Raw genomic sequence first — 117,036 nt, 5'->3', positions numbered from 1 at the left:
TGATGAGTTTTATCAGTTGGGTCACATTTTAAATAGATTAGAGGAATTTAGAATTTGAACTCTCCTGTGAATCATTTTGTAAAACAAGCCAACATTTATGAATTTTCACATACTTTGTTTTCTTAAAGTGAAGTATACCCACCTTGATATTTCCTTGTTAAATCTCACATTTGAATAAAATGTCACCTGTAACTTCTTCCCTTTTTAAATGCTATTTTTACTAGTGCCAGTTAGCCTTTACCAAGGATCTATACAAAACTATCTGAAGTAAAATATTGATGGTTATACAGCCTATGGGAAATTACTTTTGTTTCCAAACATCACCTCAGGACTACAGCAATATTTCTTTTTTGTGTCATTAATTTGTTGAGGGAGGCTGGATAGATCACTCTGACTCTGCATTCTTCAGTTTTTCTCCAGCATATTGAACAATAAATTAATATTTGAAGTTATATGAAGCAAAGAAAGAATGGACTATATTCCTTTCTTAGAAATAAAGTATTAGAACTTATTTCAATATAAAAGCTATGTAGCCTGGCATAATGGTACATGCCTGTAATCCCAGCAGCTTGGGAGGCTGAGACAGGAGGATTACAAGGTAAAGGCTAGCCTCAGCAACTTAGTGAGCAATTTAGTAACACCCTGTGTCAAAATTAAAAATAAAAAAAGCTAGGACTGTGGCTTAGTGGTTGAGCATCCCTGGGTTAAATCCCCAGTACATAAAAAAAGCAATGTATACACAGATAAAAGTAGAAGAATTCAGAAAAGTAAAAGAGAAAAAAGCACCTATATATCTACTGCAAGAGAAACTTAGCATTACATTTTAGTTTATATTATTCCATTCTTCTTTTTTAAAATTGTGTTGTCTTTCTTTCTTTCTTTCTTTGTCAATTGATCTTTATTTAATTTATTTATTTATATGTAGTGCTGAGATCGAACCCAGGGCCTTACACGTGCTAGGCGAGTGCTCTACCACTGAGCCACAACCCCAGCCCTCCCATTCTTCTTAATATGTACAGCTTATTTGTGTTTTCATTATCATGACATAAGTACATTCTATATTATTATATTTTGTTGGATGTCATTATCTTAATAGCAACATGAAACACGAATGAGTAGATACACCATACTTTACCTATCTTTGTTCCTTATGTTCAGACAATTCCTCCTTTTTTTGCTGTTATAAATAATGCCTAGCAAATTTAGCTCATGTCATATTGTGTTTCCCCATTATTATTTCCCAATAATTTTTCATTCTCATTCATGATATATAGAACCCATGTTTCATAGGAAATGGGTTCCTAACCCTCTTTGCATCTTGAGTGCTGCTCTGTGTTGGGCATCTTGAGGAAGCTGAAGATGAATAAATATGGTGCCTATCTGTAAAGAGTTTGGAATCTGGAAGGGGAATGCAAAATTGTAATATACAAGCAATAGTAGCCTACTAGCAGAGCTCTACATGGGATGTTATGAAAGAGAAGTAAATTTCTAACTCTAGCTAGAAAGAAGTTTGGGAAACACAAGAAAGAATTTTTCAGACATAAAACACAGATAAAGGAAATAAGAAATCAGGGTAATGTGACAGTACTAGGAGAAAAAACACAAGAGAAGATAGCAAGGATAAGGAAATTCTCTCTGGAGAGATGACATTTGAACTGTGATCTGAATGACAAGAAGTTTTCAGCCATTCAAAGAGCTAGTGGAAGAGCATTCAAAGGAGAGGATCACCAAGCACCAAGGAAACATATGGGATCTTGGCTTATTCAAGGAAGAGTATGGTGGAAATGACATAAGTGAAATGGAGAAGAGTAGACTTGACATCAGGGAATGGAGGAAGAAAATAAAGGGGGGGGGGTCAAATGAAAGGACCAAAAGCAAGATTGAGAGTTCAGGTGATGTTAAGGACCATGAAGCATGAGTGGCATCAATATATAAAGTTATATGATTTTTAAGACTGCTTAGTAGCATTGTTGTAGATAAGGAGGATGGTTGGATTGATATATGGTTGGAGGTTGTGGAAGAAGTGTAGCAAAAATACAATAAAGCAAATGAATAGATAATACTGGGGGTGGAGAGTTTATACTCTAAGCTCTAAGCTGGATAAGAAAAGAGTAGAAGTTGAGATGTGGGAAGAAGTAGGTGTGACAAATAGAAAATGGGATTGGAAGTTTGGAGGTCTTAGAGGATTTGCAAAGCAGATGTAATAGAAACAAGGTAGAAGGAAATCTATAAGAATGAAGGGTTGGACTCTGAGAGCAGAACACTGGGGTTTAGGAAAGCAGAGTTTCAGTAGCTTTGGGTGATGTTCAGGTCCATTATTTAAGTGAAATGAAGGTGATAGTTAAAGGGAAATGAGGGATGGGTGGTATAAGAAAAGGTATTAGGACTTCATCAAATTAAAATCTTTTATGCTTCAAAGGCCATCATCAAGAAAGGGAGAATACAATTCACAGAATTAGAAAAAATATTTGCAAAATATTTATCTGATAAGGAACTTTTATCCAGAATATATAAAGAACAGTTACAGCTCAATAATAAGAATATAAATAACCTGGGCTAGGGTTGTGGCTCAGTAGTAGAGCACTTGCCTAGCCTGAGTGAGGCACTGGGTTCAATTCTCAGCACCACATATAAATAAATAAAGGTCCATCAACATCTAAAAAGTATTTTTAAAAAGAATATAAATAACCTAATTATAATTGGCAAAGAATCTGAACAGACATTTCTTAAAAGAAGATAAACAAATAGCCAGTGAGCCCATGTAAAGATGCCCAGCAGCACTGGCTATCAAAGAAATGCAAATCAAAACAACAATGAGGCCAGGCATGGTGGTGCAAGCCTGTAATCCCAGCAATTGAAGAGACTGAGACAGGAGGCTGAGACAGGAAGATTGCAAGTTTGAGGCCAGCCTCAGCATCTTGCTTTGTAAGGCCCTAAGCAACTTAGTGAGACCCTGTCTCAAAATAAAAAAAAATGAAAAATAAAAAGGTTTGGGGATGTAGCTCAATGGTAAAGCACCCCTGGGTTTAATCCCCAGTACCAAAAACCAAACAAACAACAACAATGAGATACTACCTCACATCCAGTAGAATGGCTGTAATCAAAAGACAAATAAGTACTAACCAGAATATGGATAAATCGGAACCCTCTTGCACTCTGGGAAGAATGTATAGTGGTGTTGCTGCTTTGGAAAATAGTTTGGCAGTTCTTCAAAAATATTAAACAGAGAGGTACTAATATGATTCAGGAATTTCACCCCTGTGTACAATGCTCAAGAGAAATGAAAGCATATGTCCACACCAAAACTTGTATACAGATGTCCACAGCAGCTTTACTCAATACCCCATAGTGGAAATACCCCAAATGTTAATCAGCTGATGAATGGATAAGCAAAGTATGATATATCCGTTTAATGCTACCACACAGATGACTCTTGAAAACATGCTATGTGAATGACAAGTCACAAAAGACTACATATTATAAGATATATGATTCTGCTTATATGAAATGTCCAGAATAGGCAAATCTATAGAGACAGAAGTTAGATTAGTGGTTGCTGAAAGTAAATTAGGGATAGAGTGTAGCCAGTGTTTTTTTTCCCAATGAAATAGAATACTTCTGAGCATATTACACATAGTAAGAATAAAATACATATATGTGTATTATGTCTTGATTTTACTGTTGGTTTTTCTAAAAAATTAAGAGAAACTCCTGTACTGTACCCTCTGGTTCAAACATTTATGACTGTAATTTTTTTCTGAAGCATAGATCATTCTATTGGATTGAGAATCAAAGCCAGGCAGGGTGGTATATGCCCATAATCCAGCAACTAGAGAGGCTGAGGCAGGAGGATAACAAATTCAAGGCCAACCTCAGCAACTTAGCAAGGCCCTAAGAAACTTAGCAAAAAATAAAAACGGGCTGGGTATGTAGCTCACTGGTTAAATACCCCTGGGTTCAATCCCTAGTACCAAAAAAAAAAAAAAAATCACAGATTATAAATATAAGACTTTTGATAATTTATAATAGTAAATAGTATAGTATTTTATAAAGTATATTTTAATTGACAAATAATAATTGTATATACTTATAGAGTACATTATGATGTTTTCATCTATGTACAGTATACATTATAGAAACATACAAACTAGTTAACATACCCATCACCTCATAGCTTTTTAAAAAAGTCACTGAAGTGAAAATTTCTCAAGTATAAATTAAACATTAATTGAATTTCTTAAGTATAAATACATGTTAATTTAAATTCTTAACAAATGAACAATGGTTGCAGTCTACATTAAAATGTTTTTTAGACTCCAGAATATTTCAACAACTATGATTATTTCTAATAATTTATGGACAAAAACACTAGGAAGTTCATCTTTAGTTATATGGCAAAATGCATGTCTAAATTCTTCTACTATAAATTAATTCAAAACAGTTCAATTATAAGATTTCTTCTGGGATGTGTAGCACATCAAATGCACTTAATAATTCTCTTATTTGGCAAGCACGTGGTGGGGAAGCATGGAGAATCTGCAGCCAGTCAGGTCTGCCAGAAATCCTGGCTCTATTGCCTACTAGCTAGCTGTTTGACATTTGGCATATTAGTATATTGGGACCACAGATTCTTGGTCTATAAAATGAAAAATATTTTCTATTAGTGTGTTATAGTTATACATAATAGTGGAGTTCATTTTGACATAATCATAAAGCATGGAATACAATTTGTTCCAGTTCAATCCCCAGTACTTCCCCTTTCCCTCTCTTCTTCTTTCCCCCTATTCTCTTTCCTCTACTCTATTGGTTTTCTTTTTATTTGTTTATGGTTTTTTAAACTAGTGTTTTTTTTAAAATATTTATTTATTTTTTAGTTCTCGGCGGACACAACATCTTTGTTTGTATGTGGTGCTGAGGATAGAACCCGGGCCGCACACATGCCAGGCGAGCGTGCTACCGCTTGAGCCACATCCCCAGCCCCTAAACTAGTGTTTTATAGATATACATAAAGGTGAAATTTGCTGTGGTATATTCATATATGTACATACGTCACTTTGGTAAGATTCATTCTACTGTTCCTCCCTTTTCCCATCCCTCCTCTCTCCCCCTCAGTCCCCTTCTTATGCTCCACAGAGCTCTCTTCTATTTCTCATTCAGCTCCCCCCTTATTTTGGTCTTGCTTCTGCATATGAGAAAAAACAGTGGACCCTTGATTTTCTGAGTCTGGCTTATTTCACTTATCATGATGTTCTCTAGCTGTGTCCATCTAACAGCAAATGCCATAATTTCATTCTTTTTATGGCTGAGCACACCATTGTGTATATATTACCACATTTTCTTTATCTATTCTTCTGTTGGCAGGTTTCTGGGCTGGTTCCATAACTTGGCTGTTGTGAATTGTGTTTCTATAAACACTGATGTGCCTGTATTGCTATAGTATGCTGATTTTAGTTCTTTTGGGTAAATACCAAAGACTGACATAGCTGAGTCATATGGTGATTCCATTCCTTGTTCATTGAGGAATCTCCATACTGCTTTCCAGAGTGGTTGTACTAATTTGCAGTCTCACCAGCAATATATGAGTGTACCTTTTTCTTCACATCCTAGAGTGAAATGAATTCCATTGTAATTCTGATTATCATTTTCCTTGTTGCTAAGTATTTTGAACATTTTTTCATATATGTGTCATCCATTTACATGTATTCTCTTGAAATATCCCTGTTTAGTTCATTTGCCCACGTCTTAATTGGGTTATTTGTTTTTTTTGAGGAGGGGGGAATTAGTTCTTTATGTATTCTGGATATTCATCCCCTGTCTGAGGAGCAGGTCGCAAAGATCTTCTCCCATTATGTAGGCTCTCTCTTCATACTCTAATTGTTATTGGAATGTAGGGAAACAGTTGAATTATGTATGTTGATCTTGTATCCTGCTGCTTTGCTGAATTTGTTTATCAGCTCTAGGAGTCTTCTAGTGGAGTTTTGGGTGTTCTAAATATAGAATCATGTCATCAGAAAACATATAATTTGACTTATTTTCCTATTTGTATTCCTTTAATTTGCTTCACTTGCATGATTGCTCTGGCTAGAATTTCAAGAACTACATTGAACAGGAGAGGTGAGATTGGAAATTCTTGTCTTGCTCCTGTTTAGAATGGAAATGCTTTCAGTTTTTCTTCATTCAGTATCATGTTGGCCTTGGGCTTGTCATATATAGCTTTTACAATGTTGAGGTAAGTTCCTTGTATCCCTAGTTTCTCCAGTATTTTAAACATGAATGAGTGCTAGGCTTTGTTGAATGTTTTCTCTGCATCTATTGAGATGATCATGTGATTCTTGTCCTTCACTCTAGTTATGTGATGAATTACATTTGTTGATTTGATATGTTGAACCAACCTTGCATCCCTGTGATAAAACCCACTTGATCGTGGCATACTATATTATTATTTTTTTGAAGTTGTAGATGGACAGCATACCTTTATTTTATTTGTTTATTTTTATGTGGTGCTGAGGATTGATCCCAGTGCCTCACACTTTCTAGGCAAGCACACTACCACTGAACTACAGCCCCAGCCCCAACATACTATATTCTTAATGTGGTTTTTTTTTTCTTATTTTTAAAGTTATTTTGTTAGTGCATTATAGTTATACATAATATTAGGGTTCATTCTGACATAATTATACAAGCATGGAATTTGCTCCAGTTCAGTCCCTAGTACTTCCCATTTTTTCCCCTCCTCCCTCGCCCTGTTCATTTTCCTCTATTCTACTGATATTTCTTCTATTTATTTATAGTTTTTTAATTAGTGTATATACATAAGATATACATAAAAGTATACTAGAGGTATAGATATACATAAAGGTAAAATGCACTGTGGTATAATCATTTATGTGCATAATTGTGACTTAAAATTATTTTATTATGGATTTTTGCACCTATGTTCATCAAAGATATTTGTCTGAAGTTTTCTTTCCTTGATGTTTCTTTGTCTAGTTTTGGTTTCAGGGTGATAGTGGCTTCATAGAATGAATATGGCAGTGTTGCCTACCTTTCTGTTTCATGGAATACTTTGAGGAGGAATGGCATTTGTTCTTCTTTAAAGGTCTGGTAGAACTCAGCTGAAAATCTTTCTGGTCCTGGGCTTTTCTTTGTTTTAAGGCTTTTAATTACTTCTTCAATTTCATTTCTTGATATTGGTCTATTTAAGTTTTCTGTATCCTCCTGGTTCAATTTGGGTAGGTCATATGTGTGTAGAAATTTGTCAATGTTTTCCAGGTTTTCTAATTTATTAGAGTATAAATTTTCAAAGCAGTTTCTAATGATCTTCTGGATTTCAGAAGTATCTGTGGTGATATCTCCTTTGTCATCTCTAATTTTGTTGATTTGGTCTTCTCTCTCTTTTGGTTAGTTTGGCTAGGGGCTTATCAATCTTTATCCTTTCAAAAAACTAACTCTGTTGCATTGTTCTTTAGTATTGTTTTTATTCTCAATTTCATTAATTTTGGCTCTGATCTTATCTCCTGTCTTCTACTGATTTTGGAATTGGCTCATTCTTCTTTCTCTAAGGCCTTGAGTTATAACAATAGATTATTTATTTAAGATCTTTCTAATTTTTAAATGTGGGAATTCAAAGCTGTAAACCTTTCTCCTCAAATTGCCTTCATACTGCTTACATATTTTGGTATATTGTATCTTTATTCTTACTTGTTTACAAGATTTTTAAATTTCTCACTGATTTCTTTTGTGATCCATTCCTCATTCAAAAGTATATTATTTAATCTCAAGGTGTTAAAATGGTTTCTGTTTTTTAAATCTTGTCACTGATTTCTAATTCCATTCCATTATAATCTTATAAGGTGCAAGGAATTATCTCCATTTTTTTGTATTTGATAATATTTGCTTTGTGCCTTAAAATATGATCTATTTTAGAGAAAGTTCCATGTGCCTCTGAGAAGAAAATGAATTCAGTTGTTGATGGGTCAAATATTCCATTGATTTTGCAAGGTCTGTATTATTAACAGTATTTTTTAGTTTTGAAGTGTCTTTACTTAGTTTATGTCTAGTTGACATATCAATGGTGAGAGAGGTGTGTTGAAATTGGCCATTATTATTATATTGTGGTCTATTTGATTCTTTATATTGAGAAGGATTTGTTTTATATACATAGGTACACCACTGTTTGGGGCATCATTTATAATCATTTTATCTTGTTGTTGAATGTTTCCCTTAAACAATATAAAGTGACCTTTTTGTCTCTTCCAATTAATTTTGGCTTGAAGTCTGCTTTGTCTGATATGAGAATAGCTAACCCTGTTTGCTTTCAATATATCTTTTCCTCCATTCACCTTTAGTCTGTGGATGTCTTTGCCTCTAATGTGAGTCTCTTGTAAACAACATATTGTTGAGTCTTATTTTCAAATCCAATCTGCCAATATGTGTTTAGATCATTTTAATCTGGTATTATTATAGAGAGATGATTTTAATTTCTTGCCATTTTAGTTTATTTCTAATGCTTAATTCAGAATTTATTCTCCTTTAATCGACTTTTTTCTGATATGATTCATTCCTAAACTGGTTTTCATTTTTATTTTTCATTTGTTCTGCATGAAATATTTCATTGAGTATGTTTTATAGTGCAGGCTTAGTGGTTATGAATTTTTTTAGTTTCTGCTTATCAATTTTGAAGGATAGTTTTGGTGGATATAGTAATCTTTGTTGTCACTGTTTTCTTTCAGGCTTGGTGTATATTATTCTACGCCCTCCTGGCTTTTAGGGTTTAAGTTGAAAGATCAGGTAAAATCCAAATTGTTTTAGCTCTAGATGTGACCTGTGGATTTTAAAATTCTATCCTTATTCTGTATATTAGGCATTTTCATTTTAACGTGTCTTGGAGAGGATTTTTTTATTTTGCCTATTTGGGGCTCTATATGCATACTGTATTTGGATTTCCATTTCATTCCTAAAGTTTGGAAAATTTTTTGATATTATTTCATTGAAAATACTTTGTATTTCAGAGCCTTCAACCACACCAGTGATTCTTAGATTTGGTCTCATAATATTATCCCAGATTTCTTGAATATTCTGATCATGGTTTCTTAACATGTTTTCTTTACTGTTAACTTTATTTTCAAGGTTATATACTTTGTCTTTAAGGCCCCAAAATCTGTCTTAAAAGTGCTCTATTAGTGATATTTTCCATTGAATTTTTAATTTATTAGGGCTCATTTCCAACATTTCTGTTGGTTATTTTTCAGGATCTCTCTTTATTGAAGTGATCTTTCACTTCCTATATTTTCTACTTATGTCCATTCATTATATATTCTTTTAGCTCATTGAACATTTTAACTATGAAATTTCTAAATTCTCCAGCATTTCCTCCACTGTGGTATCCATGGGATCAGTTGTAGAAATGTTGTGAGCTGTTTGGAGTGGTTTGTTCCCTTGTTTGTTCATAGTGCTTGCATGTCTACTCATTTGCTGGGATAGTTATCACTTATATTTTAATGCAAGGGACTCTTTCCTAAGCTTTTTTTCTCTTAAATGTTCCAGGCAGGGTGAATATCCAAGTATTGATATTTTTACTCAACATGTGTTCTCTGCTGTTCTCAGTATCAGCACCATTTTGAGAGAAGACACTGAAATCTATTTACTGCAATCACTTCAGAGAAAAGCCATGTACTAATCAATCTTAGGAAAAACTGAAAGCTTGTTTGTAATGTTCTCCACAATTCCCTTAATCAAGATATAAAATTGTAGTCAGGCATGGTGACACACACCTGTAATCCCAGCAACTTGGGAGGCTGAGACAGGAGGATCACAAATTCAAGGACAGCTTTAGCAACTTAGTGAGGCTGTTGGCAATTTAGTGAGACCCTGACAAAAATAAAACATAAAAATGTCCTGGGGATGTGGCTCAGTGGTAAAATGCCCCTGGGTTCTATACCCAGTACCACAATTGTAGTAATGTTCTGGAATAGGTTCAAAAATTAGTTGTTAAATATAGTAAAATCACTATTCCATTATATTAGTGCAGAAAAGAGGAGGAAAGAAAAAATGGGCAAAAAAAATAAAGAAAAGAAAAGAATAATACAAACCAAGGTAAAAAGAAGAAAAAGATGGATGGAGTGTATCCAGGCAGTAGCTGGTAATATAAGAGAGGAAAGAGGGACTAAGAGGAGCAAGTGTAAATCTGGGCTAGGAAAACAAGAAGAATGGTTCCAGTTAATGCTTTAAAACATAAGAAGATATATAATCAGATGGGTTGAGGACACAATATTGAATGCTAGGGAACAACTATGGAATCAACATGAAGAGTAATATATATAAGATCAAAACTGACATTAGATCTTTTTATAGTAAACCACATCAAGGTGAAGAAAATTCTTCTTGAGTCTTCCTGGGTTGTATGTCATCAGGATTTGGGACCTTTAAAAGATGCCCATCACTTTTTAGCTTTCAATCCTCCTAGAGGTGCTGGGCACAGGAATTACTTTTTCTGGTTGCTATGGATTTCTCAACAGCCAGTTCTTGTTCATCAGCCCATGGGTCTGAGGCCGCATGCTTGGAGGGTGCTGTGTTGTGTCTCTTGGCTGTTTCTATTGGGTGCAGGTACACTGGATGAAGGTCTCAGAGCTGTCCCATTGACCAATATGAAATGCTATGCACTTGTTCTCTACAGGATCTTTTTAAAAAGTGTCATGGAGCCTGGTGTCTGTCTGCAAATGTGGGATCTGTGATTGTGGGTGATCTACCCTCTGACTGATGTACATTGCTCAGGCATGTCCCTATGCCTGGGATATAGAGTCAGTTGGCCCGTCGTATCTGAGTTCCCACTGTAGTTGTAAATGGCTGGTGCTTGCTCTCTTCCACTTGTCTTCCCTGGAGCAGTGCTATCTAAGCACTCAGTGGCTGCTGGCAACCAGGAGCCCATGAGTGCAGTCTCTCTGTGGGCCATCTGTGGCACCGAAACCTCTACTCAGGAAGATATATGTGACTGGGAAAGAGAGTTGGTTGGCCTACCTGTGGCTGTGATTTCCAGGCATCTGATCCCTTCTGCTGTGATATCCTAGTGCTGCTATCCAAGCACCTCATGCTGTCTACAACCTTGGCCACTCTCTGTGGCCTTTTGTGGCACAGAAACTTCTGTTCTGGCTAATGTAGTTGACAAGTTTTATCCAACACTATGGTGGGGGTGGGATGTCAGCTCAAAATAGAGAAAATATTAAATGGAACCGTATAGAATTACCAGTTGTAGGAGTAAAAAAGGTCAAATATTGGCAATTTTGTATGGTTCAACCTAATAATAACCCTTACAGGTGATTGTGAGGATGAAACAAGATAAAATTTGCTTAATACCTGGCATAATGTTTATTATGTTTGTATTTCTTTTCATAGAGGTAAAAAAATATTAGCATTAGTGTTTAATTATCTCTTTTAAACTGGCAGTATATACATTAGTCCATTGCACATTACGTACTTATTTACTTCATATCTTTCCTTGTTCCAGAAAAGCTTTAATGAGATTATATATTGCACATTTGGTACTAAATAAATATTTGAATACTAATAAATTAATATTTTCTGTTTGGTTTCAGTTCCCTGGTCATTTAAGAGCCATCCTTTAGTATTTTAACTAGAAGTTGATAAAAAACTAGAGGGCCAAATTTGGACTCAACTTTTCTGAAAAGTTTGTAATACTGTCGTCTTTTGTACTTTTATAACAGGTTGCTCTTTCTTACAAGCCACTCCATACAGTTGCATCTGATAAATAATAACAATAGGTTCTCCAAAAGCAGGGGTGGAGCTGATGTCTTGCATTTGCCAATTTCCATGTTGCAAGTACTCCCATTACTGCTGATTTCAGGCTACCAATTTGACCTCATTGAACACAGGGAAGAAATTCAGTTAGAGTTAGTCATCTCTTTCGAGCAAGTACCAAGCAGCTCCAGAGTACCACTGGCTCCAAGACATGTGAGACCCCCACCTGAGAACTCAGTTCCATTGGCTGGAACTGAGATTTGTAGGGTATTTGATTTATATTTATGTTGCTAATAAGAAATTTTCACAAATATGGGATTTTTTTTTAAAAAAATGACTAAACAGAATAAATGCAAAAATGGAACAAAACAATAATTACAGTATTTATTGCTGTCCTAGATCTGTATGATATCTTCTTCTTATTAAATTGCTTTTCTTGATAAGAACCTTAAAGGTTTTGCTCTCCTTTCTTCCTTTTGTCAACCTATTATATTAATGACTAAAATACTTAGAATGTATTTCCAAGAAAAATATAACCATGTAATTTTGTTTATTGACCCCAGCATCTTACTCAGATGTTGTGAAATTTCTCTTTGGTAGGATTGTAAAAATCAAAGATCAATTTTTTAAAAAAACTGCAAACAACAAATGGGGGGCTCAGTATGGATTCTTTTATTCATGTATGTTTTAAGATTTTAAAAAAATGACCTGCAAATGATTTTTTACTCTACATCAGAGATTCTAAAGGGAAGGTAGCCTCATCTGAGGTGGAAGACATTTTAGAAATCCACGGTGGCATGGTTTTTGGTTGTCACAGTGACTGGGGACACTATTGACATTTGAAGTGTGGGGCTCAGCAATTCTAGAATTAGAAATTGTAGCTGGGCATGGTGACTCATGCCTGTAATCCTTACAGCTAGGGGGACTAAAGCAGGAAGATCGGGAGTTCAAAGCCAGCCGCAGCAATGGCGAGGCACTAAGCAATTCAGTGAGACTCTGTCTCTAAATAAAATACAAAATAGGACTGGGGGTGTAGCTCAGCGGTTGAGTGCCCCTGAGTTCAATCCCTGGTACACCCCCCAAGAAGAATACAGAAATTGTCCTGTGTTCTGAATGACCTTCAAATGTACTGCTGAACATTCATGCAGGTGAAAATAAGCACCCAATTTCCCAAGAACACAGGTGCTGTACAAAGGATGAAAGGATGCTTGCATTTAGTGTTGCTTAGAATTTTCCAGGAATTGTTCACCATGTCCAGCTTTGTGATTGAAATTGCCAGCCAAGCACACCTGTGTCAGCCTGCATCTTGAGCTGTCATTCACAGTGATTCCATGATTAGTATAAGCATCTAACTAGTTTATTATGTCTTCTAGTGTCACTATACCTATAGTTTGCATTTTGAGGTATTTATATGTCATTATATATTGGTTTCCTTTTAACTAGGGCATCCTGGTTTTTTTTTTTTTTTTTTTTTTTTTTTTTTTACAATTCCACACAGATGTATGTAGTATCATCTATGAATTTTATTTTCAGCTAGTATAGGGATTTACTAACTATGTTTTCAAACTATATGTTTTGGCGGTTATTTAGATCAGCAGTAATCTAAATAACCAATCTTTAACATATGACAATATGTTTCTAAAGCTCCTAGTTTATCTTCCTGTCATCTGACATCAGAGTAGTATATCATATTCTCTTGGTTTCAAGACTATAAAAAGATTGTTCATTTCTGCCCTAGTCACTACTATTTGTGGTCTATGATAACAATTTTATCCATTTCCTTGATCACAATGCTTACAGTTTGTCATTTATTCTTTGGAATATTTGGTGCCCTCTTGGAAAATCACATAATCAAAAAAGTTCAGTGAATCAAATCTTTAGGGCAGTTTTAAAATGAAGTGAACCTAAATTTCCTTGAGATTAGAATTTTCCCCTGAGAAATTTGGAAGCAAGCATTAACAAGCACATCTATTTAGTCTTATTCCATATACATTGGCAATAAATACCCTGGTAGGAAACACGCAGTTAGTGTTAGGCATACAGTGACAAAAATAAATATATACGTTGAGTTGGATTCAAATATGAACCTACAGATCATGTTGTCAACACATTGAAGGAAAAATGCATCATCAGTGAATAAACCTATAATCAATATTCAGTGCTGACTTTAGGCAAAATTGCAAAGTAGTTGGTATTTATTTCCACCACTTCCATCTTCTTTCTTTGGTGGCCCTTTCTTCCCTTAGCTAATCTCACAACTGCAAGCCAAAGACCTTCAGTCAGCATGGAATTAGCAAGCATTTTTGAGCTGCTTCTGTATGCCAGACACCATGATAGGCACTATTAAATTATTTTTGTATTTAAAGCTGTCTTCCTGTCTGAAGGAAAGGGGTCTAATACATTTCTTCCCTTAGTAACCAGAATCTTTTTGTAGCAGATGAGCTATTTTTATAGGTTGGGATATTGATTATCTTGTATAAGAGGGAGTGACTGGGAAGGGACATGAGGGCTGGTAATGTTGTATTTCTTTTTTTTATTGTGGCAAAAAAATACATAACATAAAGTTTACCATCCTAGCCCTTTCTGAGTGCACAGTTCTGCAGTGTTAAGTATATTCAAATTGTAGTAAAACAAGTCTTAATTTTTCCATAATAAAAAACTGAAAATTTATACCCTTCTATTCAGCTGTTGACAAGAGCTCCCATGGCTTCAACACAACATGGTAGCAAAGTAGAAAGGGAAATTGTTGTGTACTGAAGGGGCCAAGCAGGTGGGATAGCCTCCCTTTATAACAATCCACTCTCATGAGAACTAACTCACACAGTTCTGAGAGGTCAGCATTATTCACTTTAGAGGGCAGTATCCCCAGTGACCTAATTACCTACCATTGGGCCCCACCTATTAAAGGTTACACCACCTGAACACTACCACACTGAGGACCAAGCTTCCAGCACATGAACCCTTAAGGGACATATCCAAACTATACCAATTAGAAATCAATTTCATTTTATAATTGACAGAAAAATTAAGAGACTATTTATGCATATCTTGCTAGGAGCTCAGAGTTTAATCCAAACTCTGTCACATACACTGTTTCCCAGAGAGCTGGGTAACAGAAACTGCCAAGAATAATGGTGTGTAGGCTGCAGGAAGGAAGGGCAAAGGACTTCTGAAAGGCCTAGTAGTAACTTTTCCTAATGTCAGTTTTCTTCTGAAGAAATCCTTGATGTACGTAAATAGGGGTTGCCATTAAAAGTACAACATTAGCACTGGTGAAGGAAAACACATTCCTAAACACTCCATCCTTCCCATTCATCTGTGCAAATGTGCCCAAGATTCATTCAAGGTGAATTGGAGCAGTTGCTCTGGCAGAGTTAGCCCCATCAGAGATGTTCTGATTGTCTTTTGAAGTCCTACAGTTCATTCTAGTTCTGAATCAGTAGAAGATATACAGAGGCCAAATCAGTTAAAGTCTGAAGCCCTTAGTTTATTTATTTATTTATTTTATTATTATTGGTTGTTGAAAACATTACAAAGCTCATGATATATCATCTTTCATACATTTGACTCAATTGGGTTAAGAATTCCCATTTTTACCCCAAATACAAATTGCAGAATCACATCGGTTACACACTCACATTTTTACATAATGGCATATTAGTGACTGTTGTATTCTGCTACCTTTCCTATCCCCTACTATCCCCCCTCCCCTCCCCTCCCATCTTCCCTCTCTACCTCATCTGCTGTTGTTCAGTTCTCTCCCTTGTTTCCCCGCCCCCTTTCCCCTCACAACCTCTTATATGTAATTTTGTGTAACTTAAGGGTCTCCTACCATTTCCATATGATTTCCCTTCTCTCTCCCCCAACTCGTCTCTGTTTAATGTTAATCTTTTCCTCATGCTCTTCCTCCCTGTTCTGTTCTTAGTTGCTCTCTTTATATCAAAGAAGACATTTGGCATTTGTTTTTAAGGATTGGCTAGCTTCGCTTAGCATAATCTGCTCTAATGCCATCCATTTCCCTGCAAATTCCATGATTTTGTCATTTTTTATTGCTGCGTAATACTCCATTGTGTATAAATGCCATATTTTTTTATCCATTCATCTATTGAAGGGCATCTAGGTTGGTTCCACAGTCTAGCTATTGTGAATTGTGCCACTATGATCATTGATGTGGCAGTATCCCTGCTGAGAGCCATTGCCAAGTAGGAATGATGCATGGCAATTTCTTTGTCAGCCTACCCAATGTTGCTTAGAGGAAGGACTCTCCATATTGGACCCAGGTCATTTGCAGTGACATTGCATGTAAGGTGACCTTGCTCAAGGACCAGGGCGGATCCGGGTTTAGGGCGGATCAGGGTTTAGGGCTCTCCTTGGGTTTAGGGCGGTTCCAGGTTTAAGGTGTACCCTGCTGGGAATAGGGCGTATCCTGCTGCCTCAGGCGCGCCCACTCCTTGAGTTCCCCTTGAGTTCTCCTTGAGTTCTCTCGGGATTCAGAGAGTATTTGGGATTCAGAGTGTGGATTTGGCCCAGAACGTGGAATTTCCCCAGAATGTGTTTGTAGAGTGCCGGAGTCAGTTCGAGAATAAAGAATTGCTGTTTGAATCTACAAGGCTGTGAGTGGCTCGTGATTTTGTGCCCAGCCAGACTGCGGCATATCCCTATAGTATGCTCTTTTAAGATCCTCAGGGAATAGTCCGAGAAGGGCGATAGCTGGGTCAAATGGTGGATCCATTCCCAGCTTTCCAAGAAATCTCCATACTGCTTTCCAAATTGGCCTCACCAATTTGCAGTCCCACCAGCAATGTACAAGAGTACCCTTTTCCCCACATCCTCGCCAGCACTTGTTGTTGTTTGACTTCATAATGGCTGCCAATCTTACTGGAGTGAGATGGTACCTTAGGGTGGTTTTGATTTGCATTTCTCTGACTGCTAGAGATGGTGAGCATTTTTTCATGTACTTGTTGATTGATTGTATGTCCTCCTCTGAGAAGTGTCTGTTCAGGTCCTTGGCCCATTTGTTGATTGGGTTATTTGTTATCTTATTGTCTAATTTTTTTGAGTTCTTTGTATACTCTGGATATTAGGGCTCTATCTGAAGTGTGAGGAGTAAAGATTTGTTCCCAGGATGTAGGCTCCCTATTTACCTCTCTTATTGTTTCTTTTGCTGAGAAAAAACTTTTTAGTTTGAGTAAGTCCCATTTGTTGATTCTAGTTATTAACTTTTGTGCTATGGGTGTCCTATTGAGGAATTTGGAGCCCGACCCCACAGTATGTAGATCGTAGCCAACTTTTTCTTCTATCAGACGCCGTGTCTCTGATTTGATATCAAGCTAGTTGATCCATTTTGAGTTAACTTTTGTGCATGGCGAGAGAAAGGGATTCAGTTTCATTTTGTTGCATATGGATTTCCAGTTTTCCCAGCACCATTTGTTGAAGATGCTATCCTTCCTCCATTGCATGCTTTTAGCCCCTTTATCAAATATAAGAAAGTTGTAATTTTGTGGATTGGTTTCTGTGTCCTCTATTCTGTACCATTGGTCCACCTGCCTGTTTTAGTACCAGTACCATGCTGTTTTTGTTACTATTGCTCTGTAATACAGTTTGAGATCTGGTATTGCTATACCTCCAGATTCACACTTCCTGCTTAGAATTGCTTTTGCTATTCTGGGTCTTTTGTTTTTCCATATGAATTTCATGATTGCTTTATCTATTTCTACAAGATATGCCATTGGAATTTTGATTGGCATCGCATTAAACCTGTAGAGAACTTTGGGTAATATCGCCATTTTGATGATGTTAGTTCTGCCTATCCGTGAACAGGGTACATTTTTCCATCTTCTAAGATCTTCTTCTATCTCTCTCTTTAGGGTTCTGTAGTTTTCATTGTATAAATCTTTCACCTCTTTTGTTAGGTTGATTCCCAAGTATCTTATTTTTTTGAGGATATTGTGAATGGAGTGGTTTTCCTCATTTCCATTTCAGAAGTTTTGCTGCTGATATACAGGAATGCCTTTGATTTATGCATGTTGATTTTATATCCTGCCACTTTGCTGAATTCATTTATTAACTCTAGCAGTTTCTTTGTAGACCCTTTTGGGTCTGTTAAATATATTATCATGTCACCGCAAATAGCGATAATTTAAGTTCTTCTTTTCCTATTTTTATGCCTTTAATTTCTTTCGTCTGTCTAATTGCTCTGGCCAGTGTTTCGAGAACTATATTGAATAGAAGTGGTGATAGAGGGCATCCCTGTCTTGTTCCAGATTTTAGAGGGAATGCCTTCAGTTTTTCTCCATTTAGAATGATGCTAGCCTGAGGCTTAGCATAGATAGCTTTTACAATGTTGAGGTAAGTTCCTGTTATCTCTAGTTTTTCTAGTGTTTTGAACATAAAGGGATGCTGTACTTTGTCGAATGCTTTTTCTGCATCTATCGAGATGATCATATGGTTCTTATCTTTAAGTCTATTGATGTGGTGAATAGCATTTATTGATTTCCGTATATTGAACCAGCCTTGCATCCCAGGGATGAATCCTAGTTGATCATGGTGCACAATTTTTTTTGATATGCTTTTGTATTCGATTCGCCAGGATTTTATTGAGAATTTTTGCATCCAAGTTCATTAGAGATATTGGTCTGTAGTTTTCTTTCTTTGAAGTGTCTTTGTCTGGTTTAGGTATCAGGGTGATGTTGGCCTCATAGAATGAATTTGGAAGAGCTCCTTCTTTTTGTATTTCTTGAAATAGCTTGAAAAGTATTGGTATTAATTCTTCTTTGAAGGTTTTGTAAAACTCCGCTGTATACCCATCCGGTCCGGGGCTTTTCTTGGTTAGTAGTCTTTTGATGTGAAGCCCTTAGTTTAAAACAAAATTTTAATTGAAAGCATATAGTGAGGATTAAATAATTAATAAAATGATTCTAAATTGAGTCCTATTTTAATGGTTTATTTTTAAATCAGAAAAATAGTTAAATATAGTTAAAGGCAAAAGTCCTTTAAACAAGTTGCTCCTAGAAATAGGTAAACTATATATGATATTTTTTATACCCATTAATTGTTTAATAAACTTTTCTTTCATAGGGGTTTCAAGTAAACTTTCGTCTAGCTCAGTTCAAATCATGACAAAACCTTAAAACAATGAAGACCAAATTTCTTGTATAGAAGGCGTGTGTAAAACTGTTATTGGCTGGATATGCAAACTTTAAAAAAAATATATTTGTTTTAGTTGTAATTGGACACAATTCCTTTATTTTATTTATTTATTTTTATGTGGTGCTGAGGATCGAACCCAGGGCCTCACAGGTGCCAGACGAGCACTCTACTGCTGAGCCACAACCCCAGTCCTGGATATGCAGACTTTTGATTGATGTATGAAACTGTCGACAGCCTTGACCTGTGTGTTAGAAAATTCACTCAACTGTGTAGGCTTCTGCTTACTCATCTACAAAATCAGAGTAGGATCAACTCATTTCTAAGTTCCCTCCATGCTCTAAAATATCTCAACTAGGTTACATCATAGATGTGTCCATTTCTCAGGGTCAGAGGAGACTCAGAACAACCTACCTAAAGCTTTCCCTGAAAGTGATATTTTTATTTTAATAAATAAAGGTAAGAAGAGTGTAGAGAAATGTTTTCTATTCTTTCTTGCACCCTTGGAAATCTTCCATGGGTAAAATAATCGAAAATTTGGGCAAAACCCAGAATATCTATAAAGTGATAACCTCTAGATGAGAGCAAGGGATAAAGAATTGAGAATTGGTTACTATAAGGAGAGTAGATTCCATGAGAAAAAAAAACAAACATATCTATCTTTGCTTCCACAAATATCCAGAATGTGCCTGATGGGAACAAGATATTCAATCCCAGTTAGTACATTCAGTGATGCCAAAAGTGATGTCTTCTGTTTGATTCCCATAGCTGTCAGAAAAGTGTGTCATGGCAGCTGAAATATGAGATGAGACTATTCCTAGGGCTGAATGTTTTTACTTATCCTAACTCTGATGTGAATGACCATTGTGTTCTATAGGTAGCACTTTGAAGATTGGGGCAGCTCAATATATTCAAGCCAACTAAAGTATTTAAAATGCAAATTATTTACAACACGAACCCCCTTTTTTTTCCAAAAAAGTAGCTGTACACTTTTTGAATTTTGTCCTGCAAATTATAAAAGCATCTCAAAATGTTTAACCACATCTTCTTGCTAAAACTCTTCATCTGAGATGCCTTGTGACCATCTCCTCAGCCAATTTCTTAAGAAAGGGACAACCTGGACAGGAGACTTAGAGTTGGGAGGGTGGACAGGAGGGTTAATTCAGCTGCTTGGCTGGGCCTCATTCCCTTCCTGTGGCTTTGCCTTCCTTAGTTCATTTGTTGTTGCTATAATAGATACCTGCAACCAGGTAATTTATAAAGAATAAAAGTTTAATTGGCTCACTGTTCTGGAGGCCGTATCTGGTGTGCTGTGTTATGCCATGGTGGAAGGTGAAAAGGTAAGTGGACATGTATGTTTGTGGAAGAGGTGAAACATGAGAGATGACCTTGATTTATAATGACCTACTCTCTAGGTAACTAATCCAGCTCCTCAAGAATGATTTCACTTCCATGAGAATTAACCGAGAGAGTAGCATTAATCCCTATATGAAAGTGAAGTCCCCTCGACCTCTTAAAGGTTTCACCAATCTCAGTTCTGTCACATTGGGAACCAAATTTCAACATAAGTTTTAGAGGGGACAAACAACATCCAAGCTATAGCACTTCCTTACCAAGGGGACAGGAAATTGAAAGAATATGCCAAGTACACCTGGAGACTGAGTATATGTGGATACAATGGAGAATATGTACACATTAAAGGAAAGCCTAATGGAAATGGAAAGGTTTACAAAAGAATATACGAAAGTTATGATATGGTTCATACCATGATACATATGAAGTATGAATGGTAGTGAAATTCAGGGTTTGTTCCAGAAAAGTTTGCAAAAAACGTACCATCGGAGGCATGGGAGGTGTGATAGGCTGAAAAACATCCTTCCCCTCATCTCAGTCCATTTTGTGCTGCTATAAAAAATATCTAGGACTTAATAATTTATGAAGAACAGAATTTTTTGTTTATAGTTCTGGAGGCTGGGAAGTCAAAGATCAAGGTATCAGCATGTGGTGTCTGGTGAAGGCCTTCTTGCTGCCTTCTCACGTGGCAGAAAGTAGATGAGCAAAAAAGAGATGAACACTGTGTCCTGGTGAGATAGAAGAGCAGAAGAGAGCAAACCCACTTCCCTTTTTATAATGGCATTGATCCCTTCATGTTGGCTCCCTTAAGTGCAGAAAAATCTCCCCAAAGGCCACACCTCCCAAAACTATTACATTGAGAATTAAGTTTTTAACACATGAATTTTTGGAGACACATTCATACCATAGCACCCATGAAGATTTTTACCTCCTAATGCCCCAAACCTGTGAATGTATTACCTTAACATGACAAAAGGGACTTTGCAGATATGATGAAATATCTCGAGAAGGGAAGATTCTCCTGGATTAACTGTGTAGGCACAATGTAATCATAAAGAAGGAGGCAGGAGGGCAAGAATGAGAGAAGAAGGTTTGACAATGGAAACAGAGGTTGGAATGATTCAAGGCTATGAGGAGTGCAGGCAGTCTCCAGAAGCCAGAAAAGGTGAAAAAAGGATTCTTTCCTAGAGCTTCCAGAAGAAAGACAGCCTTGCCTACTGCTTGATTTTATTTTTTAAAGCTTTATTTTATTTTTAATTAACATAATAGTTGTATATATTGATGAGGTATATTGTGCGATACATACACACACACACACACACACACACAGAGTGGAATGATCAAACCAGGTGAGTTAATATAATCACCTTAAATATTTATCTCTGCTTTGTGGTGAGAACTTTTAAAATCTTCTCTTTCAGCTCTTTTGAAATCTATGCTATTATTATCTATATTTTACACCTATTGACCAGTGTTTCTCCTTTTCTTTCCAACCCCCACAACTACGCCTTGATTTTAGTTCTTCTGACCTCCAAAACTATAAGATAATAAATCTGTGCTGCTTTAAGCCACTAAATTTGTGGTAATTTGTTATAGCAGCAACAGGAAACAAAAACAAGAGGACTCAACAGAGTGTTTTTCAACTGAGCAAGCAAGGCCTGATGAAAGCATTGGGGATAACGATTGGGGGAATGTTCAGAGAACCAGTCACTGTACAGATTTTTCTGCTATCAACTGGAAACTATGCTAGGAACTGAGACCTCAGTGGTGGACAAACAGGCATGGGCTCTTCCAATATTGGAATTTATAGCCATGAGAGGAATACTGGCATTAAACCAAAAATTGCTATTGATCAACTTCAAGTACACAATGTGCTATAAAGGAGGACTGCTTGGTGCTATGAGAGTGATTTAAAGGAGACCTAGTCCCATCCAGGGAAGGATTTCCTGAGGATGTGATATTTAAGGCCAACTCTGAAGGTAAATAGGGATTAGCTATTTCAGATCAATAGGAGTGGAAAAAGTATTTCAGACAGAAGGAAGAGCACAGAAAAAAGCCATGGGCATGCAAAACATTACATTTAAAGGAATTAAATCCAGTATTACTGGTTTAGACAAAATAAAATCTAGATTTATACAGGAGAGAATGGGGTGCCTAAGAGAAGACCAAGTATTACCTTAGAAGCCATTGAAGGAGAGTGACATGACCATGTTTACATTTTTTAAGATCACATAGGCTGCAGTGGATGAAAGAATAGAGTAAGACAAGGAAGATAGAGGGAGACCTGTTATAATGGTATTGCAATAGCCAGATGAGAAGTAATGATAGTCTTGGCCAGGATAGTGGCAGTTGGGATGGAGGGAAACAGAGGATTCAACAGAGATGACTAAGAATCAAGACACTTAATGACTGATGGAATGTAAGCAGTGACAGCAAATGAGGTACCTGGGGTGATTTGTAGATTCTCATTTTAAGCAACCTGGTCAGCAAAACATCTATTTCCCAAGAAAAGAAGCAATGCTGGAATAAAAGGACTTTGGCAGAAAAATAATAGAATAATTTTGGACATGTATAGCTTGAAAGGATCACTGAGACATTCAATTCAAGTGAAAATGGCTGGAAGGCATTTGTATATATAGGGGATCCAGAATTGAAATAGTAAAATGAAGCCAGGGGGTTAATGAAGACGAGAAGAGACAAGTAAGAAAAGGGCTGAGGACAGAGGTTTAAGGAGATTTAAGAAGAAGTAGAAGTCAGAAAGAGAGATACAGCAGTGACCAGAAGTCAGGAGTGTAAAATGGAGGCTATGGATTTCTTAAACTCAAAGAGTTTTTTTTCCCACATAGAGATAGCGACCATGAGGTCAATAGTAATAGGACTGACTGAAAATTATCCCTAGGACATGAAGATCATTGAAGATTTAAGGAGGAATTTGGTGTATTGGGGAATTGTCATGTTGGAGTGTTTCTGGCAGATGTTAGGAAGAATGGGGTTTTTAGGAAAAGGTTTGTAGTTAGGAAGGGATGAAATACATGCCCCCCACCAATAGCACACACATTCTCTCTCTCTCTATCTCTCTCTCTCTCTCTCTCTCACACACACACACACACACACACACCCATTCCAGAAAGACAAATGTAGATCATAGATCTCACTCCTGGCCCTCTGGGCCTTAACCTCCTGTCTTAGTCTGTTTAGATTATTATAAGAGAGTACCACTAACTGCCTGGATAGCTTACAAACAATAGTAAATTCATTTCTCATAGCTCTGGAGGCTGGAAGTTCAAGGTCAAGGTGCCAGCATATCTGGTATTTGGTAAGGGATCACCTTCTCATAGATGGCACCTTTTTCCTGTGTCTTCATATGATGAAAGGGATGCAGTAGCTCTTTGGGATTTCTTTTATAAAGAGCACTAATCCCAACCTTGAGACTTACCTCCCAAAGGCCCCCACCATCACACTGAGGGTGAGGACTTCAACATATTAATTTTTTATGGTGAGTGAGGTAGGGGAAGGACACAAACGTTCAGAGCATAACAGCACAACTCCATGTACACTTGTCACCCTTAGCTAGAGTCCTTTCATCTCTCACTTTTTTAAATTCTCTAGTCCTTGCTTGAGCATCTCTGACTCAGGTCTTGGTTATTTTGGCTCGAATCACCTTTCTTTTGCTTTCTTCCTTTTATTATCCTAGTGTTGTTAGAGAGATTTGTATCTCCAGAGAATCTGAGTTAATCAAAGTTTCATTGCAATTGCTTTTCATCCAATGAATATGAAGTGATTCCTCATCATGGATACAGCCAGTCCTGTGAGAAGATGGAATACAATAGGATATTAATTAGACAGGTGAATTCATATAGAATTATAAGAAAAGGTTTCAGGTAAACCTCCTCCCTGTGAGAAGCCAGGAAGGTTATTGGGAAAGACAAGAGTTGCCCTGGGTTGAAGATTTAAATTAAGAGACGAGGGCTGGGGAATGTAGCTCAGCAGGCTGGGTGCTCACCTACCATGTGTGAAGCCCTAGGTTTGATCTCCAGCACTGCAAAATAAATAAACAAGAAGATAATGTCCTTCTGCTTTTTCATTCACTGCTAAATTTTGCTTATGCTTAATTCAGATGGAATTTTTATGAGGTATATGTAGGAACAGAAGTTTTTCTACCCTGTGAAACAACAGTATAAGAATGGAAATAGTATTTCTTGGGTTATGTTACCAAATAAAACTTACCTAAGTGACTTGCTCACTGAAACCACAACAGGAATGCTGAGAAGAAAAAAATTGCAGTGAAAGAATGAAGCCATTCTGAGGGACAGGAATAAAATAAGAAAAGGGTTATATAACAAGTCATACAAGGAGAAACAGAATACAGTCCTGACTCGTGTAATAAGCTTTCTTTGTTAGGTGGTGAAAAAATAATTGGAGTGATTGACAAGTAATATCAGAGTTCTAAACTCAGTCTTGAATAATGTTTTGAACACAAACACAGCTTTTGTTTGTAAATTTTAGAGTATTATTTTATCCTCTTCTTTTTTGGAGGAAAATACTTTAATCTTGTGGTTTTTTTTAATGAAACAATTTTTTATTTTGCCATGTTTTTCTTTTTAATTTTTTTTAATTTTTATTGTTGGTTGTTCAAAACATTACATAGTTCTTGATATATCATATTTCACACTTTGATTCAAGCGGGTTATGAACTCCCATTTTTACCCCTATACAGATTGCAGAATCACATCAGTTACACATCCATTGATTTACATATTGCCATACTAGTGTCTGTTGTATTCTGCTGCCTTTCCTATCCTCTACTATCCCCCCTCCCCTCCCCTCCCCTCCCCTCTTCTCTCTCTACCCCCTCTACTGTCATTCATTTCTCCCCCTTGTATTATTTTTCCCTTTCCCCTCACTTCCTCTTGTATGTAATTTTGTATAACCCTGAGGGTCTCCTTCCATTTCCATGCAATTTCCCTTCTCTCTCCCTTTCCCTCCCACCTCTCATCCCTGTTTAATGTTAATCTTCTTCTCATGCTCTTCGTCCCTACTCTGTTCTTAGTTACTCTCCTTATATCAAAGAAGACATTTGGCATTTGTTTTTTAGGGATTGGCTAGCTTCACTTAGCATAATCTGCTCTAATGCCATCCATTTCCCTGCAAATTCTATGATTTTGTCATTTTTTCATGCAGAGTAATACTCCATTGTGTATAAGTGCCACATTATCCATTCGTCTATTGAAGGGCATCTAGGTTGGTTCCACAGTCTTGCTATTGTGAATTGTGCTGCTATGAACATCGATGTAGCAGTATACAATGAAAACTACAGAACCCTAAAGAGAGAAATAGAAGAAGATCTTAGAAGATGGAAAAATATACCCTGTTCATGGATAGGCAGAACTAACATCATCAAAATGGCGATATTACCAAAAGTTCTCTATAGGTTTAATGCAATGCCAATCAAAATCCCAACAGCATTTCTTGTACAAATAGAGAAAGCAATCATGAAATTCATATGGAAAAATAAAAGACCCAGAATAGCAAAAACAACTCTAAGCAGGAAGTGTGAATCAGGCGGTATAGCGATACCAGACTTCAAACTATACTACAGAGGAATAGTAACAAAAACAGCATGGTACTGGTACCAAAACAGGCGGGTGGACCAATGGTATAGAATAGAGGACTCAGAAACCAATCCACAAAACTACAACTATCTTATATTTGATAAAGGGGCTAAAAGCATGCAATGGAGGAAGGACAGCATCTTCAACAAATGGTGCTGGGAAAACTGGAAATCCATATGCAACAAAATGAAACTGAATCCCTTTCTCTCGCCATGCACAAAAGTTAATTCAAAATGGATCAAGGAGCTTGATATCAAATCAGAGACACGGCATCTGATAGAAGAAAAAGTTGGCTACGATCTACATACTGTGGGGTCGGGCTCCAAATTCCTCAATAGGACACCCATAGCACAAAAGCTAATAACTAGAATCAACAAATGGGACTTACTCAAACTAAAAAGTTTTTTCTCAGCAAAAGAAACAATAAGAGAGGTAAATAGGGAGCCTACATCCTGGGAACAAATCTTTACTCCTCACACTTCAGATAGAGCCCTAATATCCAGAGTATACAAAGAACTCAAAAAATTAGACAATAAGATAACAAATAACCCAATCAACAAATGGGCCAAGGACCTGAACAGACACTTCTCAGAGGAGGACATACAATCAATCAACAAGTACATGAAAAAATGCTCACCATCTCTAGCTGTCAGAGAAATGCAAATCAAAACCACCCTAAGATACCATCTCACTCCAGTTAGATTGGCAGCCATTATGAAGTCAAACAACAACAAGTGCTGGCGAGGATGTGGGGAAAAGGGTACACTTGTACATTGCTGGTGGGACTGCAAATTGGTGAGGCCAATTTGGAAAGCAGTATGGAGATTTCTTGGAAAGCTGGGAATGGAACCACCATTTGACCCAGCTATTCCCCTTCTAGGTCTATTCCCTAAAGACCTAAAAAGAGCATTTTATCCTCTTTTTACTATTTCCTTTGCCCTTCAGATTTGGAAATTGTTCTCTCAAGTAAAATAAAATTATTTCCTCTTGTTCCCTGGGAAACTACTTGTTCTAACTCTTCCCTCAGGATCTATTGAATAAGTTACTACTTGAGGAACAATAGCCATGGGTGACTACATTGGAATGAATGAATAATTCATTATTGTAGCTAGGGCTCCTCTCATAGACTCATGATCTCCTTTGCAGAGATCAGCTGAGATCCAGCCCTCTCACTTTACACATGAGGAACAGGCTGTGGAAATATGAAGCAATTTTTCCCAAATTTGCAGAGCTAGTGAGTGGCAGATTTAGGCCTGGAATTTCAAGGTTAGGTGTCTGTCTACATTATATTGTCATGCTTGAATGTATTGAAATAGCAATGGCTTCTGTAAGTGAAATCTGACTGAGGCCTGGAGGGTACTATTTCTAGTCCTCATAACTAACCTATAAAGGGGGCTTCATTAACTCCAATATCCTATCTTTTAGATGAGAAAACCAAACCTCAGAGTGTTGGATAACTCACCTGAAACCAGTCAGTCAGTTGGTGGAAGAACTACTTAATCTTGAGGGATGATCAAGAAAGGATTATGGGTATCTAAGGCTGATCTGGTGATAGCTGCCCGGTGGCTTATGGAATGCCCAAAGGTCCACCCAACTGAAATGGCTGTAGCTGTTGTACTTGGAATCACTGCTAGAAAAGAGCAAAGTCTTTTGGGAATGGGACACTGAAGAGTTATGTTTTTATGAGCACTGGGAAGGACTACAATCAGAAGCAAGGAAAACTCTTCAGGCCCAGTAGGATGATACTGGTAAGGTGGAGGCAGTGTGAAGAGAAATGGTCTCTGGAGAAAGAAGTGCAAAAGTGGAAACAGACACTGCCCAGCTCAGAACTGCCTCTAGAATGAGTCTGGATCTTTGAGCCCCTAATTGGTCTGTGGTATTTATGGAACTTGATAGTATACATTTATAGAACTTGTACAATTTGGGAAGTGAGTTCATAGTTGCATAGAACTAAATCAGTAATAATCCTGGGCTTGGGATATACAGGTCCATACTTGTTGCTGCCTTCTTCCTCCCCCCCACCCCCCGCTCCTCCTCCTCTTTCTTCTTCTTTTGGTACTGGGGATTGAACCCAGAGGTACTTTGTCACTGAGCTACATCCTCAGCCCTTTTACTTAAAAAATATTTATTTATTTATTTTAGTTTTAGGTGGACACAATATTTTATTTTTATGTGGCACTTAGGATCAAACCCAGTGCCTCACACATGCTAGGCAAGCACTCTACCACTGAGCCACAACCCCAGCCCTCCTTTTACTTTTGTTTTGTTTTGTTTTTGAGACAGGGTCTCACTAATTTGCTTTGAGCCTCTCCAAGTTGCTGAGGCTGGCCCCAAATTTGTGACCCTATTGTCTCAGCCTCTTGATATGATGGGATTATAGGCATGTGCCACCACACCTGGCTTCACCCTCTTTTTAATACATAAATACATAAATAAATATGAATACCCATGAATTCAACATCCAAACCAAAAACTAGAGCATTTGATAAAGTGATCTGACAATACCAAGTTTTGAAGAGAGGATATGGAAAAACAAATTCTTATTTATCCATCAGAGTAGAAGTAGGTTTTGTCAATTTATAAAGTTAAATATTCCCATATATTTTTATATAACCATTCAATTTTTTAGGTCCATACACCTATTCAAGTGTAATGTTCACAGCAGCAGTGTTTACTATTTGTAGTAGCAAAAAAAAATAGATGAATAGATAAAGGAAGGGAGAGAGAGAGAGAGAGAGAGAGAGCGAGAGAGAGAAAGGGAAAGAAAGAAGGGGGGGACTAGAAACAACCTAAATGCTCCTATATCTATACAAGTAACATAAAATGAATCTTTGTAATATAATACTGAGTGCAAAGCTAGTTCCAAAAGTCTTCTGATAGCACAATACTCTCTTTTTAAGTTCTAAGTAACTGAAATGAAATAATATAAGCATATATATGTGTGTGATAAAATTATATTTCATAAAATCCAGAGAAGGATAAAATTCAGGGCAGTGTATACAGCAGGCCAGAAGTGCTAGGGAATTGACTCTCCTTCCCAGGAGCAACACTGACCACTAAGGTGTACAAATATTCTGGTTTTCTTGCTTCTTGGATAGGATAACTCTGAGATGTGCTTTTGTACTGTTTCAATGAGCTCCCTGACAGAGTAAAACTCCAGCTACCTGTGGCAACTTGTGTGATCACAAGTCCTTAATTGACCTGCTTCCCTACTCTTCTAGAGGTGTTTTGGCATCCTCTCTTAAATAAACAAATAGCACATAATCTGTGTTAGCTTAATACCTGAGATAATCAATTTTTTAAAGAAGAGAAGAGGGCTGGTAAGGTAGCTCAGTGGTAGAGTGCTTACCTAGCATCCATAAGGCCTTTGGTGCAATCCCAAGCACCACTAAATAAATAAATGGTAAAAGTTGATGGAGGTGTGGAGATTGAACCAAGGTCCTTGTGCATGTTGAGTACGTACTCTACTACTGAGCTATACCCTAAACCCAGGAAAGGTTTATTTTGTTTCACGATTTTGGAGGATTCTGTCCATGGCGAGTTAGTCTATTGATTTTGGGCCTGCAGTGAGGCAGTACCATGGCAGGAATGCTTGATGGTGGGAGACCTTACCCCATGCCTGGAAATGAAAGAGAAAGTAAGAGACCAGGGTTCCTTCAAGGGAATGACCTCAATTACTTCTTCCCACTAGGCCCCACTTTCTAGAGGTTCTATCACTTCCCTATAATGCCACAAGCTGGGGACTAAGCCTTTGACACATGGGCCTCTGGAGGATATCTATATCCACACTACAGTAGTCTGCTTTGGGGAAAAACCAAACTAATCTCATATCTAAGATCCTAATGGTGATATCTTCAGTGTGACACATGGAACTCTAGAAATATTAATGGAACAGCCACTTTCAAGCATTTTAAATAGGAGCTCACCTAGTTACTTTCACTAATAATTCAGTATTATATATCATCCAGTGTTAGCTGGAGGTTCCTCATGCCCTGAGAAACTGAGGTAAAAGTACCCCATGCTGCTCCCATTTACTCTTCTGCCCTTTCTAGTCTTCCCTTCAAATCCCAAAGCCCATCACAGTTCTCAGTATTATGACCTCTTAAATTCCTCTGCTGCCTGCTCTTTGTTTCATATGGCTGCTACTAATCCCTTCTTAAAGCTCCCTACCCCACCCTAATTATTCCTTCAGTCTCTGCTTCTCCTCTCCCACTTCCATGAGCACCCTGGGGGCTTCAAATTCTTCTTTCCACATCTCCAATCCCAAACTTGTATATCTAAACTTATCAAGGTTCTCTTTGAGAAAAAAATGAAAGTAGAAGACTAACTAGCAAAAGTCTTCCTCTTGTCACATCTAAAACTATAGACAAATACTTAAAGGAATCTTTCTTTCTTGAGTGGGGAGAGTCCAGATATCCAACAGCACCACTCAAAAGCTCTAAGTTATGATTAGATAAAAATGAAAGCAGTACTCCATCACTCATCCCCAATCATGTTTGTTAACTTAGCATCAAAGACTAGGAAGGTGTAGTTATATTTTTTCAATGAGGCTCTTCTGTGCAAAGCAATTTTAATTTTAGAGAGCATATCTCCTCTGATTTATTTTTTGTTTGGAATCACCTCTTCTGCATGTGTATGTCTTTAAATCATAGCAGAGAGAAAAGGCTTGGCAACTGAATAACACACTGAACAATCATCCAGTGTTGAATTTACTGATAGGATTAACATGAGGATTAAAAAATGTAATTGTAGCTAACATAGCCCTGGCACAAAGAAGCCCAAGTGTTAGCTATTTTCCCATATAAAAGAAGAATAAGGGACACTCTATAGAATATCTACTACAGCAATGTCAAGTAGATTTCTAATATGATCCCAAAATGCAATCCACAGATATGATTTTACATTTTCTAGAAGCCACACTTAAAAAAGGGTAAAAGAAGCAAATGAAATCAACTTTTAAAACCTACTTTATTAAACTAACATATACAAAAGGTTATCATTTCAACATGTAGTCAATATAAAATTATTAACATAGTTTACATTGTTTTTCATGTGAAATCTTTGAAATTAGTGTGAATTTTACATGTATAACACATCTCTATTAGGACCAGCCGTGTTTAAAGGACTCAATAGCAACATGTGGCTAGTGGTACTAAATTGGGTAGTGCAGTTCTAGCACTTATAATGAGGTTGAATCTCTTTAGATTTTGAAATCCAGTCTTTTCTATTTTATTCTATTTTATGGCACATTACAAACTGTGGGTGGTATTCAGTTCCAGTCTTGTTCCTTTAATATCACTAATTTATGGTTGTTCCATGCATCAGGTAACACAAGGGATGGGTTATGCTAGAGCAGAAACTCCCAAATTCCTTGTGAGGAATAGCTATTTTTTTCCTTAAAGCTTTTGAACCAACATAAAATTAGGGTAAATGGAGGGCTGGGTAGAATGAAGAGTTGGGACTGACAACAAAACTTTAGTGGCCTGGGGATAAGGCCCTATTGGTAGCCACACAACCTTCTCTGATGGAAATTATATTAAGATGGAAATTGATCCATGCTGATTTCAATGTCAGTGGTCAGGATGGTTGGGGATGGGGAGAGAGGCCGCACCTTAGAAAACAGCTTGGATGGATGAAGACTTTACCAGACTTGCAGATGTGATAAAAGCCAAATTTTCTAGAAAATTGGTGGCATTTTATGTTCACTGTAAATAATGGTTCCTGTTCAGTTAATTATGGTGCTAAGCAAATATTATAGAACCTGATAAGATTAAGTTTTGGATAAAAACAAGAGAGCAGTGGATTCTGACAGTCTTTGAATAATTAACCTTCATCTTTTTGAGTCAAGAAGAACTGAATAAGGTCATTGGTGGCCATACTTTTAGAACACATTCCAACCTAAGGACTCTAGGACTTCCTCAATGTCAACTCTAACCATGATATCACTCAAAGCATTCTTTAGTGATTCTTATGTTGTTGGTATTTTGCTCCACACTTTTTTCTTAAAAATGTTTTCTGATCTCTTCATAGTGAGCTAAAATTTAATACATAATTTAGTATCTTGCTTTCTCCCCACTTAAAATGTTTTCATTTCCATGTTCTCATATGGACTCCATACAATGAATCTTTAGTCACAGTATAATGGTTCACTGAGTGTATGTGCCATGGTTTACTTAACCAATTCCATTACTATTTTCTTCCTTCTGGATACTATAGGACACGATTTTGTTTCATAACACTTGAGCACAAGAAGCATTAGTTTACTTTTTAAAATCAAATTAAATCTGGATTTGAATTCACATGTGCATGGCTGGCAAAGATACCCAATAGCAGGCATTACTGGGGGGCTTGGCCCTGTACAAGATATCTGGAGAATGCTTGGTGTGAAAGTTTGGATGTTTTTTACTTTAAATAATATAAGTATACTCAAGCTGGCCAAACCATAAAGGAGATATGCTGGTCTATATAACTGGAAATTTAGAGAAGGCTTCAGGGTTGGTTTGATTTAGTAGTCTGACAATGTCATTAAGGGCCCATTTTCTTTTCATTTCTGCTCTACTTCCTACAAAGTCAGCTTTACCCTGGTCACAAAATAGATACCAACTGGTACTACATGCTTCTTTGTATGCACTCAGAAATGAGGAGGAGGTTAAGAGAAAGAAGAAGAGAGATTGAGAAAGGCACTTTCAGAGGTTTTCTTAGAATACCAAGAAAGATTCTTTCACAAAAGTCCCATGGAAAGTCCCTTCCCCTTGGGCTAAATTGGATCATGTGTCCATCCTTGGACCAAGATCCATGGTCAGAAATCAGAATTAAGCTCATTCAATTTTAGGTTGATATATCTATATCTATATATATCATTACTGCAATCAAAGTGGGCTATTCCTCCCACCCTGAAAAGCACAAATACACTCTATGGAGAAGTGAATAAAAGTGGGATCAGTTACAAAAATGAGGACAATAAATTTTGTAGAGATTACCAATAGATCTCCTGTATCTTCCAAATTCTGTTTTCATCCTTGAAGCCAAAAAACCCTGCCATACAAAAACAGCTAACAAAACTGCAAGTCAGAGGAGCCCAAAGCTCAGAACCAAAGTTTCTGCTGTCTTTTAGGTTGCTGAAATAAGCTACTTCTTTCTTTTGCACATCCAAGGATAGCAAAAACAAATACATATTTTATTTCTCAGAGTATCCTGTCACATCATCCCTATACTTAAAGTCTTTTCTGATCTCTTTAAAGAAAAGAGGAAGACCACTAAGGGTGAAAATTCTTCCTATTAGAAGCAAAAGGACCTGGATAAATGGACTTCAGGAGGGTTTGGGCCACCTGAAATAGTTTGTTGGAAAAAAAAAAAAAACCAGAAGCTGAACACTTAGAAGAAAGGAGTTACTGCTTTAGATCATACACACATTTGATCAAAGATGTTTACTAGTTAACTAGCTTCACTAGTAAAATTTTATTAGGTATCCTTGCTTCCCTAGTTCACTCATTTTCATAATCTCACTTCCTCTTCTTAAAATCAATAGGGAGGCTGGTGGAACTTGGAAGCAATCAAGATGTCCGTGTAGGTTAACAGATAAATAAACTGTGGTACATGCACACTATGAAATATCATTTGACCCTAAAAAGAAATGAGGTTTCAAGCCATTATGATTTGGATTTTAAAATGTCCCCCAAAGAGCTCATGTGTTAGACAATGCAGAAATGTTCAGTGATGAAAAGAACGGATTATGAAAGCTGTAACCTCATCAGTGGTCAATCCATTTGATGGAACTGGTTTGCAGGAAGTAATCAAAAGTTTGGAGATGCAAGTTGGAGAAAGCTTAGAAGGTTGTAAGCAGAACTTAGTGGGTAATTCTGGCGGGGGCTCAGAAGACCAGAATGCCAAGAGGAATGTGGACAGTGACAGTAAAAACTGTGCTCATGAGATTTTAGATATGAATGAGCACTCTATTGGAAATTGGACCAGAGGTCACATGTGTTATATTTTGGCAAAGAACTTGTCTACATGTTGCCCATGTCCTGAGACTTTGTGTTAGCTGAATTTAAAGGTGATGTACTAATTAACCTGGTGGAGGAAATGTCAAGGCATCATAACACTCAGAGAGTGGCATGGATATTGCTGGCAGCTTTTGGCCAGGCTTACTTTGATAATCAGGAGGTGAAAGCAAAGAAGAAAGATTTTTAAAATTGCAGTTTGACCAGAGAAGCACATGTAAAATTAAGGCCAAGGAAGATGTGGTTGCTGAAGAGATTACTGGTAAAAGAGATGCTAAGTACTTTTCACAGAGACAATAGAAAAGATACTTTGAGGGCATCTCAGGAATCAGCAAGACCTCACCCATGTCAGGCTTAAGGGTGTAAAGACATTGCTTCACAATAAAACACCAGCACCAGGCAGCTGAGAAAGCTACTTCTCCAGTATTCTATTCACCACACTCAGTTACCCAGGCACTCAGAGGCCACTACAGTCATGGTCCAAGAGGGTCCTGGTGGCAGATCTTGGCCTATCTATGTGGTACTGGTTTTGCAGGAGTGCATGATGTCGGAGTTAAGGGGTAATGAAGGCTTCCACCAAGATTTCAAAAGAAGGCCTGGGAGGCCAGGCAGAGTGTAGCAGGGTCAGGCAGCCTGTGGATAGCCCTGAGAGAGTGATGCGTGAAGCTGTGATAACAAAGATGAACCTGCAGTAGAGACTCCTGGAATTAAGAGATGCCAGGAATATGGACTATCTGCTGAAGAAAGCTGCAGAAAGTGAGCAGAGCCAACCTAAGAGAAAGGCCATGTGGGCTGCAACTGACAAGACTGGAGGGGTGGGTCTGCCCAAACCCTTCGGAGATCACATTTTGCCACCATGTGACATGAATTCCAGACGTGGAGCTATAGGACTTTTTGCCCCTGAATTTCAATCTTGTTTTGGTCCCATCCTTTCTGACTAGGCCCCTATTCCTCCCTTTTGGAATGGGAATGTTTACTCTGTGCCATTGCATACTGGAAACATTTAACCTGATTTTTTTTTTTTTAACCAGGGCTCATGGTTAAGAGTTTGCCTTAAAACTCAGAGGAATCTTTAGACTTGAACCTTTGAGCAATGTATTTTGCACTGTGAGATGGACATGAGGTTTTGGGGGCCAGTGATAGAATTTTATGGTTTGGATATGAGATGTTCCCCTGAAAAGCTCATGTGACAGTGCAGGAATGTTTAGAGGTGAAAACATTGAATTGGATAATGAAAGCTATAACTTCATCATTGGATGAATCCATTTGATCAATTAATAATTTGAATGGACTACTGGGTGGTAACTGTAGGCAGGTGGGACCTGGCTAGAGGAAAGAGGTCACTGGGGGTGTGCCCTGGGAGATTATATTTTGTTCCTGGCTCTTCCTGCTTTTCCTCCTGCTCCACTCACGTCCTTCCTGGTTATCATGGCCTGAGCTACTTTCCTGTGCATGTCCACCATGATATGATGTTCTGCTTCACTTCAAGCCCACAGCAGTAGAGTCAGCTGACCATGGACTGAACCTCTGAAACTGTGAACCTCAAATAAACTTTCCCCCCTCTAAGTTGTTCTGGTCAGGTATTTTGGTGACAGTGACAAAAAGCTAACTAACATGCAAGCCATGGAAAGACATGGAGAAAACTTTAATGAATATTTCTAAGTGAAAGAAACCAATCTGAAAAGGCTATATACCATATGATTCCAGCTATATGACATTCTATAAAAGGCAAAAGTACAGAGACAGTAAAAAGATCAGTGGTTGCCAAGGGTCAGTGGGGCAGGGGTATTGGAATAGTCAGAGCACAGAGGATATTTAGGGAAGTGAAACTATTCTGTAGGATACTGTAATGGTGGATACAAGTCATTTTGTACCTTGTATGCCATACAATATCTACAGAATGTACAAAACCAAGAGTGAACCCAAATGTAAACTATGGATTTTGATAACAATTTGTCACAATTAATGAAGGTTCATTAATTGTAATAAATGTACAACACTGATGATGTGGGAGACTATGTGTGGGGAGGGAGTATGTAAGAACTCCTTATACTTTCCATTCGATTTGAAGTGAACTTAAATGTGCCTTTAAAAATAAGGTCTGTTTTTTTTTTTTTTTTTTTAATGTCAGGCTGATTATAAAAGACCATAGAATTGTGAGGAGACCTGAATTCAAATTTAGGCTTTCATTTACAAACTGGACAAGTTTAAATTATTTTAAGACTTCTATGTCTTATTTCACTCACCTGTAAATTGAGGATAATATTTATCTCTCATATTTACTGTGAAGAGGCAAAAATCAGTATATTCACAGAGTACACAACAGTTGCTCAAAAATGTTAGATGAATGTGACAAGGGAAAAAGGAGGAAAAGACATGGCAAAAAGTCTCTCATAGCCCTGACAAGTGACGATGGAAGATTTTTGTAACAAGATCCACCAATTACTGATTAATGATGAAATAATCATGGGTTGTTTTTTCTCATTGGTTCCATTCTAAACTTTGGGTTTTGTCTGTACTAATTATGATTTAACACAGTGATCATTATTGCTTGTTTGCTCAGAAAACTACCATTGCCTTCATTTCCTCACATAGAGCAGTAGAGAAAGAATGTGGTTTGGGGTAGGTTTTGTATTTTTTTTTTCTGTTTCATAAATATTTGGTGTGAACCCACATGGCAACTGGCACTTATGCTGGACACTGGTTAAGTCTAGTGGGGAATATAGGAATTAATCAAATTGTAAAAAGGAATTTGGAGGGATATGGTAGGAAGAATCAGAGAATCAGAGTACCAGATACAGAAAATTAGAAAACCAGATAGCAGGGGGAATGAGTAGACCTTTCCATTCAGGGATAACCTCCTTTAATGTTTAAGTGATTATGCTGAGAACTGAGATATTTGCTAGAAGGAACAGAGATCTGCACAGGGTAGGAAAGTATTTCTCACACCTGAGTATGCATCAGAATCACCTGGAGGTCTTGTATATTAGTTAACTATTGTGGCATAACAAATTATCTCCAAACTTGGCAGCGAAAAGTAATAAACATGTATTAAACAAACCGTGAGGATTTCTGGGAGGTCAAAAGTCCAGGACTTCCTTAGTTAAGTGGTTCTGACTCAAGATCTCTCCTGAGGTTCAAATTAGGTATTAACCAAGGTGCTGGCCAGAGCCATATCATCTCAAGGCTCCACAGGGGAAGGATCTGTTTCCAAGCTTTCCACAGGTTTGCCCCATAGCATGACAGATAGCTGCAGGTAGCTTCCAAGCTTCTAATAACAGGACAAGAGAGAGAAGGGGCTGGGGTGGGCAGGAGAGAAGGCAAGGAGCATTAGTATGATATATATATATGTTCTAGGGATTGAACCCAGGGCTTTGTGCATAGTAAATAAGCACTCTACCATTAAGCTATATCCTAAGTCCTTCTTATCTTAATTTTTAAGTTTTTTTTATTAGTGGATTAAAGTTATACATAATAGTGGGGTTCATTTTGATATTTACATAAATGCATATAACACAGTTTTTTTTATTTCAATCCCCAGTACTTCCCCCTTCCCTTCCTCCCTCCCCCATCCCCTTCCTTTACTCTATTGGCTTTCCTATTTACTCATACATTTTTTATTCGGTACATTATAGTTATATATAAAATTGGAATGAATTGTGATATATTCATACATGCACACAGCATAAATTGGTCAACTTCATTCCTCAATTCTTCCTCTTTCTCTCCCCTTAACCCTCCCTCTTCATCTCCTCCTTCTACTTTATTGATCTCCCTTCCATTTTCATGATTCAATTTTTTATTCCCTTTTTTCTCTCTAGCTTCTGCATATGAGAAAAATCATTCAATGCTTGACTTTCTAAGTCTACCAGCCCTTTTATTTTTGAGATAGGAGATCTCTAAATTTCTGAGGCTGACTTGGAACTTGAGATCCTCCTGCCTCAGTGTCCTGAGTGGCAAGGATCACAGATGTACCCTACTGCAGCTGGCTTATGAACCAATATCAATACATAATTATTAAACAAATTTAGTCCAAAGTCTATACTTTATTCAGAGTGCCTTAGTTTTAACCCAATATCCCCTTTTCTGTTCCAGAATCCCATTCCAGATAACACATTATATTTAGTTATATCTCATTAGAGTCCTCTTGGTGTGACAGTGTCTTGGACTTTCCTTATTTTTAATGATTTTGAGAGTTTTGTAGAGTACTAGTCAGGTATTTTGTGGGACTCCAGTTGTTTTATAACTTAACATCTGAAGTGAGAAGCCATCACTTCTGGCCATATTCTATATGTTAGAAGTGAGTCTAGCCCACCCTCAAGGGAAGTGAATTAAGCTCCATCATTTAAGGGGAGGAGTATTAAAGAATTTGTGCTCATTTCTTAAGACCATCAAACTTGCTTAAAACACAGATTTCTGTGCCCCACTCCAGAGTGTCTGATTCAGTAGTGCTGCGGTGGAGTTCAAGAGTTTGCACTTATAAAAAGTTCCCAGGTGATGCTACCATTTGCTGGTCTAGGAATTTCACTTCAGGAGCCACTGGGAGTGGAGACCTTAGTGCATACCAAGGAAATGGGAAAAGTTCAAGATGTATTTCTCTCAAGAGACCTTTTTTTATAACTACAATCAACACTGAAATCAAACCACTTCTTTAGCTTCTGGACTTTGCCAGTTATCATGAAACTATTAGGTAAAAATGTATTTCTGTACAAAAGTGGTAGTACACCTTATGTTTACATTAGATGTGATTTATTTCATTTGAATGCCAGGGAGAAAAATGAGATATCTGTATCTTACATTAAAAGAAGTGGGACACAGGGGTTGAGGTTGTAGCTCAGTGGCAAAGTGCTTGCCTAGCATGTGTGAGGCACTGGGTTCATTCCTCAGTACAAAATAAAAATAAATAAATAAAATAAAGGTACTGTGTCCATCTAAAACTAAAAAAAATTTAAAAAGAACTGGGACACAGAATGGCTAAGTGACTTGTCTAAGATCACACAGCTATAGAACTAAGCTTCAGACTGGGCCATTTGAGCCCTGGCCCCAAAGTTTCCATTCTACCAGGTTCTTTATATTGTTTCCAACTTGTAGGACTTTGCCACCTTCTGGAAAAGCAAAAATACAGTTAGGCACATGAAGGTTCAGATAACTGAATCAACAGAATAGATTTAAAGAAGCATTGTGCAATGGAAAAGGAAGACATAAAACAAGTGATTTATTTGCAAGCAACGTCTTAGGTTTGGGAGACTTTTTTTTTTAGATACTTTATCTCTAGTTTTAGTTGGACACAATATTTTTGTTTTGTTTATTTACTTATCTATTTTTATGTAGTATGAGGATTGAACCCAGGGCCTCCCATGTGCTAGGCAAGCGCTCTACCACTGACCCACAACCCCAGCCCTGGGAAAACCTTCTTATCCATCAATATCCAACTTCTCCCTGCTTACTACCATAACTACTACCAATTACATTCCACCTGCAGGTAGCACCTGAGACAATCACTAGAAGAACCACAGGCCATGGCCATCTTTTTGTCTGCCCATGCACACCGACTGGAGTGCTTACCTGTGCTGATAAAATTGCCAGGTGAAAAGATTGTTAGTATGTTTTTTAGGCTTTGTTGTGAATGGAAGAGACAGAGTAGTAGTACACATACCACCACCAAGATGACCAAGTTGTACATGAGAATCTAGAAATGTGGGAAGACCCTTGGATGTCTTTCAGTGTGTAACTTTTCTTAAAGGGAGTAAGATGCAATTATATTATGAAGCAAAGAATTAGGTGCATAAACACCCAATGAAGTCACAAAAGCTAAACAGCTATACACTAATAATCTTCCTTTTTAAATGAGGTAACTTTTTTCATAGTTTTATTCATTTATTTTTTATGTGATGCTGAGAATTGAACCCAGGGTCTCACATGTGCTAGGCAAATGCTCTACCACTGAGCCACAACCCCAGCTCTGAAAATCTTACTCTGTGAGAAAACCAGCCCAATCAGACCAAAGGAGTGGTTTCTAGTTGCATTTTATCTTTCTTTAATGAACATTCTACCTTTCACTTTAGTTGATGCTTCACATTACCAAAAATTAAACTAAGTTTTGGTGGAAATGGTTTAAGCAAGCAATATTTCATGCATTCATATTAGCAAATAATGATTTCATATACAGAGCTGTGAGTTCAAGTTCAACTCTTTTTTCCTAAAAATTTTTTTAGTCGTAGATGAGCACAATGCCTTTATTTTTTTAATTTATTTTTATGTGGTGCTGAGGATCAAACCCAGTGCCTCACACGTGCTAGTCGAGCGCTTTACCACTGAGCCATAACCCCAGCCACTCAAGTTCACTCTTATCAAACAATATCCAACACGGTGTAAGCATAAGCTCCTGTCCAAAAATGGTAGTATATGGTGGTGATAAAACAAAAACAAGTCAGTGTCCTAAGGTGGTAAGAGGGTATGAAAGAAAGTGTAAGTGACCTTACATTTGGTGTTTTCCAACAGTACTAGTGGTGGCAGGGGGCATGAAACAGAACCAGTGACTACAATTAATTCTGTCCAGTGGGGTTGGGAGTGGGGGGCAGGAAGGCATGAAACTGTTAGTGACCTTACAATGCATTACATCTAATGATGGTAGTGGGGGGGCATGAAACAGAAGCAGTGACCTATCGTGTCATCTAAAGATGTTGGCCCAGGTGGGAATGAGGGGTGCAGGGCCACGAAAGAGTCAGTGACCTAACAATCCTGTCCCAAGGTGTTGGGGTGGGGGTGGGGCGTCAGAGACCTTGAAACAAGGGAGTCAGTGACATTACGATTAATTCTGACCAATGGTGGGGCGAAGACGTGAACCAGAAACTGTGAGCTTACATTTAATTCTGTTCAAAGGTAATAATAGTGCGGGAGGGCATGAAACAGCCATTATAATTAAGTGATAAACAGAACATGAAAACCAAAATATAAAGATGCAACAAGTACTGTAAAGTGCAACAGTCATTCCATCCTGGGAAGGCCTCCCGGAAGAGGCACCTTGGGCTGAGAAAGGCCTTGAGTCGTGTTTAGGGCGTGAGCTCCCTAAGTCCTCCTTGTCCCCTAGCACCTTGGCTACAGTTCGGCCTCGGAGGACTTGGCCAGGGGCAGGGACAGAAACGGAGACATTTGCCAGACCAGGTCGAATCCCACCTGCTAGAGAAAGAGGTTTGGGTGCCTCACTCAGGCTTTTAAGAGCTTGTTCGGTAGCGGCGGCCAATCAGGGGAGCGCGCGTGCGGCCGCGTGCCCCTCGCGCCCCCGCACCCCTCGCGCGTCGTGTACGTGCGGCGCCCGGCTCCGCCCAGGAGGGCGGGACCTAGAGAAGCCGCGGGCGCCCGTCTGCGGCCCGTGAGCTGCTGTTGCTGCTGCTGCGGCGGCTGCAACCCGCGGTTCCGAGGCTGAGAGGCCGAGGTGTGCCCCTGACGAACCTGCCGGATCTGCGCGGCTCAGCTGTACCCGTCCTTGCGGCGGTTAGGAAGTCCCAGCTGGTCTGTGCGCTGCTCTGGTGAGGATGCGGCTGTTCCAGTGGCTGTTGAAGCAGCCGGTGCCGAAGCAGATCGAGCGCTACTCGCGCTTCTCGCCATCGCCGCTCTCCATCAAACAGTTCCTGGACTTTGGTGAGTGCGGGGCCACAGGCCCCCATGGTCCCGGGATGTGAGGGCGCCACCATCCCGGCCAGCCTCCCGGGTCTCCGCAGCCTTTGGGCAAAGTCCGTGGGAACCGCGGGCGGGGCTAGGGGATGCCCATGAGCTCTCCTCCAGGCTCGGATTTCGGGGCATGGAGGGGTAGGGCCTGGCACCCTCACACCAGCGAGGGCCAACCCCGAGACACAGAAACCGCGTCCAAGGACTCTCATTCCAAGGGGGGGAGGCTCCCCAAACCTGCCACCATTAGCTTTAAATCTATGTGACACAAACCTTACCGCTCATAAAACTTAAGAACGAAATGTGTGCGACTTTTAAATGTTTTTAATTTTAGATTTTGTTGTAGGTAAGAGCTGTTTAGAAACACCTTGAGGTTGAATAAATTATGCAATGGCATTTTGTTCTTTTTCTGCTCTGAGGAGTTGCTGTGTAGCTAGAGCGGGAGGACTCAAACTGTAGTCTCCATCATGTTATATTAGAGCAGTCAAAGGCCTGGACTGTAAATTCCTTGATGCTGGGAAAGAGCCGACTTGTGGGTTCCTAGTGTCAAAGCATGATCTATGACAACTCTGGCCTTGGTTTCAGCACCTTTCATAGCTCCTTTCCCTTGTAGTTTCATCCACCTTCCCCCATCAACTGCGCTGGTTTGCGCCTTCCATGGATTAAGGGGGAGCAGAGACGACCGGGTCCCCATCCTGCCTTAGGCCTAGCTGAGAAGGAAATAGATTCCACCACCTTCTGTTAACTGGATCATGTTTCCCCAGAGGGTGCCATTCCATACGCAGCTAAAAGCAGTTGTGCAACACCTGAAAGTAAAACAAAAGTGTGCAGCCAGGTAACAGAATGGAGCTTGACATCTCTAAAGGAAAATAAAATCAAGCAGCAAAGATGTTCTAAGCACACAAGGGAAAATAATGGGGTGTCTGTTCATTTAATGAATTTTATGTAAATGTCAAGGGATTGTGTAGGGCATAAAAACTAAAGTACAGAGTAGGTAGAACATTCCAGAAACATCTGGAATGTGCCAAATGTGGTGTCTATACTTAAACAAGATGGGATAGGAAGGGAGGAATAGTTTGAATTTGAGAACAAATTAAATTTTTAGAAACCTATTTGCCACAGACCCATGATGAAAGTCAAAATTCAGTGAGATGTTGATCTTTGCATCTTAACTTCACCCCCCAAAGCTTTTCAATAGTCGGACTTTACCATCTGAGGTTACTTGTAGAATTTTAGAGATTGGAGGCAGGTCCCGACTTCAGAGTTGCTGTTGCTAATAAATAGGCATGCTTTCCATCTCTAATTTATGGTTTAGAGAAGATTATTCTGAAGGTATCAACCTTTTGGTTGGGTAAACTGGGACATGTTAGTTCACAATAAAAGGAACCTGGAATTAAATCCCAATTCCTCCCACCCTCAGAGTTTGTGCTAGCTTTAAAAGTGTGGCTGAATTTTCTGTGGCAGTTACTATATACCCCTGTTAATAGGTGTTTTGGCAAGAATGTTATTTGAGTAGGTAAACCACAATGGGGGATACTGTTATAGTGGAAAACCTATAGGGCCAGTATCTGGAAATGATTTTTTTTTTTTTTTTTTTTTTGTGGTGCTGAGGATTGAACCCAGGGCCTTGTGCATGTGAGGCAGGCACTCTATCAACTGAGCTATATCCCCAGCCCTGGGAATGAATATTTTAATTCTGGCTCTGCCACTAACTCAAGAGTATGGCCTTAGCTAAGTGACTGAATCTCACTGGGGTCCATTTTCCTCATTAATAAAACATGTAGATTGTATCAGATAATCTCTAAAGCTCAGCTCCAAAACCATGTGATTGAAATTTCAAGAAAAAGGGGTGAGCTTTTTAAGAGAAAATTGCAAAAATCTTTTGATTTACCTGTTAAAGTCTTCTGACCTATTTTGAAGGGGTAGAGGGATTCACTCATCTAGGATCTTGAGAGAAGCAAAATAATTTAAGTCTTTACCATATAAGGACACTCACAGAAGTGCTATATATAATTGTAATGAAATTTTCTAGAAACTACAAACCTTGTTTGTAACACCCAGAGACAAATCAGGTGGCATTGAGCTTTAATGACATGACAACTAAAAGAAGGGAGTTGTCATTAAAAAGTCCATCTCTACTTCTCCTTTTCTCTTAGTTTTGTCTCTTGATAGAAGTTCTGTTTTGACAAGGGATTGGGGGAGATTAAGCATTCAGAATGGATGTCAGGATAGGGAGAGGAGTAATGAGAGGTCTTCTCCCCCTGTGTGATTGAAGAAAACTGCAGGAGAGGGCCAACTCAAATGCTTATAGGACCAGATGGGGAGCAACAGGTGAATGAATTAAACCAGCCAGGTGGGAACTGTGGCAAACTCCTGGTTTATGGCTGGCTCCAAAAAGGGCAGCTGATTGGCACCCATTTGGTTTATATTTTAAAAGACCTTTGATGTAAACAAAGTGGATGGATTGCACTGGTCCATAGGTTTCTAGTTTGTGAATTTTATGTCGTTTTCCTTGAGTAGTTTATAGATAAATGGGGCATAAGCTTTGGCTAGAGTAACTAGACAGGGACCATAGAAAGGATGTGCACAGAATTTTTGTTTACAGTATTTGTTATAATCATATCAACAAATAAATTGTAGTTTCTATGGCCACTGAAAAAGCTTTCTTATTTTAATGTATTGCACATTAGTAAATAAGGAGATTATTTCCTATGTTTAAGAGTGTGGACTGAAAAATGGTGTTTACTTCAGAAGCAGTGATTTTATGTCATTTAAATGTTTTGTATAACTAACTTTTAAGATTTATTGTATATTAGTCTTTTTTAAGTCATAAAAATTGTGAGTAAAACCAAAGGCCCCTTTAATCAACCCCACTAATATCCTGCCAGAGACAGCACTACTAGTAATTTGGTATGCATCCTTCTATTCCATTTATTATGCTGTTCTGTGCATATTTCAGTGATATTCATGTAAATTAGAGTGATTTTATTTTAAAGCTGAGGTTCACAACCTGAGTACTCTGGATGTTCTAGGCAAACTCATTGTTGTGGGGGACTGTCCTGTGCATTGTGAGAGGTTTAGCCACATTCCTCACCTCTACCTACTAGATGCCTCCCACCCCAAGTTTTGACAACAAAACATGCATCACATCATTACTAAATATCCGCTGGGAGACCTACCTAAGAGTCGCCTGGGTAGTTCTTTGTTGAGATGCAGTGTTTTAAAACATTGAGATCAGTGTTGTTTTTTTTTTGTTGTTGTTGTTGTTGTTTGTTTGTTTTTAGAGCAGGGCCTCACACCAGGAATTTCTGATGTCAGTGGTCTGGGAGTGGGGTACAAGGCATTGTGTTTTTAGAAAATCCTCAGGTCATTCTAAAGCTTTAAAAAGTACTAACTAGATGCTCTTCTTGCTAATCTACAGTCCCCCTTTCATCTTTGTGCAGTATTTTTCTAAGCCCTTTAAAATAATAAAAGTTTCTTTAACTCAAAAATCATTTTTGGAAATACGGCCTGCCACCCAGCAAGTGTAGCAAGAATAGCAATTGTTTTAGATGGATAATTAGTTTAAAAAGATAATACAGTAGTATATTCTGAAGGATTGGATTTTTACAAATGAAATCTTCTTTTTGACCTGTGATTTCAGTCATGGTTCCTATTTCAAAAAATGTAAAAGGGCATAAGCAGAAAATCCTGCTTCCTGCTTCTGTTCACTAACCACCTTTTTTTTTTTTCCGCATAAATGGTAGCTTATACTTTTTTTTTAATACCAAGGTGCTTACTCACTGAGCCACATCACCAACTCTTTTTATTTTTTGTTTTGAGACAGGGTCTCACTAGGTTGCTTACAGCCTTGCCGAGTTGCTGAGTAAGGCTGGCTTCAAACCTGAAATCCTCCTGCCTCACCTCCTAATCCACTAGGATTACAGGTGTGCGCCACCACGCTTGGCAGCTTATACCTTTGAATCTTGTATTTTAAACTTAATACATTAGAGAAATTTCCACATATGCACCAATAGAATTTCCTTTTTCTTTTTTATGGCTTCTGAGATCTTGCTTATATATATGGGTGTAGTATAATTCGCCAACTCCCTATTGATGGCTAGTAGATTGTTTCCAGTCTTTGCTATGACAACCAGTGCTACAATGAATTATCATGTACATTGGAATTTCATGCATGTCTGGGTTTTATATAGGACAAATACCTAAACATGGGGATGTTCATTTATAATTTTGATAAACACTGTCCACTTGCTTTCCATAAAGGTTGTCCGTTTACCCTCTCACTAGAAGTTTCTGAGAGTGCCTATTTTTTAAATACTTTTATTACATTGTTGTTAAACTTTTGATAGGTGAAAAATGGTATCTGGCATTTTCTTTTTAGAAATTTTTTTCTCCTTAAGTGTTTCTATATTTTACCTTTTTATTATATAAAGTTGTAAACATTTACAGAAGTAGAGTGGTTTGATGAACTATTCATCCTGTGTTCATTATATTGATATCCATTGTCTGTAGATATTGTGTTTAAGTGCAGGCTTTTAGGTTTCCTTATCAAAGCTACACTCAGTTCAGAAAAATATTTTTTTTCTTTTTCTATACTAACACCAATTTATGAGTTATGTTTTTTTATTTGAATATTATATTCTTTAAAGATTTGGTAGAGTATCTGTATGAAACCTTTTAAGCTCAGTGTGCTCTTTGACAACTTTCTCTATTCTCTGGTATTGATCTGTATAGGTTTTTTGTTCCTTCTAGAGTCTGTTTTGATACTTTGCTTCTAGAAAATTATCATAGTCATGGAAGGTTCTAAGTCAATGTGGATAGCTGAGATAGTAGGTTTTTTTTTTTAACAGCCTTAAATTTTCCTGTGGGCATTTCCTCTTTGTTTCATAATTTTGTACTTATTCTCCCTACCCACTTCTTGATGAGGTTAGTTGATAGTTTATTTGATTGAATTTATTTCTTAGCTTTATTATGACTGTTGTTTTCTAGTTCATGAATGTCTTCTGATAGTTTATTTGATTGAATTTATTTCTTAGCTTTATTATGACTGTTGTTTTCTAGTTCATTAATATCTTCTTTGCCTTTATTGTTTCCCTCTGATTGCCTCAGGTTTATTTTGTTCTTTTTTAAAAACAATGGATAGTTTCTTTTCTGTTTACTTCAGTACTTAAAGTTACAGTTATTCCTCTGATCACTGCTTTAGCAGCTAATGTGTGCATTTGATGATTTTCCCCCAACTCTTCTGCATCTTCAGATATCTATTATGTCAACTATAAGGGTTGTTTGAGTGTTAAAATTTCCAGTGGATGTGAATTCTGTATTTTAATTGTTTAATTTGGTTGCATTGTTATCAGAAAACAATTGGTGAATTATTGATGTTCACTTTGTAGTCCTGCATATGGTCATTTCCTGTGAATGTTCTTTGGGCAGCAAAAATATAATGTTCTCTTCTCAGATTATAGTATTTATTTTATTAAATCTACCATATTAATTATGTTGTTTAGGTTTTATATACCTTTACTTTTTGGGGAGAGGGTACTGGGGATTGAACTCAGGGACACTCAACCACTAAGCCACATTACAAGCCCTATTTTTTGTATTTTATTTAGAGATGGGGTCTCACTGAGTTGCTTAGCACCTTGCTTTTGCTGAGGCTAGCTTTGAACTAGCAATCCTTCTGCCTCAGCCTCCTGAGTCTCTGGGATTACAGGTGTGCACCACCTCATCGGATATACCTTTACTTTTTATGATTTGTCATGTGTCAAACATAAGAGAAGTCAAAGTCTCCTAACAATATGATTTCATTTCTCCATGTATTTCTTTCTTTTCTAAAAAAATATATTTTAGTTGTAGATGGACACAATATCTTTATTTTATTTATTTATTTTTATGTGATGTTGAAGATTGAACCCAGTGCCTCACACATTCGAGGCAAACACTCTACCACTGAACCACAACCCCAGCCCTCTCTATGTATTTCTTATAGTTTTTGTTTTATGACCATTAATATTGTGTTTGATGCTTATCGACTGCCATGTCCTCATTGTGAGATGCACCTTTAGCATTAGAGAGTGCTGCCCTTTTACTAATTGAATGCTTTTTGGGCCTGGATCTACCTTATTTGATGTTGAGATCTAGTTCCCTTTATTTTGTTTATTTCCTGGTACAGCTTTGCTATCCTTTTATTTTCAATCTGTTTTAATTATTTTGGTTTAAATATGTTTATAAATGTATTATAAAGTTGGGTTTAGATTTGTGAGTCAATTCTTTTCTTTTATGTGGTAAGTTTAATGCATGTATACTTAATGATATGACATGTTTGCCATCTATAATGATAAGCATCTGTAGTTACCTTGTTTTTTGTAAAAAAAATTTTTTAGTTGATGATGGACCTTTATTCATTTATTTATATGTGGTACTGAGAATGGAACCCAGTGACTCACACATGTGAGGCAAGCACTCTACCCCAGCCCCTACCTTTTGTTTTTAAAATCTTTATTTAAATTTTTTTTAAAAAATTATTTTTTAGTTATAGGTGGACACAATATCTTTATTTTATTTTTATGTGGTGCTGAGGATCAAACCCTCACACATGCTAGGCGAGCACTCTAACTCTGAGCCACAACCCAGCCCTCTTTTTAATATCTTATTTTCTCCATGTTATATTGTCTTTGTTTTATCATATTTACAAATAGATTTATGTATCATATATAATAATATGTAATGATATAATATAATATATAGATAATGATATACATCATAATATACCATTATTAACAAATAGATTTGAATTTTTGTCTCCAGCAGTTAGCTTTATTATTTATTAGCTTTATTTATTATTACTTCATTTCTTTGGACTTTCTTTGTTGGGTATAGTCACAACTTGCCAGCCATGAGCCTCTTGAGTACTTGAAATGTGGCTAGGGTAGCTGAGAAACTGAATTGGTTTAAGTTAAATTTGAAACTGGTATTTGGGCTGGGGATATAGCTAAATGGTGTAGCACTTGTCTAGCATGCAAGAGGCCCTGGGTTCCATCCTTAGCACTGAAAAAAAAATTGATAATTAATTCAGTTAAGTTTTAAGTGTTTAGAACAACTTTTATATGTGAATCTACTTTATCAGTTGTTAAGTTTTATGGAAGCTAATTATATATATCAGTTATTTCTAATAGAAATTTAGCTTTCCAAATGGAAATGTTATAAGTGTAAAATATACACTGGATATCAAATAATTAATTTAAAAATGGTAAAATATCTCAACATATTTTATGTTGATTGCAAGTGGAACTATTTTGAATATCTTATTTAACATGTAAATAAAGTACAAACATTTCATCTATTTCCTTTATGTTAATGTGGCCTACTAAGAAATTTTTTTTGAAGAGAGAGAGAGAGAGAGAGAGAGAGAGAGAGAGAGAGAATTTTTTAATATTTATTTTTTAGTTTTTGGCGGACACAACATCTTTGTTTGTATGTGGTGCTGAGGATCGTACCCGGGCCGCACGCATGCCAGGCGAGCGCGCTACCGCTTGAGCCACATCCCCAGCCCAACCTACTAAGAAATTTAAAATATTATATGTGGCTCACATTTTATTTCTATTGGACAGTGTGGGTTCAGATGATATATGTTAATTTATTATGAAGAACAATAGAATTATCACACTTTAATGTTCAGAATAAGCAGTTATTGTTTTTATTTTTCATATCACTTTTGCAAATCTTGTTCCATTATTTCTTCTGTAAACCTCTCTAGCTTTTTGGACCAATTCATTGTCTTCAAATAGCAGTTAATGTTATGGTGGTTCCTTTTTACATTTGTATAAATTTGAGTTTTGTCTTTCCCTTAAGTCACTGCTATGAATTAAATGTACTCTTGACTGGGAATATGGAATATAGCTCAGTGGCAGAGCACTTGCCTAGCCTGTGTGAGGCCCTGGGTTGAATCCCCAGGACATCTGGAGAGGGTTTTCTTAGTGATATAAGGAGCCTGAGTGCGGTGAGGCACACCTGTAATCCCATCAACTCCAGAGCCTGAGGCAGGAGGATCCTAAGCTCCCTACCAGCCTCAGCAATTTAGCAAGACACTGTCTCTAAATAAAAAATAAAGGGTGGGAGGTGTGTAGTAGCATAGTGGTAGGGCACTTGTCTAGAACACCTGAGGCCCTGGAGGTTTTTTTGTTTTTGTTTTGTTTTTTAACAAAACAAAGAGAACTTGGATTTTTGTGGCATAAATTAAAGATAGAACCTTTTGTATGTTGAATGACTTGGTAGGAAATGATTCACATTTTCATTTGGACTTGCTTTTCATCTTTCAGCCTCATTTTATCCACTTCTGGTTCTCTCATTAACCACTTTTATACTTTTATCCCCCCATACAGATTTACTTCCCACTTGTTTTATTTCCTAGTTACTTCTGCACAGCATCACTTATATTAAAGCTATTTGCTCCTGTCTCCTTTTATTTCATCCTAAATCATCTCTTTCCAGAGGGAGGGTGCTCACCTCTTTGTAACCTCTCTCAGCTTCCTCAGCTCCATTTGTTCTGCACAGACAGAGTGGACACTCCATAAATGGCAATTACTCCATATAGAGGCCATTAAACATCATGTCATTTTCATTTAGTTGTTATATAAGCTTAAACTTCCATAATTTCCCCATGTTTAATATAACATCTCCCAGATAAAAATCACTGGAAAGCAGGTTGTTTAACCACCCTGTTCACACTGGCTCTGTGAACCTCAGTGCCTTTAGCTATTAGAAGGCAGCAGTCAGGTCCCCTGCTCTTATATTCTTGAAGTATAAGGGTCCAGCTACCTTCTGTTTCCCTTTTGAAAGTAAGGAAGATTCTAATACCCACTGAAAAGTTGACTTTGGTTCCAAATAACAGCTCTTTCCAAAGTCTCCATTTTTTTAAATGTCATTTTTCTCCTTGAAGCCCAATTACCTCTGGGAAGAAGAGTGATTTTGTTCCTTGAGAAGATGAAAAAGTTTTTTAAAAGATTGTATTAGGAAAAGGAAACACAATCTTGTTCTGTTTCTGAGCGTATTTATTTTATACCTTTACCTGTGTACCCAACACACATTTTCTGTAAGCAGTGAAATTTTTCAACTGTGAGGCATTGCCAAAAATTAGACGAACCTGTTTGGAGACAGAGCCAACTATTCAGAATTAAAATGGAACAGAATAATTTTGCTTAGGGTAAAGATATCTAATTTGGCTAATGATATCATGATTAGTATTTACATTTAAACAAAGAACTGGCCATTTGGACCTTTAAGGTCTAATAGGGCTGGGTTTCCATATTACCTGGTGTATCAGTCTCTAGGGCATTTTTGAGGCATCTGAAATTGTAGCCTTGACTTCAAAGCCTTTGCAGGACTTGACTGTGTTTTGTGTGCTTTTGAAGGGGAGATAACAGACTTACTGAATCATTGATGTCTGGATGTTTTCCTCCCATTAAGCTTTTGGGAAATTGATCAGAACTTGGCAAGATTTGGGGAAACTTGGTTTTATTACTGGATGGAATCAGAAAATATCACTGCATTTTCTTTTTCTTTATATTTATAAACATTCAGTTATTCTACTTTAGTAATAATACCATATCAGAGTTGGGCAAATCCTTTTATTTAAGGAGTATCTGTCTAGAGTAGAATGTCAAATGAAAAGCCTGGCCGCCTATTTTTTGTTGTTTGTTTTTCAATTAGTAGACTTTTTTGCTTTTAAAAATTATTCAGAAAATCAGGTATAATGCACATTGGCAACATGAATCCATATGGAAGATTTTTTTAAAATTGTTTTAAAATTAGTGTATTATGGTTATATGTAATTGTAGGGTTTCATTGTGACATAATCATATATTCATGGAATATAATTTGCTCCATTTCAGTCCCTAGTACTTCCTCTTTCCTTTCCCTCCTCCCTCCCCCTGTTCCCTTCTTCTACTCTATGGGTCCTTCTTCTATTTATTGTTTTTTATTTGTGCATTATACATATACATAAAGATGGAATTCACTATGCTGTTTTTTATATATGTACATAAAATAATGTAGTCAATTTCATTCATCAGTTCCTGCTTTTTCCCATCCCTCCTCTCTCCCCCTCTATCCCCTTCCTCTATTCCACTGATCTCCCTTCTATTTTCATGAGGCTCCCACCCTCTGGCTTTTTTCCTTATTTTGCTCTAGCTTCTGCATATTGAGAGAAAATATTCAACCTGATTCTTTGCTTTCTGAGTCTGGCTTATTTAACTTAGCTGATGTTCTTCGGTTTCATCCATTTACCAGCAAATGCCATAATTTCATTCTTTTTTATGGCTGGGTAAAATTATATATATATATCTCACATTGTCTTTTTTAAAATTTTTTAATATTTATTTTTTAGTTTTTGGTGGACACAACATCTTTATTTTATTTTTACGTGGTGCTGAGGATCAAACCCAGGGCCCCGCGCATGCCAGGCGAGCGCGCTACCGCTTGAGCCACATCCCCAGCCCACATTTTCTTAATCCATTCATCTATCAGGCATCTGGGTTGATTCCATGACTTGGCTATTGTGAATCGTGCTGCTATAAACATTGATGTGGCCGCATACCTGTAGTATGCTGATTTTAATTCTTTTGGGTAAATACTGAAAGATAGCTGGGTCGTATGATTGTTCCATTTCTAGTCTTTTGAGGACTTCATACTGCATTCCAAAGTGATTTTGTACTAATTGGAATTATTACACCATTGGCAATGTATGAATGTGCCTTTTTCCACTCATCCTCACCAGCATTTATTATTATTTGTATTTTTGATAATTGCCATTCTGACTGGAGTGAGATGAAATCTCAGTGTAGTTTTGATTTACATTTCCTTGATTGCTAGAGAGGCTGACAATTTTTTTCAGAGTTGTTGCCCATTTGTATTTCTTTTGAGAAATGTCTATTTAGTTCTTTTGCCCATTTATTGATTGGATTGTTTTGGGGGGGTGGAGGGGATAGAGTTTTTTGAGTTCTTTGTACATTCTGGATATTAATCACCTGTAGGAGGAGTAGCTGGCAAAGTTTTTTTTTTATATATTATTTTTGGGGCTCTTGTTTCTTTTCTGGTGCAGAAGCTTTTTAATTTGATGCTGCCCCATTTATTGATTCTTGATTTTATTTCTAGAGCTTTAGGGGTCTTGTTAAGGAACTTGCTGCCTGAGCCAATATGTTGGAGTGTTAAGTTTATGTTTTCTTATAGCAGTTGCAAAGTTTCTGGTCTAATTCCTAGGTCTTTGATCCACTTTGAGTTGGCTTTTGTGCAGGGTGAGAGATAGGGATCTAGTTTCATTCTTCTACATATGGCTATCCAGCTTTCCCAGTACCATTTGTTCAATAGACTTTTTCTCCAACATGTTTTTGGCATCTTTGTTGAGTATCGAATAACTGTTATCTGTGTGGTTTTGTCTCTGTGTCTTCTGTTTTATTCCATTGGTCTTCATGTCTGTTTTGGTGCCAATCCATACTATTTTTGTTACTGTATCTCTGTAGTATGAGATGAGATCAGATATTGTACACCTTCAGTATTGCTTTTCTTGCTTTGGCTATTCAGTAATGCTTTGACTATTCTGGGTATTTTAATCTTTCAAATGAATTTTACGACTGTTTTTTTTTTCTAATTCTGTGAAGAAGACTATTGCTATTCTGGTGGGGATTGCATTGCATATAATACTTTTTGTTAGTATGGCCGTTTTGACAATATTAATTCGGCCTATTGAAGAACATGGGAGGCCTTTTCATCTTCTTGTGTCTTCTTCAATTTCTTTCTTTGGTGTTCTGTAGTGTTCATTGTAGATCTTTCTCCTCCTTGCTTAGATTTATTCCCAAGTGTTTTTTTTTTTCAGGTTATTGTGAATCAGATAGTTTTCCTGGTTTCTTTCTGAACAGATTTGCTATTGGAGTATATGAAAGCTATTGATTTTTGTATGGTGATTTTGCAACCTGTTACTTTGCTGAATTTGTTTATCAGCTCTAAAAGTCTTCTTTTGGAATTCTTGGATCTTCTACATACAGAATTATGACATCAGCAAACAGATAATTTGACTTCCTCCTTTCCTATCTGTATCCCTTTGATTTCCTTCTCTTGCTTGATTGCTCTGGCTAGAGTTTCAAGACTTATATTAAATAGAAGTAGTGAGGGTGGACACCTTTGTTCCTGATTTTAAAGGAAATGATTTCAGTTTTTCTTCATTCATTATGATGTTGGCTTTGGGTTTGTCATGTATAACCTTTATACAGTTGAGGTAAGTTCCTTCTGTCAGTAGTTTCTCCGGTATTTTAAACATGAATGAGTGTTGTACTTTGTCAAATGCTTTCTCTGCATCTGTTGAGATAATCATTTGATTCTCATCCTTACCTTAATTCTATGTGGTGAAATACATTTGTTAATTTGCATATGTTGAACCATTCCTGGGATGTGTACCTGGGATGAAACCCACTTGATCATGGTGTACTATATTCTTAATGTGGGTGTGGGTTTTTTGCATTATTTTGTTACCAGGGATTGAACCCAGGGTCACTTAACCACTGAGCCAAATCCCTGGCCCTTTTGAAAATATTTTACTTAGAGACAGGTTCTCCCTGAGTTGCTTAGTGCTTCACTTTTGCTGAGGCTGACTTTGAATTCTCAATCCTCCTGCCTCAGCCTCCTGAGCTGCTGGGATTAGAGGCATGTACCATGGCATTCAGTTTTTTTCTTACATTTTTAAAAGATTATTTTATTAGTACATTATAGTAAAAGTCTAAAAAATAGTGAATTGTGGATACACATAAAGGTGAAATTCATGTGTACAGCTTTGAGAGATTTTACAACTTTAATTTAAAAAGTTGTCAGCAGAGTATAAGTGTACCAGTTTCTCCACAGCCCTACCAAAATGAGGTTTTATGATTTTAATTGTATAATAGAAATTAGAAGTTTTTTTTCCTGCTTAGGTTTATTGTCCTCATTTTTGTTGTGTGTAAATTGCCCTTGATCATTTAGTAACTGGAATTTGGGGTTTTAATCATTTTCTGAATTCCTTGTATATACTGGTAAATTAGTCAGTGAACACATTGACTAGCACATTATCAAAAATGTGCTATAGGGATTATGGGTAAGCTACCTAGTGTTCCTAAGCTTTTCACCTTTTTCATGTAAACTGACATTCAAACTAGCATTTAAGTTTCTCCAGTTAGCCTATTTGGCTTTTATGACAAGGAGGGCTAGTTTAACTCCATATTTCCCTTCCTGGCAGAACCAGGTTTGATTATGACCCATGGTGAGTGTCCTTCAAATCTGTCAAGGAGAGCCCTACTGCTGGTCATTGTTTCATCTTAACTCTGAGAATGTACCTTCTGCCATACAAATGGTATAAAATAATAGTAAACAATTACATTTACACAGGTCAATATTTATATTCCCTCTAATTGAATATTTTGTGTTCTAATATAGTAGTATATTATTTCCCTAAGGGTTTTACCAGTAATTGTGATTTTATTTTCATTCTTATACTTGATCTAGAATTCTGCTTTAACATTTCAGTTATGTCAGTGTTGCTTTCCCTCTTATTAATGCATGGCGGTCAGTACATAATAGTCTCACTGTTGGGAATAAATGATCAACTCTCTAACATTTTCCCACATCATGCAGTTAAATATTTTCCCATGTGTTGTTGGCCAGAAAACAGTTGAGCTCTTTGAAATTTGTAATTTACATCTTTCTCCAAAAACTGTTAACATTTTCATAGACCAGAGCATTCTTAGGCTTCTGTCTAAACCTTTTCTTGGACTGAACTTTTCCTGAATCTGTTCTAGTAGAGTACAATATTTCTTAAGCTTGGTAGCAGATATTTCTCGATACCTGACTGGGGATTTTGTATAAGTTAGATTAATTTCTCTCCTGATTCTGCAGTTAAATAGAAAGAAAAGTGGTTATTGCTACATTACAATTCCATACTTGTCATATATTGTGCTGAAATGAATGTATTTCTTTATAGTAAATCCTTCTGGGAGGAAGTTGCTTGCTTCACAGTGTCTCTTATTCTCTAGAAACTTCCCTTCCTGGATGTGGTACTACTTCTTCTTTACACATGGTAGATCTCATCTCTGGCCTACATACCTCAGTCTTTCTGCTGCTCTGACCTGAGGTTGGCTTCAGTTGTGAAGGAAATTAAAATGACTCCTATATGGCAACTGGAAAATATTCAATAGATTGAACTAGCATTTACTAACACTTGGTATAAAATCTGGTATTATTTAATTCTCATGACAGCCATGTCCATTTTATAAATTAGGAAACTGAAGTTCTGAGCAGTTGAAAATTGTTCTCATATAATAGGGTGGTAGAGTCAGGTTTTTGTCCCCCTGGTCATCTTACCTTATAGCTGACCAGTTAGGTGATAGATTGGATGCAGTGTGTGCACAAAATTTGAGGAAAGAACTAACAATTGCATTGTTACCATTTGCCAAGTGTTCCCACATCCTGAAGTATAGCTATTTCCTTCATGAATTTGTTCAATTTTTATCTTTTCCATTTAGAATTATCTAAAAGAGAAAGGGAGAAAAAGAATGTTAACAGACTTTGAAGGTGTTTGTGGTCAGTTTTCTAAGAGGCTGAAATAAAATTGTGAAAATGATGGCTAAAACACATTGGAAAATAGAAAAAAATTGGATGCTTACTGGGCACTGTTTGAGCTTGAGGAATTCTTTGTTTTCTCCTATTTAATTGTCTAGGATTAGATGCTAGCCAGTGGTTTTGCCCAAGCCCAAGAGTTATGAACCACTTTAGGAGGTAGATCCGAGATGCTAAAGGTTAACAAGTCATTATGGAGTCTGTCAGCATTACTTGAATGTTCTGGATTTGGAATGAAAAAGAAACAGAGAAGCACTGGGAAATTGCCAAGGCACAGTCATCGCCTTTGAGGAGCTCAGAAGTAAATGGGAAGCTGAGACAAATACAGAAATTTATATGTGCTAGCCAAATTTTGTGAATCCTGTGATTTTATGGTATTTTTCTGCTGTCCCTACTGCTACCTTAAAGGTTTTTGAAATAGTGGTGGTTTCTGGAAATATGTGAGGTGTTAGTTCAATTGTCCTTTGTCCAAGTGTTGTTGGAGCCCTTCTAGATGAAGAATATACAAAGAACAAAATGTAAATGTGTACGCAATTTTTCTTGATTTCCAAGTTGTTTCCTTGACTGCTTACTCCTAGCACTTCTCTCCAAATTATCTTATAATTTAGTAGGCAAGGTTGATATAGGATAATATAAATAACTGTAATCATAGAGACCCAAACCAAAATTTATCTTCTTACATTCATTCAGTAGAAGTTTGAGCTTAAAGCTCATCTGGAACCTCCCCAGTGTTATGCAGGATAAAGTAGAAACCCTGAATAATGATGGTTATGTCCTAACCATCAGCTAGTTGTTGACATAACATTTTGGTCTCCTCTTCCAAAGGAAACCAGAATTTATTCTTTCCAGGAGGTCAAACAAACTTATGTTTGTGTAGCACTCTCTGTCAGACACAATAGTAGATAGGTATAGTTGTAATTTTCACAGCATCCATATGAAGTAGATGTTTGCATTTTTTGGACGAAGAAACTAAAGCTTACTTAAAGGGTTTAAACTTCTTATCTAAGCAAACTTGGAGGCAAAATCATGGTTCTAATACAGGTAGATTGAGCTTTTGAACCTATGCTTTTTTTCACTTCAACATAATATACTATTGCCCCCAAAGCAGTTCTTTATAGCAAATATCTCCATTATGGTTTTGTTTGGTCTAAATTTGTTCAGTTAGACAATCAGGAAATGACATGATCTAACACCTTTTAACATTTTAACATTTCAGGACCATCAGATTGATATGTACTGCTTTTATTTACATTGAAACAGTTCTTATTCTGAAGACCACTATTGTTAGTCTCCCTTCTTGTCTCTAGGAATATGAGAAGCAGTATATGCAGACTGATATTCAGGTCTTAATCTCAGATGCCTACCAGCAGTGTGTTTGGGCAAATCACTTTGTCCCACTATGCTTCAGTACTCTGATCTACAAAATAGAAATTAATTGATTAATTTAGAAATAAATTGATCTACAAAATAGTACTTAATCAGAATTGTTGCATTGATGAGATTGAGAGCATGTAGCACAATGAATGGCACAAGGTAGGTGCTCAGTAAATGTTGGTTATGAATTGATCAGTAGTGACACAGCATTTCCTAGATAAAATCTACTTCCTGCTAAGAATAAAAGCTGGGTGGGGAGCTCTTAACCTTGAATATTAATTTTCTTCAAGTTTGCTGGCTGAAGGTCTCAGCTGTACAAAGTGATCATTTTCCAAGAATTATAGCAGTTTCAGCACATTCGTGCTATGAGCATGACTGGCTTTGGACTCCCTTTATTCACTGACATGGTTAACTAAAAACATTTGGCCTCAGTAAACCTCATAGATGGGTACAGTGTGACCTTTACCTGACTATTCTGCTTCCATGACAACAAGGCATCCTATAACTCACCAATTTACTGTGAGGACTAGATCTTTAACTGCCTACTAGGTTTCAGTTGATGTAGATGTGTTGTGGCTTTTTGCTATATAGTAGTAGTTAATCATGGACTCTAGGTGGTCATAACTCTGTGATATGGGTTCTATGTATATCCATGCATCATCTTTCTGCTTTCTGGCCTGTCTCTCTTTTGCTCTTCTTCTCCTAACTTTAAGGATTGGAATAGCCTTCAACAAATACATAGAATGAAGTTGATCTATAAATGGAATTTACCATTCATAGCAAATTTTATTGTTGAGAGCCACAGCCGAAGGGGCCCCAGCAAACTTCCAGCTGCCGGCTGATGATTGGCTCACAGCGGCCCCAGCAACATCTAGCTGATTGGCTCCTCTGCGGTGATGCTCATTGGGCTGTTTCCCTGCCCTTTCAGACCACAGAGCTGCTCATTGGGGGACTTTTTTGGCTCCACCCACGTGACCCAGCCAATCGGCCTCAAGAGCAGGAGGATTGTGGGAGGTGAGGAGAAGCTTGTGGGGGAGAGAGGGGCTTGTGGGAAGCCGGTGGTGGCAGTTGAGGCTCTGAGGGTTTTTCCTGAGAGGCTGTTTTGTTTGGCTTGTGTGGTTCTAAAAATAAAGTTAGTTTCTTTTGACAAGTGGCTCCTGATTGTGCCCAGCCAGACTGCGGCATTTTATCTTGAGCCCCTGACTCTTATTTGCTATGGTAAGTTTATACTTAAAACTTACTACATGTTTTAATTTTCAGTTGCAATCAGAAAATATTATTGAATACCTACAATGTTCTAGGTATTGTGCTAATGGATCTTCAAATTTCTGAGGAATCCTGGGTCTTACACTACATAGAACTCAGTGATTGGGACAATAACAGAGGGGTTGTCCAAGGAGAGGGCACAACTTCTGGGCCCATAGTGAAATTCATTCACAACTTACTTTGGCTTTATCTGGTATATAGAGAGAGAGAGACAGGTTTCTCACTTGTCTGCTTATGGAGATATCAAAAGAGCAAACAAACAGGATTTCTGAAGAGAAACAATCAAGAGATTAGTGGATGTTACTCATTTTTCCTCAGAACAGACACACTGCTATTTTTCAGAGAAGGATTCTATAGCCTTCACTTACTTTAATTAAAAATCCTGTTATGATTACCTTGTACCATCTTTTCCTATCAGAAGAACAAAAATCAATACATGAAAGGAACTGTGGGTGTTAGACCCCCTTTAAAAGATCTGTATAGAGTAACATGCCTTGTATGATATTTTAAAAAATTTTTATAATAGAATGGCTATAGTAGGTTTTTTTCTTGTTTAGAATAGCTGTAGTTCTAGGGGGATCTTTTTAGAAGATGGTTTTTCAAACATTCTTTTTAATGAGTGCATATTTCCCCATGTAAATATACAATATTAAAATTTATTTTACTGTTTCAATATTTTTCAACATTTAGGTTGTTTTGGTGCCCACCCCCAAAAATACCTTTATTTGAAAAAATTCAAACCTTAAGAAAAATTACAAAAATAGTACACTTAACACCTTCTTTCTAGCACCTAGTTTCACCAGTTACTTGGACATATTTGCTTTCTGTCTCCCCTCTCCACCCATCTATATCCCAGTATCTTTCTCTTTCTTCTCTCTTACACACATTAGCTTTTTTTGCCAAACCATTTAAGAGTAAGTTGTACACATCATGCCTCTTTATCCTTACATACTTAATTCGGTATATCCTGAGCATAAGAGTAGTCTCCTAACATAGTTATTACACTTGGGGAATTTATCATTAATACAGTAATAAAATTTAATATTCAACTGGGCATGGTGGCATGCATCTGTAGTCCCAGGTATTTGGGAGGCTGAGGCCGGAGGGTTGCTTGAGCTCAGGAGCTCGAGGCTACCCTAGGCAACGTAATATCCTGTCTCAACCAAACATGAGTATTTAAATTTCCTTTAATGTTTACTGGCTCCTGTATTGGACAGCTCAGGTCTGGAACACACTTAGAAGATACTGTGGCTGAAGAGGCTGCTGAGCAAGTATAGCAGAGTCCAGAAAGGGCTTCCACCTCAGCAATGCAGAGGGCAGGAGTAGCAAGTAGAGCTTGCTGGGTGTAAAGAGGAGAATGAACTGGAAGTCTGCAAACAGAAGGGCCAAGCTCTACCTTTACCTTGAGAACATTAGTGGCAGGCAGTTACCTGCCTAAGCAAGGCAAAGGACAAAAGGGGGTTCTTCTCTAAAGACACTCAACAAATTAACAAATTATTATTATTATTATTATTATTATTATTATTATTACTTTAGTTGTAATTGGACACAATACCTTTGTTTTATTTATTTTTATGTGGTGCTGAAGATCAAACCCAGGACATTGCACATGCTAGGTGAGTGCTCTACTGCTGAGCCACAACCCCAGCCCCCCAACAAATTATTTAAGAAGAATCAGGAAGCTATTGTGATATTAGGGGCCACTGAAAAAAACCCATATGATCTTATTTGGAGAGTGCACTCCTCCTAAAGCCCTACAGGGCTTCCAGCCAATTTTTAGGCTACTTCACTGCCAAACCTGACTGAACAACTAAGGATCACCAGACATCCAAGGGAAGCTACTATGAGAAAGAAACTAAGACAAACGGACAAACATTGACCCCAGAAGAAACAAATTAAGGCATTAGAAGAGTACTTTGAAATATAATTTAAGCAGTAAATCATCTTCTGCAGCTCCTTGTTAACATCTTAGAGAAGACTGCATTTTCCAAATATGGTCATGACAGTGCTTTTTTATAGTGTTACCTTGGCACTCATCTGTCAGTGGGGGAGTCTAATTCTCTTTTTCTGGAATCTGGGTGGGCTGCGGCTGTTACACCAATCAGATGTGGCAGGAGTGAGCCAGCTATGTGACTGTTTTTGTGTGTGTGGTATTGGGGATTGAACCCAGGGCCCTGAACAGCTGTATGACTTCCAAGGCTGAATCACAAAAGACCACATAGCTTTGCTAATGTAAATTGAGCTGCTATAAACATTGATGTGGCTGCATACTATAGTATGCTGATTTAAAAAAACATTTTTTTTGTAGTTGTAGATGGACATCATGCCATTATTTTATTTTTTTATGTGGTGCTAAGCATTGAACCCTGTGCCTCACATGTGCTAGGCAAGCACTCTGCCACTGAGCTACAGCCCCAGCCCAGTATGCAGATTTTAAATCCTTTGGGTATATACCTAGGGGTGGGATAATTGGGTCAACACGGGAGGAAAGAATAGAAGTTCATTGGATTAGACAAAGGGGAATGAAGGGAAGGGGGGATGGGATTAGGAAAGAAAGTAGAATGAATCAGACATAATTTTCCTGTGTTCATATATAAATACATGACCAGTGTAACTGCACATCATGTACAACCACAAGAATGGGATCCTAATGAGGATCCATGTATGTATAATATTCAAAATATGCTCTAATATTATGTATATCTAAAAAGAATAACAACAACAGCAGACCACATAGCTTCCACCTTCTTGTCAAATCCATGTAAGAATCCAAGTAGTCAAAAACTGCCATAGAGAGGCCACCCAAAATTGCTTGGGTAAGCAATCCTAGTCATCAGGTAATTTGGTGCAAGCATCAGACTTGTGAGTGAAGGAGTGACCCTTCCCCCTCCCAGCCTTCCACTTTTACCAGATGAAGTCCAGACAAGCCATCTATTCTGTATCCTGTGTGAATGCCCAACTCATAGCGTCTGTGAGCATAATAGACACTGGGCTGACAAGAAGTAGTGTAATATCTGTATATTATTGAGGCATTGAATTTGGTAGGGAATCAGGTATATGTGAAATACTCAATCCTTGGTTCTGAAAATTCTGGCTCAATAATTATTAATAGTAACCAAAACATGGTCTGACCTATTAATGGAGGCAGCCCTAAATTTGTCATATCCAAATCTGCTATTTTTAAATCTTCCTTTTAAAAAATTATAATTGACACATAATAATTGTACATGTTTATGGGGTCCAGTGTAATTTTGCAGTATTTGTATACATTGTGTAATGTTCAAATCAGAGCAACTAGTGTATACTGATACACCTCACTTGTCACTTCTCTGTGGTAAGAACATCAAAATACCCTCTTCCATCTGTTTTGAAATATGTACTGTTGTCCAACCATAAATCACCCTGATATGCAATAGAACAACTAGAACCCATCCCCTCACCTTTTTTTTTTTTTTTTTTTTTGATGCTGGATGCTGGGGATCAAATCCAGTGCTACACACATTGCTAGGTAAGCACTGTGCTACTGAGCTATATCCCCATCCCTATTCCTCTCATCTAACCGCAATTCTGGACCCATCAACCAACCTCTCCCCATCCTACTCTTCTCCCTCCCCAGTCTTTGTTAGCCACTGTTCTGCTCTCTGCTCCTATGAGATCAACTTTTTTAGATTCCACATGAATGAGATCATACAGTATGTGTCTTACTACGCCAGGCTTACTTCACCCAACCTAATGTCTTCCAGGTTCACCCATGTTGTCACAAATGGTAAGATTGCCTTCTTTTTATGGTCAAATAGTGTTCCATTGAATATCCCACATTTTTATTATCCATTCATCCATAATGCTTAAGTTGTTTCAATTCATGGCTATTGTGAATAATGCTGCAGTAAATATGAGAGTGTAGATGTCTCTTCAACAGACTGATTTTATGTTCTTTGGATATGTACCCAGGATTGGTATTGCTAGATAATGAGGCAGATCTATTTTTAATTTTTGAGGAATCTCTGTACTGTTTTCCAAAATGCTGTGGTCTCTTCTTAAATTCAGGAGTAAGTTTTCCCAAACAAAGGAAAACTCTTAAGCTTCTCAAACAGTGAAATAACCACTACTGGGTATGAAATAAAACAATCATTTTGAAAGTCTAAATGAAGTGATTCTTTTGTAGGACATTTAAATCATCTAGTAGTTCTCCATTCACATTTTAGAGTGTTCCTTTAGAAGAACAGTTCAATTAATCATTGTTTACCCCTAGAAAATCCAAGCATTAATTATTTATGATTCTAAAATTCAATATTTTCATAAGATTGAAATCTTATAAATTCAGTTGGAGAAAAGAAAACCAAATAATATTTTCTCAGTTATGCATTACCCATTTTAACATGGTTAATGAAAAATACATTGCAAATTCAAACATTTAGTTGACAGTTTTAACAAAAAGTTAGCATTATCAGAATGAGTTAGATTGTTCTGTTTGTTTTTGGTGCCTTGCTAGTAAATTTTCCATTTATTGCTCTCCTTTTTTTACTCATTTGTCCTCTTATTGCCACTTGCAAATCAATCCTCATCAAGTGTGAAAGCTGAAAGATATGAATGAAGGTAGCCTAAGTGGCCCAAACAGAGGAGACTGTAATTTTAGGGGGTATTATTTCTGTTGATGGAAGAGAGCACAAATGATGTCCTCAGTCTTAGGTTTAATTATAAGATATTAGCAAGTGATTTCATTAACTGGAGAAATGATTATTTTTTTCTACCTTCTGTAAATTAGTTGAAAAGAGGATTAAAGACTCACTGGAAATACAAGCCACTGTGGAAACAAGACATAAAAAAAAAACCTAAGCCTGCAAACTCTTGCCATCAGGTGGCTAGGGAAATGCTGCTGGTTATCTCCTGGTTCTACTCCTAGGTGGGCTCCCTGTGTTAAACTGAAAGTTGTTTGTATTTCTGTCTATTCATTCTGAGACTTGGTGAATGTGAAGCTATATGGATCCTTCCTAGACAAGGCACATCAAACCTTTTGTATGTGTAGTAACTATCTACAAGTTCCTAATGAAAGGGCAAAGTATAGAAACCGAGACTGGGGATGTAGCTTAGTGGTAGAGCAAGTGTGCATGAGGCCCTGGGTTTGATCCCAGCACCAAAAATAAACCGAAGCAGAAGAGAATTAAAGGGTCATCAAACAAGAAAGAAAAACTGAATACATCTGAGTGTTATTTTAGTTAGTGACTTATTTATATTCACTAAGTCAGAATTTTCCAAATCCCTTCACTTGCTCCCTCTTTGTCATCATCTGAATCAATACTAGGGAAAAAATGAATTGGTAAATTTGAATAAGAGGAAGTATAAAGAGAAATGCAGAATAAAATTCAAAATTAAGGAATGTAGAGAAGCCAAGTAAGTGGGGAAAATGAAGTCAAATAATTGGAAAGAATAACTGGAAAAATATTCAGTACACCAAAAGACTTATAAAAACAGAATCCTTTTGAGAGGACATTCATTTAAAACTCAAAGATTTTTTTGGGTAAGTTTATTATAAAAAGGTTATAAGAACTCTTTGATTTAAATTGAGTGTTCAGCATTAATACCTAGTATAAAATACGTAAATGTATATGAGGAAAGCCACAGAAAGGTTATAAAATTCAAGCATTTCAGATTTATTTTTAGGTTCACTAATTAACTAACTAAAAAAGACTTATCCTCTTGTTTAAGCTGATATATAATTAAGGTATCTAAGTACAAAGAATTTGTCCCTAAAGCTAAATTAGAATGTAGGAAGCAAAACTTGGGGGTTTTCAGCTACTCTTTTTTAAGAACACAAACTTTTGAAAGCATTAGCTATTCTGCCAAGAAATCATTGAGAAACTGTAGGCAAGACACTATAACAGGGATTGAGGGGTATAGAATCAGATAGTTTCTTTTCATAGATTTATAAAAGGCTGATAATCAACAGATACTAGAGTAAAAATGCTTCCTGAAGTTGATTCTCTTAGACCATGCCTAATGGTTGAGTTTTTCATATAGTACATAGTTGACCACTGTAAGCATCAAGGATTTTTATTTTAAAATAGTGAATGGTAGGGACACTGGGCATACTTTCATCTTTTTAAATTATAAAGAAGCATCAAATGAGCCCAGGGGACTGTGCTAATCCAGGATAAGGTCATGCTCTCAGGGCTGACCAAGTATCAGACTATATGATTTTGTATCCCATAGCCTCAGACCATTCTGCTTGATCATCATCTGGCATCTTTAGTGATTGCTATTTAATGGACCCCCCCCCCTCTTCTAAGCTTTAAGAATGTGTCGACATCCAATGTTAAGCACATTTTAACCCTCACCATATCTCTATGAAGAAGGTGCTACTCCTATCTTATGGATGGTTGTAGTGAGATTTAGAAGTGTAAAGAAACTTGTCTGTGTTTGTGAAGCTTGTGAGTGCTTAAGATTCAAACTCAAGTCTTACTGTAGGTGATGAGCAACAGAATCAGATATCAAAGGTGATCAGATATGGAGGGCAGGGGAGTTTTGCTAAAATGACTTGATTCTTGCTAACACTGGCCTAAGCAAGTCAAGCTAGAGCCCAAGGTTAGTGCCTAGTCAGAGGAGCCTGACTCAAGTTTGGTCAAAGGAGAGAATCTTTGTCATCCCCTACTGAGGACATTTCTTTTCTTTGCTTTCCCTGCCCCTGCCCCAGTACTGGGTATTGAACCCCAAGGCACTGTACCACTGAGCTACAACTCCAACACTTTTCTAATTTTAAAATTTTGAGACAGGTTCTTACTAAGTTTTCCCAGGCTGGCCTCAACCTTATAATCCTCCTGCATCAGCCTCCTAAGAAGCTAGGATTTCAGGCATGCACCACTGTGCAGAACATTTCTTTTTTGCTTTTTGGGGGGTGCTTTTAAAAAAAAAGTCTGTTAACTAGGATGCAAAGTTCTTCTGGCATGTGAAAATCTAGATTTATATTTTAACTTAGTAAGTCTTTTATGAGATTTTCTGTGACAAATATTAGCATTATTTGTTTGTTTGTTTTAATTATTTTGGTACCGGGGATTGAACCCATGGATACTTTACCACTGAACTGCATCCCCAGCCCTTTTTATTTTTTATCTCGAGACAGAGTCTCACTAAGTTGCAGAGGCTCTCCCTAAATTGCTGAGGCTGGCCTCAAACTTGTGATTTTCCTGCCTCAGCCTCTGGAGTAAGTAGGATTACAGACAAACTCCACTGCACCTGGCAATAGCAGCATTGTTAATGCATTTAAAATCAAGATTACATTTATATAGAACTTTTGAGGGATAATATATAGTATTTGAAGCAAAACATCCAGGATCATATAGAAAATGATGTTGGATGTTCATTTCTGGAGTCTTACACCTCTTTTCCCCTTATTTGGAAGTGGGTTTTAGAGATTAAAATACCTATTATAGTCTAAGTAAAAGAATCATTCATTTAAAAGAGACACTATTGAAGGCCTTCAGTATACTCAGAATGAAGGAAATGAGGGATGGATTATTTAAGACTGTAATCATTCATTCTGACTGTTTTGAAAATGAAGAAGGGGTCTGGGTCTGGGGTCAGGAGGAAAGATTCTGGAGATGACTTTCAAGAGTGGGTTCTTTGGGGCTGGGATTGTGGCTCTGTGGTAAAGCACTTGCCTGGCAGGTATGAAGCACTGGATTGATTGTTAGCACCACATAAAAATAAAAGTATTATGTCCATCTACAACTAAAAAAAATTTCTTAAAGTGGGTTCTTCTACTTCAAGAAAATTTGGCTTCTGAGTCTCTCATTTGCTGCCTTTATCATGTAAGGATGAATAAGGAGAATTTGAAGATGAAAATTGTTCGATAGGCTCTGCTTCCCTCTGATGTTGTTCATTTCAGAACAGCTTCCAGGGAGCATGGAGCATGTGGGGGCCTAGCTAGTGTGAGGGAGATTGGATGGACCCATAAAGTATCATGGAAAGCAGGAGAAGCACCAGGGTTTATTGGTCACATGCTCCATCTCAGTCTCCACTCATGGTATAACATTTAGTTTTTAGGAAGTTTGATCCCTGTTTTACAAATTAAGGCAGATGAAATTCAGAGGAATGATGAAGAAGCAGTTTAGCAAAGGTTTCCCAACCCCAGGATGGAGGAGTTGGAACTAGAGGATATTTTTATCCTCCAAACTTTTGTCCTTTCTATCATGCCCTCTGTCCTATAGCCATCATTGAGTTTATACCAGGTTTACAGGCAAGGCTAGTCCTAGAACTACTCTGACCACATGCAACAGGTTAGAGTGACTGGGGCACCTTTTCTTTCCTTGTGCCCCATTTTTGTTAGTGTTTTGCATAACCAGCTTAAAGTCACCTCTAGAAGACTCCTTAATTTATTATTTTATATTTTAACTGATACATGAAAACATTAAACCATACATATTAATGGGGCACCATGTGATGTTTCAGTGCATGTATACATTGTGTAAATCAGGGTAAACACATCTATCTCCTCAAACATCCTTTTTTTTTAACTTTTTAGTTGTAGTTGGATACCATACCTTTATTTTTTAATACCTTTATTTTGTTTGTTTATTTTTATGTGGGTGCTGAGTATTGGACTCAGGGCTTCGAACGTGCTAGGCAAGCGCTCTACTGCTGAGCCACAACCTCAGCCTCTATGGTGAAACTTTCAAAATCCTTTCTTTTGGGGGCTGGGGTTATAGCTTAGTGGTAGAGTGCTTGTCTAGCATGCGTGAGGCACAGAGTTTGATTCTCAGCACCACATAAAAATAAATAAATAAAATGAAGGTATCATGTTCATTAAAAAAAAATAAATAAAATTTCTTTTAACTTTTTGAAATGTAGAATTTATCATTATCTGTAGTCGCCCTGATTTGCAATAGCATACCAGAATGTCTAACTGTAACTTACAATCCATTGATCAACTTTTCCATTCCTCCCTCTATGTGACTCTCCTCAGCCTCTGATAACCATCATTTTACTCTTAACTTCTATGAGATTAATTTTTTAGACTCCACATATGAATGAGATCATATAGTATTTGTCTTTCTGTGCCTGACTTAATTCATTAACCTCTTTGGTTTTTTTTGTTGTTGTTCTTTTTAGTTACATATGACAGTAGAATGTATTTGACATATTATACATACATGGAGTATAATTTCCCATTCTGTGGTTGTACATGATGTGGAATTACACTGGTCATGTATTCATATATGAACATAGGGAAGTAATGCTTGATTCATTCTACTGTCAACCTCTTTGTTTATTGTCAACACTGTGTCTTCCCATTTTTTGACATGCCATAGCAGACCCCTGTGCCCATGGGAACATCATGAGCTGGTTTCTCTGACACATGTGAACCCTTTGTTTCAGAGTCCCACATTTAGAATCACAGAGCCTCCTGAGTCTGTGGCTACTTTCCAGAGTGATAGTGCTATGGTTTCTGAAGAAACAAATTTAAAGAAAATCTTAGGAAACAGTTGGCACACAGTAGGTGAACATTTATAGAATGAATGGATCCGTTGTCTCCTGTAAACCCCTATGTAAACTGCAATAGATTTACATGTTCTACTACTTTTGTACTTGGCAGTTTTCCCACAGTGTTTATTTGAAAACAAGTTTACATTATATCCCAGGTCACTTTTATATTGCTGCTGGTAACACTAGGAACTTACTTGTTTTAAGAAAAAAAAACTGTTTTCAAGGTTACTTCATGGAATAAATGTTCTTTTTCTCTTCTAATTAAGTTATTTTCTTAAACTAACTATTTCAGAGGACAAAATTTTAACTAGAGACTGCAGGATTATTTAACTTTTCCTTTCTGACTAATAATAACTGTGTTACCATGAAAACCCTTTATTTCTTCATTTATTAAGTTGTAAAATCATGGAACATTTTTATCTCTTAATAGGGAGAGATAATGCATGTGAGAAAACTTCATACATGTTTCTACGAAAGGAACTTCCTGTGCGACTGGCTAACACTATGAGAGAAGTTAATCTTCTGCCAGATAACTTACTGAACCGCCCTTCAGTGGGATTGGTTCAGAGTTGGTAAGTAAAAATGTGGCTTGAAATGGATCTTCCCACAATGCTGTGAACGTTTGGCTTTGGAACCATTCTCCATAAAAGTGCACATACTGCCCATGTGGGAATGAGTCATTCAGGGTAGCTGGGTTTTCCATGCCCTTAAAAGATGGGTTCTTTTTGAACTGTTCAATTTAAAGTAGCTTTAAAAAATATTTCTAAGGCATAATAGATACTTTCTTGACTTTTCAAATTTAATTGTTCTGCTTATAGATGTGATTGCTCATTGAAAAAAAGGAAAGTAGAGAACAATATAAAGGAGTAGCAAGGTAGTAGCCTGTGAGAATGGACCTGCCTTCCTTCAGATAGGAAGATGTTTCTCACATTTATCAAGTTTAAGCTTTGCTGCTTTTATTTTCCTTTTAACTAAGTTCCTTTAAGGCAGTGCTTCTTGGAGAATATGCGAAGTTATTTAAAGGGGAACCTCAGATTGGAAAAATATCAGCTCCACGTTTTGCTTCATTTGCCCCATGAAAAGTATGAAAAAATCTTAACAGACTATAACTTCAAGTTAAATCAGATATAGCACATGCCTGTAATCCCAGCAACATCAAAGGCTGACACAGGAGGATCAAAAGTTTGTGGCCAGCATTAAAATTTAGCAAGGCCCCAAGCAACTTAGTGAGACCCTGTCTTAAAAAGATATGAAGGGCTTGGGATGTGGCCAGTAGTAAAGAGCCTCTGGGTTCAATCCCTAGTACCCCCCCAACAAGAGAATTAAATCAGATATAGCTCTGATGCATAAAACAGATGTTATTAATTGAGGAAGTTGAATTTGTGATGAAACTCCCTACTAGGTAAGCAGGGTGAGATAAGTGAATGGTATAATGTAAGAGCAGGTGATAAGTGAATGGTAGAATAATGGAAGGTGGTGTGTTTTTAGAAAGGAGTTTGCATATATTTGATAAACATTCACAGTTCTACTCTGTGTTGTAAAAGCAAGGTAGAAGTCCCTGGAGAAAGGTGGAGGAGTTTGTAGTTTGTGAGGCCAAATGGCTTAAGTGCTCTTGGGGCAGACACAGTGTGGTGGTAACACAGAGGAGGGGCAAAAACTGCTCACTGTGGTCTTTAACTGACCTTGATGGGGGTGGAGTTGACCAGTAAGGTGACAGGGATAGCATCTTAAGAGAAGGGAATGCTGTGGACAAATACAAGGAAAATGGAACCAGTAATTAGATTGCATTTAGAGGGTTCATGGAGGCCAGGCTACTGAAAGAAAATGCACATTCAGCAGTCATTTCTCAATAGTAATAATAATAATAATAATAATGTAATAAATTCTTAGGGCTAAGAATGAGTCACCTGAGAAGCACTATATTGGATGGTATTAGAGTTATAGTGTCATTCCCTTTTCCCAAAAAGCAACAGCTCCTGACTAGTTTGCATGAGGCTTCTTTATTGCCTCAAGATAATTATTAGAGCTCTTCCAGCATTCTAAGTAGGCAAGGTCAAGTTCCCAGATCTGGTTGGTGGTGATGGTCAAGCGTTTTCTATTACTTTTGTAGTAGTTACTTCAGTGGCTTCCAAGTGAATTGCTGGCTCTGTGGTGTATTCCAGTACTAATAAGTAATTCTTTGATTCTTCAGACACCAGATGGGTGTTCAACAATTCAATTCTGGTATTAAGTACCTGAAGTTTTCACAGACCCCACAACTTAAGAGCTCAGTCCCTCAAGACTGACACCTACTTCAGACACCAATTGCAACTCCCTGGACCACCTTTGCTTTTTACAGGCTGACTGTAAATTGAGTTTCCACAGCTCTCTTTTTAGGTTTGATAATTTGCTAGAATGGCTCACAGAACTGAGAAAGGTACTTTGCTTACTGTTTATAGGTCTATTGTAAAAAGCACAACCCAGGAATAGCCAAATGGAAGAAATGTGTAGGGCTAAGTGGGAGTGTGTATGGCTTCTGAGCTCTCTCTGGGTTCAGCATCCTCCCAGCACAACAACCTAGGGGCTTTCAGAATCTTTCCCTTCAAGAGTTTTTATAGAGCTTAATCTCCTAGCTGTTCCCACCCCTAGAGGTGAAGGTGAATTTTTTGGTAACAGCCCTATCCTGAGGCTATCTAGGCACCTACTCTCAGTCAATCTCATTAGCATAAACTCAGGTGTGTTTAAAAGGGGCTTTTGATGAACAAGATACTCCTATCATTCAGGAAATTCTAAGGATTTTAGAAGTGTACTAGGAACTGGGAACAAATACAGGATGTATTTTTGTGTTATACACCAGCACACCACACCAGCAGAGTATAGAACTCAAACAAATTAGTGCATCAACTCCTTTTTTTTTGGTCTCTCCACCGTTCTTTTTCCATATCTCTTTCAAACACATACCTGCCATTTTGTCCTTTTTGTTCCTTTAACATTATATTTTGAAATAATTTCCTACCTAAGAGTTGCAAGACTATTAGAAAGAATTCCCATATGCCTTTGCTCAGATTCATTGATTATTAACATTTGGACACATTTGTTCTACCATTGTGATTCATATTCATACTCTGTCTCCATATGTGTGTGTGCATGTGCATATGTTTGGTACACACATGTGTGTATATGAAAGAAATATAAAAGTTCTCAGAATCAAAATAGAGTCACTTGTAACAACCTTAACAAAAATAAATAAGACTAGTAGGTTATAAAGAAAGGGTTCTTATGTGTGAGTGCCTGATAGTAACTACCACAAAAGACTGCCAGAACCATAAGCTTATACAGAGTCCACCACAACCTTATACAAAAAGTACTTCTCTAAGGACATCTGCCTAGCAACTGTTTAACCTCATACTGATGCAAATCTTGCTAACCATCATGGCCAAGGATTATTGTTTGAAAATCTGATGTAATCATCTTCATTTTTTTGTCTTTAAAAGCTTCCCCTTGCCCTTCAACTCCTTTGAATTCATCATAGCTTACTAAAATGTATTCCCATTGTCAGGCTCTGCTATTGCCATTGTAATGCTGTTCCCAAGTAAGCATCATTATTCTTTGGATAATCTCTTTCTGATTTTTTTTGTATTCTTTTTTTAACCAAACTTTATTATTTTATTTTTTCCACTTTTTTTAAATTGGTGCATTATAGTTGTGCATACTGATGGAATTTGTTGTTCTATGATTTTTTTTAATGATTGCCATTTGTACACATACATTTTTTTCCTGAACCATTTGGATTAAGATAGATATCATGTCCCTTTGCCCTTAAATATTTTGGCATATATGTCCTGGGAATAACTCTTAGAAAACTAGAATAAGGTCATCACATTCAGGAACTTTAAAATTGATATAGTAATAATTCCTAATATGTAGAACTTGTTATCATTTCACTTATTGTTTTAATAGTGCACCTTTTTTTTTAGCAGTCTCCCCTCTTGATTTAGGAATTCAGTTCAGGATCATATATTTGTGTGTCGTTGTCATTTGTTTTTAAAAACAAACTTTATTTATAACAAATTGTCCCCATGCTGAGCCACAGTGTGTTGTTCTTGTTATTTTGATTTTTAGGCTGGGAATCTTAGCATAATCTTTGATTCCTCTCCATATATGACTTTACTCTTTAAAAGACTATCCCCTTTGGAAAAGACAGGAGGCCTGCCAAAATTCCCTTGCATGTGGCAGGACAAAGGACGTTCCTGGAGCTGACCAACTTTGACTTCTCAGGGTATTTTGACCTAATGATTTTAATATCTCTTACCTGGCCTTATCTACCCAGAAACTTTTTAAAAATACACAGGGAGATGACTGCCCTTTAGTATCAGATACATTATCACAAAGTTCCTGTGAGGCTGATGAATTAAATGTCATTCCTGCTTATATGCATATGTCATTTTTAGTCACTAAAGTGTTCTAATCCTCTATAATAGGATTAGTGGTAATTAATTGTTAGAAATGATTAGAATGAAGGGATAATTATTTCAGGATATGTTAAGTACCAAAGCAGTGATCGTAAATCTCTAATTGGAATATCTGAATCCCTACTAGATCCATCCAGTTTGGGACAGATATAACTGCCACACTAATGTGCCTCTCTGAATCCCATTTATCTGTGTGTTCCAGATCTTAATGTTGTACACATTTTTATTGTACTGGCCCTTACTGAAATATGCAGCCATTCTTAATGCAGAAGCAGTTTCTGAGGACCTAAGATATATTCCTCCATTACAGGTTGATGAAATGAATTTCACTTGGAGAAGGAATCTTTTTTTTTACTTCTAGTTTCTAAATTCTTGGTGTGTACTTGAGTGTCACTCACTTGCTTCTTAAAATTTATATGCATGTTTTTAGTCAAGCTGTAAAATATCAGTTAGGATATACTTGTAATAGCAAAAAATGAAGCTGAACCTGGCTTGTGTAAAGATCCAACCAAAGGATAAGCTTTTGGACTTGGTTTGAATCAGAGATTCATGAGGCTATCAAGGACCTGCTTTTGAAAATGTTAGCTTTGTTTTCAGGTTGGATTTCCTACTGCTGGCAGAATAGCTACACAGTTCCAGACTTAACATCCCCATAGCACATTATATAAAAGCAAAGCAAGTTGATTTCTTTCTCAGAGACCTCCAGCAAGGTTTATCTCTCTTTTTATTTGCGTCAATTGAGGCAGTATGCTCATTCCTGAGCCAGTCCCTGTTTTGAGGGGAATGCACAGCCTAGGCTTAGACCTAACTGTTGAACCAATTAATAATTAGTAGCAAAAGCAATAGGACTATCCAGAGAAAAACGTCTATAAGTTTTGGAGGCATCAGCTTTTCTTGAAGCACTTAAGCTGCATGTAGGGATGGAATGAAACCTGAATGAAATTTTGGAGTGCTTTTGGGAAGAGGGAAAGGAGGAATGGCTATCTGGTAGGCAACTAACAGCAATTCTTCTTCTTTGTTTTAGGTACATGCAGAGTTTTCTTGAACTTTTAGAATATGAAAATAAGAGCCCTGAAGACCCACAGGTTTTAGATAAGTAAGTATGCTACCACTTAACTGAAAGAAAAAGTATCTAGGTAAAAAGATGTTTTGGTAAATGGAATTCCTGCCATTAAGACCCAAGAAATACAATTTGCACTAGTTTTCTTAGTGGCTAATGGCTCAAGGTTGACTTTTTTGAAATTTTTGAGTTAAGAATTTAACATAGTGCACAAAGAATAATGACCCTTCAAATTAATGCTTCATGACCCAATTCTTAATACATTTAATCAAGGTGAACTGAGTATTAACTCTAAACATTGCAGTAAATGTTCCATCTAGTGGTAGTTTTAAGAATGCAGTGACCTTCATATATACATGAATCATCTATCCAGTCTTTTTAAAAAAATTCAATGGGATATTATATTTGAACTCACAAACTATATTTTAGACAAGCAACAAAAGAATGTACTTTTTTTCATATGGGGAATTGAACCCAGGGGCACAACACTGACCCACATCCCCAGACCTTTTTATATTTTATTTTGAGATAGGGTCTCAGTAAGTTGTTTAGGGCCTCTTCACCTGGCAAGAATGTGCTTTTTATATAACAACCTGAATTCTGTTGTTGTCATTACACACAGACTACTAAGTTCTCATGCTGATGGAAAGTATTTTACTTTTTCATTTTTACTTAACCAAGAAACATTAACCCTAGATGTGAATGTGTTTTTCTCCACGAGAAATTGCAATCTCCTTCACGTTAATTTCTTCCTGTTTTATGTATATACAAGTGAATGCACATGGCAAGTCTGTTTTGCTGAGCAATTTCTGAGTATAAACCTAATTCACATAGTTGTGAGACAGGCACCTGTCTCAGGTGGGTCATGAAAAGGACTATAGAAACACCACATTATATCAACAACCTTAGGAGGTATTTAACACAGACCTCTGAATTCACAGATTAGGAAACCGAGGTCAGGGATATGAAATGACTTGCCCAAGATTATGACAGTTCTTAGCAGAGTTGAACCTATAAGTCATGGTTCCTTTTCCCTTGTACATTCTTATTTATAGTATACCATACTGCCAGAACTGCTGTTTGAGCCATAATTAGCTAGCTCAAGTTTAGTTGTAAATTAAGATATAAAAGAGAAGAATCTCTGATCAGTTATATTTTTATTTATTTTTTGGTACCAGGGATTGAGCCATGGGGGCTTGACCATTGAGCCACATCCCCAGGCCTTTTTTATATTTTATTTAAAGACAAGGTCTTGCTTAGTTGCTTAGGGCCTCACTAAGTTGCCGAGGCTGACTTTGAACTCCCAATCTTCCTGCCTCAGCTTCCCTAGTTGCTGGGATTACAGGTATGTTCTACCATGTCTGTCCCTGACCGATTTTATTCTTCAGTAGGTGTTTTGTCTAATGGATCTGTGAAATGTGGATGCAGTGGTTTCCTTGATTCAAGCCACTGCTATAATTTAATGTGTTGATTGATAATAAATGAGTAGAATGCTGGAGCTTCGTTTTCTCAAAAGTCATTAGCTGATGACTGTTTGGCTAGTGTCCCAAAAATTAGGTCTGGCCTTTCCAGCTCCAAATTTGAGGATGTAGATTTGTGGAAGAACACAGTACTAAATTTCTGCTGTGTTTTCTGGACTCCTGTCTTAGTTTCTGGAAAAGCTTAACAGTCAGATGTAATCTATGGACACAAGCCTGCTTTGTAAATGGCCACTGTGAATGTAGTGTATGCTAGGTCATGTTGATGACAGCTCTCAACTCAGTGAGTTTTGATAATTTGCCAGGTTCTTGCAGCTAGTTAGGAGAGTTGGGATTTGAGAAGCCTGATGCTGTTGGTGAAGAGAGGAGTGAAAAGTGATTGTCATGGTTGCAGCCTTTTCTGTTCAGTGGGAGGTTATATGAGATTGCCAGCAGGGAAATCATTTTAGTAAAGTCAAAGTAGCTTAGAGGACAAGCATGTTTATCATAATAATAGAGTTTAGAAGAACATGGAAGATTGAGAAAGTATTCTTAGAATTGAACCATTGTCATATGTCTCCTCCCTTCAGATACATTGAAATACTACTATAATTAATTAACTGTTTCACTTTAGGAAGTTTTAATTTATATATACATTGGAAAGAGTATTGTATAAGGACAAATTGTCCATTGTAAATTTTCTTATAAATATTTGTGTCCTAATTTAAGAATTTATTTATTCATCTTTACTGTCATTGTATGTATGTATTTGTTACAAAGATCTTTCATCATTGAAAAAAATAAGACTATTCAGACAAGTAAAAAAAAAATTGTTCCAAATTTCCACTAGGAGGAGACAACTACTGTTAACATTTTCCTTCTGTCTGTGCTTTTTCCTAAGCATGCATATTTTTGTATGTATAAAATTTTTTTTTTACAAAAATAAGTGTCTACATAACAGACATATACCATTATTAGTTTCATAATATGGTTGTGCATTGCATAATGACAGGGATACATTAAGAGAAATCTGGGGCTGGGGCTCAGCAGTAGTGCACTTGCTGGGCATGTGTGAGGCACTGGGTTCAGTTTTCAGCACCACATATAAATAATTTTTTTTTTAAAAAAAAAGGTCGAACAACAACTAAAAAATATTTTTTAAAAAAGAGAAATCCATCATTGGGATGATTTTATCTTTGTGCAAATATAGAGTCTACTTACACAAACCAAGATGATTATGACATTGCTAGGTGATATAATCTTATGGGACTACCACTGTGTGCAATTTGTCATTGTCTGAAACATTATTACGTGATACTTGACTATTCATATTCCTAGTCCTTGTACAGGTATGTCATGCAATTTGATCACCTGTTGTTGGATTTTAGACTGACTTGTAGATTTCTTGCAATCACAAATAGTACTGTAAGGAACAGTTTTTAAAAACAGCTCTTTACCTTGTCCAGTTATTTTCCTAGAATCGATCCTGGAAATAGAATTATTTTATTCAAGCTTTTGGTGAGTATTGTTAAATTGCTCTTAGAAATTTGTCAGTTAAGCTCCCACATTCCACTGACACTTGTTATTCTTTGCCAGTCTGATAAGTAGAAAATAGTATTGCATTGTTTTAATGTACTTTGTTTTTTAAAATATTTTTTCATTGTAGATGGACATTATTTATTTTTACGTGGTCTGAGGATTGAACTCAGTGCCTCACATGTACTAGGCAAGTGTCCTACCACTGAATCACAACCCAGCCCTACTTTTTTTTTTTGTGAGGGTAAAATTACTGGCATTTGTGGTTACGCTTTGGTAAATTTTCCATTGATAATCGGCACTTTGCCTAGTTCTCTAATAGGACGCTCATCTTTTCCTTTATCAAGGATAATAACTCTTGCAAATACATTCTTCCTGGTTTCGGGTTGTTTTTATTTTATATATAATGTATGTTCCTATAGAATTATTGAAATTCTACATCATCATATCTTTGTTTCTTTATATCATTTGTTGCTACCTTTGGTATTAAGCTTAGAACAGCCTTTCTTATCCCATGCTTATATACTTGTTCACTTTATGTTTTTAATCACTTTTATGGTTTTAAAAAATATTTATTTTTTAGTTTTAGGTAGACACAATATCTTTATTTTGTTTTGTTTTGTTTTTTTTTTTTATTTGGTGCTGAGAATCGAACCCAGTGCCTCATGCATGCTAGGTGAGCGTGCCACCTCTTGAGCCACATCCCCAGGCCACCCTTTTACATTTTTAATCCTTTTTTTGGTTGTTGGTTTAAGACTTGCAATTGGGATATGACTTAAATTGTTAGCCTGCTATCTGAATTAATTTGATCATTAATTTGTGTGTGGAGGTACTAGAGATTGAACTTAGGGGCACTCTACCACTGAGCTACATCTCCAGCCCTTTTTCTATTTTATTTTGAGACAGGGTCTTGCTAAGTAGCTGAGGCTGGGTAATCCTCCTGCCTTAGCCTCTCAAGTTACTGGGATTACAGGCATGCACCATCATGCCCACTTTGATTATTAATTTGATTATTTCTCTACTGACTAGCAATGCCACTTTCCCAATATGCTAAATTTTTATGCACACATACTTACCCTTGGGCCTGATTTCAAACTTTTTATTTCATTCCATTGAAGGACTTATCTTTCTATTCTAGTCACTATTTTTAATATATTTTTCCTATACATGTTTATGATAATGTGCCAGAATACTTGAATACATTTTTCTTTTTTCTTTGAGATGGGGTTTCACTATGTTTCCCAGGCTAGTCTCAAACTCCTGGGCTCAAGCAGTTCTTCCACCTCAGCTTCCCAAGTAGCTGGGACTACAGGCATGAACCACTGTGCCCAACAAATACATTTACTGTAATTGCTTTTTTAATGTCTGCATTTCCCCCTCCCTTTCCACAGGGGATTAGCAAGGATGGTGGAATGTGATAGACATCATTATCCAAAGTACATGTATGAAGACATGAATTGGTGTCAACATACTTTATATACAACCAGAGATGAAAAATTGTGCTGTGTATGTGTAATAAGAATTGTAATGCATTCCGCTGTCATTTATTTTTTTAAAAAATCAATAAAAAAAAATAAAACTTACATTTCATTATTGTATTTTACTACTGTAAGACATTTATTTCCAAAGTTTACTTTTAAAAAGTTTGATTCTCTGCCGGGCACAGTGGTGCATGCTTGTAATCCCATTAGCTTGGGAGACTGAGGTAGGAAGATTGCGAGTTCAAAGCCAGCCTCAGCAACAGTGAGGCACTAAGCAACTGAGTGAGACCCTGTCTCTAAATAAAACACAAAATAGGCTGGGGATGTGGCTCAGTGGCTGAGTGCCCCTGAGTTTACTTCCTGGTACTCACCCCCAAAGTTTGACTTTGTATCTTTACTCATGGAAGGTATTGCTTTGAAATTCCATTAAAAAAATCCTTGGAGATTATTTTGGGATTTTCCTCATATTTTCAAAATAAATATCGACATGTTCTGCAATTATTTATGAACATTTATAAATCTATAAAACATTTATAGAATCTGTACTATTTGTAACTACTTACTCAAAAAGCCAAAGGACTTAGAATCAGCATAATACAGTGATGCATCCACATCAGTGTTTATAGCAGCTCATTTCACAATAGCTAAACCAACCTAAGTGCCCTTCAACAAACGAACAGATAAAGAAAATGTGGTATATATACACAATGTAATATTACTCAGCCATAAAAAGAACAAAATTATGGCATTTGCTGGTTAAATGGATGTAAATAGAGAATATCATGTTAAGTAAAATAAGCCAATCTCAAAAAACCAAAGGCTGAATGTTTTCTCTGATATGTGGATGCTAATTTCACAATAAGGGGGTGGTTAGGGAAATGAAGAACTAATTTGGATTAGAAAAAGGGGAATTGAAGGGAAGGGAGGGGGAATGGGAAAAGGAAAGATAGTAGAATTAATCTGACATTTCTATCCTATGTTCATAAATGATTTTATGACCAGTGTAATTCTATGTCATATACAACCAGAAGAATGAGAAATTATATGCCATATATGTATAATATGTCAAAATACATTCTACTATGTTGTATAACTAATTAGAACAAATAAAAGGAATTTAAAAAGTCATTGGAATCCTAATAAGGTGGTTGAGCATTTTTTTCCTTACCAGAACCTTCTACTTTTTGCATCTCTGAAAAGAACTTCTGTAGGAAATTTCAAGCTAACACTTGGTTAAAGTTTTTGTTTCTTGTGAGTATTTCCTTGATGAGAATAATGTCTACCTATAAAAATACCAGCAGATTAACCAGTCTGGGGATGGAGTTGAGAAGTGTGTGTATTAGCCCATGAGATATAAAGACTGACTGCGTTTTCTTTCTTTCCCATACAGCTTTCTACAAGTTCTGATTAAAGTCAGAAATAGGCACAATGATGTGGTTCCTACAATGGCTCAAGGAGTGATTGAATATAAGGAGAAGTTTGGGTTTGACCCCTTCATTAGCAGTAACATCCAATATTTTCTGGATCGATTTTATACCAACCGCATATCTTTCCGCATGCTTATTAACCAGCACAGTAAGTTGAGTTTTGTTGATCCTTTTACAGAGGTAACCACAGTGATTTTTCCCAGTATTCTTCTTATTTCACTTTTAATTTACTGACCTACATTTTTGGCTATAAAAATTTCATTGCTAATTTAGTTTTTCCTAAGTAAATCCTATTAAAAGGCTGTTAATTGGTACTCTTGAATACTAATTGATGATGTTCATCTTAGATAGGACCACTTCCTGCCACTTAAGTCTCTGCCGTTATATTACTGGTAGACAAAGGGACTAGCTTTAATGGCAGCTGTGCATTCATCTCTGAATAATTTTATGTGTCTCTGAGAGTATGTTATACTCTTTGTTCAAGTTGTTATATGTTTTCCTTTTTAGTTTTAAGAATATCTGGTACCTGGAAATATTGAATTAGCATGTTGGCAATATGAGCAATCAATCCTGTATTTTAAAATATTAGTGAAATCTGATTAAGCAAGATTGTCAGTGCCTAATCCTGCATTGAGAGTTTTAGTTCACTTTCTAAGGTGATGAGCAGATATGAAGAAAACTAAAATTCTCTCAATACAATAAGCTTTTTGGCTCATTTTCAGTGTTATATCTTTGGCTGATTTCATAATTCTTAATAAAAAGCATTCATATGTCTAGAGCCTAATTAATCCTCTTTGCTGAATCAGAAAATGGATAGAGTGCCTTTATTTTACTAATTTGATTCATTGGATAAGCAAATGTTACACAACTATTAAATATGGTTTACTTAAATGTATGACAGAAATGTATGACATTTACAGGAAATTTAGATGAGAAAAGACCCTAAATACTACTCAGCTAAATTACTTAGATAACTGAAATTTCTTTTGGGATCTAAGTATGTATATTTAGACATATATCTACATTTTTAGATCATTGGCTAAACGTATATCTCTGATTCCTTCCCCTTAATCAGTTGAAACTTTACTGGTCTAATGCCCATATTTACCATTTTTCATAATTCAAAATCTGTCCTATTTTATTTAGGCCTTTTTTGTAGTTTCTAAGTTATTTTCAATTTTTTTTTTACCTGATTTAAAATAACTGCACCTATAAAACATTTGGACTGAGGTTGCTTTTTTCTTTGGGGTTTCTTTTGACTTTTGTTCAGAAATAAAATTTGCAATACTTGTGTATGGTGAAATTTTCTGAATGTTCTTTTTAAAATACTTGAACAAATATTGTTTGTGTATGTGACATTGAAAAATAATCTCTATGATGAAAGCTTTTGAAATGCTGCCAGTGAAGAACATCACAGACCTGTACAAATGGTAAAGACTATGTGTTCTAAATATTTAGCAAATGTTGAGATAAATGTCTGCAGTAGTCCTGGGAAGGTGGATAAACTTGGCTAAGGATGAAAGTAAGTTTCTTCATCCAAGTCACACTGGTTGGGGGAGAACAGGTTGGGCACCTAGCACATGCTGACTACAACTGATGAGTCTTAAAAGCACATTCTTATTTCTTCATTGGTTGGTGGAGTTTCTCCTCCATCAATTAGATGCATTCCATTGCTTTAAGTCATTAGGGACACTAAAATGATTCTTACATATAAGGGAGCCTTTCAACGCTTATAAACTCATATTTCTCTGCTTGATCATCCCAGAATGCTTTGTTTAAAAATCTTCTCCCTTTCCTTTTGTGTTCATTTAGCACTTCTATTTGGTGGTGACACTAATCCTGCTCATCCTAAACATATAGGAAGTATTGATCCCACCTGTAATGTGGCTGATGTGGTGAAAGGTAAGGAGACTGGTATAGCATTTCAGCTGCAACCCAAATAGTGTTGTGGTTTATTGGAGGCAGATTGGCCCATAGGGTTACATTGTTATGTTTACTGCTGATTCATCAGGCCACCTTAAACCCACGCCACTTAATCCAAATATGAAGTGTTCTTTGTAAACAGTTCTAAGAAAAGATGCATAATTTTTAATGCTCAAAATGTTAGCTTCTTTTTTGTGTGTTTAATATTTTTTTAATTTGTTGTTTTTAGATATATATGTTCTACTTCATTGATCAGGGCTATACTTGTAGTTTTCTCTTATACACTAAAAATTTGAGTAAAATTCTAAGCTTTGATTGCCAACATCATCTGAAAATTTCCTTGTTATAAAATTAGGCTGAGTTCATACATTTGTAAAATGTAAGCATCTTTCTGTTGTGCACTCCTAGTGAGAATCTATGTAGCATGTGAGCTTAGCTAGACACTGCAAGTAGTCTTAGGGTAGATAGAACTGGGCCATGTAGTCATAAATCCCTGGTACCCAGGCAATTTAAGTTTGAACAGCAGTTTCATAATTCCTTGAAGGTAAATTGTTATCTCCATAAAGCCTGATTGGTTATAAGTGATCCACTAGGTTCCTGTGCTTCAGGGTTTTTTTAGTATTATAATTACTCTGTGTAGCCTCAGATCCCCAACCTGTCTCTTTTCCTACATTTTATCTCCTATTGTGTTCCTCATCTCCCTTCTCTGAACACTTAACTTTATACATTTTCATGACCACAACTCTCCCTGGTTTTCATCAAGGACCTCTGTTGCTCTTCAGCATCCACAACAAAGGAAAACCTATGCAATTTGTTTACCCTGGGCATTTCTAAACCCAGGGAGGAGGACCCAGGCCTGCTGGCCTTAGCTCAGCCTGATTATCAAGCTGCTTTGGCCTCTGCATAGTCAGAAAATATTTACTCACATTATTTCAGTTATAAGGTGCAAATTCAGTCTATTTTGCATGTGTACCCTTTATCTTGACTTATGAACAATTTAAGGTCAGGTTATGTGTCTTAAAATTGTTTTCTAACTTGCATAGAATGTAGTATGATACGTGTGTAGATGATCTATAAATATTCCTTGGTTTGATACATTTTAAACCTTTTGATAATTTACTCAGCAAGTTTAGACATATTCTAATACTATTCAATTCACCAATTTAAAGTGTGTATACAACTCAGTGGTTTTTAGTATATTCACAGAATTGTGCACCCATCACAATCTAATTTTAGAACATTTTTCTTCACTCCAAAAAGACCCTGTACCCATTAATAATCACTCTCTGCTATTCCTTTCCTCAGCCTTAGGCAACCATTAATCTACTTTCTGTCTCTATATAGATTCCCCTATTCTCGATATTTCAATAGATAAAATATGTAGTCTTTGGTGACTGGCTCCTTTCACTGAGTATAATGTTTTTATGTACCATCCATTTTGTAGTGCTTATCAGCAGAACATTCCTTCTTTTTTCATTTATTTCATTTTTTATTTTCAATTTTTTTGCAGTGTTGGGAAGCAAACTAATGCTAGGCAAGTGCTTTACCACTGAGCTACACCCCCAAGCCACTGCATTCCTTTTTTATGGCTGAAAAATATTCCATAAAATGGCTATCACACATTGTATTTATTACCAGCTGATGAGCATGTGAGTTAGCTGGGTGACCTTGAACTGTTATGTAACTTCATTGGGCTTTAGTTTCTTCATCTGTAAAATGGCAGTATAGGGCTGTTAAAAGACAATTAAAATTTTGAATACTGGATATTTGATATTAAAGAAATATTTTGGTATGATTTTTGTTTGTGGCTATGTATTTTAGAAGAATTCTAGCTTTGAGAGAGGTATTTAAAAATATTTTGCATGATATAAAATGATGGATTTGCTTCAAAATTATATAGAGTGAGGGGGATGAGAAAGATTGGGTATGTGTTGAAAATTGTTGAGGCTATCAATGAGCACATGGGGATTCATTATACTATGTTCTGTACTGTGGTATGTTTTTTGTTTTTGTTTTTGTGGTACTGTGGATTGAACATGGTAGGCAAATTCTCTACCAATGAGCTATATCCCCAGCCTGTATGTTTGAAATTCTTCATGATAAAGTCTTGAAAACACTCATTTTAATTATCTCATTGTTTCTTCACAAATAAAGTCTTTCACTGATTTTTAGGGGAAGTTTTAACCAAGAGCCAGTAGAACTTGGTAAGTAACCAGGAATTTTATGAAACTGTGACTACTATAGAACAGAGAGATTTAACAGTGTTGAAGTGAGTCAAAGGCCTGTGGAGAGTTCAAGGAGGGATCTTCTGTAACTTTATACCTAAGGCCAAAAGAATCTATTATTTTTGGGCTGGGGATGTGGCTCAAGCGGTAGCGCGCTCGCCTGGCATGCGTGCGGCCCGGGTTCGATCCTTAGCACCACATACAAACAAGATGTTGTGTCTGCCGAAAACTAAGAAAACAAATATTAAAATTCTCTCTCTCTCTCTCTCTTTTTTTTAAAAAAAGAATCTATTGTTTTGTTTTATGGCACATACTGTCTGTATTGCTCTATTATATTTAGTACATATTACCTGGTCTTGTCATTATTTGTTCTTATGTTATTCTTTCTCAACTGGGTGTAAATGTCTAAAAGTCCAGAATTACTCTCATACACTTTTGCATTACTCCATTTTTTTGTTTGTTTTTTGGTACTAGGAATTTAACCCAGGAGTAATTTACCACTGAGCTACATTACAGTCCTTCCTATCTATCTATCTATCTATCTAGTCTCTCTAAGTTGCCAAGGCTGGCCTTGAATTTGTTTTTTTTTTTTTAAAGAGAGAGTGGAGAGAGAGAGAGAGAGAGAGAGAGAGAGAGAGAGAGAGAGAGAGAGAATTTTTTTAATATTTATTTTTTAGCTTTTCGGCAGACACAACATCTTTGTTTGTATGTGGTGCTGAGGATCGAACCCGGGCCGTACGCATGCCAGACGAGCGCGCTACCGCTTGAGCCACATCCTCAGCCCCTGGCCTTGAATTTGTAATCCTCCTGGCTCGGTATCCTGAATGCTGGAATTATAGGTGTGTAACACCACATCCAGCCCATCACTCCACTTAGTGACAGAAATTTGTACCAAAAAACTAGCTGAAGACTATATGTAAATTAGTTCAATATATATTTGAAAAAAGCCTGGAAGTTTACGCTGATAGCATACCTCTTAGCCTCTTTGTGTTAGCTTTCCATCACTGCAAGAAAACACCTGAGATAAACAACTTAAATGGAGGGAAGATTTATTTATGCTCATTGTCTTAGAGGTTTCAGTCTATGGTCATTTGGCCTCATCACTTTGGACCTGTGGCAGCATAATTCATCATGGCAGGAGTGCATGGAGGAGGCCTGTCCACTACCTGCCAGGTAGGAAGCAAAAGAGAGAGGAAGAGACTTGGGGTCCTGTTTTAGTCAGCTTTTTCATCACTGTGACCAAAAGCCCTGACAAAAACAATCTTAGAGGAGGAAAAGTTTATTTGGCATCCACAAAGTTTCAGAGGTCTCAGTCCATAGACAGCTGACTACTATGTTGCTCTGGGCCCAGAATGAGGCAAACACCATCACAGAAGGGCAAGGAGGAGAACAGATGCTCAGGACATGGAAGCTGACAAGCAGAGAGAGACTGAGCTCTGCTCACCAGAGATGAAATATATACACCAAAGGCATGCCTTCAGTGACCTATATCCTTCAGCCACACTCTATCTTATCCATAGTTAATCCCTATCAGTGGATTAATACACTGATTAGGTTAATACTCTCATAATCCAATCATTTCACACTGAGATTTTTCTTGCATTGTCTCACACATGAGCTTTGGGGTACACCTCATATTTAAACCATCAACAGGGCTCAATACCTCTTTTAAGAGTATGCCCCCAGTGACCTAACTTCCTTCCACCAGGCCCTGCCTCCTAATGGTTCCATCACCTCCCCATTGCACCACAAGCTGTCAATACATGGTCTTTGGGGAACATTTAAGATCCAGATCCCTTTTATTCACAGTTTTGATCATAGGCTAAAATCCCTTTCTTTTCTCCACTCTTCCTATACTTAGTCATAATTTTATCTTCACTCCTTCTGCCCTTTTTCACTTTATACCTAGTAGTATACTATGAACAAAGTGGACTACCTCTGCTTGTGCAAATTATTCCTACTGCTTGTCCACTGTAACTAAAGCCTAGATTCATGGTGACGCTCTATCCAATGAAAGTCACTTCCCCCACTTCTCTATGCCTCATAATTCCACTTCTCTGTATATATACATGCATACATGTGCATGAGCACACACACTTGGATGTATACATATAGATTCTACCCCCACACTCATGGAATAAGAAGAGACTGTTATGCTCTCTTTTCCCCTGTGCATCTTTCAAACAATATTTTTCATCTTTCAACAACCTCTTCCCGTAAGAGGGGACAAAACAGTAGAGGGTGGTTTCAGATTCAAAAAGTACATAAAAGCTCTAAAGCAACATCCACATAATTAACTTTTCTTTTTTTTTCTTTTTTCAACATATCCTAATTTTTTTTAAATTTTTAAATCTTTTTATTTTTATATGATAGTGGAATGCATTACAATTCTTCATAATTAACTTTTCTGACACCCATCTTTTCCTTTGTAAATCATGCATATTGATACTCTAGCACATTTTTGGGGGGCTGGTATATATTTTGTAGAATGTGTTTGTACTTCTGCTTCCACCCAGTAAGGTGTGTACTTACTAAGGGTCACTTATTTGTACCTAAACTTGGTATAAGTTACAGTGCCTTTTGTGATTACCTAATTTATTTAAATGGCATGTAAACTGAAGAAATGTGACTTTTCTCATTAAAACCAAGTTGATTGCTTTGGAGAAACTCAATAAGGGAAAGTCTCTTAAATTTAATGAAATTACTGTGAACAAGAAAATTATTAAATTATAGGCCAACAAAAAGTTAAAATCTTAGAAGGAATCCATAATCAGATTGCTTTATGAGTATCTGCAATCTTATGACACTTTAAAGAAATAGGAATTGTAATTCATTGATGTGGTGTTGTTTATCCAAGAAAGATAACCTGAAACCCCAAAATAATCCATATTCAAAGAGAAGACTTTGGGCTTACATGACCTTATTGGCAGACTAAATTGTATATTCAAATTTGCATTTTAAGAGCTGGGTGCAGAGGCACATGCTTGTAATCCCAGAGGCTTGGGAGGCTGAGACAGAAGGATCATGTGTTCAAAGCCAGCCTCAGCAACAGTGAGATACTAAGCAGCTCAGTGAGACCCTGTCTCTAAATAAAATACAAAATAAGGCTGGGGATGTGGCTCAGTGGTCAAATGCCCCCTGAGTTCAATTCCTCCTGCAAAATTTGTATTTTAAGGTATATTTATGATTTCCTAGTTTAGCCAGCTCCTATCCCCAGTTGGGGCAGTTAAGAAGACTAATACCATATTGCCAAAATAATAAAAGTACTCAGTGAAGAAAATTTAGAATATGTGGAAAAAGAGAGAAGAGAATAAAAAGAACCTGTTTTTATAATCTAGCAAGAACACTGTTTTATGCATTGAACTCACATCAGATTTACAGGTCAGTATGTAACTGCAAATACTGTGAATACTCTGTGAAATTTATAGTATTTGTGTATTTCCCCATTTCCAGCACTAATGCCTATCACATACAACCTTCTGGGTGCATTCAAGACCTGACAGTAATAGCCTCTGTCCTGCCCTCTGTTCCTACATTTGATCTGTGATATTCATCATCTCTATTCAAGTGGTTTTTCCAGTCAAGCATATATAATCTTTATTCCTCAATGGAGGATTGGCCTTAAATCAATTACTGTTTGTACCATGGCAAAATGGGCTAGGCAATCTAAAAGGAAACCTAAAGATCTTTTTTTTTCCCTGTAGATTAAATCAAAGTTTGACAGCTTTCTGCTTCACTTCCTACAGGCCCTACTATTAATTTCCTGAGTGACTGAATACCTAAGCAGAAGCTCTTTCTAGCTCAAAATAAGACTGGACGCAAACAAACAAGGCAGAGAATGTCAAAGGTCAAAAGGCCTAAAAGTTCTTCTGTCTTCTAGTTGAAATCCTTGGAGTCTCTATCCCCAAACACCTCAGGGGCAGCTAATCAAAAAGCCTCACAAGACCCAGGCCCCAGCTCTTCTCTCCACTACCTCCAAATATTGCTGAGGACAGGAAGAAATGTATGTCAACTTCCTTTTACTCTTAGTGAAATCTTACCACTCCCTTCCTCTTTTTAGAGTAGTTGGTGTTTTCACACTGACTTTTTATATCTCTCATCATCCTCCAAGACTGCTCAGTTTATCTTCTCACACAACTTCTCTATATGCAACGATTTTCCTTCTGTTTGTTTAAGAAACTTGATGTAGAAAGTGTAAAAGTTCTGGGTATTAATGATAGCTTTACACAGCTGTGAAGATCTCCCATGGTTTAAGCATAGTCAAATGTCTATCCCAAAAGGACGTGTGTGTGTGTGTGTGTGTGTGTGTGTGTACGTGCATGTACCTGTGTGTGCACACAGGGGTGTGTTTTACATACCTTCATGAACGCCAATGAACTAACACTGATCCCATACTTAGATTCCTTGAGGAAAACTACAGAAAACTTTTAGGTGGAAGGGACAATATTTTTATTTTTGACTAGACAGTTGTATAAGCATATAAAAGTGGGGGTGCACCCTGCCTAATGTTAATTGAATGTGCAGAACCTTGAAGCATGCCTCCTTGCTGCTTATTTAGCACATTAATTATCTACCTTTACACATCTGCAAATTATAGACTCAGGGTAGTGAATGCTAGAATTAGCGTTGTAAAGCAGGTTCTATTATCCTTTGGGAGGTGCCTTCTTCCATTGTGACCCTTTTCCCTCCTTTCTTTGTAAGAAACCAGGAAATGAAATGGAAAAATCCTGTAGTTGGATCATTTCAAAGGTGCACACTTATATATTTGGTAGAAAAGTCTATTCTCACAGTGATGTTAACTTGCCCATGTTGTCCCTATATGCTATTTTTGCTTAGTGTAATGGCATACAAATGGTCTCCTGAAAGTGTGGCATTATTCTGGTTCAGAAATAATGTCTTATGCTCTCATTTAGGCTCTTCAAGTTGGAAGAAACAAAGACCTGCTCGAATTAACTCAAGAAACAGATTTATTAAAAGAACCCTACTGGTCGTGTAGTAATCCAAGGATAGGAAGCACTTTAACAATTGGAGCAATAGAAACTGGAATTGGAAAACAGAAAACAAGATTGTTTTCTTGGTATCTTTGCATCTGTAGTGGCCAATTCATGTCCTCTCCACCTTTCTTTGCCTCCTTAATTTACCTGTTTTTGTCTATACAAAACTGGCTTACTTAGGTGCAGTTTGTTTAGGGCAATCTAGGCTTCCCTGGATCATGATAATTCTCATTGTGCCCCCTTGTCTCCTGCCCTTCCTGATCATCCTAAGTGTCCCCATCCTAAATTTGCAAAAGATGAATTTAATTTGTGCTGCTCATTTTTTTTTATTTATTTATTTTTTGTTATCTGTGACTACAAGTTTGAGGATTCTGGTCAGCCAGGGATATTGGTTCTACTTATCCAGTCTGCTCTGGTTTGGGGGTCTGGGAAGATCTACTCCTTAAGAAACTAATAGTTCATACTCAGGATTGGTTTTTGATTGGAAAAATTATGATAAACATGGATTATTAGAATTACTTTATAATTTGGAAGGGTTTCTAGAAAATAGTATACCAGATCTGGAAGTTTCTATCTGAGGAGCCTCTAGGTCATTGTGGTGTTTGTGAACTTCCATTTTAGTGTACTGTGGCCAAAGTCAAAAAGTGCAGAAAGTGAAGGTGTAACCCATCAACTTCATCTTCAGACACTTGCAAAATAGTTCCCAATTTCAGGTTTGGCTCTATGAGCAAGTGAATGTGCAGGTTGAGGGCTCAATCATTGGTTTTAAGAAGTATATGAACCTCATATCAGATGATGCAGAAGAAATTGATTTAAAACAAAGTAAAGAACAGAACTGGGTGACTGTATACTAAAAGGAGATAATATTACTCTGCTACCAAGTGTCTCTAACTAGAAATGATCAATGAAGTCATGAATTATTGAGAAGGCAGTTTTGTTTTTTTAGGTGTTTTTATTTAAGAGTATAATCCTAAAGTATTTGTTCATATTGCTTTGATTACCCTTTTGTTATTACCAGATGATAATAATGGTATGGGGTTGTTTTTATTAAAAAGTACAAATTAAAAGCAACACATCCATGACTTTGTAATGCTTTATGGTCACTTATGGTTACCTCCTTAACCTGAAGCTTCTATGTTTTTCTCTGTTCTATTAGACTCAAAGTTTGTGACCTTATCATCTTTAATTTTAAGTTTTTTCAGCAATCAGATTCATCCTCTCTGTTGAGCTAGTCTAGACTTGCATTAGATATGTGTAAACAAATGAATGTATTTGGGACATAGGCTAATTTTTGGTAGCAGAATTCTGTGGTGGATTTTGAGTAAGAAGGTCTAATAAAACAACCTCAATAATCTATTAAATTTTCTTGTGTCCTGTTTCTTAAAACTGATTCATGGCTAGGTTGTATCTATTAGGCTAGTTGCTATGTGAACTTTTACCTTACTTTTTATGGCTCAGCCTTTTAAATTCTTAATCTTGTGTGTTTATGGTTTGGGCATGTTAGCCTCGGGGAGTATGTATATGCCACACCCACATTTTTATTAATTACTTTGTGATCAACACCTTATTATCTTTGCAAATAAATTCTTAAAACAGTTATTATCAATAATGTTCAGGGGAAATAATAATACTTTCCTAATATTTTCTTTTAAAGATTAGCAGTAAATACTGGCTAATTTGGTAATTATTTTGAATTTTTATTTCTAGTTAGAAAATAGAACAATTTTATTAGAAAACTTGTAAGTACAGCTTGCATTTTGCTCTAGATACAAAAGAAATTTATAAATACAGCTTGCATTTTGCTCTAGATACAAAAGAAATTTACAAGCTAATCGTTGAATTTTGGTTGTTATAGTGATGATTTTTATAATTTACTTAAACAGACATGTCCTGTCTTAGTACATATGTGCTATCAAACACCCCAGTACCCCATGATCATTCATTTCATGAGAGAAAGTGCCAGAATTAAGTGTGACCCAGCCTTGACTTTCCAGGCAACTTTCCAGGACTATATTAATCCCCCAATATAGCTTCTCTTCAGAGTTACCTGCTAAGGTTTTAAAATGTGGATTCCCAGCTTTCAACACAGGCCTCATAATCTTTAGGGATACATTTTATAATATGCACTTTTCTTAACTTGAATGAATTCTATACACAGCCATGTTTGGGAACTACTTGAGGCTGCTAGTTCCAGACCCTAACGACAACAACAAAAACACCTCCCGTCAGTGTAGTTGACTGCATGTGGAGAACTTTATCATGGGCCAGAGGACTGTTCCATTTAACATGTACTTACTAAGTATGTTGTGTCTATATGCTATGATAATTTATGCCTATCAGTATACATTTTACCAGTAATTCCCCCAAAATGCTTTTACCTGGTTGGTATATGTGAGCCTAAATTGTGATCTTGAGTATTACAAAGATCATGCAATTCTGGATTATAGCATTGATAAACTATAATTTATAGTGATGCTTTAAAAATTCTTACTCATATGTAATTTAAGGAGCTATACTGGGTCTTTGAATTTGAAGCTGACTGCTTCTGTCTGACTCCACTATCTTCCACATGTTATATTTGTGTAACACATTTTCATTACTATCATAATTATGCTGCTAGGCAAGCTAATATGATGAAGAATTAGCACATCAAGTGGATTTAGTTTATTTTTCTGTTTTAGAAGTGAAAGGAAGATCACTGTTTAAATGTCTTTATTAAACACCTGGAGAAATTGTTTTGTGATGTATTGGTTTGTATCTATATAACAAACCATAATTTTTAGACTTCATTCTGTGTGGTCTTGAAAGTTCATACTTGGTTTTGTGCTATCACGTCACTAGGTGGAGATGTAGCATTGTTTGGTGGTGTAGCCAAAGCAAAAAGAGTGAGTCTTGAATTTTCCTCCCTTTACAGAAGTATTTTATGAGATTCACTATATCCTAAAAGAAAAAAAAAAAACAACTTTAAAAATTAATATAATTTAATTTTTTAACTTTTTATTTTCAGGATTGAAATTCAATATAACTTTAATGTCTATTTTAACACTGATTGATTATTTAAAAAAAAATTTCCTCTTATTCTAATTCCTTTCACTGTCCCTGATTATTTCATATTTTCAGTTATTCTATTTCTTTTTTATTCATCGTTGATGAATTTTTTAAATTTTATTTACTTATTTGTATGTGGTGCTGATAATTGAACCCAATGTCTTACACATGCTAGGCAAGTGCTCTACCACTGAGCCACAATCCCAGCTTCAGTTATTCTATTTCTGTATCTTTAGTTCTTCATATTGATTTCATTCTAAAGCTTAATAGAACAATCCAAATTTTTACCAAGGAGAAATAATATATAAAATTATAATTTGGTATCAATATGAGGTAAACAAAGGTAAATGAACCAAAACTTAGTCTGGAAATACCTTAATATTATCTCTGTATTATTTTAGGTTGATAATGTCAGTTTTTTTTTTTAAAGAAATAGAGAACAGGAGAGAGGATTTTTTTTTTTTTTAGAGAGAGAGAGAGAGAGAGAATTCTTCAATATTTATTTTTTAGTTTTCAGCCGACACAACATCTTTGTTTGTATGTGGTGCTGAGGATCGAACCCGGGCCGCACGCATGCCAGGCAAGCGCGCTACCGATTGAGCCACATCCTCAGCCCCAATAATGTCAGTTTTTAACATTTAAATACTGTAGAGCTTATTTTCCCCTTTCTTCTTTTTTCTTCCCTTCTTTCTCTTATTTCTTTAATTTCCAACAAGTATGTGCATTATGGATGTGTGAATATAAAAGAAGTACAAGCCTGTCTCCAAGGAGCTTATACATAGTTGGAAACATTGCAGATGTACCTGTGAAGCATTTTAATGTAATTTCAATATCTGATCTTTAAAAATTATAAAGGTGAAACTTCAAAAAAAATTTGCTTTGGCAAACAATCTGGCAGTATCTCAAATGTTTAAATGTAGAGTTGCTATATGATCCAGCATTTTTCCACTCCTAGATATATGCCCAGGAGAAATGAAAGCATGTTTATACAAAAACTTAGACATGAATGTTTACAGAAGCATTATTTATAATGGCCAAAAAGTAGAAACTCAAAATGCTTATCAACTGATGAATGGGTAAAAAATATGGTATATTTCTACAGTGCAATATTACTCAGCAATTAAACTGTGAAGTACTGATTTACACTACAACATAGATGATCCTTGAAAGCATTATATTAAGTAAAAGAAGACATAAAATGTCACACATTATCTGATTCCACTTATTTAAAGTGTCCAGAGTGGGCGAAGTATTAGAGACAAAGTAGATCCATGGTTGCGAAGGGTTAGATAGAGGTGAATGATGGCTAATGGGTGTGAGGCTTCTATTTGTAGTAATGAAAATGATGCAAACCTGACTGTGGTGATGGGTATAGAACTTGTCAAATATACTAAATACCAGCGGATTGTATGTACACTGTAAACAGGTGAATTGTATGAGAATTATAGCTCAATAGACTTTTTAAAGTAAGTTATCAAAACATTTAAAATTTATCAAACCAAGGAACATTTATTAACCATCTACATAGGCACTATACTAAGTTCTATGCAAGTTACACAACAAGTAGAAGATATGAATCCTGACCTCATATTATTTTGTTGTTGTTTCTTTTGTAAAGATTATTTCTAGTTCAAGCGAAAAAGCAATATGTCACAATGCACTTTAGCCTTCTGAATTTGTTCCCTATCTTTTGAACCTCCTGAATTCTCTCTTCCAGCTATTTCTGTAATCACCCTGATCTTCTTATCCTAAACCTAATTTTTTCCCCTTTCAAAAGTAAACTCTTGCTCCTTAGACTTGGATAAATATTAGTCCCAACCTGGCACTGTTAACTTAAAGAACATTTTAAAGTGATAGTGATATCTCCAACAACTTAAATTGTGTGACTCACAGAAACCCATCCATTCAGCAAATACTGATAGATGTTTCATTTACAAGTAACTGGCAAATCATAAGACTGTTGACATTATGATTTTTAAAATTATAACAAATGACATTTTGCTACAATTTAGTCAGATTGCATAGTATTTATAGTCTTAAGTCGTAAATTTTTATAAAAAATAACTTAGGAATGATTAAAAGTTAACTGTGTGGTGGTCATAGAGCTAGCTATATTTATTAATCTAATATTTTGACATGGTTATGGCTATTAAAACTTTAAGGAAAGAGAAATTTTGTTTTAATCCCATAATAACTTTATTAAAGTCAAAGAGACTATTTTAAAAGAGGGTAGTTGATTAATTTTAAATATGTCAGTTTAGACTGTTTATTATGCACACATACATACACACATGTACACATGCATTTGTGCCTGTCTTGAGTGCAGCAGCTAAACTTTCCTCTCTTTGCAGATGCGTATGAAACAGCCAAGATGCTGTGTGAACAGTATTACCTGGTAGCTCCAGAGCTGGAAGTTGAAGAATTCAATGGTAAAAGAAAAATACTTTTAATCTTAAATACAAAGAAGCTGACTAAAAAACTGATTATACCTGAGGTATATTTTAGTGATATCCTAAAATTATGCTATTTTTTTCTTTGATATCTTTTAAAACTTTTTCTATATTGTTGGTCAAATGGGAGTATTTTTGCAAAGTTATGTGTAATGTATTAGACTGCTAAGTTCTTGGAACAGAAGTAATCAAGGAAGAAGATGCATAAAGTTATAAATAGGTAGTTTTCAAATTAAAAACACAGCAGTGAATAAATATATGGAAAAGTGTATAACTTTACTAATCAAAGAAGTACAAACAAAAACAAATGCCACTTTTGTCTTTCAAAATAATGATGATTAAAATATTATAGTGCTTTGAGTTTATGCCCAGAAAAACACTGTCACCAACACATACATTTCTTATATAAATTAAATTGGTTTAGTCTTTCTCAAAAATGCTAACAATGTCCTTCCTCTTTGGTCCAGTAAATTAAATTAATAATAAGCATGTTTTTAGTCCAGTAAATTAAACTTCAGGAATTGGATTATAAGAAAATAGAGACATACAGAGATTTATGTACAAGAATGACCATAGAGCATTTACAATTAAGGATAAACCCAATTCCTCTCAAGGAATACCAAAAATATATTTCTCCTACAGTGAGATGAAAATGGGAAAAGACTTCACACTGCCATTGAAGAATAGTTGTCCCTACATTCTACTAGAATGTATGAAGTCAGAAATACTTTCAAAGTCTCTTGGGTTTTCTGAGAATGCTTGTGCCTGTTTTGAGTAAATACGTGACCAGAACTGAGTGCACTTGGCTTGGGTATTTATAATTAGAAACATTTTAATATTCTCTGTATTTCTTCCTAATGTCTAGGCCAAACCAGACCTAACTGTTCTTACTTATATTGGCCAAACAATAACACTTAAATCACAAGTAGTAACAAATGTCTCCTTGGTGTGCATGGCAGCCTTGCTCATTCTGCAGGCTGGAGCAGCAGGCCTGTTCTTGCTTTCTTAGAGCCAGCTGATTTGCTGACACAGCCAAATCTGTTAGACTGGGCAGCTCAGCCACCATGACGGGAGCTTTAAAACTATTTTTGACACTATCTCATGGATCATATAACCACCTTTACATCACAGTTTGAAGCCCTCTTTCCAATCATTAAGAAAAATGAATCCTGGTGTTTTTAGGTAGCCTCTAATTTTCTATTCCTGTGGATAATGTAGTTATGATTTTTATTTGTGATTTCTTGAATGCCAAAGCTCTTAGTGAACATGATTAAGGAATGTGCTTTAGCTCTAACAAGTTCTGTGTTAAGGATACAGGTCAGAAGTTGGTTCTGAACACCTTAAGTAGCACTTTCGTTGCCTTATAATGAAAGAGTATGTGTGTTTCCTACAGTAGGACAGCTGACCTGTTTTCTAGGGACAAATCACATCAAGATTCATATAGATACACATTTGGAGTTCATCTAAACTGTATAGCATGGCCTTTCAGGAAGCTTCCATTACACAACAGGTGCCTGTAACCATAGAATGATAGTGCTTGCTGCTCAGACCTTCAGAGTGAGTGAGGCTACCATTAAAGAATAATTTGTTGTTCCCTGAAAATTGAAATTATGCTGGTTTGGTGTATTATCTTTTGTTTCTGAATTTTTGGGTTACTTCCCCCCTTTCCCAATGTGACCCCTGAAAAAGTAGTAATTAGGATTAATAATTAGGATTATGTAGAACCCAGAGTGGCAACACCATCACTCATCACTATAATTCTGGATGTTGGGGACAAGTTATGGTAAATTTCCTTCATTTTTCCTTTCTGTAACACATTTAATAGGAACATTCAAAATAACAGAATTCTGGGCTGAGGTTGTGGCTTAGTGGTAGAGAGCTTGCCTAGCATGTGCGAGGCCCTGGGTTCGATCCTCAGCACCACATGAAAATAAATAAGTAAAATAAAAGATATTGTGTCCAACTATAACTAAAAAATAAATATTAAAAAAAATAACAGAATTTTGGCCAGGCGCAGTGGTACACGCCTGTAATCCTAGTGGCTCAGGAGGCTGAGGCAGGAGGATCATGAGATCAAAGCCAGCCTCGGAAAAAAAGTAAGGCACTAAGCAACTGAGTGAGACCCTGTCTCTAAATAAAATACAAAATAGAGCTGAGGATGTGGCTCAGTGGTTGAGTACCCCTGAGTTCAATCCCCCCACACACAAATAACAGAATTTTGTTTATGTTAGATCAAGTTTCAGATGTTTCTGTCTCAATTTTTGGTGCTGGGGATCAAACCCAGGGCCTTGCACATGCTAATTAAGCTTGTGCTCCACCACTGAGCCACATCACCATCATGGCTTCAGATATTTCTCACTATCACCTGTGACAATCCATGATCAGTTTCTCCGAAGTCCAGAAACATTTTCATCATATTGGTTCTCATTCTTTTGCTGTTCTGATTCAGTTGCTAAAACATTAAGCAAATAAACATTTTTACCTTACCTTTTTCCATCCATATGGTAAGGCAACATGGCTTAGGGGAAAGACGAGCTTTGTAGCTCACTAGGTAGTAGACACCCTGATTCTAACACTTAAGTAACATGAGCCTTAAGATGACTTCAGCTCTCTAATGCTCAGCTTCCTCATTGGTTAGCTTGCCTTGCATGGAGGAAGAAGAATGTCTATTTCCTCAAATATTGCACTGGGCACATACTGGATATTTAGTAAAGGGTAACTACTTGAAGTCAAGCTTGACTTTGGAAAGATAAGACTTATAGTCCCTCGTATTTCTTCACCATTTGTACATTAGACTTTCTTAACAAGAGAATGATTCATAGCTTTGGGTTTGGTGGGAAAAATAAAAATTTCATTTATATTGTATGTAATGTTTTAATAGAAAAGGAATGTGTCTATCTTAGAATCTTTAACCTCTAGTTTTCCTATATTGAATACTTTTATGGGTACTTTAAATCAAGTGGTTCCGTACAATCCAAAAGCTATCACTGGTAGCACTGTTAACATTGAGAAATTAATATTAGTAATAGTAATAGCCAACATGTATCAACTACTTACAATGTGGAAGACCCTTTCTTACCAGTTTATCACCATTATCTCAATTAATCCTTGTATTTGTCCAATGAAATATGTACTGGGTCCCTCAGAGATGGAGTACTGGGGCCCAGGTAGGTTAAGTACATATTAATATAGCTATCAAATGACAGAGTTGGGACTTGATCCCACTGTGACTTTGAACTCTACTATATGCTGTTATTAATAGCCTTATCCATTGACCTTGGGAACTGATTAGCCAGTTTTAAATACACTGCTACCTTTTCTTTTAAATGCATTTTTTCTGCTTAGCCTCCAATTCCTTTTTCATTCTTATAGGAGAACTATCTGAAAATAAAATTCCTCATGTCTGGGCTGGGGTTGTGGTTCAGTGGTGGGGCGCTTGCCTTACACATGTGAGGCACTCTGTTACATCCTCAGAACCACATAAAAATAAATAAACAAAATGAAAATATTGTGCCCATCTATAACTAAAAAAAATTTCCAAAGAATTCCTCATGTCTACATCAAGTTCTATTGGTATTTATTAAATGCTTCTTCAACTAATGGTATTTACAGCAATGACTATGTAAAATGGACACTTTATTTTTTTCTTGAGTCTTGAGCATGAAAAATCTGAACCATTTTTCCATTGACTTTTAAAAATGTACCCTTAGACAGAAAATTCATATTCTGTTTGTCTCTTATTTTAGAAAGTCAACAAACATCTATTAAGCATTCAATATTTAACAGCCACTAGACCCAGAATAAGAGAAGAGTCATGGACAGAAACATTTGACAAGGCTTTAAAAGGAAGGAAAGAAATCTAAACCATAATATTCCCAAAGAAAAGTGCAAGTAATTGAGCAGGCCTTTAGATGGTTCCCAGAGAATGCTGTTTAAACTAAAAAAAAAAAAAAAATCATACTGTAAAAGGTATTTTCATTTCCTTGAGATTTAGAATGAAAAGGTTGAATTCAGAGGCTGTTTATAAAACTAATCATGCCTTTTGGTACAGGATAGACTAAGCATTCAGACTCCATTAAAACAACAGTAAAGGAATCCAAAGAAAATCACCAAAGGAAAGTCGGGGGTTTTATTGGTGGACCACTATCTTAGTTCCTTTAGGTTGCTATGACATAAGTACCAGAGACTTAATGGCTTAAACAACAGATATTTATTTCTCATGTTCTGGAGAGTGAAAAGTTCAAGATCATGTTGCCAGTGGATTTGGTGTTTAGTGAGGGCCTACTTCATGGTTCATGGATGGCATCTCACTGTGTCTTTATATGGAGGAAGGGGTGTGGGAGCTCTCTGGGGGTCTTGTTTATAAGAGCACTGATACCATTTGTGAGGTCTCCACCTTCATGACCTAACATCTTCCAAAGTCCCCACTTCCTAATACTATCATTTTGGCAATTAGGTTTTAGTGTGTGAATTGAGGGGCATATATACTGAGTCCATGGAAACCACTAATCCTGAAAGAAGGTAACCAGGTGAAGTTATGCTGATTGATGGGACAGAGCAGAAACAACCACAAAGGAGAGGGCTACAGCAGAGGTGGGAACCAGTTTGCCAAATGTTTTCCTGGAGGAATCCTAGGAGAAGAGCTGGTGGTGCAAAGGACTAGAATGGGAAGGAAAAGCCAAAGGGTAGGTGTTAGCTGAAAGCTGGTCTAAGGAGGGAGCATAGAGGGATAATGGGGAGCAACTTGACTCTGTTGGGGCTTTGCCTGCCAACAGCCAAATAAGAGTACTTTGTTTAAGAACAACCTGGGAGCTGGGCATGGTGGCTCATGCCTATGATCCCAGTGGCTTGGGAGGCTGAGGCAGGAGGATTGCAGGCTGTAAGCAACCTAGTGAGGCTGTGTCTCAAAGAACACTGGGGATGTGACTCAGTAGTTAAGCATTCTTGAGTTCAATCCCAGTACCAATATGAGTTATGTTAATATGAGTGGTATTACTCCAAAGTAAAGCCCTCTTCATTTGCTGTCTGCTTGTCCTGAAGCCAATTGAAGTTTCTATCCAGTACACAGAGCTCCAAGTCAGCTTTCCCATGTAGGGGAGAGCCACGTGGGAGATGAACACTAACTACTTCGAATGATAAATCCAGTTCTTGATTCTTAAACAAGAACATTACAACTGTGGTGTGTCATGGTCAAAGCCAGTAGTAGCATGAGTGAAACATAAATGGCATTAAACTTATCAACTGTACTATTATTGCTAGAAGACCCTCCCCTTACCAAATTCTAAGAGAAAATTATTTCAAATCCAGAATTCTATAACTAATCCAACCTTCCAGCAGGTAAATCACAAAGATTGAGATATGTATACCTCATCCACACCTTTCTCAACAAGTGCTCTAACTCTGAGCTATATTCCCAGCCCTACACCTTTTTGAAGTAGGTTACCTGTTTAACTCAATGAAGTGTATAAGGTAGATAAAAAAGGGGGAAACATTCTAGAACTTCAATCAAAAACAATTTTAGGATGGTAGCTATGCAGCATGTTTGGAAAGCAATCAATTCTAATTTGAAAAATCTTAATAATTGATGGATACTATGCAAAAGAAGAAGCAGATGGAAGATCTTGGTGATGCAGTGATCAAAGCATGTTTCTTGTCCCGTTGCCCAAGAGGAGAGGCATTTCTAACTAGAAATGCTAGGAAAAAATCATAGCTGTGCAAGATAGACTAAGTATGAATATGAAACAACCTAAAAAGGCTAGCATGATGTTGAACGGTTGGAAGAATATAAAGAGAATCCATTTCACCTTAAGGCTGAGAGTGTTGTCCTCCAGTTGACGCAAGTCATATCATTGGGCTTGCAAGGGAAGGAAATATCATCCAGGTACATTGTTGTGGCTGCATTATAGCAGTTGACATGTATGTAGTTATAATTTGACCATAATACTGATTTTCAACTTTCTTAACCTATAGATGACATGCAGAATCGTTGTTTTAGGGCTACAGAACATAATGTAAATGTCAAACAAAAGATTACAGCAGAGGGCTGGTGTTGTGACTCAGCAGTAGAGTGCTTGCCTAGCACGTGCAAGGCCCTGGGTTCGATCCTCAGCACCACATAAAAATAAATAAATAAAATAAAAAGGTATTGTGTCCAACTACAACTAAAAAAATAAACATAAAAAGAAGATTTCAGCAGAAATAGCAAAGAGTAGCTGCCCAGGCACAGACAGGGGTAAGGTGGAAGAAGATAGAAGAACTACTTACTGCTTTTCTTCTTTATGAAATGGTAAGCCATTTCTAAACAGTACTAAATAATGTTTAAAATAACTTATCATAAAAGGGTTCAGGATTTAGAATCAAAAGCTCTTGTGAGCTGAAGATATAGCTCAGTTGGTAGAGTGCTTGCCTTGCATGAACAAGGCCCTGGGTTCAATTTCCAGCACCACAAAAAAGAAAAGAAAAAACGCGCTCGGGGCCTGGAGATATAGCTCAGTGGTAGTGTACTTGCCTAGCATGAATGAGCAAGACCTTATGTTTAATTTCCTCAAAAAAACTCTTGGGCCAGGTGTCCAATTTAAGCACCACTTCTTTTTTAAAAAATATTTTTAGTTGTAGATGGACACAAAACCTTTATTTTGTTTATTTCATTTTTTATGTGGTGCTGAGGATCAAACCCAGTGCCTCACGCATGCTAGGCAAGCGCTGTACCACTAAGCCACAACCCCAGCCTAAGCATCACTTCTATTACCATAGTCAGCCTCCTCAAAGCTTATTTGTTCACCTGTAAATAATACCACCTACCTTATGAGCCACGAGGCATTGTCATGAGTATTCAGTTGGATGATATGTGTGAAAGCTCTTCATAAATTGCCAAGAACCAAACAAATATTAGCTCTAATTTTTATTATTGTTATTTACATAACTAGAGGAGGTAGTTAGGTTGAAATTATAACATGGATGAGTACGTCTGTGTTTTTCTTGAGAAAGTTCATGCAGTTTTAATCTCTTAAGTGATTTCAGGTCATGAGGAGGAGGAAGGACTACATTTCTGAGCACCACCTCTCTACCCCACGCTGTTCTTTGTGGTTGACATAGGATTCAGTGTTCCTCAGATTTTCCTCAGAAGGTCCCTGATGTAAGGAGAAAAACTGTATGTCTCCTGGCATTTAGCTGCTAGGTACTAGTAGAGAAGTTACATGAACCTTACATTTTACTCTACAATATACCCTGTATATCATAACTTAACACAATTTAGTGCTGCTATTTAGTCTACTTCACCACCCCCTGTTCTCCTGTGGCTTTCCATTTCTCCAACTGACCATGGGTTGGTAGCAAGGGTGTCCTCCTAATTTGAAAAAATACAAAGTGATATTTGGATGACCTTACATAATGTTCAGAACATCATGACATAGATGATAATATTCCAGTTTTGCTCAACTAAATTTTGGAGTGCTTGAATGATCTGTCCAAGGTCACATAGCTGGTAAGTGAAGGAACTGGGTTTCACCCCAGGTTTGTTTGATTCTGCAGCATATGTTTTTGCTCATCACTGCCTTTAAAGGAGGAAACGTAAATTATCCTTTTATAGAGTTCTGTTTTATGTACTCAGAAAATAGAATGCAAACATCATTCTAGTTTTGGTCCTTATTCATTGACGGTTTTGTCTCTGTTTTCAGCCAAAGCACCAGACAAGCCTATTCAGGTAGTTTATGTGCCCTCACATCTGTTTCACATGCTATTTGAGTTGTTCAAGGTAAGTGGAATTTAAAAACATGGAAAGAAGTCTTCATTTTAAATTACTTTGATTCAGGGCATAATGGATTCATTAGATTAGCATAAGAAAAAGGTTTTGCATAACCATTCTAAAAATTCTATTTCTGATATCCTGTGGGTTTTATAATTTGTACACTGTGAGATGAAAAATTGCTGTGTACAGTATAGTTTTTGTGAATATTAGTACATATTGATTTTGAAACTTAATTGTACTTTAGAGACTTTACATAAAATCCATACTGTTTTTCCTTCAGTTATGAGATTAGAGATGCTTTTTAGTTTGCAAACCTGGCAAAGGCTTTATTGGTGATAGCCAGACCAAAATAAAAACATGTTTATGCTTATCTATTCTTTTGAATATTAACTGTGTTGGTGTATTAGTGGTTGTTCCAGTCTTGAGAGATCCTGTAACCCTTTTAAATATTTGAATTAATTCAGAAGATCCTCCAGAAGCAGAGAAGAAAGATGTGGCTGGGCTGAATCAAAAAGAACAAAAAACCAAACCAAACAAAATAATACAAACAGAAAAAACCCTCACCTCTTTAGACTCTATAGCCTAAGCTATTGCTTTTGTTACTTGGTAGTTAATGGCATTTACAGTGGTAGTATTACAGGCACAAGATCTTTGAGCTAAAATTTTATTTCTTCCAATGTGTAAAATACTAAAGTGAACACCTGAAAAATCAGTTATGCTGATTTGCTTCCAAAAATTAGAATGTTACTGATGTAACACTTTAAGGTGGAGATGGGCATTCAATTGTGAACTTCCTCTTCAACAGCTGTGGCTTTTTCAGAATTTCTTTTTAACAGATATTTCTTCTACTTTTTCTCAGTCAAATGATTAATTTTTGTGGAAAGCATGAATCCTTTCAGTTTTTCTCCCTTCTTTAGAGGAAAGGTGCTCTATAAATGCAGACTGATAAATAGGACTTAAAGTGCACAAATCAGCCTCTGCAGCCTCATTAGTTGTGATAAAAACATTTCTCTGGGTTGAGTTGAATGATTTAAATACCCTAAAGCAAAAAAAAAAAGGAAGGAAAGAAAAAATATTTAGTATGTTGGATATGGCTAAAACTTGATGTAAAATAAAGTGTCAGGAAATTTTTCCTTGATCTGAATACATTTAGCTAAGCTCTTTAGAGGGAAAAATAGCATATAAATCCAACTATATTTGCCCCCACAGAAGAACTTTCAGGTAACAATCTGGTGCTTGTTTCTTTTTTAAAAATTATGATTTGTGGGATTGGGGGAGTAGCTCAGTGGTACAGTGCATACTGTTAGCATGTTCAAGGCCCTGGATTCAATCTCTAGCACCAAATGAGTATATAAATAAATAAAATTGTAAATTATGAGTCATCAGTATGGTTGAAAAGAGTTTTATTATTTTAGAACTCAATGAGAGCAACAGTTGAACTATACGAAGATAGAAAAGAGGGCTACCCAGCTGTTAAAACCCTTGTTACTTTGGGTAAAGAAGACTTGTCCATTAAGGTAACTGCTTTATTTATCAGTTGATTTCAATAGTATAGAGACATTGAGAAATCAGAGGGAAGGGGAAAAACTGACATTTGTTGAGTATCTTACTTATAAATACAGTTATGTCATGATGCTTCTGTCAATGACTGCATACATATACAATGGTGCTTACATAAGATTATATTGCCTAGTCAGTTTAGTTTGTTTAAGCATGCTCTATAATGTTCATATGATGAAATCACCTAATAATGCATTTCTCAGAATGTATCTCTGTCATTAAATGACACATGACTGTACTGCACTGGATCCTTGGCTTAAGTTACCTAATTTAAGCTTCACTGAACAAGACCTCAATCCCAAGCATTTTGGATCCCACTGCACTATTATACCTCTTTTATTTTATAGTGTCCCCAAAGGAATAATATTTCTGTGGAAGTTCAAAGCCCTTATGCATTTTAGAGTACTTTAGCATATACTTTAATGAACTCATTGCCTCCTACTAAGTATAGATTGATTTCTCTTTTTTTTTAAATGTTTTCTACACTACAGATAAGTGACCAAGGTGGTGGAGTCCCGCTTAGAAAAATAGATCGTCTTTTTAACTACATGTATTCAACTGCTCCTAGACCTAGCTTGGAGCCTACAAGAGCTGCCCCTTTGGTAAGTAAACATTGAAAATGGCTTCTGAAGAAAAAGTCATTAACATGAGAGAAAGAGAAAGAAAGAGAGATAGAGAGAGAGAGAGAGAGAGAGAGAGAGAGAGAGAGAGAGAAAGAAACTGCCCATCTCTCCAGGTTGTTGAACTAGCCTCAACTAGACTGCTTCCTGTACAGCTTGGAGGAAGAAACTTTTTGCCTTGGCTTTCTTTGTGAGTCCTTTGGACTTAGACTGCTTCTCTAATTTGTCTAAGAAACACTCTGAGCTGAGTGCCTCAAATCCCAAATACAGTGAAAAAACATTTTGCTGTGTTAAGACTGCTTGTGAAGCGTCATTTACCACCTTGTGCTGTCCTAGGAGGGGTTGGAAGCTACCAGTGGGTGAGTGAGGGATCTGTGCAGGATGTATAACTGTAGTTTGGTCCTGGGTACTTTGGTGCTACATAACCATAGAGGTCCAAGTCTCCCAGAGCCTTTGAATCTCCACCATAAAATTTGTTTATATAATTAAAATGTTCAGTTATGAAAACATTAAATTTTTTCATATTAAATAACCTAAGCACAAAACATATAGGTGGTGTATGCATTTTCAGAGCCCTTTCTATTGCACTCCGGAAATAACCTTGAGCCCTATTAAGGCAGTGAGAAAAGCCTCTGGTTACCATGGTAGCAGTTAGATCCTGGTAGGGCCACACTTTCTTCCCCTGCTGAGTGTTTCTAATTGACAAACAACAATTGAACCCTTTGTCATTAAACACAGAAACATATCTATCAGTCTGCAAAATGGTTCAGGGTGTAAATTAAGTTTCATTTTAAAGTCCTACCTGATAAGCACATAAGATTATATTTTATTTGTATGAATAAAATCAAACACTTTGCATTGTTTATTTGAGACAGAATTTGTTAACTCAGCATGAGGAAAGCAGAGAGGAAGTCATTTATATAGGATTCAGGAAAAATTTATGAAAGATCAGTTTGTGAAAATTTGTGAAAGATCAAAAGCATTGCCTTGACCAGGTTCTGGTACCTACTTAAATAAATATCAAAAGAAAAAAAGGCACTACAAACAAGTCTAGAACCTTCTCCAATCATTTAAAAGGAATATGAATTGTCTATTCCAGGTCTTAAATAACATCCTGAGGGCAGCAGTTATGTCATAATTTTCTTCATGAAACTGAGGAATTGAAGCAAGAAGACTTAATATACGTACCTACTCTCTCATTGTGTAGATGAGGAAATAAAGTTAGTACCTTGCCCAAGGTCACTGAGCTTGTTAATGGTAGAGCTGGCTCTGGCTACATCTGTGTTCTTTCTAGCATAACATATGGCTTCTCCTTTTTATTTTTATTGTAGATGGACAGGATACTTTTTATTTTACTTATTTATTTTTATATGGTGCTGCTGAGGATTGAAACCAGTGCCTCATACATGCTAGGCAAGCACTCTGCCACTGAGCTACAACCCCAGCCTTGGCTTCTCTTTTTGAGGAAATATTTACTCAAGTGTCTCTCCCAGTTAGTAAACTTCTCAGCTTTAATATGGGTTCATGCATACGGACTACTAGAAAACATAATTTCCTCACTGAACAACTTAGAATTTTACATCTCTGTGCCCTTGACACATGGATTCTAGGTTGGAAGAGTGTGCACCCAACTAACTCCTATTGATGCTTTAACACTCTGGGAAACCTTCCCTGAACTTTTGCAAATCCAAGGTAGAGGCCCCTCCTCTGTGATCCTCAGGACTCTGGGCTTTCCTACTTCCTCATAGTGTTCTCAGCTGTTCCCCATTACACCTGAGGGCAAGCACTAGCCTTGCTTGAATACAGAAGTAGATTCCCTTGGGTCTCTTCCTGAAGTATACTGATTTCTTTGCTGTGGTTTCTTCTGTCATTAAGGATAGGTCACGTTCAGGGACCATATTCAGCCAGTGTGACTTAAATGATAGGTGTATTCTGTTACCCCACCCTTTCAATTAGGCCCAACAATGAGGAAGATATTGAAATGTTAGAAAATGGAAGAAATCCATGTAACTTGGTAAAATTGCTACTCTTAGTAGCCATGATACCTGCTTCCATTTCTTTAGATTTGCTATGTGTTTTGCACTGTGCCAAGACTTTACACTTATTTTATAATTTAATCCTTAAAGCAGGTAAGCTTTTTATTACATGTTTGAATGAGAAAATAGTCTTAAAGATATTGAGTTAATTTCTCAGTTGCACAAAAAAGTAGATTTCAACTTTGGTCTGAATCTGAAGCCCATGGGACTGTGACTATGGGTATATTATCCTACTGCCCCTCTTTCCTTAACCATGTTCATAGATTTAATCAGAGGTGATGGAACTGGATGGGATAGCATCTCCCTGCACCAGACACCCATGACCAACACAAAAGTTACTGAATTTAGTCTCAGTTATTCTTATTGTTCTCACCAATATCTGAGATCTTTAAAAATTACCTCTTTCTGACCATCAGGGTTCCGTGACATAGAGATACAGGAAGGTACTAAAATATTTTCTTATTTCTAAAAATATATGAACTATAATATATTAACATATTGTAGCATTTACAGAACCTTGGGAAGTAGCCTCCCAGGAAATTATTTTCTTTTCAAAGTTTTAGCCTTGTTACTGGTAGATGTGAACTCTGGTGCTATTAATTTTCACTTCACAGAGCAAGAAAATCTGATAATGGAACTTTGAAATGAATGTGGTTTAGTTTTTTCACTAAAGCAAATTCCATATCAAATTTAAAACGTGCTTAAAATCTTACTTTACAATGCCAAAAATTTAATCAAAAATTGGAACATTTCTGTTATTATCCAAACATGTGAGAAATGTTTTTGCAGGGTGAAAATAAAGAGATTTACCATAGATAAGCATGTGTGTGTGTATATATATATATATATATATATATATATATATATATATATATAAAATTGTAAAGTTTGAATCAATAATTCATTTGATTTAAATCTGAATCAGTAATTTATTTTTATCTTCTCTCAGTGGTCCTCATATGAAGCATTGTGCCTGTCTCACTGTATTAATTTTCTTTTCTTGATAGGCTGGATTTGGTTATGGTTTGCCAATTTCTCGCCTGTATGCTAGATATTTTCAGGGAGATCTAAAACTGTATTCCATGGAAGGAGTGGGTACTGATGCTGTCATTTATTTGAAGGTACTGCATATTTTGTTAGTATGATCTTCACTTTTTAATGCTATAAGTTCTAATAACTCACCAATGATGACTAGTACTATACAATCACTTCAGATTTACCTCCATTTCACATGAAAACCATGTTGTACCTTATCCTTGATTTTATGCTCAGATATAGCAAAACATTAAACATGGAGATGTTTAAGTATTAAAATATTGTTTTCAAAACCATAGTTCCAAATTTTGATTTTTTAAAATTGCATGTCAATTGAAGACCTAATTTTAAAGACAGATTTTTCAATAATTTGAAGTTGTTTTATGTTTTGCTTTAAAAATTTGCTAGTTTTCCCTAATTATAAAAATTCAATAATAATACATATAGCTCTTCTCATTTGTTGTTGGTGGTAGAATCTCTTACCTAAACTCTGAAATATTTTTTTAGTATTTCGAATAGGTAATATAGGCACATTATAAAAAATTAAAGCTACAAAAGGAAGAACTAAGGGCCCTAAGCCACCATTTCTCTTTTCCCAAAAGAAGTGCCAGTTTCTTATGGATCCTCTTAGAGTTGAGTCTGCATTTATAAACGATTAATCTTTTTCCACATAAATGAAATTTTAGCACCTTGTTTTTATTTTCCAATATATCTTATAAATCTTTCCTTATCAGCTCATATAGAAATGGCTCATTCTTTTTTCCTCTCTTAATACCTTTATTTTTAAAAATTTTTATTTTTATTTTTTTCTTTTTAGATATACATGACAGTGGAGTATATTTTGACTGATATATGGATGCTAACATACAACAAGAGGGGGGGAAATAGGAAAGACAGTGGCTCATTCTTTTTTAACTGTGGCTAGTATATGTGTCATCATAATTTAGCCATTTATTTGAAGTATTTTTCTTAGATGCCAGTGTTTCTAAACGATGTGATTGGTTGGTTTGTTTTGGTGTTGAGAATTGAACTCAGAGTCTCCTGAATGCTAAGCACACATTGAACTACATCCCCAGCCTCTAAATGATGTGATATTTGGTATTACTTGATGGCATATGTTTATAAATCTGGTAGGAATGAGACTTAATTTCTCCTTGGGCCCTTTGGGTGAACAGCTGCCTGGTAAACCATAGTCCTGGTTTAAGAACATAAGTCAAAACAATTGAATATCTGAAAGCAGTATTAGCTGAATTGAAATGTATTTTGTTCTAGTCATGTGTACTTTATTCTGACTTTAAATAACTAAACGTTTTCAATCCTTTAAAATAGCTTTAATTTTTTCCTTGCTAGTCTAAGTAAAACTGCTAAAATATAATTTTAATATAATTCCAGAAGTATACATTATAGTATCTGATGTTTTAAATAATAAAATTTGGGTTAGTATTTCATGTGAAAACAATGGCACCCTAGACCTTTGAGAGAGATATATATATATATATATATATATATATATGTATGTATTTTTTGTTTTCCAACAGGCTCTTTCAAGTGAATCATTTGAGAGGCTGCCAGTTTTTAATAAGTCTGCATGGCGCCATTACAAGACCATGCCTGAAGCTGATGACTGGAGCAATCCCAGCAGTGAACCCAGGGATGCATCAAAATACAAGGCTAAACAGTAATGTAGCACTTTGATTTCCATTGTAAAGGATCTGACTTGTCACTAGAATGTACCAGCCAGAAGATGAGAGATACTTTCCCCCACCAGATATTCTTTGAGGTTTTATCACTGGAAAAACAAAGTGACCTGAAGAGAAAGAATGATGGGAGCAGACTATTTACCTCAGAACGAAGGATAGCAAGAATTAGGTAGCCAGAGTCACTATTTCAATAGTGGTCCTCCTGTTCTAGGAAACCTTTCACTGTAGGTAGAGTTATTAGCAACAGTGAACAGGGGTTTATCCTGCCATGAATTTTATTTAAAAAGTAATAAATTTGCATTTCGTTTTCATCCCTAGAGACAGAAGAATGTTTAGAGAAATTCTATAGGTTGAAACTGAAAAAATGAAGAATTTAAAATTATCTACCAAGATAAACAAAATGTGGTATATCCACACAATGGAATATTATTTGGCCTTAAGAAGGAAGGAAATTCCCTCATGTGCTACAATATGAAAAGTCATGCTAAGGGAGATAAGCCAGACCCTTAAGGACAAATATTGTATGGTTTAACTTATATCAGGTACTTAGAGTAATCCAGTTCATACAGTCAGAAAAAAAGAATGGTATTTGCCAGAGAGTGGGAGGAAGAGGGAATGAGGAGCTGTTGTTTAATAAGTAGAGTTTCAGTTTGGGATAATAAGAAAATTCTAGATAAAGATATTGATGATGGTTGCACAAATTATTGCCAGTGAACTGTACACTTAAAAATTGTTAAGAAGGTTAAGACCTATGTTCTGTATAGTTTATCATGATAAAAAATTGAAAAAGTTGTCAGTCATAGAATAATAACTGTCATTATTTTATATTAATTAAGGAAAATAGTCCAATCTTTGGTTTTCAGATTTGTTTTTATTCTGACTACTCTTAAGCTCCAACTTTACTAACAAGAGTAAGGATTCTGTTTATTTAATTTAAAATAACCTTTTGTTAATAGAAAAGCAGCATTCATTGTAAACAATTAGAAAACATAAATGAGTGAAAAAAGCAGAAATCACTGTATTTTCACAACCCACAGATTGCCACTTGTTGCTGTCTTGTGTATGATCTTCAAGATAATTTGCTAATTGTACTATAAACATATTTTCCCAAAATGAGATCATACAATTCATACCATTTATAACCTGCTTTTGTTTTATTTAAATATCTCTAGTTTTCCATGTCAACAAAATTTCACCTCATTAAATTCTCCTGATTTGTTCAACTTGGGATCCATTTCAGCACCATAATACATCAGGGTAGTCTCAAATTGCTTTTAATCTAGAAAAATGTCCCACCTAGATTTGGTTGATTTCTTCTTTGAAATATCACTTAGTTTATTCCCCATTCCCATATTTCCTGTAAACTATAAGTTGATTGAAAGTCTCAGTGGAGTTTTGTTTTGTTTTCTAGAATACTCCATCAACGTATTGCAGAATTACATGATGAGACCCATGATATCTTTTTGATCCACCATTAGTGATGTTAAGATAGACCATAATTTAAGTGTTGACTGTCCAAAAATATTGTCATATTTTCCCTTTTTCACCAGAAAATCCTTTATGTGGTGTTATTTTGGCACTTTACAAATGTATATTTATCTATTTGCCTGATGGTTTTTACCCTAATTAATAATTTTGGCTCAATAAGGATATCCACATTCACCACTTTTATTCAACATACTACTGGAGGTCTAACCAGACATTAGGCAAGGGAAAAAGTAAAGGGCTTTGAAATTGGAAAGGAGAAGTCAAATTGTCCCAAAATCAATTATCTTATTACTGTTTGTAAAATTATGTTTTTTAAAAGAAAACTCCTTTGTCAGTTATTAACTAACATTTCCCTATAAAGTAAAGCTCTTTCTCCAACTCAGGCCATTTAGGTACCTTGAAGTATACTTCGTCCAGTGAGTACTGGTAACCATAGAAAATAATTATGAATTAAAGCAAGGGCTTTTGAATTACCACCATAACTAAATGCTCTAAGTGTTGCTTAAAATAGAGATTGTGTTCATAAACTCACTATGATATTCCCAATATTTTCTTTATAGGGACAAGATCAAGACTAATAGAACTTTCTAGAGACTGAATGCTCTGATCCTCTCTGTGAAGAAAGATTGTCTTCTCCAAGTCAACCAGAGAAATTTCTTTCACCAACTCTGAGTGTGGCACCATAGTTATTCCCAGTGCTTGAATGTGTGTTTTCTCCACACCAGCTGGACCTTTTCATGGAGCCCTTCCTGTAGTTACTTCAACCAGATCTTCCACTAAAGTAGTAACTTGAGTAATTTTTCATGGTATCTTGCTGTGATGTGCTTGGTACCTGCCACAAAAGAGCACAGAGCCTCATTAGAGCCCTCATGTCCTCATATTCTCTATCTCAATATGGTAGAGTCTGATGTCTAAAGTCTTTGCAGAATTTTGAGCTCCTTCCCCATTCCAGACATAGCAGATCCTATTATTGTTCTTTGTGACCAAATACCATTTTGTCCCAAACCTCCTGCTTTGGCCTAGGGAATCTGGAAGTGGAAGATATCAGCTGAGAGCACATTTTGATAATTCAGTCCCAGGTCCTTTCCTCTCTCATATGCATCCCTCCTTTCTCTGATTTAGACTTTGCCTTTTCTATCTAATTGTATTCTCATTATGCAGTATGATACTTTTCATGTTATTTGATATGTTGATTTTATTTTAAAATTCATTTGTATACTACCATTCCATTGATTAAAGCATTCCAAAAGTTGTGTTGGAATTTTTCACTTAACAGCTTGGTTTCAAAGATCTTAAGTGAAAAACCGCCTTCTGGCCAATATCAAGCTTCTAATGAGTGGAAAGTGGAATTTTATGCTCTGTGAAAGTATTGCCAATTTGATACTGTACCTTTATCATATTCCTTTGTTGTCTTCTAAGGAATTGGAAGTTTGTGTGTAATGCACTTATCCATAGGGAAAAGTTCTTTCTAGTTTATTTTTTTAAATCCTATAGATCTTCATAATTTTCATTGTCACTAATTTTAATTTTAGAATTATAAGCTCAATCTGATTTTCAAAATCATTATTTTTTGCTAGAAGTTGGAAGTGGAAATTAGTAGAGGACTTGGGATAAGGAAAGAGGAATGGGGTTATATTTAACCTTAGTAATAGAAGTTATCTGAGAGTCCAGATTAAAACCAGCATTTTACACAAATCTACAAGATGTTTCTCTTCACTATAATTTTTTATATATATCATGTCTGATTTCTGCCCTCTTTTATTGTCTGTATAAATGTTTTGGTCCAATTTTTAAGTATCAAATACACTGATTTAGAAGTTTTAACTTTGAAGTATTCCTCCTCCTCTAGTCATATGATAGTAACAGTGCAGTTGTCCCCACTGCCACCACAGTGGGGGATTTTTCCCTGAGTAGAGTTGTGCTCTTGCCAGCTCCATGTGGCTCGATTGCATCTCTGCCTCTCTTAGTCCCAGTGAATCTGATTTGCATTTATTTTATTATACCGTCGGAGTTCATGGCACTTCCTTCATCTTTAGAAATATCTCTTCTCTTCCATGCTTAGAAGGATCTCATTAGAGAAGTCATATACAATCATTCAGGTAAAAGAAATACCAGTGATCTTGGCCAGAGATCTGGGTCAGTGTCTTGGGAGTGGGGCTATTCCATGCAATTATTTTCTTGTCCTTTAAAAAAAACATAGCTTCCTTATAGATATTAAATAGTATATCAGTACCTTACTAGGCCTTAATTTCCAACCATTTTCCTTTACACTTTCAAGTGTGTTATCCTGTAGTAGAAAGGAGGCAACAGATTTGGGTTGTGTTACTGCCTTGTTCAGGCAGAGTTTTTATTGCTTAAGGAATGTCCATTGAATGCTATATCTTTATGACAACCACCACGTAAGAGATGGATATGGAAAATATCGTATAGAAAAAAAACGTATTACATTCCTTACACATCTTTTTCAAAAGTAAAAATTTATTTTGACGTTTTTAAGGATTTAATAATCAGTTTTTTACTAAATATACTTTGGGGATTACTCATATCCATCTGATGCCTGTAAAATCTGGGCTTCTCCTATCTTCATTTTCTTCATTAATAATTTAAATTTATACCTTAAAAACCACAAGAACTGTTTAAGGAATATCTTGTATACTTACAGTTTGTCAGCCCCTTTACCAAAGTATTTATTTATTCTTTTTGTTAGTATAAGCAGATGGTCAGATTTCTACATATAGGTTGTAATATAAATAGACATTGACCCCTTGTCCGCTGAATTCTTCCCCATTCCTCTGAAATGCCTTCTCATTTATTCTATTTTAAGTATTTGGAGACCATGTCTACTATTTGAAATGGTTCCTGGCCATAGTAGGTACTTAATAAACATTCATTGAATCAAACAATGAAACTGACAGCCATTTACCTTGGTTGGTGGGGCAATATTTTTCTAAGTTCTTAAATTATCCTTGTCTCCACATTAATAACAGTTCAGGTCAGGAGATGTGGAAATACTGAATTTCCTTTCTATAGTGCTAAGAAGTGATTTAAAATATAGAGGAATGGCAGTAAGTTGAGGTGGATCCACAGGAGTCATCTGATTCTTTCTTTGTCTCTGAATATATAATTTTGGCTCTATAATACAGGGGTTCTTTTCCTCCAAACAGTGACATGGTTTTACAGCCTTGATTCCAAAGAAATTTCACATTCAGCAGCTGGTTTGATCTTTGTGATGCCATGCGGTGGACCACACAGGACTATCTCTACTTTTCATATGAATCCCAAAGTAGTTAAATGGTTTGCCAATGTGGCTTGGTAACTGAATAGAAGAACCTAAGTTAGTAGTTGGGTCTTCTTGTTTCTGGATTAGTGCTCTGAACAATATATCAGGTAATTAGCATTATCCCTTTTGAGGAATTTCTTGGCTATATTAATCCTCAAGGGTAAGCTCTAAACCAAAAATTTTCTATAATACAAGGTAATTCCACTCAGGAGAGGCTTTCTTTTGTGTGTGTTTTCATTTTGGCATAGTTAGTTAAAGGAGGTAATCAAATGGACTTGGCAGCTTTTACCTAGAAAGACAGGCAACCTAAAGTGTATAGCTATAGGTAATTACTAGAGTTATTTGAACTTAATTCTATTTTTGAATGAAATCAGTGCTCACTGCCAGCCATTTTATAAAAAGACTCCACATTTGAGAGGTGATGCTTTTATCTTTTGGTATGCCTGGATTACAGCTTCAGTTAGATTCTCTCACATATTTATAAATATAATTCTGTTGTCATAATTATAAACAATAACTTGGATAGCTATCAGATTTTGTGGATAACATCCTTTCCCCCTGATATTTTTGGGATCATTACTTGTTGTCTCTAGCTGATGGTGCTAAGGGGTCTTAAGTCCAGATAGATTTTTTCTTCCCCTTTTGTAGATGGCCTGCTTGCTTGCCCTGGAAACATGTGATTCTTTGTTTAGTCCTTAAAATTCAATAGGTTCATTTGAATATACCTCAGAATTGATAGTTGTCCTTTGGCTTTTTCTGGTACATAGTGAGCATTATATATTGACATTTCAGGCCTTACTGCATTTTGTATTGGTTTATTCTATTCTCTTTGAGAATTTGTTGTTCTCTTGGCTCTCTATTATCTGTCCTTCACATTTATCTTTCTTTCAGTGGGTTTTACCTCCTTGTCTTCCTTCATACTGTGATTTTGTTTTTCAGAAGCCTTATTCTCCATTTCACTGACTCAGCTTTCTCTACTGATGATTTGGGGCCTTGTTATTTATAATGTGGCTTTCACTTCTGTTAAGTTTAATTTTTTTTATGTTTCTTCCCCTGGGTCATAATATTGTCCTTTTTTATTTCTTATTTCAATTCTTGGATGAACCATTTTGTCTATATTTATCATGGTTTCTGAAATCATTCTTTAGAGTGTATTTATGTGCCTTTTGCTTTATCTGTTAGACACTCTCCTGGAGTCCGTGGTATGGGGTTGTGGCTTTTATTAGTTTCATTATAGACAGCTTTTTGCTCAATTTTTGGATGTGTGTGTTGGAGAGCAGGAGCACTTATATAAACATGCATTTATTCTGCCATCCTTCCCAGTGGTCCAGGTGCTTAAACATTGACTTTGAAGATAATGTCCTTCATAATCTATATGTTAGTAAACAGAAGGAACCAATATTGCCAGCAGGAAAGCACTTAACAACTTTAATCAATACAAGATTTTTGTTTACTGTTCTGTGTGGAAAGATAACTTTTAACTCAGGTTCCTGTTCCAACAATTAGAGATATCAGTACCTTCTGGCTTGAAAAGAGGGAACATGTGACATTTTAATGAACTTAAGTTATTGGCCATTGACAATGATTAATTAGTTAATTAAATATGACAGTATGTTTCAAACTAGCATGTAATCAGAGTTGTCAAGAGAAGTATAAGCTGTTTTTATTAATAGGTTGTAGTCAACTCGTCTCACTGCGACAGTTAACCCTTCTAAGAGCTTTGTTTTGACACAGGTTTTTTTTTTTTTTTAACCTGTCTTTTAAATCAACCCATTTTTTAATGTGGTTCATTAAGAAATAAAAGGGTGTTATGTTTTCATCAGAATTTTTTTGTTATTTATGATTATACATTCAAATTGTTTGTAGATCTGGGGCCTATCCTGGAAGCACATAGTTTAATGTTTCAGAAGTACATCTGCAGGTAGATCATGGGGTAGAGTTTTATTTGGCCTCTCAGAGAACTGAAGCCTCCTTGCCTTAGTGATGAGCACACTTCACTAGAAAATCAGCAGCAAACTTTTGTCACCTTCAGAGCTCCCACATAATGATCAGGGAGTACAAGTGACAGCCTTGCTCTATATACCAAACTCCACTCAAGGCAAGGCATTCTTAAGACCAGGGCCTTTGCCCTAGTCTGTGCTATTGTAAAATGGAGAATTGAACAAGGTACCCTCAGGTAAAGGAGACTAATAAAGTGAAGGTGGCAGACAGAGGAGTCATGGGAAGAAAAAGTGTTCAATGTTCATTTAAACAATATCCAGGTTAGAAACCATGTTAAGTATGGGTACATGGCAGTGATCAAACAGAAATCCTCACTCTGTGACTCATGTTCTTGCAGAGAAGACAGTCAAGAAACAAAATAAGGTGATTTTATGGTTCAATTGGGAGATGAATGCTATGGAAAAAAATGAAATGAGAGACAGAACCAAACCTTCTCAGGGTTGCTTTCATCATAGGCAGGTGTGTTCCTCAGAGGAGGAAGTGTTGGTGATTTCTGGTTTCTCTGCTTTGTATCTGTTGATCTCCATTTGGAGAGTTCATCTTCTATGCCTGGTTCTGTGCTCAGCTCTGTGGGGGACCCTGTTGAGGCCCTGCATTGCAGTTTTAGGTAGACAAAGGGAACTGACCTGTTTCAGTCATGGTTTTTCTGACCCACAGGGAGCAGCGGTCAGGTGAAAAGAGCCAGCTTTTACAATCAAATTTCACCAAATGATGTGAGCTGCTGTGTCCAAAAACACAATTGCCACAGGTTCCAGATACGTTTTTAGAACTTCTGAAATCATTCAGTAATTGTTTAAAGCATCTGGATGCTGATGCTGCACTTAAAATAGCAGCTTGTTGAGAAAGACCCTATTTAATACTTCCAAACTCATTTTAGAAGAGGATTAAAGAAGTATCCTAGAGGCTTCTCTCTGAAGTCCCCAGGATAGCATCAGCTGTTTGCCTCCCAAAATAAGGCAATAAAAAGACACAGAGCTCTTGAGAAACATATTTTCACCTCTCTGTCTCTAAAATAGGGACATGTATTCCCTCTGATCTCTGCGATAGCCTTATGGTGGTTAGGACGCAGGTTGTCACTTGGTGTGTGCCACATGTGGCCCACCACTTTCCATCAGAGCCATGGTGGGGACTTTTAGTTCCTCACACTTGTCTGTCTTGTCGCCTTTAGGATAGAGCTGAGTGACCCAGCAATAAATAGAAGGTTTAGCTGACTGGAGGAAATGCGATACACTT

The 117,036-nt window shown here is 36.6% G+C and overlaps 1 protein-coding gene and 1 pseudogene across 1 annotated transcript; both read left to right on the top strand.

Annotated features, from left to right (window-relative positions):
* The first annotated feature begins 41,199 nt into the window (after positions 1 to 41,199).
* On the top strand, positions 41,200 to 111,775 carry Pdk3 (pyruvate dehydrogenase kinase 3). The gene is made up of 12 exons (XM_046425315.2): positions 41,200 to 41,506; positions 68,715 to 68,856; positions 73,760 to 73,831; positions 79,660 to 79,844; positions 81,509 to 81,598; positions 94,238 to 94,315; positions 102,013 to 102,089; positions 103,499 to 103,600; positions 104,135 to 104,245; positions 107,307 to 107,420; positions 108,873 to 109,012; positions 111,083 to 111,775. The coding sequence occupies exons 1-12, from the start codon at positions 41,401 to 41,403 to the stop codon at positions 111,111 to 111,113; spliced, it is 1,248 nt and encodes a 415-aa protein (XP_046281271.1). The 5' UTR covers positions 41,200 to 41,400; the 3' UTR covers positions 111,114 to 111,775.
* Positions 84,976 to 90,408, top strand: LOC124079614 (small nuclear ribonucleoprotein E-like; annotated as a pseudogene).
* Positions 111,776 to 117,036: the final 5,261 nt, after the last annotated feature.

The sequence above is a fragment of the Marmota monax genome, unplaced genomic scaffold (assembly GCF_021218885.2).
Source record: "Marmota monax isolate L192 unplaced genomic scaffold, Marmota_monax_Labrador192_F-V1.1 WCK01_AAM20220418_F8-fsc00075, whole genome shotgun sequence".
Taxonomy (NCBI): domain Eukaryota; kingdom Metazoa; phylum Chordata; class Mammalia; order Rodentia; family Sciuridae; genus Marmota; species Marmota monax.
Note: the sequence above shows the minus strand (reverse complement) of the source record. Positions and strands in the feature narration are given on the sequence as shown.

Coding starts and splice junctions, on each gene's coding strand:
- Pdk3 (XM_046425315.2), top strand. CDS start 41,401: ATGCGGCTGTTCCAGTGGCTGTTGAAGCAGCCGGTGCCGAAGCAGATC. Junction 73,832..79,659: donor GACCCACAGGTTTTAGATAA/GTAAGTATGCTA, acceptor TTTCCCATACAG/CTTTCTACAAGTTCTGATTA. Junction 102,090..103,498: donor TGCTATTTGAGTTGTTCAAG/GTAAGTGGAATT, acceptor TTATTATTTTAG/AACTCAATGAGAGCAACAGT.